Raw genomic sequence first — 144,179 nt, 5'->3', positions numbered from 1 at the left:
CAGAGTGAGCAACCTGCTGACCACACCCACAGGAAGTAACAACAGCTGGTATATAACCATAAACTGTATAAAGAAGTGGACTAAGTGAGTGTGACGTCACCCACAGCATTCAGCTCCACTCAAATGAAGCTTGTGATAGTTACAGGGGCGAATTTGGAGCCAGGCCCTATGTCATGAATAGGATTTTTTTAATGGGCAAGATTATAGTAAAAAAAACAGGATCATGTAGAGCAGGTTAGTATGAACATTTTAAGACCAGATGACGACGCTCACTACAGCAGTCACAGTCAATGGGTGACAGGGTAAGAAAGAGCCGATGTGCTGTCGAAATGGGCTGCCTCATCAAAATAAGCTACCTGCAATCAACCTTAAATCAACAGTGACATCTATTGATTCGCCCTGTCAAAAAAAAGCAACCTTACGGTCTTTCTGTTTACAGTTGTATAGATCCACTAAAGCCAAACCCTGACCCTGACCTCCCCAGTTTGACACATATTTCTTTGGATTAGTGACGTGAGTTTGATGCTGTTTGCACACGGTGATCACACTGTATACCTTAGTTATTTCAAATTTCAACTCATTTATATGAATGTGTGTAGTTCATTTGGACAGTTGTATTCTGCTCAAATAGGCTCTGACTAAAGGAGCACAGATCCACAGGACAATTTAATCATTGAATAATGTCCCACTGTAGAATCCCCATTATTCACTCATTTAGATGAATTTGGGTAGAGAAGGTGAATCTTGACTATATCTTCTGTGAAATAATGCACCACTAGAGGGCGCACACCTCACCATTGTGATAGAGGGGACATTGAAGTTGGGCAATTCCATGCAATTCAGTTTTATTTTAGAGCCAATAACAATGGACTTGTCTCTTAATCAAGATGGATGAGGACAGAAAAAGGGACAACAGAAGAAACATAACAAACATTTATTTCAAAAATACGTACACACGATTCAGGGAGGGAAATTGATCCCATCCCATTTATCCCGTCACTGTTAGCTATGCCCATTCATATATAAAGTCTATGTATATGACATGTCACCACCAACGTCAGTGACAGTTCTGACTATGGCAGTTAGCAGCCGAACATGTCAACGTAAACACATCTCACTTCTAAGTTATTTGATTCAAAGAAACACTTGTCATACTTGAAGTAAGAAACTTGTACTTTACAGAAGTAGAGTGGGTCATGTCTCCTCCTCCTCTCTATGTTTGTGCAGTTGGTGGGTGCAGACCAGTGCATCCAGGTGATCCACGACATGGTTCAGAAGGCCAAGACTGAAGCCGGACTAGATCCCCACACACCCCTGCGCTCCCTGGTAACACTCACTCCTGCTAGAGCCGAGGGCAGACTAGAGGGACTCAAGCTATATCACTCTATTAATAATAGAATAACAACAAGCTCAAAGACATGCACAGAGAATGGTCTGGGAATGTAAAGGAGGCATATGCAAAATCTCAGATACAAGATTAATATGTTTTTGTCATTAAGAATAAATATGAACATCAGACATGATGGCCAAGTTTACATTATGATTTGGTGTTTTTCTCAAGATGATTATCCATTCATAAAGCAGAGTGAGCCTCACATGACTCTTATTTACATTGCCAGTTCCAATGCTGAAATCCAGTGTGTTTAAACCTAAAATGTCTCTCTCTGATCTGAATGGTCTCTACCTTATGACGGAGTATAAGGGTCAGATAAAAAAAAAAAAAAAAAAAGATGCTGGCGCTAACATTTTGACATTAAAGTCGTAATATTATGACAATAAAGTTGAAGCCAGAAAAAGTCGCAATTTTACGAGAATAAAGTCATAATAAAATCAAAGTCAAAGTGAAAAATGCGGCAGAAGAAGAACCTTGTTTTTCAATATAAAACCAAAAATAAGAAAACAAACAACAATTTTCTTCATTATTTGTGCCTCTGGACTGAACCAAGACTAACCAGGACTGAACCAGGACTAAACCAGGACTGAACCAGGACTGAACCAGGACTGAACCAGGACTGAACCAGGACTAAACCAGGACTAAACCAGGACTAAACGAGGTCCGGGACCAGACCGGGTCTGAGACCAGGATTGAGACCGGGAACAAGACCAGGACTGAAAACCATTTAGTCTTAGTTTAGTACTGATTCAGTACTGGTTCAGTCCTGGCAGTCCGTATGCGGCACAATAGTCACGCATCGCATTTTAAAGTCATGGAAACGCCATTTCCCATTTCCGTGACTTAAACCAGGACTAAACCAGGATTAAACTGTTTTCAGTCTTGGTCTGGTCCCGGTCTCAATCCTGGTCTTAGTTCTGGTTTGGTTCCGGACCTGATTTAGTCCTGAATCAGTACTTTTTCAGTCGAATGAATGAATGATACATGGATTCTTCTCCTTTACAAAATGCTCTAAATTCTCCATTCTCCACTCATTCATACTTTCCGAGCAGCCGATATTCTCGTAATATTACGACTTTATTCTAGTAAAATTATGACTTTATTCTCGTAAAAATTACGACTTTTTCTGGCTTCGACTTTATTCTCATAATATTATGACTTTAATGTCGAAATGTTACGACTTTATTCTCATAGCGCCAGCATTTATAATTTTTTTTAATCTGACCCTTATACTCCGTCGTACTACCTAAACCTGACAACCTGCTCTAATCCTGAGTCAGTGTTAGTGCAGCCTCTGCACCTTAGGGAGGGAATTCTAGAGGTTCTGAGCTTCACATGAGGCCTGTCCATAAACTGAGAATGTGACACATTTGGATGTGTCTCTAGCTGCAGGTTCAGTTGTGATTGTAGTTTTGTAAAACTGTAGTATACAACACGGTTCCTTTAAGCTGTGTATCGTTTGTTAATGCTTCCTGGTTTTGCCTCATTATTAGCTTACTCTGAGTTGTATTTTGAGTAGGGCTGTAATCGAAATCGGAATAATCTTGATTAATTGACTCTTCAACTAATGGTTGGTTATTTTAACTGTGATGTGAATAAAAAATGGAATTCTAATTTAAACAATTCAAATAAGATGATGTATCTATACAGATGTAATTAAAGGCAGTTTACAATGTATTAAACAATAGCATATGATAAAAATGGAAGCGTATAGGGCTTCCTCTGTTTGAAAGAGCAGTCATTGCTCTGACTCTGAAGTGTGTGCATGTGTGTGCTTGTGTGTGTGCGCAGGGCATGTCCCTGAGCGGAGGTGAGCAGAAGGAGGCCATTGACAAACTCATCCAGGACATGAAGGAACGCTTCCCCAGCCTCAGCCAGCACTACCTGATCACCACAGACGCCGTGGGAGCCATTGCTACAGCAAGTGACAAGGGTCAGACTTTTCCCCTCTGTCCTCTGTCTGAGGGAACTTCAGGGCTGTAGTGCTCACCGCTCAAATACTGGCTTCACATTAGTTTTCCCAGTTCGACAGTTTTACTAAAGTTTTTACTTCCTGGTTAGACATGTGCCACAGATGTGACTTAGGCCCTGTACCAATACCACACTGCACACTGCACACGACACACGACACACGGCACACGACACACGACACACGACACACGACACACGACACACTACTAGAGCCCGACCAATATGGATTTTGTTGTGGCCGATATGAAACCGATATAATGGGAGTTGTGAGCTGCCGATAGCCGATATAATCGCCGATATATTTAGTGATGTAAAAATTCACTGTAAATGTTGAATGGTTTAAAAAACTTAGGTTTGGCTCTGGTGGATTTAAAATGGGTTTATTTAGGCAACATTTATTGTTATTCTGCCTCTTTATGTCATATTTACAGACAGTAGGTTGGTTTAATGGCATTTTTGCATCACATTCTACACACTAGTGATGGGTATTCCAATTCTTTTTAGAGAACCGGCTCTTTTGGCTTGGCTCACTAAAACCTGCTGGTTCTTTTGGCTCCCAAGCAGCTCTTCAGATTGTTTTGCTGCAAGCAGGTCTAAAGCACGTCTAAAGCAGGACTGAATTAGGACTGAACCAGGTCTAAACCAGGACTGAAAAAGGACTAAACCAGGACTAAGGTCGTTTTCACACCGCTAGTTCGATTATTTGGTCCGTACCAGGCAATAAAATTGTTATTATGTAGCAAATACACTCCAGTGTGGTCTGCGTTCACACGGCAAACGAACCAAAACTGGTTCGATTGACGTGTCTCTGTTTCCCCGGTAAAACAGCGATACTCCAGTTATCAACACCGATGTTCCTGTTAATACCGCGGGCCGTCCTCATCTCAAATTATCACCATGAACTCATAAAACAGCAACATGTAGAACTTTGTACAAACTCACCGCATCAGCCCAGAGTTCGGGTAACAGCAGCAGCCAACAGCTCCTCAGGACGGGGCTGGGGTCTGGTCCTTGGTCTTCTGTTACAAGTTCGTTGGTCAGATGGTCCGGAGGCTCTGTCCTCCATGTGCTGGTTCCAAACGGTGGCGAGCAAGACCAGTGCTTGATGGACTGAGTCCGAGCGGGTACGTTCCGTCGTCTGCGCACTGTTTCCGTGCGGGAAAGCAAGAATGCGCTGTGGACTACAGGTCCGGGCGCACTGCTCCGGTTCTCCGCGCTCAAGAACCGCGGCTGGTTCCAAGGTGGTACAGCATCCGGACAGAAGCGTGAGTCCAGTTTGGTTTGTTATATGTTGTTCTGAGCGTCCGTCCTCCGCGCATTTGGTTCTTCCCGGGGAAAGTTCTTCCTCAGGTCGAGGCTCCCCGCTCCAGCTCCTCTGAGCCCGGCCTGAACTGGAGCTGCCCCCGCTGGTTCGGGACTCTGGTTTGGATCTAGTCCGACTGTATTCCTCACACTAGGCTAAAAACAGGGACTTTTTTAAGTTGTATCAATTGAATGGGCGATTGCCTATTGCCATGAAATTATTTGGTTAATTAAAGCCTAAAATAACAAATGTTGGTTGCTGCGTGATCACGGGGAACACCGGGTCGTCTCTGTGCGTGTAGGTCCCGAACAGGGGTACGCACCCCCAATTTTGACTCACTCTGGAGCCACACGTTCGCACACTGATACTTGCTCTGATCTTCGTGTGTTACATTCTCTGTATTGGCCATTGTTGGTAAAATAATTCGAAAATGAATCCCGGCTGCGTCTGGACAACAATCTGTTACTGCGCTGGAGTCGTACAGCGTCATTTCAGGCAGAGGAGACGCGTGTCCCTCCCATGATGCATTTGGAATAGTCCGTTTGTCCATACTGTCTATGTTCGCGTTCACACCAGAGGAACCGCACCAAAGTTGGTCATTTGGTGCGGATTCCAGCGAACCGAGACCACCTCTTTTTTGCGGTCTCGGTCCGCTTGATTTGGTTCGGGTCCGAGTCCGATTGACGCTTTCACACCAACGCAACTAACGAACTAACCACTTTTGGTTCGAATGGACCGTTTGGTGCGCACCAAATACTGTCGGTGTGAAAACACCCTAAAACAGATCTAGACCATGTGTAAACAGGACTAAACCAAAACTGAACCAGGACTGAGTGTTGGGACTCGGTCTCTATCTCGTGCCCAAGATTAGTCCTGGTTTATTTATTTTATGCTAAACTACAGCCAAATATGCTCTTTAAAAAAAAATTGTATCCTATGTACACGCAAATTTCTCAAAGTTTCGTTTTCAGCCGCTGCCGTTGTCAAACTACCACGAGTCTGCACGCGGCGTGAAGAGAAAAAAAGTGAGAGAAAGAGAAAACACGACTCCCAATAAGAATCAGGCTCCCGTCGTTTGCTTCAAAGAGCCGGCTCTAAGAGCCGTTTCATTCGCGACTGATCCCATAACTAGTAAAGAACCTAGCGCTATTAGCCTTTAGCCGTAAATACGTGCGCGCCGCGGTAATTAATTATATGTGCAAATGTCATAATTCACACGTCTGTTCACAGCTCATTTACATATCAGTGCAGGTCCAGTAGCAAATATACAGCCAATGTAGTCAATTTACAATAGACCAATAGAAAACAGCCTGATTATGTGCGTGAGCTACAGCAGCTAACCCATAACAAATGACAAAAACTAGCTTCAGAGTCGACATATTTCCAACACTCAGCGCTCACACAGGCTCCTCCTCACATCACAAATCTGCACTAATAAATGTCCTTTTAATCCAGACTCAAACTGATTGTCCGTACAAAGAAAATAATCTCAGTGTTTGGATCTGTTTCTGCAGGTGTAAACAAACACACGTGAGTGTCGCGACTCTGTGGTGTGTTCAGGGACAGTACGGACACACACACACAGACAAATGACTCCACAGATAAATACTGATGTGGAGCCACATATTCGGACATTTATCTGTCTGTAAATTGGATTAAATGAACAGAACGTAGAGAATCTAAGATTTATAATGACGTATCACATGCCCACGTGAATTATCGGCCCCTATCAGCAAACATATCGGCCGATAGCCGATATGCCTCCAGGTGCCCATATCAGCCGATAATATCGGCCAACCGATATATCGGTCGGGCTCTACACACTACCTACTACACATTGAAGTGTGTATTTTCTGAGACTAGGGACAGTCCGCACTTCAGATGACTAATAATAATAATAATAATAATAATAATAATGTCTAGTGAGCGTACAGTTCATTTCATCAGCCACAGCTTGTAGGTCTGTTTTAATCATTTGCTGAATTGGCCATAACCAAGTAAGATGTGTGTTGTTTTTACAGAGCTGTGTTCTGTACAGTCCGAGTATTTGCTTCAAAGATTATTCGTAAAGCCATATCTTTCCATTGTATTCAGTTAGCACTCGCTGCTAGGTTGCTAATTCTTTGCTATGGTCTGAGCACTGTGCTGTTTGACAACATTCCAGTCAAATACATTGTGGACAATACACGTGCCTGAAGTCTGTACGGCTTCACACTCGCTGACGTGCAGAGAGAGTGGTATGGTGAAGAAGGAATCAAAACATTTGAAAGAACCGGAACCCTGCACGTTTGTCGTGAACATGCATCTGAAGTACACGTGTGTGAGTGTTGGGTCAGGGCCATAGTCTACTCTGAGACTATTCCAGTTCTGTTACCAAGAAACCATACTGTAAGAAAGGGTCAGGCGTGAACTAGAGATGAGACATGATTTTCGAATAGTCGAATATTCATTATACGTTTGAATATCGAATAGTAATTTCGAATAAAGACATTTCCTAACCAATATTTCATGTACGGCATTCGGCCAGAAGGTGGCGCTAACAGACTGTAAAACTCCCTGTAGGCGCAATAGACTAGGCCGAGTGTAGAGGCTGCTCCGGAATAACAGAAGAAGAAAACTTACCGCGCGGCATTAGCAATGCAGAAAGCAAGTAAAAGTTCCGTATGGTCGTCATTTACTTTGTTAAATGACAAAGAGGTTCAGTGTAAAATCTGTCAGGTGAAGCTAGCATACCATAGATCAACCACTACCATGCAGAGCCATCTGAGAGCGACACACGCCGAAACACGGGAACATGCACAAATGAACTCAGTACTGCCAGGAGATATGCCCCCCCCTCCACACTGACCCGATGACATGGTGGAAAAGAAACAAACAGAAATACCCCCGATTGGCAAAGTTAGCGAGCGCTTACTTAGGTGTGTCTGCGACGTCCGTGCCATCGGAGCGAGTGTTCTCTGCAGTGGGCAGCTCAATGAAAGTAGCGCAGTGGGCTACAGTATGTGCAGTGGGCTACAGTATGTGCTTGGTCATGCGTTTTTAAAATTGATATAGCCTTGAATATAATTTCATATTGTTTCATATGTGGGTTGCTCAATTAAGATGTTAATTTCTGATTTGGAAGGTTGTTGTTTGATTAAACCTTTTGCGCTTAAATACCCCGTCTGTCATCTCGTATATGCGTGTGTGTGTGTGTGTGCGGGTGTGGGAAGGGGGGGAGGGAGGGGTCGATTTTCGAATAATATTCGAATAGCTGTCATTGATTTTCGAATAGTGTTTTTGCCAAATATTCACATCCCTAGTGTGAACTAGCATGAGCATGATTAGGCGATTAATTGATAATTGATCATTAAGAATTTTATCGATTACGTTAATTTTAATCGACAAACCGAATGTAGGTTGCTGTGCGTAGCATGACCAAACAGGGGTCTGTACATGTGTCTCTCTGCACTCAGAAGGAGCAAGACACAAACGGTAGGTCAGTCTGCAACGTACTGAAGCACAAATGCGTATTTAACGATGACTTGTACAAGAAATTCCACGCTTTCCGTTGCGTTCGGGACAAGTGTGAGTCCATGAGCACAGTATATAAAGCAGCACATATGTTTCGGTGTCCAGAGGGAAAAAGTTTTGCCAGGTGAGAGTCGCGCAATGTCGATGACGAGTCCCCACCTCCCCCCGCCTGTACGGTGTCCTGGATTTGACAAACGCAAATGTAATCACACTAACCTGTATTCCACTGAGTCATGTCTTTTAATCCGACAGAAAGTGACCGCATCAGCGACACAAGAGCTGTAGTTTTATCTCCTCTTAGTTTATGCAAATTAGTGATGCGGTTTTAAGTTTTATTTCTGTGAGAGTTGCGCAAAACTGAATTAAACACATTATAATGTCAAACGGCTGATGTGGCTCTAGAGTGGTTACGGTTTATTTGTCATAAAGTTGAATTTATTTCTGCAGATTAGTAGTGCAGATAGTAATAATAATGATGATCATTTTAATATAAAAACGTTAATGATTCATCGATAATCGATCGTTAATTCTTCCGACGAACGATTAAAAAAATTTCATCGAATGCCCATCCCTAGTGTGAACAAAGCCAGAACTGATTTCTCTGTCAGCCCGTGGTTATGAGCTTGGTTTCCTCAGTTAAAATCTTGGTTTCCATGGTTACAATCCTGGTTTCTTTTATTACAATCCTACTTTCCTTGGTTACAATCTTGATTTCTTTGGTTACAGTCTTGGTTTCCAGGTTACGCTATGTGGTTATGTTCCATTCTCCTCCAGTTGACATGATGGGGCAGACCAGAGTTGTACAGGTTGTGTGTGATCAGACCCAGCAGTGTTCTGGGACTGGGCCCTGTGTGAATGGGGGACACTACCGAGTGTTCTGGTATTTTCTACCTGGCAATTTACAGGGACCAATGTGTGAAGATCTGAAGGGAGAAGAGATGTAGTGATAACAGATCATCATCTGTGTGGCATCTCAAAGGGCAAAGTCTACGCGCCTGTCCTTGGGTATTTATGACACTGCGGGGACACATGTCTGCACGCACCCTTGACTTTATGGGGACAACAGTCCAGTTCTGATGAAGTAAATCTTTCAACAACCTTGTTTAGAGCTCAGGCATGCCTTAAAATAGGTTAATGTTTAGATTAAGGTTAAGTAGTGACAATGATTAAAGTGCAGCAAGTTTTTCTGTCTTGGTTTGGTGGGGTGGTGCCTGTGATCAGCGTTTATCATAGTTTTGTGAAGTGTCTTTATGAACGTGGCTGTCCTTTTTTTTTTTTTTTTAAAGATAAGTACAAAAATACAGGAAGTAGCGCTGAGTCCTAAACCAAAATGCCTCTACCTGTGTCATCAATCAAAAAGGCATTTGTAAACATTTTACAACCTAAAAGTGTTGTCAGTTCTTTATAATAGTCTAATCCAGTGGCAGACCGTGCATTTCACACCTAGGCCTTCAGTAGTAGCACGAAGAAGAAGTGAGGGTTCAGTCCTGGTTTAGTCCTGGTCACGAATCGTGTACCCCCACTTAAAAAATCCCCACTACACCACTGGTAATTAATAATAGTAATACATAGTAAAAAGCATTTCGATTCGCGTAGCTGCTACAGATGGCTGATGTGTTCTCTGTCCAAACACGGGTCTGAATCCAGTGACATCGTTCGCTGCTAAACGTCTGGTGATACCAACTCAAAATCTGATTGATTGAAGCAACAGTTTCATGGACATTTATTTTGTGTTGGAGGGTCTGCAGAACAGATTGTGAAAGCCTCAGGCAGACTTCTTTGACTTTGACTCTGCCTTGCAACAAATGATGGCTGAATGTGATTGGTCAAATGCTTTAATATGAAAATACACGTGTGGAAGCAGCACAAGCATCGGAAAAGCTCTGAAATTAAGCGGACAGAATAATAATTAATTAATAATAATAAAATTAACATCAATCTGTGATTCAGATATTTTTTTTAGGCCAGCAGAGAAGGCCGTGCAGGCCCCACTGGTCTAATCATAACTACTGTGCAAGTTTTGGCCTTTGAGGTTGCCTAGCAACAGATGTGAAAAGATCTCTATACATGTCAAAAACAGACTTAACTTAAACGGTTTACTGTGCTTCAAAGTTATTCTTCACTTGCCTTACACATTCTGAGCATCATAATTATGCTCCCTGATAGTTTATAAAAGTTTTGCTAACAACATGCTAACAGACAGTACACAGCAGTTTTATTTCATCTCTCCTGACTGTCAGATCACGAGGGTGGAGCTGAACACTGAATGTTCCCTTCACACATGTGCACTTTGAGTATTAATACCAACTGAGTCACACCTATGATCTCAGATGACGCCCCAGAGGAAATATAGTCCCTTGTCATTCATGACTGCTCCTCCTCTCGGTTCAATCTACATGGCATTAGCCAGATTCTAGAATTTGTGTTGTTTTCCTGTCACTCTTTCACCGTCTCAGTCGTAGCAGTGCTGTTTGTGGCGGTAACTTTTATGTTCCCTCTCCTAACCCTTGGCTTTTAAGTGTATGCTAATGCACTATGCTGCTAAACAGTTCTTTTTGAAGTGTGCGTTCGCACACCCTCTCCCATCATTTAAGTTTGTATTGTTAGGATTGCACTATAGACCCACATTTACCAGGTTCTACAATGTCAGTGTGTTTCTCTCCTCATCATCTTGGCATGGTTCTTCATGAATCTCTGGGCTCTTCTCAGTGAGATCTGTGCTCATGATTCTTCGTAACATAGCTGGGATTTGCCATTCAGTGCTTTCAGCACCGCCCTCTGGCGGTCAGAAGGGGTGAAACAGAACAAAATTTACCTGTGTAACTATGGTTCTATGAATCCTAAATGACCGCCAGGACACTCAGGATCCTTGTGCTGGATTCTTGTGAGAAGATTCTGTAGGAACATGATGAGGGACTATATTACCCTGGCCATATCGGCTTGTAAAAGTCTGATCCTCAGAAACTAAACAAGACTGGGCCTGGTTCGTACTTGGATGGGAGACCACTGGGAAAATCAGGTGCCACAGTGGGGCGCCAGTCACAAAAACTGTTGTTGTGTCCTTAGGCAAGACACTTAACCCACATTGCCTAGTATGAAAGTGGTGTGTGAATGAGTGATGGTGGTGGTCAGAGGGACCGATGGCACTGATTGGCATGCCAGCCGCGCTTCTGTCAATCTGCCCCAGGGCAGCTGTGGCTACAAGAGTAGCTTAACCACCACTGGATCTGGAGTGAATGAATAATGCTGAATTATGCTCTGTAAAGTGTCTTTGTGAAATATGTCTGTGAAAAGCACTAGATAAATAAAGACTTACTTACCTCTGGGGCGTCATGTAGGGTCACAGACGTGACTCAGTTGGTATAGGCTCTACTCACGCTTACCAGAAGAAGTTAGGAAACATGTGGATGACGACTTACGGTGTCGTTACCGACACTGGGTATGTGATAACCCTAGATTCAGCAGCTTCAGTCTTCAAACTGCCAAAGTTTTCCATGGAGAACCTGACTTTAATCGCATCTTTGAACTGCCAAAACATAACTGGATGCTAAAATTACCTTTTATTTATTTATTTATTTTGTAATTAAGTTACACAAATTATAATGCACAAATTTAATTAGCAAAAATATAAAAGCAAGAAATAAATAATATAATGACATCTAGATGAAGAAAACTGGGCCTTACTACAGTGTTACTACAGCCCCTAGTGCAGCGATGCTCACTATTTTTTCACAAAAGCCACATTGGAAGAGCAAAATCAAGAGGAGAGCCACTTATACCCAACGTACACCAAAAGACCAAGTCACCTTTTTTTATAAAAATAAAAGATATTAAAATTTAATATAATTCTAAAGTTATGTTTTAAAAGTTATAAAAAAAAATAACTTTTTTACATTAAAATGATCATTATTATTATTACTATTACTAATCTACATAAATAAACTCAACACTTTTGTTTACATTTTACAGAAACTAAACTTAAAACCACATGGCTCATTTGCATAAACTGTAAGCTCTGATAAAAACAGTTCTTTCCTTGTGCACTGATGCGGTTCAGCTTCTGTCGAACTAAATAACACAACTCAGTGGAATATGAGTGTTCCATCTGTGACAGAGGGATGTTCTGCTGATGGTGAGTCTGTTCTGTGTGTGGATCACGCTGGAGGTGGTTCATGCTTTCAGAAGTCAGACGTGCTCGTACGACCTGCACACGTACGAGCGCAGGTCGTACGTGTGCAGGTCTTTATTTAACTCACTTTTCACTTTTCATTTCACTCACTTTATATTGGCCCTTTTATTTTGATGATGTTAATCAAGAGCATGGACTACTTTTTAAAATGCGGGTCAGGCAGCGGGTCGGGTACAATATTTTCACATTGTGGGTGGGTTAGTTGAAAACGTTGTTCAGGTACAGGTCGTTTATACATGGATTAAGCCTTGATTTATACTTAGTGTAATGCAGGTGTTTGTGTTGCAGTGTTCACTATAAGTTTATCTAGCACTTTTAAAAGAATATATTGGCTTTGTTATTTTTGAGAGCCGCCAATTAAAGCTTGGCGAGCCGTGCAGTGAGTATTCCTGGTATAGAGCCTGCCAGAAGTTGTCATCGGCATGTGTCCAAATGTCTTCTGGTTTTGTGACGTCAGTGTGAATAAAGCCCATTACACATGTTCAACGGGAAGATTTCCTGCTTTAATCCGGGATTCATAGAAGTGTAGTTGGATACATAACTTTCTATTTATTTTGACATAAACTAAAACTAAACTTGTTTCACTAAAAACTGTTTTGGTGAAACAAGTAGCATAACTGCACAACATGCACTTTAAGGTATGGATCAGTCTCTTAGAAATGAATGTACACGACCAGTTATGTCGTGTATGTTATGGTTTTTTTTTTTCTTTACTACTTCACATATATGGTCTAATATATGGGGCCTGATCTTGACGTGGATCTCAGCCCGATCTTGGCGTGGAGTTCTAAACAGTTGATGCGCCTTGCCTGGATATCAGGTGGACTGGAGCAGACTAAGGGCAGGTGTGGCAGAATCGTAAAAATAAATATTAAATGAGTCCACTGAAAAACAACGTGTAACATGCTCAAGGCCTCTTTTATTTGAAAATCTATTAGGATGATAAATGCTTAACATAACATGTTTGTGTGCTGTGTGGGAGTCGTCCGAATGCCCTCCTACAGCAGAGCACAGCCCCTCGCCCGCTCCCTGTATCGGCTCAGCTCTGCTCTGTAGTTTGGTTTGATCTGGATCTGTACAAAAGCTGCTCATTCACATGAGGCCGTTTACAGTGCTGTCCTAAGGTGTGTTTTCTTACTCTGTCTGCGGTCCCAAAGCTGTGATGTCGATTTCCTCACATCCTCATACCCTTTCTGTCATCAGCTCCATTTAATTTTGTGACCAAATTATTCCCACTGTGCCTCTTTGGTTTGTTTATAAAATTAGTTGCCAGTTGGTAGGCAATCATCAGAACCCTAGAAAAGTGCACCGAGCCGCGGAGCGACTGGTGACAGAGATCGTGCGCACAGACTCGCGTCTGATATGTGCTGCTCTGTCAGTAGAGCCAAGAGACGTACAGTGCACATGAGCACTGCTCTTTACAGACAGACAGTAGCAGCGCTGGACTCTGGTACCTCAGGTGAGTCTGTTGGGGAGAGCAGCGTTCAGAGGGTGTGCTGTGAGATGGGGAGCGCGTGAGATAGAGACTGGTCTACTGCATAATGGGAGGCAAACAAAATGAGGAAAACAGAGAAAACTAAAAAGGTTACTGTGTGTGCGCATGCATGGGCTTACAAAATTTGATATTCCTGGCGCCTCTACTGGTGTGTTCTTGCATCGTGGGGCTTGAGAGCTGTTTTATTGCACCCATATATAATTTTTCCCCACACTCCTATTTGCTGCCTGTAATGAGGCAGAGATTGCAGGTGGCAAGTTAAATAACTAACAAATTTTATCCTTTATAAGTGTTTAGTATACTTCATATGCAAATCCTCTGACTATCCACCCTTTGCTTTATCGACAGCACTGCAAACCCTTGGCCGTCTCTCAAAGAGCTTCATGATGAAGTCTCCTGAAATGGTTTTCACAGTCACAACTCCAAACCAGGGTTCAAAGCAAAGAGTGGCTATTGTTTTTTTCAAATCTAAAACAAACTTTCAAATCTAAATCTAAAGTTTGGAGTTATATTAAGTTTGCTACATTCCATTTGGGTTATTCATAATTTGAATGCCTTGTGTCAGAATCTACAGTGCAAATAGTTCTGGCGATAAAGAAGAAAAATTAAATGAAAAAGTGTGTCCAAACTTGTGTTTGTTGTTGTACATTCATGTGATGACCCGGTAACCTGATGCATGTGTGTATGTTTGTGTGTTTGTTTGTGTGTGCAGGGGGTGTGGTGCTCATCTCTGGCACTGGCTCAAACTGTAAGCTGGTGAACCCAGGCGGTGCTACGGTGGGCTGTGGAGGCTGGGGTCACATGATGGGTGACGAGGGCTCAGGTACTCTCTCTTCTCCATACTTCTACTGTGACGGATTTATACATACTACTGTTTCTCTCAGTACAAGCAACGTACCAACTCAATGAAACATATATTTAAAAGGCCTATATTACGCTCATTTCATGTGTTTTGTTTCATTCACAAATGTTTAACACACAAACCCTGCACATTTAGGCTGACTTCTTCTTGGGATATGGTAATACAAGAAGTGCTCCAATGTTTTGAACTCCATACCCCTTCACTAGAATCAACCTTGTTGAAATGACTTCACTTCATGGATATTGGAGACTTTCTGTGGTAATCTCAACTGAATAAAAGTTCAAATAAAAACATTTTTAAGGCAAAAATAGCATTAACTTAAGATTATTCTAGTGTATTGAAGACTACAAGTAGCTGTTAACTTTAAAACTGCCACTTAATGACTTAATCACAAGCAGGAACAAGGTGGCTACAGTATTTAGTTTTAGACTCAGATAACTGATTTAGTCAAGAAATAAAAAAAAAATCCATAAATGTTCAACCTTATCATTGTTAGTGATTAGATATTGCCTCCACAAACTGGAAATATTGATTTCCCATAGTCCATTAGAGTTTTATATAGCTCTGGAATTGATTCTGCTGGTTTTGTTAAGTAAATTAGAATGTCATCTGCAAATAGTGCAATCTTTTGTTCCATGCCATTCACCGTGATGCCTTTTATTTTTGTATTTTGCCTTATCCACTGCGCTAAAGGCTCAATGAATATTGCAAACAGAATTGGTGACAAATGGCAGCCCTGTCTACAGCCTTGTTCGATTTTTATGGGGTCTGTTAGGCCACCATTTATTCAGATTTTCCCAGTGGGTTTGTTGTATAGGCCTTGAATTATTTTTATAAATTTTTCAGAAAAATTAAAGCGAGAAAGTACCCGATACAGAAATGTCCAATCTACGGTGTCAAATGCTTTCTGGGCGTCTAGGCCCATAATTACTGCTTGGGCTTTTTTTTTTTGTATCTGGTGAATCACATGGAACGTCCGTCTGATGTTATCTCTTGTCTTTCTTTCCTTGATAAATCCTGTCTGGTTCTGGTTCTTGCCATTATTGAGGTAAAGATTTTATAATCTTGGTTCAAAAGGCTGATTGGTCTGAAATTGGAACAATCCAATTTGTCTTTTCCCTCTTTCGGGATAACTGTAATTACTGTCTCTCTCCATGTTGGGGGGATTTGACCTCCCTTTAAAACCCAATTGAATGTTTTCAAAAGAAGAGGTGTGAGTTCTTCTATGTAAATTTTGTACCAATCCGCATTATATCCATCTGCGCCTGGGGACTTGTGTAGTTTTAGTCTTTTTATCGCTTTTGTTAATTCTTGAGCGGTAATTGTTTTTGTTAAAGTTCTATTTTGTTCTTCTGAGATTATTGGTAGTTTTAGTTTGTCTAACAATGTTTTAGTCAAATCTTTTTCATCCCGTTGTTTTAAGGAATAGAGCTTTTGATAATACCTTGCAAAACACTCTCCAATTTCTTTCTGTTCGTAGATTACTTCCTTCGTTGATGGTTTTCTTATTTTATATATGGCTCTTTCAGCTTGCTGTTTTTTCAATCTATATGCTAGAGTTTTGGCTGATTTACTTCCTGCTTCATAATAGTTTTGTTTTAAATATAAGAGCTTTTTATTTATATGAATTTCTAGTTCTTGGTTTATTTCCTTTTTAATTTTCCTGATCTTCTGCAAAGCATCATCATCTTGTTTTAATTTATGTTGGTCTTCCAATACACTTAGTTGTAGTTCCAAATTTCTAATTTTTTCTTGGCGTTTTCTTTTCAGTAATGTGGCTTTTGCAATCAATTTACCCCTCAGAACCGCTTTACACGCATCCCACAATATTTCTGGAGAAACATTGTCCTTATCATTATCTTCAATATATCTCCTGATCTCTTCTTTTATTTCTTCCTTAATTTCCCCTTTGAGTATACTTGAATTTAGTCTCCAGAGGAATGGTGCTTTTGTCTTGTCGGTGCAAATTTTCATAGGGCTATGGTCCGAGAGGTCCATTGATCCAAAATGACATTCTTTTACCCTTTCTATATCCTTTTTAAACATAAAGAAATAGTCAAGTCTTGAGTAGGTACGATGGGTTGCGGAGTAAAATGTATAATCTTTTTGTTGTGGGTGATATTCACGCCACACGTCAGATATTCCCATTTCCCTCATGAATTTTCCGATTTTCTTCCCTATGTTGTTGTGTGAGATTTGTGCCGAGGAGTTCAGTAAAGGTTTTAGTCTTACATTAAAATCTCCTCCACAAATCATGACACCTTGTGTTTTGGTTATCATCAAATCCAATATACGCTTATAGAAATACCATTGTGAACCTGGAGGTGTGTAAACATTGAAGAGGGTGACATCTAAGCCATCAAGTTTACCAATTATCATGCTATATCGACCCTCTTTATCTGTATATTCAGACAGTTTTTCAAAAGCAACCTTGTTGGAAATTAACGTAGCTACTCCTCTTTTACGCCCAGATCTATGTGATGCGTAGAATACCTGACAAAAACCTTGCCGCCTCAATTTCTCGTGTTCTTTATCTGATAAATGGGTCTCTTGTAAGAATACCACATCTACATTTTCTTTTTTCATTTTCCCCAGTATCTTGGTTCTTTTGATTGGATTCAACACTCCCTTTATATTATATGTACAAATACGTAAAAGAGCTGGAGAAGCCATTTTTGCATATATTTTAACTAACATCTCTTAATAAATGATTCCCTGTGCTACTCGAACATAAGATAACAATGAACAGTTTGAACAATTGAACTTTTTCCATCACATTAACTTGTGTCCACCTTAAAGTGACTTCCTTCTCGGTGGTCTCTGTGAAGACCACACGGTTGGTGTTGAGATGAGTCATGAGCAAATTAGAGGGAAAGCCCTCACAACCTGGAGGTCGCGAGGGGCCCTCTGGTGGCGGTACCTGTTTGGTGCAGTGCATCGCACTGTTATCCCGTAGTCCCCGATATTTCCTCTTAAAAACAAAAGAATATTCCTCTCACTCCTCCCTCTTAATGTGAGAAATTTGTCACGTCGATGTGGACACAGTTTTTCTTATTCCCTCCGGAAAGCCTCTAGTTTTTTCTGGTATCCAGCCTTGGGTCCCTCGCCGCTCCTCTCGTCTTCCGCTCGTCCCGCTCTCTGCCACATCGTGTCTCTGATCTTGTCTGCCCAGGATGCGGCGGGCTTCAGAACTGTTACAGGTAAACCCCGTCTGGCCATGTCTTTTGTCGCGTCCGCTGCAGATGCGTAGATCCTCGTGTCACCCTCATAGAAAACTTTCAGTTTTGCCGGGTACGGTGTTTGGAACCTTATCTTGTTTTCTCTCAAATGGAAATATTGATTTCATTGCTTAGAATCCTTTTAACTGACACGAGTTACAGAGATATGAACTATAAACTGGGTACTATATATATATATATATAACTATAAACTGTCAACACCAGTGCAGTAAAAAGCGGAACTCGTGGAGAGAAGTAGAAGTGAAGACAGTTTGAGGAAGAGTTTGTTCAGAAACTTAACAGAAAATCCACATATATAAAACAATTACCTTCAGAAGGGCATCTGAATCTCTTGCACGCTCTCATAATTTGACCATTCAGACCCCCACGTGCACCCCCACGTGCACGCATCTACTATTATATGTGCATAAACAGGGCCAGTCCCCACACACTTTATAGACAAAGTTAAACATGTAGCGATAAAACTCTTAAAGGGTGAGAAAACAATTCGGCTTTACTGTAAAGATGTGCTGCCTAAATATTATGAAATATGATTAAATGAACAGATGAGTCATTATTGTCACTTTTAGTTTTGTATTTATTTATTAAACCTTGTTTAATAAAGTCTTTGACGTGACTGTGTGGTGCTGTGTGGAGCGTCCTCCTCCCTCTGTCCCGCGTGTCTCACTCAAACCCACTGATTATCGGCTCATGTTTAGGGAAATCTCATTCACCAGTCACTTTACATGCTCCTTTTATGGTGAGGTGGAGGTGACGTGACGTGGGTTTATGCGTGCAAATTCTAGTTGCAGGTGGGATCTATAAAGCAAAGTTTAGTGCGTGCGGTGGGTTTTCTAAATTTGGAGTTTGTGTGGCGCACGCCTCTCGTGGCTACTAGGCATATGCACTAACTTACGACAGCTCCTGCGCAGTTTTTTTTTAGATAAATGAGGCCCCTGACCTGTCTCATCTCAGGTCAGAATAGAGGGCTTCTATGTGCTGATGTCAGTCGACTAAATGTAAACCCTCTCGTGTAATGTTTAAAAGTCAAAATCTGAAATGATATATTGCACAGTTTCAGTTACACTTGTACACAGATTTAATGAAATAATCCAGGTTTCTTTGTACTTTTGCCTTAAGCATACTGGATTTCACATCTGGCCGTGAAGACTGTGTTTGATGCCAAAGACAACCTAGCCCCGCCCCCTCATGATGTCACACATGTGCAGAGGGCCATGGAGGAATATTTTAAGGTGAGCTTCTCAAAAGTTTAGTTGTTTCCAATTGGTTCAGGGTGAAAATCTCAGGTGCTGTGTCCAGGTGAGCGATCTGATGGGCATGTTACCACACCTCTACACAAACTTCCAGAAGTCTTTTTTCGCTGGTTTCTGCAAGAAACTGTCTGAAGGTTGGTGTCAAAACACACACTTACATGTACAGTCACTGACCAGCATACATGGACGTTTTAGGCATGGCTGGTGTCTTGCTCAGTGGTACAAGAACAGCGGACAGCACGGCACAAATTCTGTAGAACTACAAATAAATCAAGGATTAAAATTTGTTTAAAGCAACAGCAGTGATATTTACAGTAAAACATTTTATTAATGTTATTTTTTTTTTTTATTACTGAAATGGAGCAGACCACTACTCCCCAGGGTCCGCTTCAGAACCTCAAATGAACCAATATGGTCCACTTACAGCAGTGATACACTTTTAGATTGAGCTTGTTCTAACGCAAACCAATCAAACAAGACTTCCACAAAAAGCAAACACACACACATATATTGGGAAACCCAATGTGTGCACGTGTGTGTGTTTGAGACCATAACTTCATAAAAAATAGAACTAGGATGCTGAAAATGTGTATTATAGTAGATTCTTTGTCAGAGATTCTGAATCTGTTGTCAAATATTGGGTATCTTTATTAAGGGGGGGTGCTGTAGGCCCTCAAAATCTCACATTTGGCTGCCGCTAAACTGTTGAACCTGAATATTTGAGAGAATGACCATTTCTGACAACAATCTCACACTTTTCTGAGCGTTCATGTGGATGGTGATCTTTTTAGCCCCTTCCTTGGAGTCTCGGTTTCCCATGTGGGCACAGTTAGATGTTGATAAATTTTTACCAGAGAAACTTTGGCATATTCTGATTAGTTTAAAGTAATAAAAACATCTACTATTAACTTCCTTCATTTCAAATGGAATTTTGGAAAATAAGCTCTCACAGGTGATTTTTGGTGGAGCTTAGGGATTTTTCCACCTGTTAGAAAGGTTCAGTTACTTTTAATAGACTTAAACACTATTTGCTTGTTATAAGGGAAGACAACTGGAGATTATTTGTGGTACATTGTTTGGGAAAGTGTCATTAATCCTTTGAGAAAATTCAACTATTAACTCTGTACAAAATAATGAAAAAAGGTTTCTTTGCATTATTTATTCTATTTTGATTTGAGGAATATAATTTGTTATTTCACACAGAAACAGCTTTTCATGGTGTATAAGTAAAACAAAAAAAGTTAAGATAGTATTGATGGAAACTGATTCAAAACTGCAAATTACATCTGGAAAACTCATTGCCTGTTAAATCACAAAGTCTCTGATTCTATAACCATGGCTTTCAGTATCACCATATGTATATTATTTTTGCACCAAAATATTACAAGAAGGCAGTAACATTAACAAGGAAAATTTGATACTGACACAAAAGTTACCAAAAATACAGTAATGTGGTCTGTTATTTGTTCAACTGATAGAAATTTGATTTTAAAAATTCAGTGTGAAAACCAACATACTGGAAAAAATCTGCCCATTCTGGTGCCTTTGCCACCTCCATGTAGATCATCTGTGTTGGAATCTTGCACACTAAGTATTTCTAACTACTAATGAACTTCAGAAGTAATGTTTGGATCCTGTCATAATTTGCAGGGTCAAGGCAATAATTTTGTGCTCTTCTGCTCTGAACTTCTTATACTTTAATACAACAGATTCTGTGCTGAAATGGGACCCAACATGGTTCTGCCGATGTTCAGGAGGACAGATGAGGGTTCTGTCGTCTCTATTCATGAATCTCACATAGACATCACCATGTTCACCTGAACACTTCCAATGAACCACCTGATGTCATAAATACATGCTCTGTATTGACCTGCTGGTACAGAGACAAATCTGCACAATGTCATTTTCAGGACATAAATGATCTTGAGATATTCTCCTCATTTCTAATTTACCATTTGATACCAGAATGAAACTGTGGTGTGATCTAGCACCATTCACAGTCTTTGTCTTGCTGTAGCTCTTCTAGTTTGAAAGTAAGTTCATGGTTTGTAATGTCTTTAGAGCTTGTAAAGAAAAACTTTACATTCTTTATGTTTTGTGAAGCTCACTCAAACATCTGGAGTGCAGTCAATATTTGATTGCTGTCAGTTGTCTGAAGACTGGTCCTTGCAGCCTAACCCTAACCATAACCCTAACCATCACAAGCAATGTACCACCAATAATCTCCCATTGGGGTCCAAAGAAGGGGCCAAAAAGATCACATTCGGTCTGTGACCATATTTGGGCTCTACATTTGGGCATTATGGGCTCTACACCATCCACATGAAAGCTCAGAAGTGTGAGATTGTTGTCAGAAATGGTCATTCTCTCAAATATACAGGTTCAACAGTTAGTTTGTAAATATCTGCTTGGAGTAAATAGAACTTGGATCTCAAAAATTGAAAAAAATAAAAAATGAGCGGCAATCAAATGTGAGCTTTTGGGGGCCTACAGCACCCCCCCTTAATAAAGATACCCAATATTTGACAACAGATTCACAATCTATGACCAGCTTTCTAGCTCAGTTTTTTATGAAGGTCTCTGATGATGGTCTCTCAAACATGCTTATAAATTAAGACTTCCAAAAAAGTGGGCATGGCCCCAACATTTCAACAGGCATAACTCAGAAATGACTCAAGGGATTCAGCTAAAACTTTAGATTCTTTCATTTGGTCATTTTAGAAAAAAAAAAAAAAAAAAATTCAGTCAACTCTGAGATGGCTCATTGGGGAGATTCCTTGAAAATGGCTGATTTCATTTGGACTGACCCCTTTGTAAACACGTGTGTGTGTGTATGTGTGTGTGGGCAGGTGCCCTGGCGGGCGATGCCCTCTGTAAACACGTGTGTATGTGTGTATGTGTGTGTGTGTGCAGGTGCCCTGGCGGGCGATGCCCTCTGTAAACACATGTGTGTATGTGTGTATGTGTGTGTGCAGGTGCCCTGGCGGGCGATGCCCTCTGTAAACACATGTGTGTATGTGTGTATGTGTGTGTGCAGGTGCCCTGGCGGGCGATGCCCTCTGTAAACACTTGTTCTTGGAGGCGGGGAGGGTCCTGGCCAAACACGTGGTGGCCGTCCTGCCTGCAGCAGCTGAGGTGAGATGGGACATTCTTTACCAAACACACACATTCATGTGCCAGAGCACACAGACACAGGTGGGTGAAGTGTCTTGCCCAATATCACAACTGTGGGAGCTGGGATCGCACCGCCAACCTGTGGGTCAGTGGATCTGACTGCTCTATCAGTGATGTTTATGTCAAGAGCGCCAGCCTTCAGATCAGTGGACAAACACTCTACCAGCTGGTCACAATGACACTGCTTCAAGAAACTGATTTAGTCTAAACTCAGACTTTGTTAACAAGCCTCAAGTTTAAGAGAGATTCATTAGAGTTAACTGAACGTGCTTTGTGAAACAGACCTCTCTTGTCCCTTATTCAGTTCTCATTTAGGCTTGTGGTGATGATGATTATATTGATGTATCATTCAATAGAACAGTTATTTTGGGCTCAATATTCATCACGGGGACCCCTTTGCTCTAGTGGCAAAATGTTAATTATTTTCTGTGCCACAATTTCGATTTGAACTGTAGAACTTCTATGACTCATAGATACAAACTAATTACTCAAGCATTGCCTTTTATTCTTTATTTATTGCAGCTCATATTTTTAACACTATTCTGTGTTTAGAATACTTTTTTGGGGATAATTCTGATTTATGCAAACCTTTAGGGGGCAGGAGTGCTACTTGGATGTGTAGAGATAAACTGTCCTTTTGGTGCTCTTAGTTCAAAATAATACATTTTGCCCTGATGAAGGCCAAAGGGTCGAAACACGTGGTTTTAACTTTATCTGCCATGTGGTAATGAAGTCTTTCAATTTTTTGTACTTTTTGAGTGCCTCAGCGTTTTCAACTGTAATTCTGATTTATGGTTTGGTTTCAAGATTATCATTTATCATCAATTCTTACTTAAGCAATATATCGTACTTCAGAATGTGTTATAGTGTGTCAGGGAATTCTACCCTAAGACATCAAATGACATTAAATAAAGACACACCAGAAAGAGACGGTTAAAATTTATACTTGCGCAAGGAGAGTCGTGCCCACTGTCTGTCAGCTCCCTGACCGACTCTGCTCAACAACTCTCCAAGTCACACTTTTATTGAAAATCATGTCACAGATAAGCATACTTGATGACATACATTTCACATGTTATCTTATAACTAACAATCGTCAACTGAACCACCCTCCCATTTCACATTTGATTACATATCCCAAAGATAGACAGGGCCTAACCTCATTTTTCAGAACATGTGGTCTGTCTGTAACACTACAACTGCCCACTAGATGACACTGTAAACAAGCAAAACCTCAAATTCTTTTTATGCACAACAGACCATTATATTATGAATAAAGCACAATAATGGTACAGGTTGTGTTGTGCATATTTTCATGCACAGAGGTGGGTACTACTACTACTAATCTACTAAATCTCTGTCTCTCTAAAGTCAGTTTGTTTTCCCTGATAACATTTTTACTCTTGAGTAATTTCTTGGTCCAGTACTTCTGTTCTTTTCTTGAGTAATATTCTTTTGAAGCTGCTGTACTTGAATCTCCCTGTGCTGTTGTGACAGAGTCTGCTGACTGGTGCTCTGGGGCTGCCCATCCTGTGTGAGGGCTCAGTGTGGAAGAGCTGGGAGCTGCTCAGACCAGGTACTGCTACTGCTACTACTGCTACTGCTACTACTACTACTACTACTACTACTACTACTACACTCCACACTCTGTGGTGGTGACATACTGTTGTGGCCACAGCTGCCCTGGGGCAGACGATCTCTAAACTTTAGACATTTCATAGTTAACGGGCAAATTCTGTCATAGTGTGATCTCCAGCTCAGTTTGACTTTGTTCATACTGAACCCAACATGTTCAGATTGCCTGAATGGAGACAAAATGAAGTCGACTACAACACAATCAAAAATGAACTGCTAACTTTTTTTGTTTTTGTTTTGTTTTACAACAAATATGTTTTTGTTTACAGGGTAAAAATGTCTGGTATATTCATAGAAAGTATCAATTTGTGTGTAAAATGTTTGTGAATAAAATGAGGTAAAAAGCAATTGTGGGCTCAAAATTTTTTAAATTGTCCAGTCAAACCTAAAAATCATTATTTTACCTTCATTAAAAGTGTCTAAGCTCCTCTTAAATAAACCAGTGTCTTTATCCTGATGTCACCTGATGTCACATGGACCTGAGTCATCTGTTTTTGTCTGAGCCCTTGTATCATATTTTGCATCATATTTTTGTCTGTGGTTAAATGTAGATTTTCCTCCGTGCCAGAATGAACATGTACAGTGAATACTATCAGAACAGTATTGCTAACCAGAGTACGTGAACTTGACTCCTCCTCTGTCTCAGGTTTCACTGAGGTGTTGTGTGACGCGGCAGCATGGGAGCAGTTCAGAGGTCGTTTCCATGGTTACAGCCTCCTGACCTTGCAGCACTCCTCAGCTCTGGGCGGGGCGAGTTTGGGTGCTCAGGCCCTGGGGTCCTCCATCACAATGGACTACTCAGCCAATGCCAAAGTCTTCTACAGACACACCTTCAACAGCAGCCAGTGAGAAGAGAGAGGGGAATCATGTGCCTCTTACTGCAGCAAACTGTTGAAAATGCACCTCCTCAAAGTGAGTGCGTCATTCAGTCACAAAGCGCCTGCCCCGTACGACTGTGTGACAGGGATGCCACGTTGGCAGTGGTGGATTATGGGTAATGAATGCCAAGTCTCTTTTGGAGTTTTTTTTTTTCTTATATCTTTAAATGACATTGCAGACAATGATTTATCTTAAAACTGAGCAGATTAAACATGAGTGACCCCAACCTGGCACAGGGGTGATATTAAAGAGAATAGATCTAGTTTTCCCCTTAACTCAGTATCTGGACACTTGGTTTACTTTGCACTTTCTTCTACCATCAAAAAAGGTCCTTGGAGATGCTTGTGAAAAATAGACTTTATTTTATAAAGCCCTGTGCCTATAATGTTTACTGATACTGACAGTTTAAATGATGTGAAACTGATGAAATTATTCATGTTCAGTTGTTGTAGCCACATAGCTGCTAAATAACTCATGTCAGTGTAATAAACACAAAAATCATTGATCTAACTTTAATTTGTGATTTTATTTTCCTCAATCTGTATTTCTAAGCAGAGAACATTGTTTAGCAGAAAGCATTTGGGATCGTTTCTCTTCAGTCTACTCTCTGCCTCATTAATAGACTATTTCATGCTAATTGACAAAACAGTACAGTTTTTGAATCATTATGATACAATGGCTGAATCATTTAAATAAAACCAAATAAAAAAAAACAATATCAGTGTACAAATACATTCATTGCTTAATTAAGTCATAGCTTGATTAGCTGCTAACCCTTTCAGCTGCAGAAATCCTCTACTGTCGTCAGCCTGGAGCTTTGTATATCCAGTAAAAGACTCACTTTCTTCTGCCTTTGACAATGTGTTCATCCCGGTGTGGAACAATAATCCACAATCTCTGAAACTCCATAAAGTTTGTTCATTATGGCCCACACTGTTTCTATGTGAATCTTCTGTTGCTCCAATCTTGTGTGGGGTTTGGAGGTGAAAGGTCCAATAACTGGGGCTTCAAGTTCTCTGTTGATAAAAGAAAAACTATGTTTTTTGTTTGTTTGTTTTTTTACAAGGAAAAGAATCAAAAATGAATTTAAATTAAAGTTTTATGATCAGAATTTGGAAAGAGTACATCAATTTAAACATTATGGGCCTGATCTTGCCCCCAAATGTAGCACTTAGTGCAAGTGTGGGGCGTGGAGCTCTACACAGTCAGTGTGCTGTGTCTGAGTATCATGTGGAGCAGACTGAGGGCAGGTGTGACGCGTCCAGTGAAGTGCCAGAATCGTAAAAGTAAATATTAAACTAGTCCACTGAAAAACAACATGTAACATGCTCAAGGTTTCTTTTATTTGGAAATCTATTAGGATGATAAATGTTTAACATTCATAACATGTTTGTGTGCTGTGTGGGAGTCATCCGGATGCCCTCCCGCAGCAGAGCACAGCCCCGCGCCCGCTCCCTGTATCGACTCAGCTCTGCTCTATAGTTTGGTTTGGTCTGGATCTGTACAAAAGCTGCTCATTCACACTTGCGTTTAGTGCTAAGATTGGGGGCAAAATCGGGCCCCATATCTTTTCATTCTGATTTCAGAATTATTATCAATATATATAAAAAGCAGCTCTGATTTGGAACCTTTAAATGTGTTAGGTAAATCTTTGTACATTACTCAATTAACTGATGACACATTTCTCTAAAAAAATGAAGATTCCAGACAGATTCCTACAGCAAACAACAAAGTAGAAATAATCTCTAAAGCATCAGGATTATGACTAAACCTTTAAAAGGGTGAACCTATGGCCTTGCATGAGCACCCTGATACTAATTTATATGGAACACCTGTAAAAAGTGAAGTGGATAGTGGATAGTGTTATCTAAAGACTGGAAAAGGAGAGAACAGTTAAACATTCAGAACAATATAGTATAAACTCAACCTATTTTAAGTTCCTGGTTATAAAGAGATTCATCCTTTTTTCTTAGAATTTTCATCACTAAGCAAAGCCTTGTCAAGATTCTGCTAGCAGATGGGTGGCATGGTGGCTGAGTGGCTAGCACTCATGCCTCACAGCAAGAAGCTTCTGAGTTTGATCCCCAGGTCGCCCGGGCCTTTCTGTGTGGAGTTTGCATGTTTCTCCCCGTGTCTGGATGGGTTTCCTCCGGGTGCTCTGGTTTCCCCCATCAACCCAAAACATGCTACAGGTCTCCAGAACAGTTGATAATCAAGGTCAGTTAAAGACAATCAATGAACCTGCTCAGGGATGACAGGTGGAAATGTACAATGCATCTCTCTTCTTAAGGTTAAATGCCTACGTGATGATTACCGTTTGTCGTTCACCAGTGTGAGTGTTTCTCTTATTTTATGTGTATATACCCTTATGGAAAAAACTCGATCTATCTGAACTATTTAATGTCAACAAACGCCGTTAGCCGTTAATGATTCGTTTATGTTTAGGTAAAGCACTCTCAGAGATCAAATGAAACACCCCTAAAGATGTGGATTATTGCAAAGGAGGATGGAGAAGTCATTGCAGCTCATTGCAACTGCATAGCAGGGTATGTAGCAGTACGGCTACTTGCCATTATAGTGGGCTATAATGCACATCACTGATATTTACTGTACATTGTCATGAGTTTAAATTGCATTTTGAGGTGTAAAAAATGATATTATTGTACTTTACTCACAGACTGTCAGAATCATGCTCACATGTAAGAGCAGTTCTTTTTTCTGTTGAAGCTGGGGTAAAGATGCATGTTTCCTGCACATCGGAACAGTGCAAGCTGCTGATGCCATCATATGTAAAGAAGGTAGGGTGACACTCAGGGGTGTAGTGGGCATGGTACGCAGGAGTACAACAACCTGTGATATCTCTAGTACTATCCTATAGTGACCTGCAACATGAGGGGACCAGGACTAAACTGGGACTAAACCGTGACTAAACCGGAACTGAACCAGGACTGAGTGTCGGGTTATTTAAATAGATCCTTGGTCAGGATGAGCCCAGAGGTGCGCCCGAGTAGACTGTCAGGTGACCGCAAGCGAAAGAACCGGCTCAAGCTCCGTGGCGCGGAGCTAAACGCAGCCATCGCCTGATTACACTTTGCAGACACCCTGCTCCACGAGCTCGGGGGTTTCTGTTGCTCTCAAGTCCTGGCTTAGTCCTGGTTTAGACTTGGTTCAGTTCTGGTTTAGTCCTGGTTCAGTCCTGGTTCAGTCCTGATTACCTGTTGTCCATTTGATAAATGCCAAATTTAAACTACATCTAAATACATTATGAATCACAGAAATCTTGTTTGGGTTAACTTTTTCAGATTGCTGCTGCTCCAGTCTCTCTGATTGATTTCTCCTCAGCAAAATAAAAAAAAAAAACTAAAAACTTGCTGTTCCAGTGAAGGCAGGTCATCTGGAAACAAGGTAGAGAAATTACAACCATGCCCAATAGTGGAAAAGAGGGTCGGAAACATATTGGAGTTTTTTCTTTTTGAGAACTTGAGCAAAAACCTTCCAAGGAGTGCAGCACTGATGGCTTGGGAGCCTTATCACACAGAATTTATCCCCAAATCTAGCATACTTCCAAAAACACTTGTTGAGTACAGAACACCACCGACTCTGCAGCTACCACCCAAAGAACTTGGAGAGCTATGTCAGGACTTGAGCCTGAAGAGCTCACCCTCTCCCCAGGTCCAGGCTGTGGAGAGGGCAACTCGAGGTCAGAGTGCAAACAGGATTTGGTTTAGGCAAAGAGCTGGATGCAAAACTGCCTGTAAGCTAAAAAGAGTTCTTAAGACCAACCCTCAGCAACCATCCAAGAACTTGGTCAAAGCCATATGCTACCCAGAAGCATGTAGATTCACCACAGCTGCTACAAGTATTTACAGTTTGATTTAGGGTAAGACAGAGAGTAAAATTTTGGGTGTGTGCCTGGACAACAATTGCACACACTGTTCTTCAGTTACATTTCTTTTACTTTTTTCATAGCTAATTCATGTCGGGACAGCCCTGAAGGGTCAGTGTTAATTATAGGGTAGGGGAAGGGTTATGCAGGAGTAGAACTAAGTATAGGGGTTATGTTAAAGACAAAAAAAATAAAAAAATAAATCACTTGACTGATTTACACATCCAGCACTAAATAAGAATTTCCTTTTCATGTATGGCATATGTACTATTTATAGTTATGGAAGGAAACATGAAGCACAATCCAGAGGAGCATATGAGAAGCTGATGGGCCAGAAGCAAGATGGCTTCTCCTCAGCCACATGTTTTAGTGATGCTCATGTCTGCAAACCTACCGGTGGGACATTTTTAACACTTTTTAATCCCAGGTATTCAATATTAGGTTGGAACCAAACCCTGTATTGGCACTTTTTTGTGGTTTGAATGATCATGTACATTGTAGTGCTACAAAAAAATCTTCTTTAGCTTTTACTTTACTTATGGCACGCCAAGCCATTTTATTCAAGTGGAAAGACGCTAACCCTCCTTCACATTCACAGCGGTTACAAAATGTCATATCCTGACTAAAGATAGAAAAAATCTGAGAAAACATGGGGCCTTTTCCTGGAGTTGTATTCAGCTCTTTAAAAAGAATAGGTTGTGGTATACATGTGAATACATTTCAGCATCTGGTATAAATATTCTACCCATGCGGTGACAGGGTGGGTGGGTGTTTGGGGTTTGTTTGTTGTTGTTGTTGTTTTTAATCTATTGTTATTTTTTGAGACATTTTACATGTGGATCTGTTCTGGTGGGGGACTCTTCATTACCTGCCACTTGGATGTATATATGTATTGGATTGGATGTATATATGTATATATCTGATATTTTGAAAACAATAAAACATTTTGATAAAATAAGTAAATAAATAAAATAATAATAATAAAAACACACACAAAACAACCTATACATCACAAATAATCACATTACTTTCTATTCTATTTTCATGTATTTATTTAAAAATGTAATAATAATAATAATCATAATCATTAATTGATAAACTATTTTGTTTTTCTGGGCAAGTAGATCTGGGTGTTGGGCAAGTAAAAATGGTGACCACTACTTGTAAAAGCCCTGCCTGGGAAATATTGCAGAGCACTATTAAATAATCACTTTTCTGCTAGTTGCACACCTTGTTTTATTATCAGAACAGCCTTGTTTAAATGGATTACCATTTTGAATGGAATTATTTAACGTTAAAGGTGCATTATTATGGTGGAAGGTCGGCCACCTGCTTGTCTAAATGGAGATGTTGCTTTTCCTAAAATTTTCTGCAGTATGGCCTTAAACGTTTTTCACACCAACCCCTCTCACAGTAAGAAATTTGTTTTCAAAGATTTTCTGAGCAACCATAACACACATAATTGAATAAATGCAAGATATGTTAATGCCTGATCTCTTCATGTAGGCAAAAAAGTGGTGAACTCCTGAAAAGTTGCATAGTGCGCCAGTGTATTTGTTCACCCACCACAGAACACCAAACTTCAAACGAGTCCATAATCAAAGACACTGGGGTTTATTTTAATGTAATTTGCATTTATTGGAAATAAAAACCCACTAACGCTGAGGTTTATCATTATTTGTTCGGGATTAGCTCCACAAAGTCGTCATATTAAGTATTTATCTATCAATCACACTTTCTGAAGCAGCTGTGTTTATTTTTGCTGACAGAGGGACGTTGAAATTTTTGTTTCATTTGGTTGGCCAAGTAATTACACAGATATTAACTGTAAACCAGGTCAACAAATCGGTAATGACAGTTAAACATCAAATTCCACCATAGAATTCAGACCTGTCCTCCAGCTCCTTTATAAACTGCAGGCATTTTAGAATGTTGTGATGTCAACACAGTAGGATATAATGGAAAAAATGACAGATCAGCTCAAGGGATCAGAGTATAGCTTCAAAGACCTGGCGGAAACTGTTAACTACTTGAAGAATACTAATATAGACAGCTACTTAGCTCATGACTCGCTGGTTAAACAGAATCAGTCTAGAAACAAGTGGAAAAACTAAAAAAAATAATAGAAGCCTGTCTGGATGAGAGTGAGCAGCAAAGAAAAGAGGCTTGTGACTCTAGGGACAAATTACAAACAGCAGAAACATCTTTAGAGAAGGTAAGAGTCCAACTGTCAGCTGCGGAAGAAGCTGCTGATAAGTCAGGCTGTCGGAACAATGTGTTGGAACAAACCATTCAGACCCTGCAAGACGTTGAGTTTCAGAAGACTCCTCTGACTGATGAGAATGAGACTCTAGATTATGAAGTCAGTGATCTGCAGCTGCTCTTGGAGGAAAAGCAGGCTGAGATTGATGATGACTCAGCATTTTGTTTGTTTGCCTGGGGTTGATAAGCACATGGAATATTGTAGGAGAGAGCTCTTAGATGAAATGAATCTCTGGGGCTTCAGGAGACTTCGAATGAACAACAGATTAGTGAAGAGACTGTGACTGAGCAGTTGGGAGTCGAGACGTAATGCTACAGGGCTAAAACTAGAAAATGGTGGTTTACTTAACTGATATGAACTGGAAAAGTTCACAAACGGGTACATCACTAATAGAAGTACAACACCACATTTTGTTCGTTTGCCTGCGGTAGATAAACATGTGGATATAACAGGAAAGAGTGAAACGCTAAATTCTATAGGGCTTTCAAATGAACAAGGACAGACTGTTTTAGAAGATATGACAGTTCAACTACCTGCTGGTGAGCAGAAGGCCCATGAAGATCTGTGTGAAAAACACCAACAGCTTATAGAGAAAACAGATCATGAAAGAAGCCACATGCAGGCGAGAATTTATGAGAATTCATTCATGCTAAACTTAAACAATATTATCCAGGTAAAGGATTTACTACATGATAAACACACAATGGTAGTTGATTTAGAGCAGACAGTTGAGCAGCAGTGTAGCAAACTAGGAGACCACAGAAAGGCAATCAAAGAACTCCAGCATCAACTGAGGCAGAGGTTAGCAGAGCTGTGACTTTATTGGGCTGATAATAGTTCAAGCTTTTCCTCTGAGGAAGACACTCAGTTCCTTGACCAAAATGCCCAGGACATGCATCAAAATTACCTGGAGTGAGCAAACAGAGCAGGTTAGATACGGCTTAGTTTCACTGCATTTGTAAATAAGCAACAGCAAATCATGAAGGAACATAATTGGTTAAAATCAGAAGTAAAAATTTTCCAGAAACAATTAGAAGAGGCAAACATCACTGTCTGTAAAATGAGCAGTCCATTAAGGTGCTTCTTTTTTCAGCTGCAGAGGAAAGGGACTTGATTTCAAAGACTGATTTAGAGAAAAGACACCTGTATTATAGTGTTTTCTTTGCTTTTCCTGATGGTGTCCTGAGGTAACTCCCTTGAAGAACCAAGGTGAGGTTAATCTGGCTGAACACTGATGCAGGCAAAGTCTCAGTCTTGATCCTGTTAGATCTGAGTGCTGCTTTTGACACTGTCGATCATGGGATCCTCTTACAGAGACTAGAGGACTGGGTGGGCATCTCTGGTACTGTACTAAACTGGTTCAAGTCCTATCTAGAAGACAGGAAGTATTTTGTTGAAATTGGAAACTGTGTCTCAGATCACATGGCCCTGACCTGTGGGGGCCTCAGGGGTCAATCCTGGGCCCCTTGTTGTTCAATCTCTACATGCTGCCATTAGGCCAGTTAATAAGCAGCAATAACGTGTCCTACCACAATTATGCAGACGACACTCAGATCTACGTCTCTCTGGCAGCAGGAGACTATGGACCAGTGGACTCACTTGGTCACTGCATCCAACAGATCAGTGTGTGGATGCAAAACAACTTTCTTCAGCTAAACTCTGACAAGACTGAAGTCATAGTGTTTGGTCCACAGAAACAAAGGGACAGTGTCAGCAGTCACCTCCAGTCTCTCTCTCTAAAACCTTCAAATCAGGCAAGAAATCTAGGGGTAATAATGGACTCAGACTTGAACTTTAACAGCCACATCAAATCAATAACATCTGCAGCCTTTTACCATCTAAAAAACATAGCGAAAATCAAAGGTTTACTGTCTAAAGCAGACTTGGAGAAACTTATCCATGCGTTTGTCTCCAGTAGGTTAGACTACTGTAATGGTCTGCTCACTGGTCTCTCCAAACGAGCTGTGAGACGCTGCAGAACATCCAGAACATCCAGAACATCCAGAACATCCACAACACCCAGAACATCCAGAACATCCACAACATCCAGAACATCCAGAACGCTGCAGCTCGGGTCCTTACTCGAACTAGGAAGTACGAGCACATAAGTCCTGTGCTCAGGTCTCTGCTCTGGCTCCTGTGGCTCAGAGAACAGACTTTAAAGCAGCTCTGCTTGTGTACAAGTGTCTCCATGGACGAGCACCAAAGTCCATCTGTGACATGTTAGTGTCATATGAACCATCTCGCACTCTGAGGAGCTCAGGGACCGGTCTCCTGCTGGTGCCCAGAGTCACGACTAAACAAGGTCAGGTTCATGCAGCTAAAACCTGGAACAGTCGGAACATGTGAGACAGACTCTTCTGTGACGCTGTTTAAATCCAGACTCAAAACATTTCTGTTTAACTGTGCATATAACTGAAAGTTTTTCATTCCGCACTCTTCTCTCCAATTTATGTCTCTCTTTTTTAATTTTAATCTTCATGATTATTTATGTTTTGATTTGTTTTTATTATGATTTTAATGTATTTCTTATTCTGTAAAGCACTTTGAATTACTTTGTGTACGAATTGTGCTGTACAAATAAACTTGCCTTGCCTTGCCTTGCCACTACAGGATTTTAAAACTGATTACCACTAAAAGCATGTACAATAGTCCCCTGTGGAGCCAGGACTCTCCTCTACAGAAAGGGACAGAGCATGCTTTACTTTGTCAGAAGGCTGAGATTTGGGTAAACACATCAGTCCTCAGGCCCGACACAAGCAGTCTGCAGCGATTAGGCCAATGTACTAAGATACACATGAATTCCAGTGATTTCAGACTAGTCCTTCCTGGTTGTTTCCTTCCTTTGGGACATGTTAGGTGTGTATGATGACTGCTTTAGCATAAGTAATAAGACTTTGATTTCACAAACAGGGCAGAGGTGCAACGTTATTCTTCTCTTCATTCATGCATCCTGAGCATCATATTAAAGATCTTATTTAATGCAACATTGACTCATGCGGGTTTTAAACGTGCACTGTGTAACTTTTTGGTGGATATGACATTGCTCTGCCTGGAATGTGTCACAGTATGACATTAAACAGTTCTATCTTGCATTTATTCAATTACACATGCTTTCTGACTGTGAGCGGGGTGTGCCTCTTCACAGATCTGACCTGTAACTTGGTCTCAGAATGCTCTCTCTTGCCCATGATGAAATATAGTGGCTAAAATTTTAACCTCAATTGTTGCTCAACTGCTTTATTTTTTAATACTAATATTTGCTATTGCACTGAGGAGTTAAATCATTTCAATGAGGCTAAAACTCAAATGTTTTGGATGAGGAAACAACATTATAACAATGATCAGAAAATAGTCAGATGAAAGTCACATAGTGTGGCTTTAATGTGCACTACACTGAGCAAAAGGCCTTGTCCCAGGATACACTCTGTGACTAGTGTATTATGTTATTGTGGGAGGCATAAAGTTCCTCACCTCACTGTTGATAACATCATGATTGAACAAATGTCCAAGGACTCACATGTTTACCTCAGATGGAGTCAGAATTCTCTCAGTGACTCATTAAACCTCTTCATTAAATATTTACACCTCAGCTGAGATCAAAAACAAGACAAGAGTCATTCAATAAACAATTCAATGTATTCACTGTAAATGAGGGATTTCATTTTGTGGCATCATCTTTTCCTTTTCCCTGTGCAAAACATCGGCATCAAAACTTTTTTTCTTTAATAAAAAAACCTGAACAAATTCATAAAATGGCCAAAATATTTTACACGACAGGAAAAATTCACAAAAAAGCGAAAAAATATTTAACAAAAGTACAAACAAAACAGGAAGGGAATCCATTTGCTGAAAGTGATGAAATGTCATGATGACGTGTACGTCTACAACCAGCAGCTAACCTGGCTCACCAGATTCATCTGTGTCACTGTGAATGGAGTTCTACACATGATCAATCTGGAACGGCTCTCGTTGAAAGAGAACATCATGATGAATATTTGAATCTGATTGGTGAAAGCGTTACAACAGTGGAACAACCTGAAAAATCAAACTTTAGTTAAATCCAGTTGAGAGACAGACATCTTCCCTGTCTACAAATGCACAAAACGCTTCACTCCGCACATTTTTCACAAATGAAATAGTCTGTATTTCTGCAAAAAATAGTCTGAAGTACGTGCATTCATATTGACATGTTTGTTTTGGTTCCTTGGGTGCTTCGCTTGTGCACAAACCACAATGCTGCTACGTGACTGGACTAAACCATTGGTATTTTGGGCAATAGCAACTGCAAGACTCTTGCAGGCCAAATGGATTCTCAGGAGTTTGTGAGCTCCAAATATCACCTGAATTCATCTTGTCAGCCAAGTTACCCATGGGCGGCTATGCTAACTTAAACTACTGACATGTTTGTTTTTTCATTTATTGTTGTGAATCACCACTCATTTGAGGAGCTGTAGTTCATAACTGGGCTTTTTCTAGTCGTCAGGTCTCTGCAGCTGCTACATGACCATTTGAAAAATAATCCATATTTGGATTCCCGTATACAGCTGGTAGACTTGCTTCTGGAAGGTTTTCCAGTCGAATATAATCAGGTGCAAATCCACGACTGACCCAAATCTGTGAAGGAACAATTGTTCAAAGAAGTGTTGTCATATGAGCACACACCTGTGCATATGTGCAGACCTGTGAGTGTTCCCTATGGCCGAGCGCTCACTAACTAAACCTGTACAGACGGGGTCAGTCCTTGCAGTGGAAACCCAGGCTCCTCTGCTGTTTACAGCACATGGGTCACGCTTTGAGATCAGATCAAGTTTTATTTAATCCTGGGCTCAGCTCTGGTCTGGTGGCAGTGAGTATTCTGTATAATTACAAGTATCAAGAGTAGCTCAGTCTATGGGCTCTGCAGTCTGGCGGTGCCGGTGGAGGTGCTGTGGTGCTCTGGATCAATTTAGATTTAGTTTTTGCCAGATGCCAGAGCGACTGTAGCCAAGATTTTCTCTGAATAAATAATACATATGAAATACACATGTGGCAGAAGTGTACATGTGTTGTGTTCATTCCCTCAAAGCATTTCCTCTGGATAGTCCTTTACTTAAAATCCCATGATATGACATTAAAAACAGAGTTTCAAAAACTCTGTTTTAAGCTCAGTGTGTGAGCCAGGTAGCCACAAAAGCAACCAACGACTCCATCGTGATATGTGCATGTTGTGGCAGTACTTGTGTGCATACCACAGTACTTCAGCACTGGTGTCTTCAGCTCAGGCAATGTGTGTGCTTGGTAGCGAATGGGCTATGTCCCTGTCCATGGTGCTGAACATAAAGCACTTGAGGGACGCAAGCAAAGGCTCTTTACTATTGCTCATCAATTTAAATAATGAGAAAATGTTCATATGTTTTCCAGAGGCCCAGACATGATGCTGTTCTAGATGGCTGAATCTGGTGGTTATTCTAGAGACATGCTCTCATCCAGAAGCCTGTTTCATAACACTGGCTTATTTTGTAAGCTTGGCTCAAATGACCAAGTCTGGCTTATTTTGTTGTTATTTGGGTTTCATAAATCAGACGCACTCTGTCTCTGTCACTATGCAAACTTACACAACCATTTAAAATGAGATAGTTCTGTTTTTTTACAAATTTGCCCCAGTACAGATACTGTATATCAGGGGTCATCAAACTAAGGCCCGTGGGCCGACTCCAGCCCTCCACACCCCTCTGACCGGCCCCCAGCATCTCTGCCCCCACCACTTGAATTGGCCCTATGAGGCAATCCTCAATAGTTGTCGCTCTGTTCCGGTGCTCATTGAGCATGGAGACTGCTACCGCGATGCGGACCACTTTCTCAGACTCACCTGGTACTGAACTGACTGCTACAAACGTGATAAATACGCCAGTAAATCCCGTTACAACTATGCTTCCCGCATCATCTAAAAGTAAGACTGCATTCCTGAAAAAAGCCAATGATAAAAATAAGAATGCTACGGAAATTCTACCCCGCCAAAGGAACAAAGTGATCACTAAACAATGTAAGTGTAAACTCTTTCAGACTTTAAATAATGCGCGCATCTCATGGGACCCAAGCATCGTATCAAAATGTGACCAAGTACAACATTTACTGTATGAATCAAATGTGGACGTTCTATGCTTGTCTGAAACATGGTTGCATTCAAACTCCCCCACAGCATGTCTAAATGTATCAGGCTATAATATCTTCAGGAGGGACAGATCTGAGGGTAGAGGTGGTGGTGTAATGTTTTATGTATATATTAGGACACTATCCAGTGCCAACAAATACACTGGACGTCACCAACTAACCTAGAATGTTTAGGTATAACGATTATACTCTCTCCACAAATGCATATGACACTGATTGGATTGTACAGACCACCAGCATCTACAAACGTGTTTTATGATGAATTCAAAGAAATTCTTAAACAGTGCAATTTTAAAAAAGAGGTAATTTTATTAGGGGATTTTAATATCAACTGGAATAGTAAGCCAAACCGCAAACAATTAAAAATCTTAACCAAACCAACAGCTTTGATCTTGAACAACTAATTAAAGAACCTACTCGGATAAGCAACTCTACAGAAACATGCATAGATCTTGTATTTAGTAACAAAAGCGATAGAATTCAAAAAAACATATAATTTTGTCACTGGGTTGTCTGATCACAATATGATTTTATTTTCAAGAAAATTAACAAAAAACAGGACAACTTCAGCAAATCCTAAGTGTGATAAGTTAAGAATACCAAAACATGACATTCCAAACCTAACCAATGCTTTAAATCAGATTCAATGGTCAAATTATTTAGATGGCAAAGGTGCAGAAGACAGCTGTGAAGTATTCATGTCTGTGATCCAAGACACGACAAATCACTTTATGAAAAAAGTTCAAATAAAACCTAGAAAAAAGAAACACATTCCTTGGCTAAACAACACAATATGGTCACTAATGAAGCAACGTGACAAGGCTCTCAAACAAGCTCTACAAACTAAGACTAGACATAGTAGACAAATATTCACTTTACTTAGAAATAAAGTAACTAAAGAATTAAGAAAAGCAAAGGCAATTTTTTTTTTATCAATATAATCAGTAATGCAAAAGGAAATGCTAAAGAAATATGGAGGAATATAAAGAAACTGATAGGGAATTATGCTACAAATAATTTGATCAAGGAGTTAAAAGTAAATAATAATTTAACAAATAATCCAAGCGAAATGGCTCAGGCATTTAATACTTACTTTACTGAGTCAGTGAAGACTTTATCCACCACAGTACACAGTGCCACCCAGCAGGCAAAGGCTCTTGACATCACGGCCCCAATTCTTACATTTACTGAAATATCTGAATCTACTGTGGACAGGATCATTCAGTCTCAAGAATTCAAGGGCCAAAGATGCATTCGGCTTGGACACCATCTTTTTAAAAAACTATAAACAATCACTTATTATGCCACTCACAAATATTATCAATAAGTCTTTACAAGAAGGTACTTTCCCAAGCCCCTGGAAGGTTGGAGTTATTACGCCAATCTTCAAACAGGGGGATCCCACTTTAATCAATAACTATAGGCCAATCAACATTCTTCCAGTAATCTCAAAAGTAGCTGAAAAGTGGGTTGCAGAGCTACTTACTGAACATCTAAATACAAGCCCTTACAGTTTAAACCCAATGCAATTTGGCTTCCGCAAATATCTTTCCACAGAGACTGCTCTATGTTACCTCGTCGAAAACATCAAGTCCAGTATTGATGCTGGCGGTGTTGATGGCGCAGTGTTTATCGACTTGACAAAGTCGCTACTGCAAAAACTCACTTATTTCAATCTATCAAAAATAACCTTAAACTGGCTACAATCATACCTGGCCTTGAGAAAGCAATGCGTTTAAGTGCACAATGTAAAATCTCCAACATCTCAAAATAATCTTGGTGTGCCTCAAGGCTCGATACTGGGTCCATTGCTGTTTAGCATGACTTGCCCCAAATTTGTCCATCTAATATAATTTGTCAAATGTACGCTGATGATGCAGTCTTGTATGTTCATTCTAAAAACAAACAGCAAGCTGCACACGATCTGTCAAATGTTATGTCAGAGGAGCAAACTGGCTACAACATTCACAACTACATCTTAATATATCAAAGTCTGTCAGTATGTTTTTCTCAAAAAAAAAAACTGGCATGGATACAGACCCACATGTATTTGTGCTTGGAACAAAACTGAAAATGGTCCATGAAGTGAAGTATCTGGGAGTCACCCTGGACCCACAACTATCATTCAAACAACATATCAAAAGAACAGTGAATAAAATCAAATATCATTTATCAAATTTTCGTCATATAAGAAATAATCTAACGACCAACTCGGCATTTATGTATCTAAATTCAATGATTTTGCCACACCTAAATTATTGCATTACTACTTGGACTCTGACAAACAAAACTACTCTTAAATTAGCTGAAACTATATATAAAAAATCACTTAAAGTATTAGACAAAAAGCCCACAAATTATCACTGTTGCAGAATACTTGACAAATACAAATTCCTAAATTGGGATAACACAATCAAATATGCAGATTTAATTCTGGTATACAAAGTTTTTCATCATTTTGCTCCACCTCCTCTAAAGGAGTTTGTGAAAAGAAATTCAAATCGCACAACAAGAGCAGCTCTAGAGGCGACTGCTCTGTGCCGTTTAGGAAAAGTACTTTTGGACAACTCTCTTTTGCTTATCGAGCAGCTCAAACACAGAATACAGTACAGCTCATATACGAGAACTTTCAACACTGGCAGCATTTTCTAAAGCTTTAAAACAGTGGTTATTCAATGGTCAAATATGTCACCATGTTTAAACAATTTATATTGTCTTTTATTTTGAAGGGTTGTTGGTTTAACTCTTGACTTAATTCTTAAGCTTCTGACTTTGAACTTCAAATGAACAGTTTGAAACTAATTGTGTGTATAGTGAATGTGCTGGTGTTGTGTACTTTTGTGTGATTGTTGCTGTACTTTTCCTCGTCCTATAGATGATTTTACATCAACCTGCCGAGGGACTGAAGATGGAAATTAGCCACGTTGGCTATAATCTTTGCATATTTACATTTTTAATGTTCATTAATATGTACTGTCCCTTTACAAATAAATAAAATAAGAAATAAGTTGTCATGACCTATTTTATTTTATTTTTTATTACTTTTTGGCAAAAAATAAGATATCGACATCTTGTATTTTGTTGATTTTTTTCAATACAAATGATATGTATACGAAGTATATATATTTAAATAATTATATGACATATTTACATTTGTGACCGAATTTGCCACTGAATTTTTGTCACCTGACAAGCTCAAGATGAAATAATGACAGTCAACTCACATGCAGAGTTGTGTAGTGCAGTTAAGGACAACAAAATGGCCGGCTTACAGTACAAAAAGTTGATAGAGAGTGCTGAGTTTTCAAAGAACAGTGGACGATCGATTATTTTGTTGTTCAGTGTAAGGAGCATTCAGTTTGTCTGATAAGTAAGAAAGAAAGTGTGGCGGTTTTCAAAGAATATATTCTGCATCGTCAGGGTCGTTCAAATCTGACTGACTGACCCAACCCCGGTCCCCATCACAGTCAGGAGCAATAATGTGGCCACCAGAGAAAAAAAACTTTGGTGTCCCCTGCTGAATATTGTATAAGCAGCTCTTGAGGTAAATACTCGGCTTATGCTGTCTGCATCTAATTAGAACTCTATTGTTTGATAATCAGGAGGTGCATGCTAGGATGCTAGTTGATAGCTTTACTGTCACAGAGAAAACCCACACTGGTCTCTGAAAGTTGTGAAAGTGCTTATAAACTCATGACTGTGAATAATTAGGATCCCTTGAATGCATAAGGTAAGTAAGGAATAACTTTGGACTAAGCAACCGATGTATCGGTTGGCCGATATGGGCACCTGGAGACATATCAGCTATCGGCCAATATGTTTGCTGATAGGAGCCGATATTTCACGTGGGCATGTGATATGTCATTAAAAATCGTAGACTCTCCACATTATGTTCATTTAATCCAATTCACAGACAGATAAATGTCCTCATATGTGGCTCCGCATCAGTATCTATCTGCGGAGTCATTTGTCTGTGTGTGTGTCCGTACTGTCCCTGAACACACCACAGAGTCGCGTCACTCACGTGCGTTTGTTTACACCTGCAGACATAGATCTATGTGCAACACTCAGATTATTTTCTTTTAACAGACAATCGGTTTGAGTCTGGATTAAAAGGACATTTATTAGTGCAGACTTGTGATGTGAGGAGGAGCCTGTGTGAGCGCTGAGTGTTGGAAATATGTCGACTTTGAAGCTAGTTTTTGTCATTTGTTATTGGTTAGCGATTAGCTGCTGTAGCTCCTGCACATAAACAGGCTGTTTTCTATTGGTCTATTGTAAATTGGCTACATTGGCCGTATATTTGTTACTGGACCTGCATTGATATGTAAATGAGCTGTGAATAGACGTGTGAATTATGACATTTGCATAAATAATGAATTACCATGGCGTGCAGCATTTACGGCTAAAGGCTAATAGTGGTAGTTTACTTTCTTTACTAGCTAGTAGTGATGGGTCGGTCGTGAATGAAATGGCTCTTAGAGCCGGCTCTTTGAAGCGAACAACGAGAGCCGGCTCCTTATTGGGAGCCGTGTTTTGTCTTTCTCTCACTTATTTCTCCTCACGCTGCATGCAGACTTGTCTTAGTTTGACAGCGGCAGCGGCTGAAAATGAAACTTTCAGAAATCTGCGTGTGCATAGGATAAAAAAAACTTGCATATTTGGCTGTAGTTATCATAAAATAAGTAAACTAGGACTAATCCTGGGCACGAGATAGAGACCGGGTCCCGACACTCAGTCCTGGTTCAGTTTTGTTTTAGTCCTGGTTTAGTCCTTTTTCAGTCCTGGTTTAGACGTGCTTTAGTCCTGCCTGCAACAAAACAATCTGAAGAGCTGCTTGGGAGCTGAAAGAGCCAGCAGCTTTTAGTGAGCCGAGCCAAAGAGCCGGTTCTCTAAAAAGAATTGGAATACCCATCAACTGCTGCTAGTATGTGATGCAAAAATGCCATTAGGCCCACGTACTGTCTGTAAATATGATGTAAAGAGGCAGAATAACAATAAATGTTGCGTAAATAAACCCATTTTAAATCCACCAGAGCCAAACTAAGTTTTTTAAACAATTCAAGATTTTCAGTGAATTTATACATCACTAAATATATTGGCGATAATATGGGCTATTGGCAGCTCCAACTCCCATTCCATTGGTATCATATCGGCCACAACAAAATCCATATCAGTCGGGCCCTACTTTGGGCCACTGCAAACTTTGTCTTGTATTTCACTTTTTTTGAGACAAAAAATTGGACACGGCACCTTTAACGTGGAGCTGTGGGAACATAGAAGCACTCCCTTTGTAACACCGCTCCTCATTAGATTTAGACAAGAGGAAAAAAAATGAACGCTGACGACATTGTTTACTTTTGTCTGAGCCTTTAAATGAAGCAGTGTGATAGGTTAGAATGGTGCTATATGCCCTTAATGTTATGCTTTGTGCCCAGTGGCAGTGATACAGTTCATGAGAGTTCATGTTAATAAGTTAAAAACAGTAAAAAGGTTGGTAATAAATATTAATAAATATAAATTTAAATAAGCCTTAAAAACAGTTTTTTAAAAAAGAGTTAAAAGTTTATTAAAACGTTTATTTTAGTTTATTTTTCAGTACCATCCATCACATCTGTTATCGACTGCTTAGCCTGGGATTCAATGATCTGGTGATTGGTAATGCCTTCGCGCGCCACTTGGGGGATTTCGCGCTCCTTCTCTTCATTGCATTAAACTTGTGCATGAAGGAAGCAGTGAGAAATCACTCAAGTGGTTCTTTTGTTTTCAGGTGAGAGTTATCAAATGTTTTGCGTTTGCTGTATATTGTTCAAGCGATTGTTGACATAAGAGAATGTTATACTAGCTAAGGGTTTCTGTGTTTTTATATTAATAAGACCAGACGTTTTTTTACATTGTGCGCTAGTGTCCGCCATCTTGTGTCCACACAGGCTTATGAGCCACATGTAAAATGTTCATGATTATTATATTTGGATTGCATTAAACTTGTGCATGAAGGAAGCAGTGAGAAATCACTCAAGTGGTTCTTTTGTTTTCAGTTTTCAGCACAACGCAACATACCCCTACTACACGAGTACAACAGCAGCACAATGTCCCAGGGCTCAGAAGGGGATCACTGCTCTGTACACTGCTTCCACTCAATGTAAACTGCACTAGGAACTGTTACTACTAAATGTATCTGATGCCTTATTGTAAACTATTATATTATTTCATGCATGGCTTATAACCAGTCTGTTCCAAGTTTGGGATCTACAGAGCAACAATCTCGCTATCGCCTTGTGATTGTTCAGGTGCTTGTAATCATTTTCCTTTACATCAACTGTCTAATGATCACAACATTCTTCATGAAGGAGGTTTTCTACCGAAGCACGCGTTACATTTTGTTCATTAACGCGCTCATGTCTGACTGCCTGTACCTCATTATCACAAACCTTTTACTCATCTTCATGTTATTCAGAATTTATATGCAGATGTGGCTGTGTTTGATTATTGTTATTGTATCTTCTTTGCATAACTTCATCACGCCGGTCACGCTAACCGCCATGACCTTGGAACGCTACGTAGCCATCTGCATGCCCTTACAGCACGGACAGATCTGCTCAGCACAAAGAAACCTGTATGGCATTTTGGTTATTCACGGACTTAGCTTTATCCCATGTCTCATTACGATCCTCGCTGTCTTCACCACCGTAAACATCACCTTCTATCATGAGGATGTTAGCTGCACTGTGGAAAAGCTGACGATTACGGTGTGGCAGAGTCACTTAAGGTCAGGGATCAGTCAGTTTTACTTCCTTGTCATGTTAATCATTATCATGTTTTCTTATATTAAAATCATGATGGTGGCGCAGGCAGCATCGGCGGAGAATAAGAAAGCTTCGAAGAAAGGTCTACAGACTGTGTCCCTCCATGCGTTCCAGCTGCTTCTCTGTCTCATCCAGTTCTGGTGTCCAATAGTGGAAATGGCTTTATTGCCGGTTAATTACGTTGTTTACGTCAATGTTTGGTATATGAATTATATCATGTTCAGTCTTGCCCCTCGCTGCCTCAATCCACTCATCTATGGACTCCGTGACAAGGAGTTTTTTGAGGCGTTGAGGTACTATGCTTTGTGGGGTCTGTACAAGAGAAAAGTCTGTTTACAAAATTAAAGGTGCACGCTGTAACTTTATGATTTAGGGTCCGTCACCTGCTTGGAATGTTCCACAGTATGACATTCAACCGCTCTGTCTTACATTGATTCAATTACAGGTGGTTTTACAGCACAAATACCTAGAAAAGCATACACTGTGACTATGAGCGGAGTCGCCTCTCCACAGATCTGGTCCTGGCATTAGCCAACAGTTTTTCAGTTAGTCACAATCATCATTTATATAGAAAATCAAACTCCTAAACAGGACCATGTGCTTTTTTATATCTTTGTTGTGCTGTCTTGTCCTCGCATGCTTTTATTCCATTTGTTTTTTTGCATGATTCCCCAAAGTTGTCACCATATTGAATGAGAACTGTTCATGTTTTATTTATTTTGTTTAATTCTGGCACTTTGATGGAGCAGCTCTGAATTTTATTATACTGTATAATGACAATAAAGGCTTTCTATTCTATTCTATTCTGATTGCATATCAATAATGTTACATGTATTTGATTTCTGGACGAGAACAGAGATCTAAGCGTTTTAATGGTTCATAACAAAAAAGTATGAGGTGTTGAATGTTTTTAAATCAACCACATACCTGCTTGTCTCCATGAACATACTGGAGGTACATTTAATGCCATACTGTGGATGCACCAATCCAGCTTTTTCAGTTCTGATACTGATATCAATAATTCGACTTGGGTATCATCAGTTTCTGACGATATCCGATATTAACCGATATCAGGGATGGAAAGTAGCTCTTATTCCCTTAAAAACAGTTAACTTATTCCACAAGAGACAACTGTTATTTATCCTTCACATAAATACTGAACTGATTCAGTTGAATGATAGTTCAAACATAATGAGACGTTATAGGCCTAAATCCACCTGTAAATATTACTACATCCAATTCAAGGTCCAACCAGGATTTTGCCTTAACCATTGTCATGGAACAGCTCATTTTCCAGAATCAGCGCTGGCGATCTGTAACTTGATCTGGTTTGATCTCCATGAAGATATGAAAGGCATTTGATGGGCTCTTCACCAGAAAAGTTGCACCTTTAAAATCTGTAGTTGTTTTAGTATGTTGATGGTTTTTTAAAGCTTTGATGTGTACAATTTTTTGCTAAATAATAGACTAAAAAAATAAAAGGATGTGTTTTCATATGGATGTGTATGTTGCCTTGAAAAACATTTAAAAAAAGTGTACTACAGTATGAGTGGGCTTGCATCTCCACAGAAGGGACTAATATTTCACAGGATGGCCTAAAACGTATCTATCTCCAATGACAGTGGTCCAAAGAATGGTTTTAACTTTCTATTTCCATGAAATCAGGCAGCCGCCTTTCCACTTCCAGAATGTGACTTAAAGGTTGTATGGAGGATTTTTTTTGTTTCAAATTGTCAATGATAGCATTATAGAGATGCAGTAGCCTTGTAATTATGATGACCAAAAAAAAGAGAATACAAATTCTGGACGTGGTGGGGCTAAACATTTGCCAATAGATAACGACACTGCCTCGTTATCTGTTAGTTGATAGGCTGTCAATCAAACTCCCTACGTTTCTAGCGTAACTGACTTGCCTGCGCGCTGCCATTACGTGGTTTACGTACGACTGTCACACAGTCCACAGACGCAAGACGCACAGACGCTGTTTACTCCACCAACGCAACAGTTCTTAGCGGCTTTTTTTGACCTATATCTTCCTCGCAGTTAGCACAAAGTTTGTTGCAATGGCGACAAGAATCCAGGAGCAGTTAGCCCCAAAAGAAAGTCGTTTTTGAGATTGCTGAAAGAAGAAGACAAGGGGAAAAGCAGCGAAACCAAACTAAGGTGATTCTTGGAGATTCATTCCAGCGATGGCGCGACTGAAGCAGACGCAGGGTCTAAAGACTGACACACTGGTCCACAAATGACTCCTGGACAGGAAACTTCTGCTTATTATGAAAACGTACTTTATTTCCAAGAGCTACACAAACGTTTTTCAAGACATGAATGCGATATCCTATGTCTGAAAACGTAATTTTCAATGCAAAGAAAGAGTCCGCTTGCTGCTGCGTCTTGTAGTAGTAGCTTCATTCGCACTGAATCTCCGCGCACCCCTTACTGCTCCTCTCCCCGCTCCCCGTTTTGCTCTTCTCCCTGCTCATCACTTCTCTGTGCACGGAATCTCCGCGCACCGCTCCCCTCTCCTCTCCTCTCTCCCCGCTCCGCTCTTCCCCCTGATCCTCACTTCTTTTCTGCGCACGAAATGTCCGCGCACCCGCTCCCCCCACTCCTCACTTCTCCGCCTTGCCTAACCAACACTGTAGTTAGTTGTTTACAAGTCATTTGCAGCGATGAGTACTTGTTTTCTAGAAACAAACCTGTTTGTGGCGTAAGGAGGAGGAGGGAGGAGGCGTTTCTACGTAGGGAGCTGGTGGGGGGGGGGGTTCACGCATGCGCAACATTTGAAAAAGGACAAAGTCGCTGGATTTCTCATTCCTTGGAAAATCCTCTATACAACCTTTAATATAACTTTACAGCACAGTTTCACACACTTCATTTCTATTTTATTTAATTTCTGAAAGTATGAAATCATTTTTTTTTGTTTTACCAGTTTTTCTCAGCTGCTTTCACACTCCACTGGCCCCGCTCCAGAGTGGACAGGAGCTGCTCCGATGTGTATATGAAGGCTAGCTGCAGGGCGTTCATTTTACGTAATGCACAAATAGTCCTACAACAGTTGAATCACATTTTGTATCACTACTTTTATTGGAGATTTCTAGGAGGACTGTAAATGTGAACTGGGACACTTCATCCACAGCAGGAACGTATTTTTGGAGCTTTAATGTCCTGGCTTCAATCTTTTTAGCTGATATATCTGTCAAAGACGCAGACACAAACAGGGCAAACCAAAGAAACCAGTTAGGCCAGAAGAACAGTGTTACCATGGTACTAGTGACAGTGTTACTATCAGTGTTGGGGAGTAACAGATTACATGTACCGGAGTTATGTAATCAGAGTACAAATTATGAGTAATTGTATTTGGTTACAGTTACTGTTTCAGTGAGTGGTAATTGGATTACAGTTACTTTGTTGAAATAAATGGATTACACAGCGGTATTTTCCTGTTTTCACATTTTGGGCAAAACCAGGACTAAACCAGGTTTAAACTAGATCTAAACCAGGTCTAAACAGGTCTAAAACCAGGTCTAAACCAGGACTAAAATCAGGACTAAACTAGATCTAAACCAGATCTAAACCAGGACTAAACTAGATCTAAACCAGGACTAAACTAGATCTAAACCAGGTCTAAAACCAGGTCTAAATCAGGACTAAACCAGGACTAAATCAGGACTAAGACCAGGTCTAAACTAGAGCTAAACCAGGTCTAAACAGGTCTAAAACCAGGACTAAACCAGGACTAAACCCAGGACTAAAATAGGTCTAAACCAGATCTAAACCAGGACTAAACTAGATCTAAACCAGGTCTAAAACCAGGTCTAAACTAGATCTAAACCAGGACTAAACTAGATCTAAACCAGGTCTAAACCAGGTCTAAAACCAGGTCTAAACAAGGACTAAACCAGGTCTAAACCAGGACTAAACTAGATCTAAACCAGGACTAAAACAAGATTAAAACAGGATTTAACAGGACTAAACGATGCTGCGCGGACGTGTCTCCTCCTCTTCTATCAATAATATTTTTAATTTGGTTCAGTAAAGTCTGGGCTTTTTATTGTCTTTTATCAGACAAAACTTCTTATGTTACGATATCTGAGTCTTTGCTTCTCTACAGCAAATCAAGTAATCCAAAGTATTCAGATTACGTTACTCATGTTAAGTAAATTAATGGATTACGTTACAAACTACATTCTGGGGTATGTAATCTGTAATCTGTAAGGGAATACATTTTAAAAGTAACCTTCCCAACACTGGTTACTATGGCGCTAAGGACCCCTGAGCTGCCTACAAAGGCCTGACTAAAATGTTCTAAACAGTTCTATTAGGGAATTTGCAACAGCTGCTCCCATAATAGTACAGCTATTATGTAAACTAGCTAAATTCCCCAAGGTTCAAATTGTCCATGGAGTGGGATGGTCAGGAATGGCAGGCAGTTACAGAAGGCGACCGGCCGCAAGAAAGTCTTTTTGCCAATCAGGATCTCAGCTGACCGGACACAGCTGACGTCGCTCTGGATCACCTTTACGACGGACCACTGGTAGGCCGGGAGCCAGGTCCACATGCCCACGCACACGCACACACACACCATACTTTGTCTCCCACCTCTACTCTCACCAGTAGCTCCATTGGGTTGGTTGTTTTCTAACAATCTGACAATAGTTAATGTTCAGTCTAGAAGTCGTGGACACCTAGAATAGGACACCAATCTCCCAATAGATTCAATCTCTTCTTATAACTAGAAAAATGGATCAACTTCTCTCAGTTGTCTTTGGAAAATAACTTCTGATGGGATGTTGCATGAAGGGTCAGGATGTTGGTTGGTTGTGTGTGGGTTGTGTGTGTTTGTGTGTGTAACCTGGTTACCATAGTTTTATCTTACACTCTGGCCCTGAGTTTTAATATTATTTACTATTAATGTAATTAAAATTATTCACTTTTAATGTAATTCACTTCATATAGTACAGCAGTACATAAGCCAGCTCTTTTAAAATATTGTTTCTATGAAAAAAATCCTGCTTAATCCCACAAGTAATGGTAATGCCTGAAAGTTCTGCCTCCTGCCGATTTGAGGTACAGTGAAGAAGTTTGGTCATAACAGCTGTTTCCCTCTAGATCCAAAGGTCGTCTTGGGCTTAAATTGAAGCTTATGAACATGGGAAGATTTTATGTCCATTTTAGGCAGTGATAAATGCAATAAATGCTTGAAAATGATCACTTTTGATGACAATTTGTCAGGCGGACAGACATTTTTTGGTCTTTTAGGATATGTTGAGGGTGATATTTGACAGTAGAAAGGCAGCAAGCCCCAAACTATTTTCTGCTAGTTTCCTCCATGTGTCAGGATACACCATGCAAAATCTTAGGGTTATTTGACCATGTATGCAGTTACAGTACCTTAATATTTACAGTTACATAATTTCGCAAATAGCTTTTCTTAAAAAGTGTGTTTTTTGGGCCCTGAGACCAAACGGGGCCGAGTTGGGGTTGGTCCCTATCAACTCGTGATGGCCCAAGATATAAGATAACAGGAAATAATAGTGGAAAAAAAGGTAGCAAAAAACACCCTGAGGAGTGGACCTTCCCCCCGGCCTATGGGCTCTTGGAAGTTGGGGTTCGATGATTGTGATGACCATGTTGTGGTCTTAAAGTGAGGAAGATTCCTGCCGCCCCATGAAGAGGTTGTTTGGTGCTGCAGGATTGGGGTATGCACATTGACCCTTGAAGATTATACCCCATTTCTTCTTTCTGCACTGTCCAACCTTCACAGGTTCTGGTGCAAAATACCTCTCTGTGGTGCCTGCTCTCATCTTGTGAAACAGGAAGGTCTTGGTGGCCTTGAGAGGTTCATTTAAAGTTGAGGGTGGGATGGCAGCCACCTCATGAAACAGCAGGTGGATAGCTTTGAGCAGTTTCTCTTGAGAATTGAGCAGAGAGATGGCTGGCCACAAAGCTGATGGTCATGTTTCAGTGGGGTCACGGGCTGTGTAGTCTGCCCTCAGAGATAGTCTCTGTGGTATCTGCAGATGGACATTTTTACTATGGGCTGCAGAGCACTGGCAGACTGTTGACCTGCCATATTGGGACTGCCTGCTCTGTGCTGTGTTGTTAGAGTTGTGCAAAGGAATGTCCCCAACCTGAAATCCCGCAGCTGTGGTCTCATCAGAGTGACTGCAGCTGGGGAACGCTGGCTCTTGTGCTGTCATCAGTATAAGGCATGAGGGAATGTGGAAGCCTGACCTGGGGCATAGTAGCTGTTGCGACCATCCTGTTGCTCCTCTGTCTGCTGCCGTTCTTCTGGTGTCCATTTTGATACCTGGGTGAAATAATCCGGCTCAGAGGACCAATACTGGAGATTTCTAGGAGGAAGTTATTAGCCTTTAGGTTTTCATCCTTCTTACCTTGATAGTTGTAGACACATTCTTCATAGGCAGAATATGTCCTTTGTGGACCTTGTTGGTTGAAGATTTGGTGATGGGGCAGATTTATGAAGCTGGTTGGAAAATACACGAGACATTTCCACAGATATTTTGTCATAAAAAAGCAATGACATATATGACGTTTACCCAAAATGGCGGCACTTCTGGCCTTTGTGAAAAGGGTCTATTTAGTCAATGAAAGTAAAGAAGTCCTAATATGAGAAGAAAAACTGTAGATTTATGATTGTAGATGCAAGAATAAATAAATAATCTAGCACTATTGTTATTAATTTTATTAAAAAATAAATACAATTAATACACACACATACAAGCATACACATACATAAGACCTATAAGAATTTAAGGAAACACTAGAATTTGTGTAAAATAGATAATTTCCTGGATAGCATTTTAAACAAACAAACAAAACAGCCTTTAGTGTATAGATATAATACAATTCTATGAAAAATAAATAAATACAATTAAATACATGCGTACATAAAACAAATACATTCTGAGTAGGGACTATCAACTTGAAGCAGAAATAAAATATATTATCATTTCAACCAAGAAAAATAAATATCCGAATATGCTACATTTACTTACTATCTGTCTGTAAGTTTTTGAGACGTTTCTATTTTCATAACGACTCTGAAATTGCATTCAGAATTGTTTTAGCCTTTAATAAACTCTCTTAAATTTGTCCACACTCTAAACAGAAGAAATATAATTTAAATCGATAAATCAAACGGTTAAAACGTGATCAACTCGCGAAAGTTCCAATGCGGCCTGAACGCGCTCGTGGTGCACACCTGCAGCTAACGGACTGTACAGCCGCACGCGCACGCGCACGCGCACGCTTTTGAATTTTAAAAACACTTTTTTCACAAATCAACAAATTTACCGCCGCTACGAAGAGCTGATCCCGGAGCTGATCCCGAGTCCGAGCACGTGTTTGGAGACTTTTAACCGCGCTGGCGGCTCCTGAGCGGAACAGTTTGGAGAAAGAGAGATATTTGGCTGTATTTTTAAAGAAATAAGATAGAAACTTGTCCCTGGCTAACCTGGTGGACGTGGTCATGGTAAGTTCTGTCGAAATTGAATTACTCATGTTAGCTAAAAGAGTGAGAGAAGATTACGTTGGTGTAACTTTTTTTTTTTTTATTATTGAAAGATCGCACATCAGATATGTACTCAGCTGCTGTTCACGCAGTACTTTCAATAGAATACTCGCGCAATAGTTCTATAAAAATACACTACCAGTCAAACATTTGACTGGTTTTCTTTTACTTATGATTTACTTATTTACTTATTTTTAACGGAAGACATCAAATATAAGACGTAAGATATGTCGAATTAGCAGCAAGGAAAAGAAAAAAAAAAAATGTATATAAAATCCTCAAAGTAGCCATCCTTTGATTTGTTGAATAGTATTTAGTGGTTATTTAACTTTTTCCTCTACTACATAAAGTCATCGTAACTGATCAGTTCGGGATAAATGGGGTTGAGTTTCAGTATTGTCAGCACAAAATGAGCTTTTTACGTCAGAGTCTGTTTTAAATTTACTGTGTTCTTCAGGGCACATTTTGTGAATGATTTTAAATGAGATTTTTTTAATTTTTTTGTTGAGAAAATAGTTGCTCGGCAAGCTCCAGATTTTCTTCTCGTTGATTTTAAAGACATATTTAGTCCAGTAGAAAACAAAATGGAGTTACTGGTGGAACTTTCAAGGTTTAAAATGCATGTTGATTTTGTACAAATGTGGTTTGTACAATAAGTTAAAGTCTCATTGTGTCCAAACTTTTCTGGTGGAGGGTGCACCACCTGCTTGTCTCCATGGAGATGTTATTGCTTTGCCTAGAATGTTCCACAGAATGGCATTAAACTACAGGGGTTTCATTGCCCACCTTAAATACCTTTAAAAATGTATTCTTAAAAATAACCATGTTATTTTGTTTGATGTCCTGAAGGAGGCAGTGAAGAGCGTGAGTCACGAGCAGGTGGTCAAACTGCTGCACAATAAGTTTGTGGTGGTCCTGGGCGACTCCAGTGAGTATCTCCACACTCACCAATAGTGTTTAATAGTGAGTCAATATGCAATACAGCTATTTTTCATAATACTTTTTTTATATTCCCATGTGGTCTTACACCTGTGTCCAATAGTGGTCCAGGTAGATAGGTATATCATTCTAAAGCTATTCAGGAAAGGTTCATTTCCGTCCTATGACTGACACTTCTCTAGTTTCAATACTAATTTGTGTGTTAATTAGTATCTGATTTTCTGGCTCTTATCTCATTCTCCTCTGGTAACTGTGGTTCTTCTCATCCTCAGTCCAGCGTGCTGTCTATAAAGACCTGGTCCTGCTGCTGCAGACGGACAAGTACCTGAGCGTGCGTCAGCTACGCAGTAAGGTGAGGCTTTAAACATGTCCACAGTGAGATGCAGGAAGCCAGACAGAAAACTATAGTGTGTAAAATCTAAGCAGTAGACGAAGGGATGCTTGATTCTAGGGGAAAAGTAGGGCTGCAGCTAGAGCTCCAAGGATTCATTGACTAATTAAATCAAGAAGAAAAAATAACCATAATCTTATTTTGATAATAACAGTGGTTATCTGGACTGTCCAGACTGTAGAGCACAAATTTGAAAAGCCCTTTGATTACAAAGACTGTGGCATTATTAAATGAAGACATCAAAAAATAAACAACTTTCAATAACAGTATTTATTCATAAATATATTCTGTCTAGAAGCCTCAGTGTCCAGATTTTAACTTTTATTTGGTTGATAATGGCCTAGTGTACATTAGCAATAGATGTATAATACAACCATAGCACAAGTACAATAGAAGTACAATTGACTAATTGACTAATAAACCATTTTTCACTAACTCGTCAACTACAAATGTCAAAATCAAGCGATTGTGATTGTTGTATATTGAAAAGTTTAACCAAATAAAGACTGTTTTTTTTCTGCCACTGTCTTTGTTATAAAACTGTTTTGGTGTCTGTTTTAATCTGTACAGACCAGATATGATTATGATATATATGATTATGATAATCAAAATACAATTTCTTTTACTGTCAACAACCAGTCATTATCTGATTAATAACTACAAAACTATATGAATGTACTTTGCACAGCTATACCAGATTATGTTTGTCACTTAGAAGTGTGAAATTATGGTGGTGTTGGTCATTTTTATTTTCATTTACCAAGGAACAAGGGAGAAACAGGGTGTGTCAGCCATGTCTCCTCATTACTATTAATACCAGAATGTTTTTGCATGGGCACATCTGTTGAAGTGTAAGCTGTGCACATGCTGCACTTGAACAGTGTGAGCTTTTCCAGGAGGAGGGTTTGCATTCGCAGAGACTTTAAATAAACAAAAAATAAAGGGCTTAACAATGTTGTTGTGTGCAGGGGGAGATGAACTTCGAGCAGGACTGCCTGGTGGAGGGGGGCTGCCTCAGCTCTTTACACAATGGGACAGCATACAGGGAGGTGCGCCAGTACAAGTCGGACCACCACCTGATCCGCTTCTACTTTGTCACTCGAGTCTACTCCCCCTACATGAAGAGTATCCTCAACGATTTCCGCCGGGGACCCAAGCCCGACGTCGTCATCATCAATTCCTGTGTGTGGGACATCTCCAGGTGTGTGCTCTGTTCACTTACACTTATCACACTAACATTCACACAGCAGTCGGGAGCTCTGTGTTTGTGGGACATCTCCATGTGGAACAGTGATGGCTTGTGTTCCTCTTCCAGGTATAACCGTGAGTGGCAAGAGGACTATAAGAAGAATCTGCACCAGTTCTTTGATGAACTGAATGGTGTGCTGCCCGTGGAGAGCCTGGTCATCTGGAACGTGACCATGCCCCTGTCAGAGAAGATCAAAGGAGGCTTTCTGGTGACAGAGGTGAGTCACTATATCATACCACAGGGATTCATCCATAATCAGGAGTGGTTTTGGATTGGTATCATCTTTTTAGGGATGGTCCAATGTGGAATTTTTGAGCTGATAACTGATATTTGGCCTACTGCTGTGGAGCAATAACCGATATTGGCCTATACCAATTAGGGATGTACTGATATCACATATTTTTGTTTTCAGTAAGAGTACTTCATTTTGACTACTTGCCGATACAAAGGACTGGTCCATTGACCAGACATTATTTTTTACAGGGGTTTTATTACAGTGGTAAATGCAAACCATTATTTCATTCTGAATTATCCAATATTTGGCTGTTATCATTATTTCATTATCTTTTATATATAATGTCATTAGAGTACAGCCTTCTTTTGGCCTGGAATATTTGATATTAATATGAATATTTGAGGGGCTTACTTTACCATGGCCACACATGCTGTACCATTTTGAAGGTTCTGAACCTGCTCTACTAGGAGCTACATTTGTTTGTTAACTACCGCAAATCATAATGCACACAGGCACAGAATCACCAGCACCACTTAGCCATGTTCGCCTGCTGCTAAACAAAAGCAGTGCACAGGACCATTTCTAGTCTGCCCAACAGGGGTGGGCAGATTAGAGGTATATGTGTATTCATATTGGATAGTAGGTTGATTGGGTGAGCAATGTCCACTCTGTCTATCCACCTTATTCCAGAAGTTGCTTTGGGCACGGCCATCATCATTCCGGTTGTATTGTTTTGCATGGGGCTGAGCTTGACAGGAAATAAGTTCAGTGTGATTTGTTGGTGCACATGAAAATTTACGCAAATGCACATGATCATTTTACCGACTTTGTCATTTTTAAGATGCAAAATGTTTCCTAAATCCTCCACTGACATGAGTGGGATCCACATTAAACCAGAAGTGCCACCCTAAGAAAGTGATGTTTAGGAGGTTTTAGAGACAAAAATGGGCTGGGTGGAATAAGGTGTATAGTTAGAGCTGGCCCTGCGCTCACTTAAGTAACACTTGATTAAAGCTGGGCTTCATGTGCACAACAGTTCATATGTTGCTTTATTGTGAGCTCCTCGCCGCTCAGAGCTCAGCTGAGAGCAAAGACTGTAGAAAGAAGTGGACGTGGAGGGAGGATTTTAGTGTTGTGAGGTCTCAATAATTGTGAATAAACCAAATCTCTTTGTCCCCCTGTCCTGTCCCCCTCTATTGTCCCAGATTGAGCACCTAATGCCTCGCCTGCGCTTAGATGTGATTGAGGCTAACTTCTTTAGTGGGACTTTAGCAGACGGTTACGGTCTGGACGTCCTGGACCTGCACTTCCAGTTCCGCTTCTCCCAGCAGCACCGCGCCAAAGACGGAGTGCACTGGAACGCCATTGCCCACCGCAGGATCAGCTGGTTATTGCTGCATCACATGGCTGATGCGTGGGGGGTGATCCTGCCCTGCCCCCTGGTCTCTGTGGGTGAGTACTGCACGATACCCTACACTGCACCGCTCAAACCTACTCCATGCTTATGAGTGCTTCATTTTGAGTACTCGTCGATACCGACACCAGACATGACTTTTACAGGGGTTTCATTACAGTGGTTATAGTATAGCCTACTTTTTCAGAGGCTGTTTTAAATTTCTGCTGAAATCACTGTAGTTTGGTATAATTCTAATAGAATGTGTTTTAAGTGCTGCTCCCTGTCATTCTGGCAGGAGCTCAGTGCTCCTGTCCACTCAGTGTTCTAATGCTGCACGGTGCAGAGGCAACGGTTTCAATAAGTCGTTGATTCCAGATGCTGTTAGTTTTGTAAAAGCTCATTTTCAACACACTGTTGTCCATCTGTCAGTGTGTGTGGTGTTTGTGGTGTTACTGCTACTGTGGGGAGAGTAAACAGGCCTTGAACTTTGCTTGTGTTTGTAGAAAATCATGACAAGCAGCAAGAACCTGAGAAGAAATGCAAAACTCCAGGTTTGTCTCACTGCACATGTGACTGAACTGTTCTGCTAATGCCACATGCTCCACTGACTTTAAAAAAAAATAATTTTTTTTTATTTATTTACAGGAATCACTCCTATTGCAGCTCCTATCAACTTCCACTATCCTCCGAGCAACTACTTATCCAACTTTGGTAAGAACACTCATTTGTTTTTACTCCACACCAAAGCCACATTCACAGGACAGAAATGAACCTTTCCTGAATGTCTTTTAGAATGATGTTGAGCTGTATCAGAACAAGTGTAAGAGCACATAGTCTAGTGTACACACATGGACCACTATGGAACCTACCTGCACCACTGAGGGATTACACACATATAAAACCACATGGGAGTAGAAAAGATATAAAGAATATATCAGATATATCATATACAGACGTGGTCAAAATTGTTGGTACCCCTCTGGTAATGAAAGAAAAATCAACTGGTCACTGAAATAACTTGAAATAAAGAAAAGCAATAATAAATAAAATTTTCCTGAAAAATAACCAGTGAAAAGCAGACACTGCTTTTGAATTGTTGTTTAACAAAATTATTTAAAAAACAAACTAAAGAAACTGGCCTGGACAAAAATGGTGGTACCCCTAGAAAAGATTGTACATAACTGGACAACAGGGACATACTAAACTTAGGAGTGTCTCTAATCTGCATCACAGGCGTCCTCATGCTTGTCCTCGGTCAGTCTGCCTGTTTAAAGGGGACATGTTTCATTGTGCTGTTTGGAGACATGATGGACACAACACTGAACATGGACCAGAGAAAGAGAAGACGAACTGTGTCAGGAGACTAGAAAGAAAATGAGAGAAGAGCAGGTTAAAGATAAAGACAACAAGACCATCTTCAAGCAGTTTGATGTTCCTGTGATTACAGTTACACATGTTCTTCACAAGTTTAAGGTCCACAGGACTGAAGACAAACTCCCTGGACATGGCTGAATGAGGAAAACTGGTTCCATTCGTATGATCCATCTCTTCAATTTGTCATCAAAGAGCCAAGAACAACCTCTAAAGAAATGAAATGTGAACTTGAAGGGCAAAGTACATGAGTGTCAGATCACACCATCCATCACTATTTGAGCCAAAGTGGACTTCATGTGAGGACACCACTGTTGAGGGTAAATCATAAAAAGTGAGATTGGAATTTGTCACAATGCAGATTGATGAGCCCCAAAGCTTCTGGGAGAATGTCCTTTGGACAGATGAGACAAAACTGGAGCTCTTTGGCAAGACACATCAGCTCTATGTTCACAGACACAAAAATGAAACACACCAAGAAAGGAACACTGTCCCTACTGTGAAACATGGAGGAGACTTGGTTTTCTTCTTGGGCTGTTTTGCTGCATCTGGCACAGAGTGTCTTAAATCTGTGCAAGGTACAACAAAATTTCAAAACTATCAAGGTATTTTGGAACAAAATGTGTTACCTAGTGTCAGAAAGCTTGGTCTTGGTCGAAGGTCATGGGTCTTCCAACAGGATAATGGCCCAAAACACACAGCTAAAAACACCCAAGAATGGCTAAGAACAAAACATTGGACTGTTCTGAAATGGTCTTCTGTGAGCCCAGATCTCAGTCCTACTGAACATGTGTGAAAGGAGCTGAAAGATGCCGTCTGGAGAAGGCATCCTTCAAACCTGAGACAACAAGAACAGTTTGCTCATGTGAAGTGGGTCAAAGTACCAGCTAACCAGTACAGAAGTCTTACTGACAGTTACAGAAATCGTTTGATTACAGAGTTTGCCTCAAAAGGGTATATAACAAATCATTAAGTTAAGGTACCGTCATTTTTGTCCAGGCCAGTTTCATTCTTTTGTTTTTTCTGTTGAACCACAGGTGAAAGGCAATGTTTGATTTTTGTTGGACAATTTTCAGTACATTTTTATTTATTATTGCTTTTATCACTTTCAAGTTATTTCAGTGGCAATTGTTGATTTTCCTTTCATTGCCAGAGGGGTACCAACACGTCTGCATTTATTACCAGAATCAAGTTAATTTTTGCAGTGCAGACGATGTCATTTTAGGCTGACTGTGTATCCAGTTTTCCAGAGTTGTAATGCAGAGATTTTGTACCTGCTCTGGTAAAAGAAAGCTGACAGTTCTGTGACTCTGGTACACTGTTGTTGCAGGAGGAGGTGGGCTGCTTCCACTGCCCGCACTGCCCGCACTGCCCGCACTGTCCGCACTGCCCGCACTGCCAGCACTGCCAGCATTGCCAGCATTGCCCAAAGGGGGTGCTGCTCTGTACAGCAGGGAGGACTTTTGCAGTAACTCTCTGCCTCAGGGCCTCTTGAGTTTTAAAGAGCCACATTACTTGCTCAAAGTTCAACCGCCCCGTCTACTGACACACCACAGCAGCAGGAGCAGTGACGGCACACACACAGGTACTGTAGGATTTTTGCTAGCACCTGTCTTTCAACATCTGATTTCAGTGGGATCCATCCACAGGTGTCTGCTTCCAGTTGTAGCAGACATTTTGAAGACTTTTTATTGTTCAAATGATTTACTTTCTAAATGTAAATGGTATAAGGAATTTTATTCTGCAAACTGGACTTTTCAGAGCTTTTAATCATGTTATAGTTGTTCCCCTTCTCATTGACCCTCTTGAAGTTGTATTTGTGATTTGTACATGTCTGAGATCTTTATTCTCTTGTATTCAAGACACTATTTTCCAATCTACCCCCATTTTCATCGCTACCAGTACATGCCCGCTGCTTTGGACTTACTTCAGTCTCTAGTATTATTTTCTTAATCTGTGATATGTGTAGGCTTTGGCAGCATCAGTCATTTTGGTACAAAGGGGCAAAAACATCTGCTATGATGTGCAGCTATCCATAGTAGGAGCCCACAGCATTGTTGTGTTGGCGTTTACAGTGACAACACAGATCTCTAACGCAGAAGTCTGGGGACCTGTTTCTTTTATTAAGTCATTAGATGAATATTGCAATTTAATGTAATGACGTATATGTAATGATCCATGAGTGTTACAGATTCTAACTATAGAGCACACACAAGCACAGTTATGTCTTAATTGCTGTGGTGACAGTCCAAATTTTTCATTGTGAATACAGAAATAAGCCTAAATGTATAACTATAATGGTGAAACCCTGCGCACTGCTCATTCCCCTTATTGGGCAGAGATCTCAGCAATACTCCAGTGGTTTTAAAAAAGCTAACTGTGTATGTGTGTGTGTTACAGACTGGTCCAGGCCCAGTGTCAGAACTGAGACTCTGGAGAAGAGACCGCAGTACATCATGAGAAGCCGCAAACGCCACCACCGCACCCCCTACAGCTACCAGCACCCCCAGCACCCACAGCACCCACAGCACCCACAGCACCCACAGCACTTCATCCAACACTGCACCCGGGACCAATACTGAGACTGCCTTTACGCTGATCTACTACTACTACTACTACTGAGACTGTGTGTACTGACACTACTATCTAGACCGCATGTACTCTGCTACTGATACTGCACACTACTACTGACAGTTCATCTGTTCTGCCATACACAGACTGAAGGGAAGCACCATGCCTACATTATGTCCTTCTCTGTGCAGTTGTTTTAGTTGCATGTTGTTTTACCTTTTTTATTTGGTGTAAAGAGTTTGTTTCAACCTTGTTGTATTTTACCTGTCTTTAACCTTTTATTAAACATGTTCTAAGACTTGCTGAGTATGGATGGATTCTCTACAGAAATGAAATGTCTTTATTGAGATAGTACACTGTAGTAGGGCTGTGCATTGAAGCAAATTTGAATTAAGACCTGGATTGGTCATTTCTAATGGTCAGTGGTCAGCTTGGGTATTTTTAATGGGGAAGGAAACTGGACTTTTGCTAAATGAACTGTATGTAGAGTATGTGACCACGAGGACCCAGTGCCTTAAAGCGACATATTTTCTGATCTATGTTCTAATGTAGTTTCCACATCACAAACAGACCTAGAGTTGTGTTTTGTTTCATTCACACAAACCTGCATATTTAGGCTGATTTCTTCTCTCAAACAAAAGTTTCACCTTGTGATGTCAAGGTAATACAGGAAGTGCTCCACTATGTTTTTAGTCCAGGGATCTATAATAAAAACACCATACACCTTGAACTGGCAGTCTCTACTGAACTAAAGTTAAAATGTAGCTATTAATATGAAAACTGCCACTAAATGACATCACAAGGTGGAGCAGAGCATTTTGAGCTTTGGAGATCCTTTCTCCAAAGACCAGTGTGTAGCACTCCTCTGGAGTCGGCTCCTCTGAAGCAGAGCCAAGTGTCCTGCTCACAGCTTGTAGGAGAGACTCTGGAGGGAGTGACTGCACCGTGTCATGTGACCAGATCAAATGCCATAAAACTAACATAAAAGAGTTTTAATAAACATGAATGCTTCTACAAATATGAAGTGTTCAGAGGTGTTATGTGTCACATGCATTAAACGTGATAATAAAGGCAGAGTTAAATTTGTTGAGGCTGATCATTAGCCTACAGAAATAAATACACAGGCTGAAACATTTTCAGATGATAGGCTAATTATATTCCCCTTTCAGAGTCTTTGCTGCATTTGTCCTGATTTAAATTAATTGATCGCATTGAATAGTGTGATCTGCAGCAATGTGACTAAAATAACAAATATTCACTTTATTTTTATTGTAGAGTAGAGATGCGCGGATGGGCTATTTTTTCATCCGCAACCGCGACACAAAACTCATCATCCGCCCGCTGTCCATTTTGCACCGAAGGTTTTCAAAACCGCACCCGCCGCCATCCGCCGATTGATTTTAGATTTTAGAACAATCATACAGCAAACAAACTAAGGAGCCTCGATAAAAATGCAAACTCTATAGCTCATTCATTCCAAAATTGGCTCAGCGTGTATGTTCACATTCTTAATTGTCCGTAACAACCCCAGACTTACCTGGTTTTCTTGCGCAGCTAATTAAGTGACAACGTTTTCCGACTAGGCTGTTTTTGAACCTTCTTGCCTTCGTGTTGGATGTTGTTACATTCTGAACATTCTGCCATTGCCCGATGTTGTTTCGAAGTCATAGCCTCACTCCATCGGTCTTTCTTTAAGTTTTAAATACCCCGAGTGGCAGTCGACGCTATAATGTCTGCGTGTTTTAAAATATATCTGATATCAAAAAAAAAAAAAAAAAGCATAACTAAATAAATATGGCCCTATAGCCACTTACGTGTTGGCAAACAGCTGAAATAAATTAGAAAATAAAATAAACTGCATATAATATGTGCCTCGTAAACCTTAGGCATCAATAACCCGACACAACCTTAACCTTCAGAACATAAAAACAAGGTCAAATGGGCTAGTTAAGGATATGACGTACACTTCATACTACAAGCACAGACAATGACACTCGTCTTTTCAGATGTAGGTAACAATACTAACAAGAACTTTTTTTTTTAGTAGTTAAACCGCCACCCGCCCGAATTTAATTAAAATATAATTTTTCGTCACGTCATCCGCCCGACCCGCGGATTAACCGCGGATACCGCGGTTGTAACCGCAATCCGCGCATCTCTATTGTAGAATGAGTTTTATTTGATTATAATGAATTTTAATGCTTAAATATATCATTATAAAATGAAGTTGCAATGCCATTTATTTAATTTATTTATTTGGGCAATTTCAAGTGCTCCAAGGTGGCCAAGGATCCACAGGTGCATCCTGGGTAGAAGAGCCAAACCAAGTGGAGTGTGGAGGATGTGAGGACTTTGGGAGATTTGGACCACTTGGAGGTCTGATGTGGATCTGTCCAAAGAAAACGATTGTGTAATATAAGATCTGCAGCTACAGGTGCTGGAGTTTAGGTATTGACCATTCAGATTAGAGAGATGCATTTTAGGTTTAAACCAACTGGATTTCACTTTTGAACCTGACAACCCAAAATAAGCCCCAATCCAGAGAGTTGATTAAAAAAAAAAGACTTGACAGCCATTATATATATATATTCAAGCTTTATTTTTAATCTAATACAAAGTGGAATCATCTGCAAAAGATCTGGTCTCATACATGACACTGTGTAGAATAGACTGACAAACATTGCAAGTGCTACACACTCTACACTTCATTGGCATTGGTCTATATTCTATGTTAAATAGTTATTGCTGCTGTAGTGTTCAGGTGCTGAGCAGGTGGTGCACCTGTCGTAGCTGTCCCTGGTTCAGGACCACCCTGTGCACCTGCTCTTGACCTCTGGAGCAGGGGATTTGCACCCGGCCCACCAGCACCGTGCCCTCCTGTCCCTCCTCTTTAGCCTGAAACAAACGAAGCACAAGATCAACAGAAGAATGCCAACGTTCACTCAATAATAAGCCAGATTCTCAAGTGTCAAAATAAAAGGTGTTATAGTTTATTAGTATTAGTCTAATTATAGCCTATTATACCTGCTACACTTGTCCAACCAGGAAGTAAAATAACTAATAGTTTTTAGTAATACTTCGATTTGATGTTAACTGTGTTTTAGTTAAATCAGCCGTCTAACCTGCCATATGCATGTTAAAGGTGATACACTAGTAGTTACCTTGACGAATGAGGAGCGCGGGAATGTTGCAAAGTCAGAGTTTGCCTTGGCTCCAGGTCTCTGGGAGACAACGTGCTCTGACACCTCTCCCTGAAACAGCACAGAAACACAGGAGCTGTTAAACATGTGCAGCCACACACACTCTTCCTGTGGTGTGTGTGCTCCTCTTCAGTGTGATTTGATTTAGTGGAACACAGAGCTCAGGGGAATGAGGGACCTTACAATAACACTCTATTCGCTTTTAGCAGATTATGTATTTACATTTCTATAAGAACTGCAACTGTAATAAAGGTGATAGAAAGCATTAATGTAGAGATGAGAGAAAGCTGATGAGAGGTGAGCACATGATCCAAATACTGATATATTGTGAATGTGTTTTTTATTTTAATTGCACTCAAAAGCTGAAAGGTACAAACTTCCAAAAGAAGTGTATAAAAGGGTATAACACTGAAATGTCTTCAGTTTTCTGTGTCATTTTAGTCATTTCATAATGGTCTGAGAGTTGTATTGTTTGTTTAGCACATTTCGGTTGGATTGTCATAATACCGTCACAATAATGAAATATTCAGGCATTATGGAGATCCACCAGACCTATGCCTGTAAATGTGGCTGAGGTTCAAGTAGAACTTGAAGCCACAATAAAGGGGAATATGACTTTTCTCAAAGATGAAATTGAGCCTGTCCTATGACAGCATGTGAGTGTCCCATGTATGGACAGAGCCGTGGACCAGGCCACGGACACAGGACCGGTACCTTGAGTTTGTCCAGAGCATCGCTAAGGTTCTGCAGTCGAGCCGTCTGCTCCAGGAGCTGAGCACTGGCACTCACTGTGAGGACACACAAGGACACAGGTTAGGGACATGAGACATGGGACATGAGACATGGGACATGAGACAAGGAACATGGACGTGAGATAGAGGACAAAGGATAGAGAACATGAGACAAGGACATAAGACACAGGGGACATGACAGTGGTTCATACCAGAGGTCTTGCCGGTCACGTCCACCACCCTCATCTCCGCACTGAGCTTAAGCAAAGTGGACAGCAGCTGGTCCGTGCGCCGGTAGATGCCCGTGCTGAGGCCCCCTGGTGGTGTGGAGGGCTCTCTGGACATCACTGGGAGCTTCGGGGGCACCAGAGGGGGCAGAGACGCCAGCTGTGCCCGCATCCTCTCTGCCTGGTCAGCACAACACAAACAAAATCAACAATTGCAGAGTTAAAGGTACTTGTACCTGATTTTCCCCATGTGTTTAAGCAAATGCATTTTGGACCAGTACAGATATAGTGTACAGTATAAACAGCTCTTAAGCTCTGCTGTGTCCGATAACCAGGAGGTGGGTTTGTAACATGCTAGTTGCTATTAGCTTTGCTGTAAATTCACTGAAAAATGTAAGAAAGCTTTAACAATTAAATTACAAGTCTTAGAATAGCTTCCGAAAGTGGTGCCATTATACACACAAAAGACGTGATTGTTGAACTTGACGCCAGCAGTAATATGGGAAATGTGTGGAGTCTATCCCAAACAAATAATGAGAAGTGAAGCATAAGTTTGGATTGTTCAGGTGAATCTCCCATTGAGATACACAGACCCCTGCACTCTGTCTGAAATTATGTCATCATCACATTGTAGAACATTGTTTGGTTTGCATTATACCTTGAGTCTGTTGTTCTCATTCTTGAGGTGCTTGATGCCGAGTCTCTGAACCTCCACCTGCTGCCTGAGGAGAGGAGAGTCCACCACCTGCACGGGCCCGGACAGAGCTGGAGACATGCCTGGGACAGGAGCACACAGTCAGGTCTACACACCAACCACCACATTCACAATCACCACACTAGAGCCTCTTTTCCACTGGCATGGTTTGCTTGTTGTGGAGCAACAGCACAGTTGTTTTCCAGGGGCAGAGTTCAGCTACACGAGACCCTGATGTCCCCCAAACACCACAAATATTTTCTTAATACATACAAACTAAATCATATCTAAATTATACTTTTAATCATAAGACCGAGCTCAGCGATTCACAAGAATATGTTTAGTAATTCCGAGTTTGTGGAGCAGTGAGACAAGGCTAAAGTGTAAACACTAAGTTACTCCCTGTTTGTGTCAGTTTTTTCTGCATTCATTTCATTTCTCTGCACCTCTACACCACATTTTAACCTCTCTTTATGTGCTACAGTGGGTTTGGCTCATCTAAGATGCATACAGCCACATCACTGGAAATAAAGCGGTTTATTACAAGCTTAAGAAAGATTATAATTTAATGTTTATATCATCTTTTTGTCGTCTTGTTTTTGCCTGACTCTGCGTTCTATGCCTGGAGCCATACCACCTCAGCACCCTCTTTGGAGCCCTCACACAGGGCCGTACGGATGGCTTTAGACAGTGGAGACACTCATACCGTACTGATCCATTCCAAAGTGAACCTGTGGAAACGAGACTTATGAGACCAGCCCGCACTGACCAGCAGCAGAGCCCTGTACGATGGAGGCGATGCCCGCTGTGGGCCCTCCGCGCAGGCCCTCGATGGTCATCTTGGACTGGTTATTCAGCCTCTGCTTCAGCTCTGTCTTCTCCGCCTCCAGCTGGTCGATGTCAGCCTGCAGAGCGTCCATGGTCTCCTCGAACTCCCTGAGAACAGGACAGGAAGTGTAGAGAGCAGAGTGAGGGGAGGGCACCGCTTAAAATGACACATGGCACTCAATTCTTGCAAATAATGTGAGGATATGTAAAGATGTGTAAAGAAGCTCTGGGTACATCGTTTTAAAACCAAAATTCTCAGATGTATTTAAATGATGATTTCACTTCCAGGCCAACTAGCAACTTCACAACTTTCAGTGCAGTATTTCTTATTCATCAAATAAGAAGCAGTTCCTTTCCCTTTAAGCACAAATCCTATCAAATTTAGGCCAATGATTTTATCTTCTTATATACTTTAACTTCTTAGGTTCTTTTTACAGACAATGCAGTAAAGTATATTTACCTTGTTGACATGTTTCAGCTGCTAGCTGCAAGCCATCTTCAGAACTGTTACCGGTGTTGGTGGTGACGTGTGGGAAAACAACAAGTTCAAACGCTGGATCAAGGAGGTCATTGAAATCAGGAAACGAGGCACGGACAGCATTAACCATGATGAGGGAGCGTTCCTCCTTTCACACACCTGGGACACCCTCCTCCAGAGAACACCGGGTGACGGAAGGCGTGGTCAGTCTGAGCGACCTGCAGGTCCATCAGACTGACCACGCCTACAGGAAGTAACAACAGCTGATATACGACACGTCAACACCAACACCAGTGACAGTTCTGAAGATGGCTCGCAGCAGCAGCCGAAACATGTCAACAAGGTAAATACACTTTACTGTATTGTCTTTAAAAAGAACCTATCAAATTTGTAGTAGACTGTAAACATGTCCATTGTTTTCATTCAGCTGATGCATCCTGCACCAGGAAGTAACATCACACTTAACAGATACAGTCGTCTTATGAGGGAACGCCCACTGAAACTTCTGTGGGGCAAAACAAGCTGTTTAGTTTAATGACGGGAAGGAACTGCTCTCTGTTTCTGTCCACTCCTCTATGACTACAAGAGTAAATGTGGAGTTTTATTATGTTTTAGGACTTTCAGGAAACATCTTAAAAGAGAAAATGTTGTGTTTCCAACGAACTCGAATGGAGAGACACCCTGCACACCAGACCGTGGCCGTACTGACACAGACTGTATATATGTGAGAGAGCAGAGCCATATGCAGGTTATGTGTGAACAGAGCAGACCTGGCAAAAATCGGAGACTGGTGCCTGTGTGGAAACTTTGTGTGAATGGGGCTTTGGTTAATTATTTTCAAGTTACACCTCACTGTTTTTGTTTGAATTATATTATTGTTTTTGTATTGGAGTAGTGGTTCTGACTTCTCTTTTTTCTTCAGCAGAGCGATGTTCTCATCCAGTTTGGTCTGGATCTTTTCCACTCTCTCATCTGCGTCTTTGGTGGAAGTATCCAGCTTCTTTTCCAGGAGGCTCAGGCGAACGTTAGCCTCGCTCAGCTCCTCGCCCTGGACACAAAGGAACGTCAGACCATCACAGTGAAGACGTCTTACCACTGCGTCAGTGTGTTGTGTAACTTGGTGGCTGTGTTCATTTCATCAGCATATCAATTTTCATCACTGTTTCCTTCAATGTCATATATATGCTGACTAAAACTAAATAAAAAGCAATCATAATGACTTAATCAATGATATAAACAGATCATTTGGTACATAAAAGTTCACATTCGTTCTTTTCATTATTTATAAAAACTTACATGTGAAGTAAGACTAAAGACAAACTCAATATCCAAATACATACAAAAATATATTTTCTGTTTTCCTGGTACTAAAACTATTAAGGATTTACTTGACTAAATGAGCCTTAAGTCTAAAACAAAAAACATGTATTTGAGTAAATCTGAACTAAAAAACATTTTAGTCCAAAGACCAGATTCTAATTTGTTGTCAAAATGGCACAGATTGGCATTGGCATTATGTATAGCTCTATGTATATCCCTACTGGCTTCCAGAAGCCGGTGCCCTTTGCACATTCTTCCAGCACCACCCTCTGGTGTCATCTGGGATTCAAAGAAGCATAGCTACTTTATAACCTTTGATGTTCCTCGCCCAGTCGTGAGTTGATTCTCTTTTTGAATATGAGCTGCTTTAAGGAGGTGGACTTGCCTTGATCTTGAGGGACTTCTTGAGCTCTTTGATGACGGTCTCTCTGTCCTCCAGTTTAACACCCAGCCCCTCTGCATCGGTCATCTCAGCTCGGACTGTGGCTGCACGGACCTCTACCGGAGGAGTCTGACGCACAGGGACACAGCAGCGTGTTAGAGATGGGAACACATGAAGAAAAGATTTACTTTTGGAACTATTCCAATATATGAGAGAATGATCACCACAGCTAATATAAAAAAGACTGGGTTCAAGAAAACAAAGATGTCTGTATTTCAAATGAACACGATAAAGGAGAGCTGACCTTGGCAGCGGGCCGGTCGGCGTCGTACTCGCCCTCCTGCATGGCGGTGGCCATCTTGTTCATGGTGGTGATGACGGAGGTGCAGGACTGCTGCAGACACTCACTGGGATTCAAACCCTGAGACCCATAGATCTGCACAGAGATGTATACCATGAGGACCAGAACATATCAGTAACTATGTCTGTCTGCTCCTGTCTGAAGCATGCTCCCCACCTGCTCCACAGCCTTGATGAGGAAGTCTTCCAGTTTACCAGCGCTCAGACCCTCATTCTCTACCAGAGGAGCCATGACCTGAGCTCCAGCTGCGGCCACCTCCTGCAGCACAGCCAGCACCCGGCTCAGCTGACGCCTGCACTCCGTCAGGGTGTCCGACACCTGCCACACAGTCAGGACTCAGGCACTGATGGAGTCTTTATTTTAAAGTCATTCTTAAATATAAGGTCTACAAAAATGTCCACTTGCAAATGGGTATATTCAGCAGTAAAAAGGTACTTTAAACCAGAAACATGTAGTGACTGTAGTGACAGATGTGATAAAAGTGTGATGGTGAGTGCCTCACATTGATCTCAGTACAGTGCAGTGATATGACATACCTGTGGTCCAAAGCTGAGGGCCGCTGGGACTCCCGGGACATCAGCTCCAGGCATGCGTCTGCGGATCTTCTTACAGAACTGCCTGATGTCAGAGCAGGATGTGTCCAGATCTTTGAGCAGCACAGCCAGCCCCGAGCTCTCCTGTCCCCCGGAGAGGAAGGCCCTGAGACGGGCCACTTCCACCGCCATGCAGTCCAGAGCGCTGCCTGTGAACTGTGCACGTGCGCGCGCGCACACACACACACAGAGGGTGAGAGGGTGAGAGGGTGAGAGGGTAAGAGGAGGGAGGAACAGCTGGGGGAGCAGCTGACACTAAAATACCTTTATGTGGTCGGACAGCTGCACCGTGCAGTCCTCACTCAGCTCAGACAGGTGCACGCTGTACAGTTGCTGAAAGACAAGAAAAAAAAAAAATTATAAAAGAGTTTTAAACGACCATTATCTACTTCCTTTTTTGTTCACCTAAAACCCACACATATCCTGTGTGCTAATAGTATTAGATGAATGAAAGCTTAAAGTTACAAAAGAGAAAAGTGAAAATATAAAGATTCCATCAGAACACACTACTGGATCATCAGCTCGATTTAGGCTATGATATGTTTCTCCCCAACTTCAGGGAGGTGTGACCCGACTATAGATCCTTGTGTGTGATTTTGAATCTGCTATTCTCCTCATGTGAGGGTGCTACTTGTGTGCGGTGTCAGAGAGACACAGAAGCACCAGATACAAACTAAATAAACAGTGAAAATAATGAGGCGACTTTATGACGCGGCTCATGTAAAGTGGTAACTTTAAAATCCTGTAGTCTGTGGCGGGCTTTAGAATGCAGATGATTGCACATGGCTGTGTGTGGAGGTACCTGGTAGTACTTGATGGCCTTAGTGAGGGGCTCAACCTGCACGGTCTCGTCCAGCTGGTCTCGGTGTAGCAGGTCGATGAAGTAGTCCAGAGAACGTTCATGGAAGCTCATCTCTGAGTAGAGCGTGCCCATGCGCTTGAACACCTCCACCGAGCAGGAGCCCAGGGCCCTGCACACAGTCACAGCCTCAAGTTCAGTCCTCATGACACACACACATATACAGCCACTAGGAGTGTGACAAAAGCTCTTAAAACTATTGGGTTGTTTGATTGATTGATTGATTGATCTATCTGTTTTTATTTTGAGTTTGTGCCAAGAGATATACATACTACACACACACTGTAAACAAGAGAAAAGCACATTAATCAAAAAGAGAATGGGAAGAAGAAAAACTTATATTAACCCACCCCTATTTGTTCGCGTTGTAAATAATATGACAATGTATAATGCACATGTTATCATATTGGTCAACTACATAATAAGGAAAAAATCTTGTCAAACTAAATTTGTAATCATCAATTAATCAATTTATTTAGATTCTAAGTTTATTTAGATTATATGTTTCTATAAGATAGTGGCAGAAAGTAGAAGTGAGAGAGTGAGCTGAAGATTTGGTACTTTTTGGTATTCATAGTAGAAAGTCAGATTAAACTCAGGATTCACAAATTGAATCTGCCTTCATATAAATATATAGTTTCCAAGTACTTTTTTTGTATGGGCTCCTCCTACAGGTGTAATCTTGTGAGTGGAGTTTGGATCAGATACACAGAGAGGCGGAATGGTTTTAATGGGCTTTTGCCACGCCCCCTTTTTAATTGACAAATCGATAAACAGAAAATGTCTTTAGTTGACTACTATACATGTGTAATTACTTACTGTTCGTAACGGTGCAGTGTGGCCTGCAGCAAGCTCAGAGAGTACACCAGACCAGAGGCAAAGCTGCGCTGCTCTCCTGGAGGGCCCCTGAGCGTCGGGCCCTGCACTAGGGGCCCATTCAGATCAAACTTCTCCTGAGCCTGTTTACTGATCAGCTCCGCCTGCACAGGACACACACACAAAATATAAGTCATGAGAATACAACGCTAATGTTTTGAGCAGCAGCATTAAGAACATTAGGGCCCTGCTCACGTTACCACCATCTCTCTCTGGAACATGATCTGCTCCTTCTCATCACAGATGATCAGGGGATTTTGGGGTTTATATTTGAATAGTTTTATTTTAAGTATTTATTGCATTTTCAAATTCAAATTCAAAAATTCAAAAAAAAAAAAAAAAAAAAAAGTTTATTGTCAACACATGAGGAAATAAAATTGTGTGTATAAATAAATAATAATATATGGAAAAATCCTAGTGTTCTGTGAGCAGAAGCAGATTCTTGCTTCTGCTCACTGCTGGCCACCTGGTGGTTAGAGACGTTAGAGAGTTCAGCATCCTAACAGCCTGGTGGATGAAGCTGTTAGTGAGTCTGAGGCTCCTGTACATTCCTCCCGGAGGGCATGAGGCTGAACAGATTGTGTGCAAGGTGATTTGCATCATTCACAATTGTGATCGATTTGTATGTGTTTATTATTTTTGCATCATGAACTGCAATTTATTCTGTTGTGTTTCATGCATGTCTGTTATTGTTGGTAATTTTTTTTTAAATCTTTGTGAGACATTTGAGTTGTGATGCAAGAATTGTATTTTGTAAATCAATATAGCTTTCCTGGTCTTTGTATATGGCGGGACTTGGAAGAGAATAACTTCAATCTTCAACATGTTTTCTTTCATACTTGTCTACAGCATTAGTTGTCCTTTTTTATATAATTTTTCTTTGTCAAATCCTGCACAGGTGTTAACAAATCAGGTTGCACATATCTGCAGTTCACGTGCCATAGTGGCTGGTCCCACAGCAGTCTCCAAGTGTCCGTACCTTACAGATGAGGCGGGGGATGAGCAGCAGCACCAGGATGCAGTCGTGGTCTCCTCCGTGACGCACAAACGAGTCAGGCATGAAGGAGGTGAGAAGCACTACCTGTCTGTTCAGCTGAGACACCTCCATCTTCCTCAGCTCCATCTCTATGGCCTGCACACAGCACATACACATATTATTCCAAATACTCTGAATGCAAACTAGTGCATAAAAGTACTGTAACAAGTACATTTATCTGTACTTAACTTAAGTACATTTTACTGTGGCTACTTTTAACTGGATGGAAAAGTAGAAGTTCTTAAATGATAGAGGAGTTTATTTTTTGACTAATTCACAGTGATTTCTTGCCTTAAGCTTTTGAGTTCAAGTCCCAGCTTTGAGCAAATAGGATTTCTACTTTTGACCATGTAATAGTTTTGTAAGATGAGAGACATAGTTTTACTTTAAAAACCACATTACTTTTTACTTTACAGTCCTTTAAGAAGTGTATTTTTTGTGATACTTTTACTTGAGCAATTATTTGCCCCTTTTATTATTATCATCGTTATTTTCAAAATTCTTCTGCCACCATAGATCCAAACCCTCTATGCATCTAACCCTTGCCTCTTACCTTTGCATAGGCCTTGGTCTCTGCAAACTTGATCTTGAAATCGAAGAGCTCTGTGGGCGGCTGCTGCACCTGCTCTGCATTGGCGCTCTGCTGACTGACCAGCTCTCGGTTAGCCTCCTGAAGAAGAATGACAATAAATTTTTTTTTTTTACAAGGCATTCACACCTTTATAGTTTGTAATACACTGTGTTTATGTGATGCTATAACATTCTCATAGGGATGGTTAAATACAGATTTTGTTTTGCTGCACTGTGTAATAATTTGCCGATACAAATATTACAATTTTGAAATCCATATCAACAAATTTGTAGTAAAGTTCACAAATTCATGTTTCTCTTTTGTAAAAATAACATTCATCTGATTTTTGTAAACATACAACCATACTTTTTCTTCCATTCCAATATTAGTGTGTTCAAAAAGCCAAATCCATAAACAAAATATCTGCTTTAATAGTAGAGCGCAAACACAGCCGATTGATATCTCATCACACAGGTCAAATTAAGCCGCTGACCCTGTGAGCGCTCTGTTACCTGCAACTGCGCGGTCAGCTCCCTGTACTTGGTGATGGTGTGCTGGTAGTCGGCCACAGTCTCCTGGGCGGCCTCCACCCTCTTATCGGCCTCTCGCACCTTGGACACGTTCAAGTCCAGCTGCTCCCTCAGCTCCATCTCCGTCTCACGAGCGTTCTCCTGCAGCTCGTCGTTCATCTCGTTGATGGCTTCCTGCACAGACGGGGAAAAATGCAAAATTCATCAGTGGTTCATCAGAATCGGTCATACACAGCTGAACTGAACATATGTCTGTATCAGTGGTGTGTGTGTTTTTATACTTTTTTTAAACTTTTATATTTGTTATTAAACTATAGCAACTCTTTCACATTTTAGAGTTGAGCTTTTACAAAAGAAAATGTCATTATTTAACACTGAAGCTCATATAATGTTCTGCATAATCTCTGTAATTCAATGTGATTTTTGGTGTGTGTTTACTCACCAGGTCTGTGACAGTCTCCCTCAGCTCTCGCACTTTCTCCTCCAGGTCCAGGTTCCTCTCAGTCAGGGTCTCCACCATCTCCTCTGAACCCAGCGCTGCATCCACCTGCACACAGGCATGTGTTTAAACCTGACCTTCACATACACCAGTAGAACCTGCGTGTGCTATGGTACCTGTTCTTTGAGCTCGTCGATGGTGGCCTCAGCTTGCTTTAGCTCCTCGCTCAGTTTGTCCTTCTGGGCTCTGAACGTCTCCAGCTCACTATTCTTCTTCTCCATCTGCTTCTGCAGCTTCACGTGCTCCTGCTTCTCTGAGGCAGACAGGTCTCGCATCCTGAACACACACAAACACGCATTGTCACACTGGCATCAATTCATAAGAACTACCTCTGCACAACACTACTCCTACATACTTTTTAGAAAATCCTCCAAATGAGAAAAAAAAAAAATCTTATACACTTAAATGCACTTTGATACTGCCTCAGCACCATATTTCTGAAACCAGGATTCATTTATGCTCAGGGGGAATTCTATTGCAGAGACATGCATCCAACCAGAAGAGAAAATACGGTTTACAGAATTGAAACGATAATACATATTAAGCGTATATAAAAAAGCATATGTACAAAACATAGACTGGTGAACTAAGTGAGTGTGATGCCACCCATAGCATTCAGTGCCACTCAAATGAAGTATTTGGAGCCAGGCTCTATATTATGAAAAGGATTTTTTGATGAAAAAAAAACAAAAAAAAAAACCCAACAAAAAACAGGGACATGTAGAGCAGGTTAATACAAACAGCTTAGACTAAAATGAGGAGGCTCACAGCAGCGGTCACAGACCGGAGGGACGACAGTATTCCTATGTAAGTGAATGGGAGCCAGGGTCAGTAGAAAGAGCTGGATGCTACCACCTATTTGGAATGCGGCGGCTAGCACCTTAGCTTTGTCAATTTATATATAGAGTCTGTGGTTCAAAGTGAAAAGTAGTGCAGAAAATTTGCTAAATCTTAGCAGGAGTTTGATGGCCAAAAGCAGAAATGGTTTTGCCACAATTTACATTTGGTTCCTTTTAGCTCATTTCATTCTTTTTCCACCTAAAAGACAACATGATTCCATTAGTCAATGCTTGTGCCTTTTAAAGTGTTGATGTAAATATATGATCATAATATTGTACTTAATATTGCAATGTTCTGCAACAGTTTACTAATGATCTCACTTTAAATCTGTAAAAGACTCTTGCACTTTAATTCACTTTAATTTTTTTGTTTTACTGTATGTATTGGTCCTTTGTAAATGCTCCTGACATGTGCTACCAACTGAAATGCTGGGACAACAGGTCCAAAGATTGGCAGTTCAAATCCTGCTCTCACAGATGAATGTTGTCTTTATTGTCTTTGGGCAAGGCACTTAACCCCTCTCGCCTCCAGTGTCTGCGTACACTGGTGTATGAATAGGTGAGTGGTTCCTTGATGTAAAGTGCTTTGAGTGCCTTGAAGGTGGAAAGGTGCTATAGAAATGTGACCATTTATCATAAAAACTAATAATTTATATGTATGAACTTTCTTAACCTTATTTGATATGAAAATGTCAAGAGAAGAACTCACGGAAAGCAGAGCAGAGCTTTTGATGAGCTTGGAGACTGACCTGACCAGAGCCTCCTTCAGCCGTGAATTCTGTTCCTCCAGCTGTTTGACGTGGTAACTGGACGCAGCTCCATCTGACCCTGGAGCACAAATTAAGCATTATTGTGAGTAGAGCTGCATATACTGAATATTTTAGTAGTTGACTGGTCAGCAATTCATTTTTCAAGTTGTTAAATTATTATATCTATTGTACATTTGTATATACATTATGAACCAAATAAAGGTTGAGATATAAAATAAAGTGTATTTTATAAGTGTTTTTGCTATAAAAAGGTCTTTCACCTGTGTTTTAAAGTCGGTATGGTCCAGATAACTATTATGATTATCAAAATACAACTGCCATTATTATTTACAGTCATCTAGTCATGATTAGCTGATAATTTGTTGCGGCCCTAATATGATGTTATTCTTATTCTGACTTTCTCGTGAATGAGACAGACCTTTCTCTGAGATCTCGTGACGCAGGATCTCCAGGTCCATGGACAGTTCCTCCACTTTCTCCTTGAGCGTGTCCACCTCCACTTGCAGAGACTCGGCCCGCTCCTCAGCCATCTCCTTGTCCAGAGTGGCCATCTCTATAGCGTCTGCAGTGTCCGACATCTCCTCCATGTAGCGGTCTTTTGCCTCCTGAGCCTCACGTGCTTCCTGGTGTCACACACAGACAGGGAGAGAGCCCAGAGTTTTGGCTGTTAATAACTGAAGAGAATTGTTTTTTTTTTTTATTATCCCAATTCTGACTTGGTTTGGTTAGTTACATGTGGCAGTTTGTGGAGAAAAGAAACAGTAGAAGTGAGTTCTTAAATGGAATACCCATATCTATGACATAAACACTGAATATTCCATCCAAAATTCAGGGACAATTTACATGCTGAGAAGATTTTTTTAAGTTTAAAAAAGGGGGTATTTTACTTCTCTGGGGTATTAACTGCTAACATATAACATATTTATATTATATTCAGAGTGCTATAACAACATAATCAGTGTGCATCCCACTAACGAAACTACTGCACATCACATCGAGTTTGTCAAATTGTTGTGTATAGTTTATATCATGTTTTTGTGTATTTATGTAGAATTAACGTGTGGGAGCATGGGGGATGTAGGCTTGTGGGTGGAGTATTTTACAGAATCTTACAGCTAACTGTAATGAGGGTTTGAATAAGGCTCATGAGAGATTGCAAGATTATTGAGACATGCATGAATGACATCTAAAATGTCTTTTCATGCTTTTGGGAATAGCAATGGTAGAAAGCTACAATAAGTCGATGGTGGATTTAGTGAATATATGTACATACCCTCTTGGCCTCCTTGAGCTGTCTCTGCAGCTCACTCTGCTGCTCCTGCATTTTGCTCTTCCACTCCTGGAGCTGCTCCAGTTGGATTTTGTGCTTCTCCAGCTCTTTGAGTTTGGCCTTGTCCTCGCTCCTCTTCATCCTCAAAGTCTCCAGCTTCTCCTCCAGGTCCTTCACCTGAGCACGCAGGCTCTCCTCCTCCTGAACAAAGCACACACAGTTACACACAAGCAATACACACAAGTACGACTGTCATCATAATTACTATATTGTCTCATGGTTACATAATAAGATATTCATTTGGGGTCAGTATTTATCACAGATGTGAATAATTTTAAGTTTTTTTTATAAGCTTGAACAAATAACCTATATGACTATAAGTGTTAAAAGCAAAAGAAAATAGAATTCTGTCCACTGGGCAAACTTTTTCAGAATAGGTCTGATTTAATATAACTAAGAGACGTATAAAGGTATGATCCAATCAAAAGCTCCATTCTAGAGGAACTGTACATAGAGGTTAGACTTGAACAAATAAAAATCATACAGAACAGTATACAGTTCCATCTTATCATTTTATCTTATTCATTTTTTTTAAAAGGTGCACAGTGCAACATTTCAAGTTACAGATCATACCTGTGGAGAGGCAAGTATGCTTAGTTTAATTATCTTTGAGCAATAGAAACACCCATAATGAAATAAATGCTACTATAGTAATGTTTAATGCCGTACTGAACATTCCAAGCAAAGATACATTTTTAATCAAATTTGAATCAAGAAAAATTATTTCTAATTGTCAATGATAAGCTTGAGTCTTAAATCAAGAGGTACTCTATGTCCAATTTTCTTTGTGTTTAGTAACACAATCAAATCAAATCAAACCTAATCTTTTTACCAAAAGTCATACGGCAGCATAGTCCTACTTACATGGAACCCTATTATTACCTCCGCCAAGGAGGTTATGTTTTTGCCGGCGTTTGTCTGTTTGTTTGTCTGTTAGCAACATAACTCAAAATGTTATGGACCGATTTTGATGAAATTTTCAGGATTTATTGGAAATGTGAAAAGGAAGAACTGATTTCATTTTGGGGGTGATCCGGAAGAAATCCTGGATTCTGGATCACTTTGAAATTTTAGTTAACATTGTGGTAAATGGGGCCAAAAATTTTGTTTCTCAATATCTCGGTTAATTATTGACCAAACCCCATGAAATTTGACTCAGGGATGGACAATGGGATCCTCTTTCATATTCCAAATTGAAAGATACGAGACAAATATTTATGGAAACATAATTAATATGAGGAGGACTGTAGTCCTTGGCGGAGGTCTGCGCTCTCTGAGTGCTTTTCTAGTATATTAGTAGGATAAACTGAAGCACCCAGAATTAAAACAGCCAGGTACAGGGAGAACATGCCCTCCACACAACCCAACCAGAAAAAACAATCATACAAACACAGGAGCCTTTCTCTCTGAGACAAAAGTGCTAACCACTCTGCCACTGTGAGTAATCCCAAGTGATTACAACTTCCCCCGTCAGTTAACTAGGGAGTAGTGACGAAAGCCATGCATCCGGAGTATTCACCCAACAACTGTTTTAAGTGACAGGTAGTGAGCTCATTGTTATCCCAGTGACCTTTGACTTTACCTGTTTGGACAAGGCTGGCTCCACCTGGTCAGACAGCAACACCATGAGTGACATTATATGTATACATTTAAAGGGCCTATATACAGTATATACAATCAATGTTATAATGTTGTTTCATCATCAAAAACATACCTGGAGTTTTGTTTTGTTTCATACACACCATTTTAAATTCCATATACCTTATAGCCCTGGAATCACCAAGCTCTACTTAAGTAAAAAACTAAAAGTAGCTGTTAAACTGAAATTTATTGCTTGATGACATCGCAAGGTGGAACAAAGCATTTTGAGCTTTAGAGATGTAGACAGACTAATCAAACATGTGTGAATGAAACAAAACAACTTGCATATTTTTATTTACTTTCACAGTCAGTGGATGAGCAGTAGACTTAGGACATACCTTGCTGGGAGTGGCTGGTACAGAGGCCGGAGCGGCGGTGGCTGGGGCGGGGGTGGCAGGTGTGGCAGGTGCGGCAGGTGCAGGGGCGGACGGTGCGGCCTCACTGATATCCGAGTGGGAGGAGGACAGGCTCTCCCGGGACGCCTGCGGAACATACAGGGTGAGAGGGGGCACGGACACTGGTACCGGCTGCACGAGGCTTGAAATCAGAATATTTATCTAGATGTGGAAATTTGCCCTGATAGTTTTCATGTAATAAAGTACTTTTTACTTTGCCCAAGTACAGATATATTGTATAAGCAGCATGTTAGCATTACCAATTTGACCTCTGAAAGTTGTGAAAAGTGCTTATAAACTCGCAGTGAGTAATCAAGTCACTTAGAACGCATAAGGTAAGTGAGGAAGAACTTTGGACCACTGCAAACCAAGTTCTGTTTTTCATGTTTTTAGTGAAGCGCCTTCAAAATATGTTTTAAAAGTGCAACATGTAACTTCTCAGGTGGTCAGGTCTTGTTTCCATAGAGATGCTATTGCTTTGCCTGGAATGTTAAAGCATTAAACTAAGCTTTCTCCATGGAGACCAACAGGCAGTGCCACTAGGTCAATTTTTAAGCATTTTCATCACCTTATTTTTAAACAATCAAAAATGTAGAACTCTTTTTTTTAGATATTCAGGGGTGAAATTATTACCTCAAGATAAATATTCTGATTTCAAAACATTTTAGCTCAGCGTTGATTAATTTTGACAGAAGTAGTTGAAGCTTGAGGAGAAATGGTAGCGTTAAGAGACCAGTTCAACAGCCCGCAGTGAGAAGTGCAGGGGTATTTAATCACTGCATTCTACCCCTATGTGTTCAGAAGCACAATGTTAAAAAGACAGCATAGTGATCCACAGAGTCCAGAGCGGCGGTGACTGGAGGGGAGCGTACCGACAGGCTGGCTCTCCCGGCGGTGGGGCGCACCAGGAGGGAGGGCAGGGAGGAGGCTGGGGCCAGGCGGGAGGTGCTCAGCTGGGGTAACACACACACACACAGTTGTACAGATCCAGTACATCAACAAAGACATATGGCTGCTTTCAAGTTCACAAAATCCCCAAAAGAACTTCCAAATATTTTTCTCATCTAGATTCAAACCCTGAATAATTTAGAATTAAAAAAAAATAAACATTTGGACAAATTATGAAATAGTAACAAATCCTCCATACATTAAAAAAATAAATAAATCAGTCCACAGTGCACATTTAGCCTGTTCAGACCATAAAAGGAACTGTATGTAAGATTTAGAGTTTAAATGTCCTAAATTTTACATATCATCAGATATGAGGTAAACATGTTCAAATCAAATACAGCTTTTACTGAAACCAATTCGAATCCTGGTTTACTCTTAATTGCAAAAACACTGGTGGTAAAGTAATTTGTGTTATAATTTGGTTTTGGTTGTCAAGAAGATTATCCAATCAGAAAGCAGAATGACCCACACACAAGTCTCAAGTTGGTTTAAACCTAAAATGGTTCTCTCTGATCTGAATGGTCACTACCCAAACCCCAGTGCCTGCACCAATCATGAATCAGTCAGGGTTCCCACTCTTTTGCACTGACAAAATTTCAAAATTTTTCCATGACCTAAAGTGAATTTTCAGTGACTTTAGGGCACCAACATGTGTACAATTGATCAGGGTACCTTGTGGCTTTTAAATTAAAGGCACATATATTCAGAAATAATCATAATAGTCTCATGATAACTTAACAGAATGCTGTAGTTGTGTGAAAGAGACACTAAAATTCCATGACTTTTCCAGGATGTTCATAACCACGGGAACCCTAATCAGTGCTAGTGCAGCCTCTGCAGTTCAGGGAGTGAATTCTGAAGGCTCTGAGCATCACATGAGGCATGACCTGTCCATAAACTGAGAATGAGTCAAATGCAGGATGTGTCTCTATCTGCAGGTTAAGACTCTGGACGCACAGGTTCATCGTGACTGTGATCTTTTTTTTTTTTTTTTTTTTTTTTTAAACTGTCAGAGCAGAGGCTACATACAATTCCTTTAAATCAAAAGTTAGTCCACAGTGCACATTTAAACTTGTTCAGACCACTAAGTGGGAACAATAGCTTTTCTGGTGAGGGGTCCGCTATCTGCTAGATTCTAAGGAGATGATATTACATTGTCTTGAACTTTCTACAGTATGACATTAAACTAAAAACAATAACATCACCTTGGAGATAAGCAGGTGGCAGACAATACACCAGAAAAGGTACATTACCATTAAGAAGACTGAAATCTCAAATGCTTCAAACTAATATTCCATATTTCAGTGTGAGTTAGTAGCTTGTACAAAGAATAAGACCATGTTCTTTGTAGAAAACATTTACAAATTCAATGTAACCCCTGTAGCCCTAAAACTTATAATAATTTTACAGCAGCGGTCCTGTGGGTCATGTAGTTTAGCTCACCTTTGTAGAGCGACGGGCAGAGGTAGTAGGTGTAGTAGTAGAGGGCTGGAGTACAGTTTAAACAGTACACAAAACACATCCAGGGGGAGCAAGAGGGAGATCAGAGGCACAGGGACTTTAATTCACATTACCCTCATTCATTTAACTGACCCAACTGCATGCACTGACACACTGCACCGTGCAACACCAGGCAACATGAGGGGGGTTAGCCAGCATGCATGGATATGGAATACGCTAATGGATATTTTAGTCAATGAATGAAATGAAATGGGGAAGGGAGAGAAAAAGGGAAATATTTCAAGGTAGTGGTGGTGTTCAGAAGTACACAGTTTGGAGGATATATATATATATATATATATATATATATATATATATATATATATATATATATATGGGCCTGGTCAAGCAGAAGTAAACAGCAAGGCCAAAAATTAAAGTTAATGCATCTGATATGAAAATGTATTCAACAGATACATATGTACTCTAGTTTATGAAACTGTTTACCTTTTTCTGTACCATTTTTGGTTCTAAAGTTACATACGTTTTAAACAGACCATGTATGAAACATGGAACAAAAATTATTTCCCAAATTTCAAAGACCTGCAAATCATGTAAATAAATGGATGTATTTCATCATATCTTGTGTTATTCCATCTTTGAACTGTTGATGAAGGTACATGATTTATTTATTTATTTAAAATGATAAAATATTAAAGTATTCGGATGAAAAAAGCTGACAAATTGCACAATTTTCCCTCCGTTACTTTTCCCTCCGTTACCATGACCTTTCTTAATTAAAAATCTCATGACTCAAAAAGAGGTTTTTCAACCTAATCTTGTACCATATGGTAGAAAACTATATGAAGCAAATATTCAAACCAGTTTGTTAAGGATATGTAAGTGAGAACCGCTAGTTATCACTGTTTATATTTATTGCCCAGAAAGTGCTGCATATTTCATTCCCTCCGTTACCGACATGAGTTTTTAAACTTTTTGTCAACAACTTGAAAGAATATCACAGGTTTAACTTTACCCTGTTGGAGTGTAACTCTTTCTTACATTCTGATACTTTACTTATTTCAATAGTCCCTCTAGTTTCTGAATAACAGCTATTTGAATGTAAAAACATCTGCCTCTGTTTCCCTCCGTTACCGCTTGACCGGACCCATATGTAAGTGGAGTTATTATTATACATATAAAATAGTAATATGTTGATGGTAAGTATTATTATTTCCAAATGAAAATAGCTTTGCAGTAGGTTTCTTTTAAAATTATAAATACTAATAAGGAGACATTAAAAGGTCCTATAGTACACAAATTGACTTTTGTGAGGTTTAAGTCATTATATAATGTTCCCTCCTCAAAAACATACCTGAAGTTGTGTTTTCTTTCATTCACACATTTGAGTTATCCTTTATTATTAGTCTGACTACATCTCCAAAGCTCAAAATGCTTTGTTCCAACTTGTGATGTCATGAAGAGGTAGTTTTCAAGTTAACAGCTCCTTTTACAGTTAGTTCAGCAAAGATCAGCAATTCCAGGTCAGAAATCATCATCCAAATGGTTCTAGTGAAGCTTCACTAGAATCATGGAGTATGGAGCTTAACAACACAATGGAATATTTCCTGCATTAGCACATGACATTACAAGGTGGAGCTCCTCCCTTCAGGCAGATAGAAAGTGTTCACCAGCATTCCAACCAGAACTGAAGAAGCAACTTGGATGATCTGCAAAACATATTTGACCAAATAAACTTTTGTCCAGTTGACAAATTGAATTTTTCCTTTTGCCGTGAATTCTACCTGGACGACTGAGGGATTTTACACACATAACAAGGCGGAAGAGAGTCAGAGTAGAACTTTGCCTACATATGCAGAAGCCTAAATATGCAGAGTTTGTGTGAATGAAATAAAACACAACTCCAGATATGCTTGTGATGAGGAAACAACATCATACAATAGAAAATGTAAATGTAAAAAATAAATAGAGTAATATAGGCCCTTTAATGCAAAAATCTGCTTTTAACCATATTATAAATGCTTTCCCTCAATTACCTACTCAAAGTTGTATTTAGGGTGATTAATTGTTCTGTATCCAAAACATCATTGCTCTTACCCTTCATACACAGTCACTGTTTTACACTTTGTTCTTTTTTTTTCTTCCCTTTAACCATTAATAAACATGAGGTTTAGCTGCATCACATAGTCACTTTGGCCCAAGTAATAAAATAAATATACATTGCTCACTACCACGAACTGTACCTATCCAATATAGGGGCCGTCAGCTCGAAGTTGTTTTAGATGAATACTGCAGTTGAAAATGTCCAAATTATAATAAAATAAATTATAATGATCCTCATGTATGATAGATTATAACTATATAGCAGATGAATGCATAAAGTCCAATATATTATTTAGATATGATTGGTAGACATAAAAATGCGGGTTTCCCCTCTCTTTTGTTTATTATTTATATTGTTTTGGTCAATTCTATTTCTATGCCTTGGCAGAATAATCCAAAGACAACCTATGAGCCCAATCTTTCCAAGCCTATGTTGTGGAACAAGCAATAACAACTTGATTTTGCAGTCTCAAAGTCCCCGACCATGTCTCAAGAGCCATTCTCATCCCAAACGCACCAGTAGTGTTTGAATGTTTTAAGTTGCATGCAGATGAACAGTGAGAGAAACTCAGTGAGAAGAACCACATCCAAAGCAAGTGTGGCAGAACATGTGTATACCTTCTTAAGTCCTGCAGGGGTCTGGAAAAGAGGGTGAGAAAAATACACAAAAATCACAAATCTATATCTTTACTGACATCGAAAGCTCCAGTGTTTCCATTCTTTATACAGCCTATGATCCAGTAAGTTCTACCAACTATTCTTTTTCCCTAAAATAACTTGATTTGACTCAACAACAAAATCATCCATGACTCTTTCTTTACAAACCTGTTATAAAGCAGTCCATATTTTGTGTTCAAATAAGACAGATGAAGTTTTACATTCATTAGTCAATGCTTTTAAAAAGTGCAAAAATGTCATTCTATCAGTGATCAATGAGCAAGTTTTGTGGTGTGATTGGATAAATCGTGGGTCTATATGATCACTAAAATAGAATGGCTGGTTCAACATTGACAGATTTTCCATTTGGACATTTCTTTGAGGGATACAAAAAATATCCTGCTCCATATGAGAGAGGGACAGCGCTGTACTGCACTTTACCTGCTTGATTGTCCTGGGAGTTTCTGGAACATCTGGTGTAAACAAAAGGACTATATTAATACATAGCTCTAGTTTACATGACACAAAACATCCATCATATGCAGGCATCTGTACCTTTTTCAGCCCTCTGTCTGGGGATCTTAGAGGAGCTTGAGTCAGAGGTGTCTGGGGACGTGGCACTGGAACCATCTTCAACCACTTGGATCTACACAGTAAACATGTAGAAGTATTAGGGTTGAGAAGTACCCATGTTACTATAGTTGAATTGATTTTTGTGGTAGCTGTACTTTTTGAAGTAGATTTTTAAGCATGATATTTACTCCCAGTCAGTTTACATGTGGTGAACTGTGAAAATACATGACATGTATCGTGCACAATTTACTTTGAGCTTTTAACCATGTTGTTCACATAACATTGCATCCTCAACAAAACAACTTATTACCTGGAGTTGTATTTAGTGTGACTTATACTTGTTTCAGCAATCCTGTGCATAAGTTCATCTATGTTTGCATTTTCCCAGGATTGTGAAGTCATAGATAGCAATCCTGCATTGTTTTAGCTCTAGAAATCATCAGCAGACTAGTTTTAACCATTTCTGCCATCAAACTGCATTACAGCTACATGCAGATAACATTAGTTTGTAAGTATGTAGCTTATGGGTATGTAGCTTATTAGCTACTTTATTATTTTCCCCCATGAACTCCTTGCTCATAGATAGTGGTTTAATACCAGTTTCCAATTTGGAGAGCAAGTGAAATTGTATTAACTACAAGTTTGTCCAAAAAGCTTACAAATGTCAAGCCATTATGAAAAGATTTACATGTAATTTTTTTCATTTTGTCATTGAAAGTTTTAACAATCATTTTGGTAACTTTTCATAGAAATAGGAAACTTTATAATGACAGTATAGAGGGCAACGTAAAATATTTAGAGCGACTACTTTTTTCCCAACTTACGGTGAGTTGTGTTGAATGTCACTGTCTCACTATTCTTCGAATATCGCGACTATATATATCTGTCACTTTAGAGTCAAACGAGCTTGCCTACCTGGGACTGCCTGACGAAGATGCCATGGTTCTCCTCACAGGTAAAGTAGCGCTTGCCCTGAACTGTTCCGTCATTCTTGCCTTTGGGCTCGTCCAGGATCACTCCCACCCACTTCCCTGTGGCAAACAGCGTGGCCCCAATGTAGGCTACGGTCCCCCGCTGGCCCTTCCCCGTCACCTCAACGATAGAGCCGATCTGAGCACAGAGGGAAGAAGGTGTTAAAAGGTCCTAAAGCAAAAACTTTCAATAATATTTATTTTACATGATAAGCTTTTTACATGTATAGCCCTAAACGCTTACCTTGGGAGGCTTACTGCTCTCCACTGTTCCCCCGCTGCTCATTTTGCTGATCAGTGGGCTGGTCAGCTACAAAACAAGAGCAACATAATGTGTCATTTATATAATTTCTACATCCAAAGAAGTACTCAACTCATTTTGGCATTTTAAAATGGCAGAATATGATTCTTCTATATGCTCAGACACTAAAGAAACTTTATTCAAAATTTCAATTTTAAATTTCATAACAATTGTAATGCTGATTCCTCATTCCTCATTACAAAAAAACTAGACATGGTACTCATTAATTTAGTATTTTGGTTCTCAAGACAATTATCTAATCACAAAGCAGAACGGGCCTCACATGATAGCTTTTTTAAAAAGCAAGAATACTGATTTTGTTTTAGGCTTGATGAATACTAGATCGACCTATCGTTGAGAGATGTGAGATGTGATGGTAAAATAGACAGATAGAACAATTATTTTTGAGGCTCCATATTTATTGTTGCGACTTTTTCTTTGTATGAGCGGATCGAAGATAGAATAAATAACTTCTATGACTCATTATAGACACAAACTAACTTCAAGTGTTGCATTCTGCATTTTATTTATTGCAGCAATCTTAATTTAGATTTGGTCACAACTATGCAACAAGCTATAAAAGTTGTTTTTGTTTATATGTTGTGGTTTTGATGTCAAGCCTGTTATCCATTAAAAAAGAAGGAAGAGCTCCCCACTTTGGGTGCCAGATTCAAGACTAAATCTAGCTTGCATTAACCCCAAAAGGATCTTCATTGTATGATGTGTCCTCAGTATATGGCAGATGATGGCATCCCAAGTTCAGTTTTATTGTTCTTTTAAACCAGAAGAAGTGACATTTGAGAGGCTGAAATCTGAACTGCTTAACCCCTACTAGAATCCTATACATTTCAAAACATGTTTGCAGAGGTCTAACTACAGCGTTAGCAGTAGGTTTTAAAATCAACCCAGAGGGAACACGGTATGTCGTTTCCCACCAAAGATAAAAATCAGCTCTTGTTTAGAATGTTGATTTAACTTCTATAAAATTTCCGTTTTTAACTCAATTCCCAAGGTCTATCATGAATTGACTTTCTCTACCTCCTTTGTCACTCAGATAAACGCAGTATCCTAACATGTCTGATGCTACATTCAATTAGCTTATGCTTTGGACATAGATAACAATATTGATATGATTGTAGTGCAAGGCCAAGACAGAAAATCACACTTAGTCATATGTCCTGACCACAGCAGTCTGGGTAATGTCAAAATCCTGAGGCAGATTGGCTCACACAAAGATGCTCATTCAGACCCAAGCTAACGGAGCGGGGACAGACACGACATGTGAATTCACGCTGCTGTATTTTCTCACCGCCAGGCACAAAACACAAGATTGTAACTTCTGTTCTGTTTAGACTAAAACTGTTATATTCAGATGTTATTATGGAGAAATAATACGGAAAATTACAAAGTGATATTTGTAGAGTAATTACCAGTCTTCCATCTTATGGTAAGTCAACTGTACCAATAACTGTAACACCTTGAACTTGAAGTAATAGAAACTAGTGCTGCACTATTAATTGAGATCAAACCGAAATTGCAATTTGAATGGACCAATAGCTAATTTATGTCAGTCTTTTTGTCTAAATTCTTTCTGGCATGTTCAATATATGAACTTTGCACAGAATCTTATTATTACAAAACTGTGGAGCCTTAACGTAAACTCAGGGACTACATAGTTGATCTATCTAAAAATAAAACATTAATAATGTCCATTCTTAAGTACATTTGAAGACTGTCACAAAATAATGGCTGCACATTTTATAAAGTAACAGCATAGGATTTGCCCAGATACAATAGACATTTTACAAGAATTCCTATCAGACAAGAATATATGTATTTAACACAATATAATTTAAGTATTTAACACAATATGTTGTCATATTTGGTCATATGGGCCCGGTCAAGCAGAAGCAAGGCCAAAAATTCAAGTTAATGCATCTGATGTAAAAATGTATTCAACAGATAGCATATGTACTCTAGTTTATGAAACTGTTTACCTTTTTTCTGTACCATTTTTGGTTCTAAAGTTACATATGTTTTAAACAGACCATGTATGAAACATGGAACAAAAATTATTTCCCAAATTTCAAAGACCTGCAAATCATGTCAATAAATGGATGTATTTCATCATATCTTGTGTTATTCCATCTTTGAACTGTTGATGAAGGTACATGATTTTTCAAAAAAAAAAAAAACATTTAAAATGATAAAAATTTGCTTGGAAGGACTGACATATTTTATAGAAATAGTTTCCTTTCATTTTGAAGTAATATTAAAATATTCTGAAGAAAAAAGCTGACAAATGATGCAAAATCATGCACCTTCTACTTGCTTGCACAATTTTCCCTCCGTTACTTTTCCCTCCGTTACCATGACCTTTCTTAATAAAAAATCTCATGACTCAAAAAGTAAGAGGTTTTTCAACCTAATCTTGTACCATATGGTAGAAAATTATATGAAGCAAATATTCAAACCAGTTTGTTAAGGATATGTAAGTGAGAACTGCTAGTTATTACGGTTTGTATTTATTGCCCAAAAAGTGCTGCATATTTCTTTCCCTCCGTTACCCACATGAGTTTTTTTATTTTTTGTCAACAATGTGAAAGAATATCACAGGTTTAACTTTACGCTGTTGGAGTGTTAACTCTTTCCTACATTCTGATACCTTACTTATTTCAACAGTACCTCTAGTTTCTGAATAAGAGCTATTTGAATGTAAAAAATCTGCCCGTTTCCCTCCGTTACCACTTGACCGGACCCATATGTAAATACATGTTAGACCATGCAACAATGTACCTTAACGCCAATGAATCTGGTTACAAAATAATGATATGAAATTCTAATATTTAAAGGGCAATATTGTATTCAAATTTTTCACAGTATTTTCTCATAGTTGCTGTGTTCTGTTACATACCTGCCATATAAAAAAGGGCAGGTTTAGGTGGGTTTATGAAAAGGAAATAAAAGAAAACCGCTCCTTGTTTTCTATTCAAATTTTTCAGAGTATTTCTCTTATAATGTGACATTCTAAAAATTTGGACACATTTGGAAGTTTTATCCTATTTTCTATAATTGCAATTACCACCAGATCCAGCATAAAGTAAAAGTAATACCAGAGAAGGTGACTTACTTACCCGAGGGGTGTAGGAATGCCTTCTGCTTAAAGCCATAGTTTCTTTTACAATGTAACGCTTTTGAGGCTCTAATGTAAGTGCTAAATAAATGTTCTTCCTGCTTCACATGTTGACAGATCAAAACTCAGCGTTAGTCTGAGCTTCTCTGTCACAGCCCATAGAACTGATAGGGAGGGTAGATTTCCACAACACACTCGCATCGTAATCGAATGGGACGTGCCTCTGCTCCTCCAACTGCTTTAAACACTCTACAAGATAAAATTAAACTGGGAATACATGCTGTTTTTGCACTAAACTGAACTCTTTGGCCAAGAAGCTACGCGTTTATCTCAATGGGTGACGCCCTGGATGATCTGATGGCTAGAATTATTGTACTACTTTGTACTTGACCAACTAAAGAACAAAGAAGTCTGAGGGATAATAAAACATGCGTGTTGCTTATAATCTGCATTTTCTGATCAGCTGTCATATAGTTAGTTTCATCAAATGGATTCCCCTTGTCAAAGCTTAAGAGTTTAAATTCTACAAATATCTGCGAGTAAAAGCGATTAAAATGAACATTTATAATTACGATCGTTGCCGTGTTCCGTTACATACCTGTCGTATAAAAAAGAACCGATTTAGGTGGGTTAATGAAAGGGAAATAAAAGAAAACCACTCCTTGTTTTGATTCTGGACTAGCATCAGCCGGTAGCCTTTAGCCGCTAGCCGCTTGTTGCCAGCCACTTCCGCCGTGACACAGGAAACAGCGCCTCCCGTGGAGAGAAGCATACGTCTTCCCCGCACTCATGACTTTATTATTTTACTTTGTTAGAGAACTCTGTTGGGAGATTCTTACGCTGTTTCTTGGATTTATTAGTTAGTTATATGTTTATTTAAGTACGTTTTTTAAAAGACATAACTATAATCAGCCAGTCAGTTTTTTTTGTTATAATGCATATAATACAATATAAACAAATAAAGAAGACGTTCAATTTAAATAAATAATAACCAAGAAGTATCCATAGATGGTATTGAGGAGGGGTAGTATTACGTCTTATTGCGTCTCTGTGGTTATTGATCAAACTTTTTGCAGTATATATTAAAAGTAAAGATTTATTTTAATTCAAAGCAACTGGAAACAAGGTTTGAATTTTGCTCTATGGATATCGTACTTGCCAAGTACGATCAAGTTAATTAGCTTTTGAATGTTTTCGTTTTGATGCCTATAGTGGTCTTTCTATCCGTGACCGTGGGTGTGCGACAGGATGCGACGTGGGCTTATCCCGGGGTCAGGGCATGGGCGAGGGCCATGCCGATTTGACCAATGAGCTAGAGGAGGCTGGAGCGGCAGAGCGGCAGTGCGATAGAGGAGCGGCAGAGAGGAGCGGCAGTGCAGAGCTTCGCCGCGGTTCACCCTGCGCCGCTGACAGGGCACAAGGACCCATCCTGGAGCCCACTCCTCGACACACACTGCCCACGGTACGAGATACACGGCACGAGGTACACACTTTTGGGCTTACTCCTCTTTGCATTGTGCGGTGTTTAAACTTTTAGCGAACTTGTGCCGGTTGCTGTTTCTCTTTCGCCGACCTGCCAGCTCAGATGGCTCCGAGAGATTAGACTAGCGTCACAAACGGAAGGCACATCCGCTTTAGTTTTCTAAATAAAGGCACGTGTATTTCAAACACGTGTGCGGGCTTTAGTTTGAAAGGTAACAGACTTATACATCCGGCCTTGTGTAGTTTTCTTTTCACTAACTTTACCGCTGGTTTCCCGGAGGGACAAGTAGAATAAACTTGATATTCCGTGTGGTTGTAATGGGGACAGTCGCTCCCACGGCCCAGGGCACACTTTTATCAGCATTTAGCCGCATAAAGATACTCGTAAATAATGAAAAGACCACAGGAATGTGGTGCAGATAGGTGGCGGTGCCGGTGGAGGGTGTGTGTGCTGTATTTGTCACACTGTCATTGTTCACAGTTAAACTCTCTATAAAGACGACTTTTAAATCTCAAAAAAGTATAGTTTTATTCAGTCCCCTTTTGTATCAGCCTGTTAGAATGTCAGCCTGCAGTGAGCTGTGTTAAATGAAGGCGTGTTCTTGTTTAGTGTTCGGAATATTTGATAGCCTAAATACATTATCAAATTGCTGTCACTTATATGGCGGAATTCTTTTCAAACAACAGACCTCAACAGAATGTGCCCCTCAAACACAGTCACACAGTTCACCGTGAAGCTCAAACGTAACACTGTGTGTGACGTTCTGGAGGTGACAGTCACATGCATGATTCCCTGGAAACAGAAAGTTAAAAACACTTTCGAGGACATCCTCCCCCAGACCTAAAAGGAGTCGAGTTAGGTTTGTGGAGATGCAATCCCACTCACAGTAAGGGCACATGTTCATCAGGCAACAGCTATCTTTTCATTTTTGTGACAGTTTAACAGTAATTAATATTTTGCCAATCGTTATAAGGAGTCGAATTGCACCAAATGAGTTATTATATAGCTAAACAGGGGGTATTAAGCCTGTCATAATAACACTTTTTGAAGCATGATATTTTGCTAATGAGAAATACTTTGATAAACGATAATATTGAGACTACTTTATCCCACTTACACAAAGAAGGGTAATCCAGTAAACCAATTTTAAATAGACACTATCATTAAAAAGCATAAGAAATAAATATCAGAATGAACCTATATTTAGCCATATAAGTTATTTATTCAACCCTCTACAGCTCAAATCTGTTCTTATTACATACAAGTTAACACAAATCTCCCCTCTATTGCAAAGAATTGTACAAACAATTAAAATGGAGCTTAAAAATATTGTTTCATCTTTCATATATACTGAACGATAAATCAATATAGTAATTACCGTGACAGGCCTGGGTATTATGCAACATCGACTTTTTGGAGCTTTCTACCATGTTATAGCATTGTGTCCTCATCAAAAACGTGCCTGAAGAGACTTTAGATGTCCTCCATGCATATTTGAGTAATCTTGTGATCTCATTATGGTTAGCAGTGTGATTCTGTCTAATCCTCAGCCCACATGAGAAACATAGCCACACAAACTAACTAATACACGCCCATGGACCACTATAGATCCTGCCTAGACCACTGAGGGATTACACACATATAAGGCCTCATGGGAAGAGAAAAGAAAGTACTACCAATGTCATAATTCACACGTCTATTCACAGCTCATTTACATATCAGTGCAGGTTCAGTAACAAATATACGGCCAATGTAGCCAATTTACAATAGACCAATAGAAAACAGCCTGTTTATGTGCGGGAGCTACAGCAGCTAACCCATAACAAATGACCAAAACTAGCTTCAAAGTCGACATATTTCCAACACTCACCACTCACACAGGCTCCTCCTCACATCAAAAGTCTGCACTAATAAATGTCCTTTTAATTCAGACTCAAACCGATTGTCCGTAAAAAGAAAATAATCTCAGTGTTTGGATCTGTGTCTGCAGGTGTAAACAAACACACGTGAGTGACACGACTCTGTGGTGTGTTCAGGGACAGTACAGACACAGACACAGACAAATGACTCCGCAGATAAATACTGATGCAGAGCCATTTATCTGTCTGTAAATTGGATTAAATGAACATAATGTAGAGAGTCTAAGATTTTTAACGACGTATCACATGCCCACGTGAAATATCGGCAAGCATATCGGCCGATAGCCGATATGCCGTCAGGTGCCCGTATTGGCCAATAATATCGGCCAACCGATATATCGGTCGGGCTCTAATTAATATTGAAATGTGTTTGTCTCTTCAGATGGCTGACCCAGAGCTGCTGAAGAAGCTGCTGGGTGGTATTCTGCAGGCCCAGAGGAGTGGGGTCACTGCATCTCGTCTGCAGAGCCAGTACCGAGAGCTGACTGGAGAGTCCCTTCCACACATGCCGCTCGGACATGGAACTGTGAGCAGCCTGCTGGACACACTGCCCTCTGTGGTCAGGGCAGAGCGCACCGACACAGGAGAGGTGAGGGATTCTGCTCACATACTAAAACACAACAAGCCACTCAGGAAATTAAAGGTGCTGTACCTGATTTTTACCATATTAAGAATGTGAAAACAGTTTGCAGTGCTCCAAAGTAGAGCTCTGCACAACTGCGAGAGGCCCGCGTGGGACCCAATGCAAAACAGTGCGGCTCGAGACACCATTTGAAAGATGCAGGTGCGAGCGGGAGCGAGATCACACAATTCGGGAGCGGGCGGGTGGGATGATAAACTGCAGTCCTGCAAACTAAACATGAGTGTAAAGTAAAATATACAAATGATTAATGTATGCCTATCATACATCATTTGTGCTGGATATTTTTTGACATTAATAGAAACATTTTAAGCAGCCTAAACTTGCAGATGTGGTCTAATCTTGTGCACATTCTAAACTATTCCTTTCCGCTTCTCCGTGTTTGACAGAGCTTAACAAAGCCAACGTCCCCATCTTGTGGGACTTGCGGGTGGGAGCAGGACAAAGTATCGCAGATGTGGGTGGGAGCGGGACTGAAAATTACAATTCTTTGCGGGAGAGGGACTGCACAATGCGGGTGTGGGCGGAAGCAGGACTGAAAATTCTGTCCTGTGCAGACCTCTACTCCAAAGTTCTTCTTCACTTACTTTATACATTCTGAGCATCCTAATTTTTCACCACGATGAGTTTATAAGCATTTATCACAACTTTCAAAGGCTAGAGCGGAGTTTTGCCCTGACAGTCAAGCTTAAAACAACAAGCATGTTAATGTGCACTTCCTGATTATCCTTATCTCAGGACTAAGCAAATAAACCATGTTTAAAACATAGACTGTATAAATGGACATAGCTAGCATAGCGGCTGCATTCCAAATAGGAAGTGAGCAGGCGCAAGGTGGTTCCTTCAGGCTCTGGTTGACCTGTGTTGAAAAACTATCACAACTCTCTCTGTAACTGCTGCTGTCAGGCTGTCCTTTTGGTCTTAAAATGTTTGTTTTAACTACTAAACCAAGTCCAATCCTAAACTAGAACTAACTCCTTCCTGTCTTTCACTTGGATCCAGATCAACCCAGTTTAAACAAGAGTACATCTGTTCTTAAAGAAAATCTGCCGAGAGCTGTGATTAGATTGTGCTCGTGTGATTTGATAACATAGGAGCCAATCATTTAAAACCGAGCTAGAGGACAGGTCAGGATTTACTTCATTTTATTCAATGAAATGTTAAAAATAGCATTGCCCTGGGTTACTGTTAACAGCTACAATTATCTGACCTATTATTCACATGGAATAAAAATTGCCATAATGTTTAAACTGTATAAATGGACATAGCTAACTGTTGTGTTACAAATAGAAAGTGAGCATGGGAGCATTTCTGGCTCCATCGACTCAATTGGATCTAGTTCACTTTCTATTAACCAGTATTAACTGGTGTTTTTATTTCTCTATTTTGTCAGTAAATCAAGAAATGGAGCTGATATGGAGATATGGAGGTGATGTCATACTCCCTTTTTGCAGTCTATGCTGCTAATGACTAGGACATGATTAAGACTACAGTCATAGATATTTTTTTATAGTGACAGATCAAAGTTGCATTAGTCACTCATGGTAGCATGACTGTAGACACACAGTAGACCAGACATTACATCACAACAAGATAAATAAGAGAAGGTCAGCTTCAGATCAGGTCAGAGGACAAACTATAGTATGTTTTGGCACCATTCACTGACATACATGTGGATTTCCTATTTGCAAATAATGTTGACTATGACCCTTCATCTCATCATACAATATTGACCTTTCAAAAGATAACAGCAGTCCTGCAACAACAGTCTGCACTCTTGAATGGAAGCAAATGGACAGTGTCAAAATGAAGTGGATTATTGGATTATTACAACATGAAAAGTCTTGGTAAATGGAAATAACTCAGGCACATGTGAGTAACATCAGAACCTGAGCTAAAGACTTTTACACGTGTAGTTTACACTCTTTGCTTGGGTATGATAGTATGATAGACACATTGACACAGTCCAGATTTGTAGGTTATTACTATGGATGCACCAATATATACTGAAAAATGAGCAGGATTGGGTATTGGTTCCATAATAGTTCAGCCAATACCCTGGTTAGGCCTTTAACTGGATGTAGTATGATTATTGACAGGCTGATTTTGCTCATACAAACCTGTTCAGCCGTGATTTGAAAGATAAAGAACAGTTACAGAATACAGTCTGATTTCTTGTGTAATAAGTTCACTGTGTTTTATAACACAGGAAATAAGTGCCATTTTCCATCCTACCCTGGTATTGGTTCATATCGGGTATTGGCAGATACTTAAAGTAAAAGTATCAATAACGATAACAATATTGATAGAAAAGAAAAAGATGGATCAGTGCATTCCTAGTTTTTACTGTACAAATGAATGGTGCAGGTACTGGGGATGAGGTAGTGACCATTCAGATCAGAGAGACATTTTAGGTTTATACCAACTGGATTTCAGCATTGAAACTTGCAACCCAAAAGAGAGAGTCATCATGTCTAATGTATTTGTAATTTAAAATAAATCAGCATTACAGCTATTATCAGTAAAAGCAATGTTTGTCTGGGGACACAATAGGTCAAGTTTATGAAATGTAAAATCAAAGTCTTACATACAGTTCTTTTAAAACCATTAGCATTTAGATCTGATGTCAGTTAGTGAAAATGTGTTTAGCCTCTAGTTGTCTCCATTACATAAGCTTAGACTTTGTGATGACATGTGCAGGTGTGACAGGTGTGACAGTAGCCCCTGTGATGTATTTGTGTGTGTGTGTGCAGGTGCTGTACTTTCCCTCTGGAACGGGGCAGAAGGGGGGCATGGCTAAGGTGGTGGCCCGTCAGCGCAGCTCCAGGAGGACGGGCCGGGCTCACCTGGTCAACACCCACATGAGAGTCAAGCCCGCCGCTCTCCTGGCACTCAACGGTGAGGCGACTGGTTCAAGCACCAGTCATACTCTGGCTATACACAGTGATATGATGTAATCATGTGTAAGCACTAATACAGCTCGGGACTGTGAGGTTAAAGAGGGGTGTTACTTCCATGGGGTATATTTAGATCACCATGTTACCTTTTATTGTTTTGAAAATGCTGTATTCTCTCTGAGTCTCCCTTCCGTTTGCTCTACAAGTTAAGTCACTGCCCCTTCAGAGCAATATCACACAATTAGAGTGCATACTGCTGATGAAACCACTGCACATCACAACAGGTTTGTCAAGTCACTCTAGGCAGTTTTGTATCATGTTTTTGTATATTTATGGAGAATTATATGGGTGACGAAGGCTTGTGGGGGCTGAGCATTGCACAGAATCTTACAGCAAACTGTAAGGAGGGTTTGAATAGGGCCCTGGAGAGATCGCTAAAATACTCAAACATGCATGAATGACATGTAAAACTTCCTCAGGCATGTTTTTGATGAGGGAACAATGTTCACATAGTAGCGTGTAGTGATGTGGTAGAAAAACTGAAAAACTCAAACTGAATACCTGCATTAAAATGTATATTGTAACGTATTCTGTTAGATGCATTTTCTATCACTAAATGGAGCAGGAAAAATCACATATTCCTCACCACAAGAGCTGTGGTTTATATTTTTCCCACTAATGCTATGCAGTTTGAAGCCTAAATTGTGGGATGACCTACTGCATTGTATTCTTTTGATTTTAGAAAAGTAACTGTATTCTGAATGCACCAAATGAAAGGGTAAGTGTACCGAATACAGCTACTCAAAACTATTCAACATATGTATTCTCTATACATTCAGTTACTTCCCAACAGTGACTGGGGAATATCACACTTAAAGCAAGTAAGTGAAAGACAGAGTCCAGAAGTGCTCCTTTAACTTATACTTATACTCGATTATGTGTTCTGTACCCCCTCTGCTCTGATTCTTGAGAGTAGGCGGGGTCATACTGAGAAGAGAGTAGAGAGAGCTGAACTGTGCTAGCTCCACCTCTGAGCACACAGGCGCTGTGCCCTCTCCTCCTCTGCAGTGTGTGGATACATGTTCACGTGCTCGCTCCTGGACTCTGCGTGCACGCTCCTAGACTGCCCGTACACACCACTGGCGACCTGACAGTGCTGCTCTGAGGCTCGGAGGCGTATGTGTTTAAGATATATGTATTTTTGTTCCATATGCATGACACAGCGTTCACTTACACACCATTTCAGTCTAGCCCACGTGTCCTGGGGTCACATCTGTGTGGTGAACTGTTGCCGGTGAGATGGCAGGAGCAGGAAGCTGGCTGGGATGAAGTGTACAGATATGATGACATAGTGCGTTGTGTGTGCCACTAGGGGCGCTATACAGAAAGACTGCAACATTAGATGTGAGCAGATTTATCTTACGTTTTATTGGTAATTGATGTGTGGAGGAAATACAAGTACAGTAAATGATCTATTGGATCTCTGTTATGTAAAATCCACATGCTAGAGCTTTTTATTATGTAAAATCTTTTTTTTTTTAGCTGTCTACCATGTTATAACGTTGTTCCCTCAGCAAAAACAAGGTTTTAGATGTCATCCATGCATGTGTAAGCATTTATCGATCTCTCCCGCACGATTCAAACCCTTCTTATGGTTGGCAGTACGAGCCTGTACAAGGGTCAGCCCACAAGTCTATGTCACCCATGCTCCCGTGGGGCATAAATATACAAAAGCAGGACACAAAACTGTACACAACAATGTGACAAACCAGATGTGATGCAGTAGTTCCATTAGCAGGATACTCGCTGATTGGGGTGTGATAGTGCTCTAAAGGGGGAGTGGCTTAGCACAGGGAACAAAGGGAGGGGGGATTCAGAGCGTGAAAACTTGTTTTGTAAGTGAAACTTCTAAAACAAGTTAAGGTAACATGGTGATCTAAATATGTGTTGCAGTTAATACTCCGTAGAAGTCAAAAACACCCTGTTTAAGTAAAGAATACTTTAGCTTGCAACAAAAACCTCACAGAGGTAGAACTGGACACAAAGTAATGACTTTTACTGTAAGGTTGCCAGGGGCTGTTGAGCCTATTGACATGCTGCCTTTTTCAACTATAAAAACTGTATACTGAAATTGTACTATAAGGACGTAAGTGTGAATAGAGCCTATGGAATCAGTTTCTATTATTTAGCTGTTTTAGATCAATATCATGTTTACAATAAATAAAATGTAAAAGCGTGACCTTTGTATTTAAAGGACTTAAAAAAAACCATAAAAAATACAATAATGGATACAAGAATCCTAGCCCCATCTTAAAGAGGACACCAGCACATTGTACATACATGGTGACAACATTATACTGAATCTAACCAGTCTGAAGTCAATACATGCCATACTGATGGAATTGTTATTTAGTTTTGTATTGACTGTAAGATAGAAACAAGCTGAGTCAGGCTGTGTGTGTGTGTGTAAGCAGCCAAACCCCAGACGTCCCTTCGACAGCCTGGTCATCGCGGAGGAAGAGGAGGAGGAGGAAGAGGAGGAGGAAGAGGAGGAGGGAGAGGGGGAGGAGGAGGGAGAGGGGGAGGAAGAGGAGGCAGAGCGGGTCAGGGAGACTTCAGAGTGGCCCACACTGGAGAGCTGAGAGATGGACCTCCAGACGGCAGGCCAGCCCACCAACACACAGCCCACAAGAGAACACACGCGCCTGGGGACAAGTGAGTGACAACAAGCGCCTACGGACTTTTTTTAAGAGTGTAGGTAGGACAGTGTAGAATTACAGACAGCAGAGATCTGGTACAGGCATCTCTGCTGTTTTGGAAAACAAAGGCTGGACAGTGGACACTGGTGGTGAGGAGGAGGAGTTGGAGAGGCTGATGGTTCTGCTGCTGTGATGAAGATGAAGCAGAAGAGGAGGGCTAGTGATAAAAGATTGAAGAGAGAATGCATTTATGGACCTGTATCTGACTTTTATAATGTGAAAAGGAATATTTGTCTTGCTCCAGGAAAGATTTATTGTATGAGCAGCTCTTCATGTTAAAAAAGGGCGCTGTGTAATGTCCACATCTAATTATAAAGACATCTGTTGTTGGTGAAAAAGAAAGTGCAATGTTAGCATGCTAACATGGTTGGGCGATTTTAATGAAGAGGTCTACAGCCAATCCTCTGTCAGTAAAAGAATGTGATTTGGAGCAGAGTTTGGGAGGAATAATTTAGACTGTTGGATATTAAATTACACAAGTACAATTTGTCCTATTCATGAAATCACTACTGATCAGACCAACGAAAATCAAAACCCATGCTATACCAACTTTATTTAGAAAGATCAAAATGAGGAAAACATTTGATTCATTTCTCTTTCAACATTTTAAAGCTGTAAAAATGAGTTATGTTTTATAATGAAGTATTTGATATGTGGTCCAGTAGAACAGGCTGTTAATAGTGACAGACAGTCACAGACAGTGACAGGTGACACGCAGGTAACAGGTGACAGACAGGTGTCAGATGCTTGCACTTGTGTCCTGTGTGTAGTGTGTCTGTCCACATGTCCAGCACTGGACATCTGGACAGTGAAGACAGGTCACCGTGGACAGTAGACAGAGGACAGTGGACAGTGTAGACAGTGTGGACAGTGGACAGTGTGGACAGTGTGGACAGTGTGGACAGAGGACAGTGCAGAGTGTACATGTGGACAGTGTGGACAGAGGACAGTGGACAGTGTAGACAGTGTGGACAGTGGACAGTGTGGACAGTGTGGACAGTGTGGACAGTGTGGACAGTGTGGACAGTGTGGACAGAGGACAGTGCAGAGTGTACATGTGGACAGTGTGGACAGAGGACAGTGGACAGTGTAGACAGTGTGGACAGTGGACAGTGTGGACAGTGTGGACAGAGGAGAGTGCAGAGTGTACATGTGGACAGTGTGGACAGAGGACAGTGTGGACAGAGGACATGTGGCAGTGTGTGGGGCCCTGGTGCGAGCACAGGAGCTCGCGCTCTAATCCCTCTGTGTACTGTGAGGATTATCTGGTTAAAGACACTCTGTGAATCAGCACATCTCTGAGAGCAACACCAGGTCACTGACTGCTCTACATACACTGTACACACACAACACTGCCATACACTGGGCACATGGAGAGTGTAATTGGAGAGGGACATTTGATTTGCAGTTTATTTATTTTTAAAATCAAGAATTAGTTAAACATGCCCGGAGTAGAGCTGTCAAGATGACTTGGTGAACTGACAGTCAGATAGTAAGGGCACAAAAACAAATGTACACTCTGAAGTAGTGTGTAAAGGACAGGACCTGATTTTTTTTGTTCTTGTAAAATGTGTTTTGCCCCAGTTCAAATATATCAGCTAGGAAACAGGAAGGGAGTTAACATGCTAGTTGCTGCATTACCAAGCACCTCATGACAATGAATAATTACGATGCTCAGACTGTGTTAGAAAAGTGAGGAATACGTTTGGAGTGCAGTAAACAGCTTTCACATTTTAAAAGAGGGGGTATCTTTGGGTAACACATTTCATTAATGAAACTACTGCACATTGGGGCACATTTGTGAAGCTGTAGTGTATTGTTTTGTATCATGTTTTTGTATATTTATGGAGAATTGTCATGTGGGAGCGTGGGGGATGTAGGCTTGAGGGCAGAGCATTTCACAGAATCTTACATCTAACCATAAGGAGAGTTTGAATAGAGGGAAAGATCAGGAAAGATCACTAGATTACTCAGACATGCATGAATGACATCTAAAACCTTTTTGATGAGGGAAAAATGTTATACGATAAATGGTCATAGCACTTATTTACTTTTAAAGACACTCAAAGTGCTTTACATGGAACCACTCACCCATTCACACAGTGTACCAGTGTACCCAGTGTAGGTATTCATCACATTTGGAATCACATCTAACCTTCTAACACCAACCTTGAGAATAAAAGACAGAGGTTGTACCATGGTACAAGACAGGGCTTTAGAGTTTGGGACAGATCTCTGTCTTCCATATCCTAACATGTCTCCTCCTGGTTTGTTGTGTCCAGGTCAGATAAAAGGATGACTTTGCCCTCGCGCTTTCACAAAGAAGTGCACACTCACCTCTCTAAGAACACTCCACACACTGGCTGTAAGTACATGCACTTGGATCATCATTAGCTATAGTGGGACAGGAGATGAGGACAATACTTTCTGAAGCTACTGTGAAAAAAATAATCATTTCACTTTTATTTATTTACTGACAGAGAAAACACTGAACTTTGTGCCAGTTTTAGTTTCATGTGGATAGGCCCAGTAATTAAAGAGATATGAACCATAAACCAGGTCAACAAATCTGCATCTGACAGTTCCAAAGAAACACCACCTAACAACTCTGACCTGCCTGCAGCTCAGGTTAAACTATAGGGATTTTAGAATGTTGTGATGTCACATGAATGCAACATACTGAAAAAAGATTAATATTGATACTAGTGCTGTCATGCGATTAAAAAAATTGAGAGATTAATTAATTATGATCTGTAATTAATTAATCTAATTAATCTCATTTTAATCTCACCTAAAAATTGCTGAGAAAATCCTTCAATTTGAGGTATTTTCATTTAAATTCATTATTACATTATTGTGGCAGATGAAAAGACTGATATAGATTTAAAAAAGTGACTTTATAAAGTCATTTATTGTTTAACAAATCTCTCCAATTTGGCTGTTGAGCCCAAGTCTCCATGAATAAGAAACTGTTTGTTGTAAAGTAGCAAAGACGAGGAAATCTGAACATAATAACTTTTGTGTACTTAAAGACAATAAAAAGTCCAGTCTTTCCTTAACCATATTAAAAATATTATTGATAGAGAAATATATATGAGATCACTGGTTTTAGTCCTGGTTTAGACCTGGTTTAGACCTACTTTAGTCCTAGTTTAGTCCTGGAATGGATTAATCCTGGTTTTAGTCCTGGTGTTAGTTCTGGTTTAGTCCTGGTTTAGACCTGGTGTTAGTCCTGGTGTTAGTCCTGGTGTTAGTCCTGGTGTTAGTCCTGGTTTAGACCTGGTTTAGACCTGGTTTAGACCTGGTTTAGACCTGGTTTAGTCCTGGTTTAGACCTGGTTTTAGTTCTGGTTTTAGTTCTGGTTTAGTCCTGGTTTAGACCTGGTTTAGACCTGGTTTTAGTTCTGGTTTTATTTCTGGTTTAGTCCTGGTTTAGTCCTGGTTTAGACCTGGTTTAGACCTGGTTTTAGTTCTGGTTTTAGTTCTGGTTTAGTCCTGGTTTAGTCCTGGACTGGATTAGTCCTGGTTTTAGTCTTGGTGTTAGTTCTGGTTTAGACCTGGTTTTAGTCCTGGTTTAGACCTGGTTTAGTCCTGGTTTTAGTCTTGGTGTTAGTTCTGGTTTAGAGGCGCACAGGAGGAAGCGCGGTTTACGCCGCGTACACGAGAAAACACGATCCACACGCGGCTCACGGGAGGACAGCGATGTCCGCGCGGTAACTACGGAAGGAAACGTGGTCCGCGTGTTCTCAGGTTAATGACGATGATGAACGTGTGTTTTTGTTTGTGTGTGTTTGTGTGTGTGTGTGTTTGTGTGCATGTGTGTGCGTGTCCCCTCATGTGGCAGGTCACTATAGGACAGTAGTGCAGACATCATGAGCCTATGCAGGTTGTTTTCAGACGATATTATATTTGTTATTTTCTTTTATATTTCACGTCAGGAGAATAATTTCCAAGACACGAATGTGTTTTTGCCTGTGCGCTGCTGACTCTGTTCTACTGGCTCTTCGACCTCGTCCATTGTGCGACTGACGCCGCCAACGTTAACATGACGTTTACATCGCTGTTACTGCGCGCGTTTTGTGTGGCTTTCCGGCAATGAATGGAATTACCGAAATAAAAAAATGTATAAATGTGTTTTGTGTGTGTGTGTGTGTGTGTTGTTGTCCCAACAACACATAAAAACAGGTTTTATAATAAAGAAACTCACATACAGAAACACTAAAGTTAGAGATTCAAAATGAGATTAACGCGATTAAAAAACATAACGCGCTAAATATGACTGTAATGAATTAATCGCAATTAACGCGATCATTTGACACCCCTAATTGATACTTTTTAAGTAACAGTTCATGGAATATCTCAGTAAAAGATGAATATTGTGCACGACTGTTTAACTGATATAAGCATGTCTCTTCCTCCTATGTTCTGTGCATGTGTGTGACTGGTTGCATGTAGCAGACAGAGGACGGCCCTACAGCCCTACACTGGTCCAGAGCCGGCTCAGGGACATCCTGGCCAAGTACAGCAATGGATTCTGGGTGTCTAAGCTGCCCCAGATCTACAGAGAGTTGTACAAAGAGGACCTGCCCTCTACAGCCCTGAAGGAGCTGGAGACATGGAGCCACATCTGCACTGTAAGGCTTTCATGTGGACCAACGTGAAAAACAGCAGAAGTTAATTTTACACTGTGTCAACAATGTGTGCTAGTTTTGATTTGCTAAGCACACTGGTCCTGTCTTAAAAAACGTGAAAACCAGACTTATTTCTCACTTTTCTAACAGACTCTGAGCATCTTATTTTTTCACTATAATACGTTTGTAAGTATTTTTCACAACTTTTAGAGACTATGCGTAATTTTGTCACCACAGTAGCCTTACATTTTGGTAAGGCTGGCACACTCCAAAAGTTGTTAAAATCACTTAAAATTAGGTACAGAGCCTTTAATGAACTTATTTCTGCATTTGATGTGACATTGTTTTTGCCTGAGTGTGTTCTCTCCTGTTCCTCCTTTGACGATGTGTTCCTGGAGCTGATCTCTGTCACTAATTCATGTATAAATTATACAGTGGTATTCTTTTGTAGGTGGAGAAAACCTGTAGCAGCAATCCCACAGAGCTGCTCCTGTACCCAGCCGAGGAGCAGAGGACCAGCCCCGCCAACAGCTCCAACAGCTCCAACAGCCCCTCCCCACGACACCAGAGCCCCTCCCCCAAGCAGTGTAGCCCCGCCCCACATCAGCAGAGCAGCATCCCACATCAGCAGAGCCCCTCCTCCAAAAAGTCAAGCCCCACCTCCTCTACAACCGCACTCAGTCCAGACCTGCAGGCCAAACTGGAGGAGCTCCTGCTGAAGTATCCCAATGGACTGTGGGCCCACGCGCTGCCCAAGCTCTTCCAGGACACATATAAAGTGTGTATCCACATCTCGCACACATCTGCATACATCATGGAGCTTCAGATAACTATGATCACTGAAGCCCTTTATAATAATGTTTGCGGAACTTCTGTTTTTTGCATTTGAACACACAGACTCAGAAACATGTGATTTAAGGAAAGTTTCAGTCCAACTGTGTGTGATCCAAAGTCTGTATCAGTGTCTGTGTGTGCATGTATGTGTGTGTGTGTGTGCATGTATGTGTGTGTGTGTGCATGTGTATGTGTGTGTGTGTGCATGTGTATGTGGAGTGTGGGCAGTGTTCCTATGGTTGAACTGTTCAGTGGCTTTCTTCCGTTGACTTGATTTTAGACGTGAGGGACAAACTACATATTTAGCAGAGTTGTGGACTTTTATATTTGTTATTAAACTGTAGCACCTCTTTCACATTTTAGATTTAGTGTTTTGAACTTTTACAGAAGAAAATGTCATTGCACTTATTGACACTCATAATGTTGCCACTCATTCTAAAAATCCCAAATATTATGATGTCATCTGCATAACCTCTATAACAACTCCATGGAGACACATTGTAGAACTTCCTGAAGAAGTTACACAGTGCACATTTAATAAAGCAATTAAGATTCATCAATTAAAATAAAAATTTAATTTAATTAATTAATTTAAACATATTCCAAATGAGCAGTTTACAACCATTTAAATCTGTGTTTTTATTTCAGGCAAAACTTCCTGGACATGTGCTGGACAACCTCCACCTGCTCTCCCACATCTGCACCATAGACTACCCCATGTCAGACAACCCCAAGAGGGCCATCCTGTACAGACGCAGCAGCAGTAACGGGGCAAACGCAGGGCCCCAGGAGGAGGAGGAGAAGGTGAAGGAGGTGAAGGAGGTGAAGGAAGTGAAGGAAGTGAAGGAAGTGAAGGAAGTGAAGGAGGTGAAGGAGGAGAAGGAGATAGAGACCAGGCTACACGTGCCCCTGCTCCAGCCCCCCTCAGAGGAGTACCCCTCAGTGCTGGTGGTGGAAGCCACTGAGACCAACGCTGTCATACTCAGGTAAATTAAAACAAAATGATTAAAAAACATAAAGTATGCATTGTTTGAATTGTTGAATTCTTATTGGCTTTTGCTTTGGTACTTCATGTTTTAGAACATAAAATGGTGCCTATGTAATTATTAAATTATTAAATTATTAAATTATTAACATTGTCTCCACTGGCAGCAGTGGGAATGAACCATGGAAGAAAATAGCCTTTTAATCAATGTGGCTGAGCATGTTAATGTAACATGCAGTTGTAATGAACATGATTAAAGTTAAGGTACACTTGCCTATACTTCCCTGCATTTGACTCATCCTTCAGTGTTGCTGAGGCACCACAGCTCAGTTCTTGGGGACCCATCTCCAGATGTTGTTGCTAATCTTGGTCAGGACAAACTTAGCTGGAGGATATGACTTAATACATGTTTTCTGTTGATGAGGGAAATCTGAGTAACGAGAGGAAAACCACCCGGACACAGGGAGAACATGCAAACTCCACACAACCAGACATGGGCACCCCAGTGATTGAACTTGTAACCTTCTTGCTGTGAAGCATGAGTGCTAGGCACCCAGCCATCGCGCTACCTGAAATGCTCAAAACGAGTGTGGCAAAGATTTATGGACTTCAAAACTGTGCAGGAGTTTTACCTGTGACACAAAAATCATAGCAAAATTGAAACTAGGCTCAGAGCAAGATAAACAAAGCAGATCAGGGTCCAGTGTTATAACATGATCAAAAAAGTCAACTGAACATAATATTCAAAAGCAGATTGGTTTTATAGTAGAATGCACATCCAAACACAAAGTCATTTATCAGTTTGGCCCTAATAGACCTAAGTTTTGAGTACTGCCTGTGTCCTGCTCCTCAGGTACATCGGGGAGGGCTACTCACAGGCCCAGGAGGTGATGGAGGATGAGATGAAGATGTTCTACAGCACAAGCCAAAGCAATGCTATATCTCCAGCTTCTGCTCCACAGCTAGGCCAGCTGGTGGCTGTGAGGGCTGAGGAGGAGGAGGAGGTCCTCAGGGCGCAGGTCTGCGAGCTAATGCCTGATAAGGTCAAGGTGAGTGCATCCATCAACAGCCTAACAATGGTTAAAGGCACTTTACCTGATTTCTAAAATGTGAAAAACTGAATTATTTATTTACTTAGTTAATTAGTATTTTAGGTAGTTATTCCTCACTTTCCTAATTTCCATTCCGAACATCCAAATAATTCAACACAAAGTTTAGCAAGAAAAGTGCTTTTCCCAATTTTTAGGATGCAGTTTTACAGTCACAGTAATGCTAACAACAACTAGCATGATGACAGCGCATTATGATGATTTCAAACTATAAAAATGCTTCATAATCACATACAGACATACTTCATTTTGTCTCTCATGTTGTGTTCAGAAAGGACAAAATTTATGACCTATTTGACATGCAAAGCTTATGTAGATGTCCTGTGCTTCTGCAGCGCAGCTCAACTTTAGGCAAAATTTGTCTGAAGCTTTTGGAGCTGCAGTCTGAACGGAGCATGAGAGCTGCTTTTATCTGGGAAAAACAAATTACATTACTACATAAATGGGTATGGCCCCTTTAATATGCACACTCTTATGTCAGTTGTCTGATTTTGTCTCAGGTGTATTATGTGGATCACGGCTTTACAGAAGTCATCAGTAAAAGCAAAGTTTTTGACCTAAACGACAAGTTTTTCAAGTTGCCATTCCAAGCCACTAAGTGCAGACTGGCAGGTGAGTGTGAACCTGTCATATCCACACAAGGAGAGGTGGGAGAGAAGCCACAAACTGTTCTCAAGTAAGAGTACTGTTACTTGAAAATAATGTTACTCAAGTAGATGTATACAGAGTAGTGGTCCAAGACCACCTGAGTCATCTGTAGTTGTATGAGTAAAAAGGTATCTGTGAAAATGACTACTCAAGTAAGAGTAACTTAAAGAGTAACTGTCAGGACATAACATCTGATTTATAATTTGAAGTCAATGTAATCTGAATGAGAAAACTTTAAATAATTCACAAAATCTGGAATTTTTAAAAGGCAGACACAAAATGTTTAACACAAATGTTCAAATCATTTCATAAGCTTTTATCAGTTGTAGAGAACTGTGGGAAAAGGAACCACAACTTTTACTCAAATAAGAGTACTGTTACTGTTACTTCAATAAAAGATATTACTGAATTAGGAGTAAAAGTATGCTGCTAGAATAATACTAATAGAAAAATTACTCAAATAACAGGGTTCTGCCCACCTGTGCACATGAGTGACACCAGCCCTCACAGCTCTATGTTCCAGGTCTGGAGCAGTTCTGTAAGGATTCTGCCGTGCTGAAGACTCTGGAGACCATGGCCAGTGGGAAGATACTGCTGGTGGAGATCTTGGAGCGAGGAGAACGCCCTTTGGTGGTGCTGTACGACACGTCTCAGGATGATGACGTCAACATAAACTCGGCCTGTTTGCGAGCGCTTCAGGACTGTAGTCTGGCCAGCCCCCTACAGGTGACCAGCTCTCACCCACGCTCAGTCACTGTCTACAGGCATGCCAAGAAAACCAGCTAAATGATCTAGTCCAATTTAAACCAGATTGTTATAAATACCCTTGAACCCAGGAACTACTGTTGATACTTTGAAGTGACATCATGTTGGAGGTCTTCAACTTGTAAGTGTGTGGTGGAATATTCAGCTGTACAGCACATTTTCAGGAGCCTGTGATCAATATGAGCATTCATGACCCTGTTCAGGAGTTTGATTTTCAACAAAAAGGTGTGACTAACTGAAAAACGTCTGGCTAATTCTACATTGCAAATTTCTCAGATTTGGCCAAAATTTTAAAACTTTCTAAAACTCAGATTATTCATCTTCTTTTCAGATTTATTATCTACTTACTAGTTTAGAGACTGCTTAATTCTAGTCTAGAGGTAGTTTATTTTAAGATAACTTGTCAAGTAAAACTATTTTGCAGCATGGACAGATAATTTCCCTACTTTTAAGCCATTTTCTGATAGATTTAAATGTTTATATCTTAAATTTTGGCCTTTTTTTTTTTTTTTTTGCAGTGTAGCTAGATTCAGTGTTATTTGAGAATCACTTGTTTAACACCACAAATCATCTCACCTGTTGTACTTGCAGCTAAATCAGTTCTTTAGGTCAGACTGTGTTAAAATAAAGCTCAGAATAAAGTGTAACAAAGCCTCAGACAGAGCAGCGCCTACAGTTAACATCACACCCAAACTAGGATACAGCTAGTGCAGTCTGATTTACTTTAGGCACAGACAAGGAGAGGCATTCAACTGCATGAGGTAAGAAACAGCCAGGACAATATTAAACATGTGTTTGGATGTGTAGCTGCAAGGTATTAGTGCTCATGCTAAATTACTAGACGCCCCTGAATGTCTCATAACTGCCCCATTCCACTTCCCTTTTCATTAGCTAACACAAAACCCCGGAGTTGTGTTTTGTTTCATTCACACATGTTTAACACACAAACCCTGCAGATTTAAGTTCTTCTTTTAAACAGAAAACACTCCATCTTGTGATCTCATGTGATAACACAAGAAGTGCTCTACTGTGTTTTTAAAATAGATACAGCGATGCTAGAATCAGTTGGACAGCCCTGGAATTGCCAATATCTAGTGAACAAAAGGTAAAAGGTAGGAATTAATTTGAAAACTACCACTACATGGTATACACTATATAAAAAAATTTGACCAATGTGACCAAAACTACCACTACATCACAAAGTGGAATAGAGCTTTTTGAGCTTTGGAGAAGTTACTTAAACGTGTGAATGAAACAAAACAAACTTCAGATATGCTTTTAATGAGGAAACAATGTTATAATAATGGTGTAAACCTTACAAGAGTCCATGTTATTAATCTAGGACCTTGAAAGGTACCAAAGTAGTTATTCAAATGAAACAGAAAAAGCACACCAAAGTTTTTGTAACAACAATATAAAAGTGAAAAAATGCATAGCACACTCAGATGGACGATGTTCAAAAGCTTTTTAAAATTTTTAAGTAACGTTTGGGCAAAAAAGCCTTCGTTAGATCATTTTTCTTGCTTTCGTTGGAGGGGTAGATGAGCACTTCAGCTGGCAACCATTTTGTATACTGTGGTCCAAAGCAAAAAAAAAAAACCTGATGAGGGATTTTTTGCCGAAACTTAAAAAATAAATAAATAAATAAATTGAGTGTGCTTGGCATTTTTTCACTTTTATACCAAAGTAGTTATTACCATAGTTTGACTGTCTCCCTCTCTACCTCCCTCTGCAGGTGAACAGTGTGTACATGGGCGTAACAGTGAGCAGTGTGTGTTCTGATGGGACCCTGTACTGTCAGCTGCCCTCCAGAGGCCTCCACAAGCTCCGGGGCATCCTGGACACTATTGAAACCTACTTCCAATCACAGGTGACCACATACTCTCCATTCTATCAAGAGAGGGTATTTGTGCCGTAACATATAACACATAACATAATCTTTATTCTTCTGCATTTAAGACACTGTGTTTCAGATGACATCACAATAACGCTGTGTTATAGATGACATCTGTATAGGTCAATCATATTTCATACAGATGGAGGCCACTAAAATGAATATTGTATAAATGCTGATTTTTGTAGATCTTTTGTTTGTTTTCTCAATAATAGAAACAACAATTTTCCTTAATTACTCACATGTTTCACAATTTTATTAACCACCCCAAACCTAGAGTGTCCCAGTTTTTGATTTTGACAATCTGGTCACCCTATTTTAAGAGTGTCTGAAAACTCAAGAAAAAATACAAACTAGATAAAAAAAACAACATTTTCAGGAGTCTGTGATCAATACAAGCTTTCATGGTCCTGTTTAGAAGTTTGATTTTAGACCAGGGGTCTGAAACTCAAATTACCTGGGGGCCACATTAGAGAAAGTCTGAGTGAGGCTGGGCCGCATTGAGTATTCGATAAATAGAGGTTGCACGGGAATAAAAGAGAGAGAAAGAACAACATGCAACACGCTTTCTTAATCTTTAATAACAGTTCAGAATATGAAAATGCATTCAGATCGTAAGTTTAAACTAATACGTCTACTCTTCTTTTGCCTACTTCTTTCTGGTTGAAACCTGGCTACGCTTCATCTTGCACAGCTGAGAGATATTTGGCTTGCAGGAGGAAGCATATGAGATCCTCAGGATAGATTGAAGATGCTCATCAGTGAGCCTTGACCTGTATTAGGTGCTTTCACACCAACAGTATTTGGTGCGCACCAAACGATCCATTCGAACCAGAAGTGGTTAGCTCGGTTCGTTTGCGTTGGTGTGAAAGCGTCAATCGGACTCTGACCCGGACCAACTCAAGCGGACCGAGACCTCAAAAAAGAGGTGGTCTCGGTTCGCTTGAATCCGCACCTCTGGTGTGAACGCGAACCCGAGTCCAAACCATAGACAGCAGGTCCAAACGAACTATTCGAAATGCATCATGGGAGAAACGCGTCTCCTGCCTGTAATGACGCGCTGTTCGACTCCAGCGCAGTAACAGATTGTTGTCCAGACGCAGCCGCGATTCATTTTCAAATTATTTTACCAACAATGGCCAATAAAGAGAATGTAACACACAAAGATCAGAGCAAGTACCAGTGTGCGAACGTGTGGCTCCAGAGTGAGTCAAAAATGGGGGTGTGTACGTCTGTTCAGGACCTGCACAGAGGTCCCGGTGTTCCCCGTGATCATGTAGGAACCAGCATTTGTTATTTTCGGCTTTAATTAACCAAATAATTTTATGGCAATAGGCAATCGCCCATTCAATTGATTCACCTTTAAAAAATGTCCTGCTTTTAGCCAAGTGTGAGAAATACAGTCGGACTAGATCCAAACCCGAGTCCCGAACCAGCAGGAGCAGCTCCGGTTCTGTCCGGGCTCAGATGACGTGGAACGGGGAGTGAAAAGCGCTTTCCCTGGGAAGAACCAAATGCGCGGAGGACGGACACCAACTAAACTGGATTCACGCTTCTGTCCGGATGCTTTGCACCACCTCGGAACCAGCCGCGGTTCTTGAGCGCGGAGGACAGGAGCAGCAGCGCATTCTCACTTTCCCCGCATGGGACCAGCACGCAGACGGCGGAACGTATCCGCTCAGACCCAGTCATTGCGCACTGGTCTTGCTCGCCACCGTCTGGGACCAGCACATGGAGGACAGAGCCTCCGGACCATCTGACCAACGCGCTTGTAGGACGACAGAAGACCAAGGACCAGACTCCAGCCCCGTCCTGAGGAGCTGCGCGCTACTGTGAGCGCTGTTGGTTTCTGCTGTTACCCGAACTCTGGGCTGATGCGGTGAGTTTGTACAAAGTTCTACGTTGCTGTTTTATGAGTTCATGGTGATAAGATGAGGACGGCCCGCGGTATTAACAGGGAACATCAGTATTGGTTACTGGAGATATCACTGTTCTACCGGGATACAGAGGCTCGTTAATCGGACCAGTTTTGGTTCGTTTGCTGGTATGAAAGCGGACCACACTGGAGTGTATCTGCTTCTCGTATGTCAAACATGGATGGAAGACGCTTGTTTTTGCCTCGTACTTTTTGCTAACATGTCGCCAAGCCTCTGGAATAGATCAGTGCAGTTTTGTGGTGCTTGCATATTGATGGGACAGCTGTGTTTGCCGCTGAGTGCGCGTGGATTTCGGCGACACATATGTGGAGCTTGGTCATCGGGTTGCCAGCAAGTTACGCACTGAGTGTTGAACAGGTAAACAGACTGTCAGTGTCTTTTTATTTCTTATTAGCCTCTCCAATAATGGTCCCATACTTATGAACAGGGGAATTTTGTCAGCGCCTCCTCTGCGCTCTGATACTGTGGTTGTGAGCGTATTGAAGTTGGCTCAACGTTTGACGTTCGCTTGATATTCGTTAGGGACCGTCAACAAATAGTCACCACAGTATTGGAGGGAGTCACTTTACATTATTGGAGCAAGGTTACACATTAAATACATGTAAAAATTCACCAAAAATGAACCAAAACACTTTTTCCAAATCTGTGGGGCGTAGTAGTTGCCAAATAAATGTGTTTATTTACTACAGGTCACAATTGGACCCTAGGTCACATTACTGTGAAGAGAGACACAATAATTACATGAAAAAATTCACCAAAAATCAACCAAAACACTTTTTCTAAATCTGTGGGGCGTAGTAGATCCCAAATAAATGTGTTTATTTACTACAGGTCACAATTGGCCCCTAGGTCACATTACTGTGAAGAGAGACACAATAATTACATGAAAAAATTCACCAAAAATCAACCAAAACACTTTTTCTAAATCTGTGGGGCGTAGTAGATCCCAAATAAATGTGTTTATTTACTACAGGTCACAATTGGCCCATAGGTCACATTACTGTGAAGAGAGACACAAAAAATACTTGAAAAAATTCACCAAAACTCAACCAAAACACTTTTTCCAAATCTGTGGGGCATAGTAGATCCCAAATAAATGTGTCTATTTACTACAGGTCACAACTGGACCCTAGGTCACATTACTGTGAAGAGAGACACAATAATTACATGAAAAAATTCACCAAAAATCAACCAAAACACTTTTTCTAAATCTGTGGGGCGTAGTAGTTCCAAAATAAATGTGTCTACTTACTACAGGTCAGAAATGCACCCTATGTACACCGGCTCCACTAATGTCAAAGTGACTCCCTCCAACAATGTGGTGACGATTTGTTGACGGTCCATAACATAGACGGTAACCACAGAACGAAGGTTGGAGCAGCTTGAGTAGATTTTTTGCCTATAATCGATAGGTACTATTTATGCTGTTGTTTTGTTATGTAAGACATTATCAGGTTGCACTTTGTTTAACCTAGTTCAAGTTATTTAGGCAAAATGCATCTTTGGGTCTTACTGTGGGAAAGTTAAACCCCGAATATCAAGCGAACGTCAAACGTTGAGCCAACTTCATTACGCTGTGGTAGCGGGAGCGTAAAGTGAAGTGCGCACACATGTGTGGTTTGTTTTGGTTCTTCGGTGACGCCGTATGTGCACTTGTACCCGTGTACTCGTATTAACAGATCCACTTAGACTCGTTGCTTCACAACTGCTGTAAGTTGAGTTTTGGGATGTAAACTGCGCTAATAATCTGTTGTGAATCTGCATGGGCACCGATTGCAGCTTCATTTGTCAGTGCGGCCCGAGGTAGAGGGGTGGGATTGTGCGTACATCTACCGCGGGCCACACTGATATTATTTTTTGGAATTAAGTGGCGGGCTGCAAAAAATCCTTCCGAGGGCTGCAGTTGGCCCCCGGGCCGCGAGTCTGAGATCCCTGTTTTAGACAAAAGAGAGTGACTAACTAATCTGGGGAATCAGGGAATGTTGGTGATGTCAGCTGTAGAGTTGTATCAATAGAACAGTTGTCAGACACGTATCCAATTCAATCCACTTTATTTCTATAGCACATTTCACAAACAAACTGTTTCCAAAGTGCTGCACATACATAAAAATAACAACAATAAGATGATAAAATAAACTACTAAAATAATACTAGTCTTAAAATAATAAAACCAGTAAAATAAAATTAAAACAAAATCATAGACTAGAAATAAATAAACCAATAAATAAATTAAATCAGTAAAACCAATAAAAACACATAAAAATAAATAAAAGACACAGAGGACCACACAACTCACGCGGTGTTAAAAGCCAGAGAATAAAAGTGGGTCTTCAGACGAGACTTAAAGCTCTCCACTGTGGGTGCTGCTCGAATGTGAAGCGGCAGATGGTACCAGAGTTTAGGGCCGAGCACAGAGAAGGTCCTGTCCCCCTGGTTTTAAGTCTTGTCTGAGGCACCCTGAGCTGGAGCTGGACCTCACACCTCAGAGCGCGCGCAGGGGTATAAATTTGGATGAGGTCCGAGACGTACTGTGGGGCCAGTCCATTCAAAGCTTTAAAAATAAACAATAAAATCTTAAAATCAATTCTAAAATTAACAGGAAGCCAGTGCAAAGACGCAAGGATTGGGGTAAAGTGCTCTCTCCTTTTTGTTCCTGTTAAAAGTCGCGCTGCAGAGTTTTGGACTAACTGTAGTCTGTAAAGTGCGTTTTGCGAAATGCCGGAATAAAGTGCATTACAGTCGTCCAGGCGTGATGAAATAAAAGCGTTGTTCAAAAAGTTTAAAAGATAAAAAAGGTTTAACTTTAGATAAAAGCCGCAAATGATAAAAACTTGATTTTAAAACACTGTTAATCTGTTTGTCAAATTAAAAATCACTGTCTCAGATGATGCCAAGGTTGGTGACTGTGGGATGAACATAATTTTTGTGGCCCCAAACAGTATCACCTCACGTATTCTGGCACCTGTTGGGATGCAAAGGTGTAAATCAGCGCCACAGTTTTTAAACAGAAGTTAGAAGAGTTTTGTTTTTTTTAATCATCATTTGTTTGCGTTCAATCAATATTTCAATTTTAAATGTCCAAAGTATAAAATAATCTGCATAATACGTCTTCTTTATAGAGTCCACATTGCACTGTTTTCTGATCTATATTTTAATGTTTGTTGTTTTGTTTCATTCACACACAAACCCTGCACATTTAGGCTGAGTTCTTCTCTCAAACAGAAAACACTCTTTTCCACTTTGTGATGTCATGTGGCAATACAGGAAGCGCTCCACTGTGTTTTTAAAGTCCACACACCTTCACTAGAATCATTTGGATGATTTCAATGCTGGAATTGCTTGTCTCTACTGAACTAAAGGTAAGAGGAGCCGTTAACTTGAAAACTGCCACTTCATGACATCACAAGGTGGAACAGAGCATTTTGAGCTTTGGAGATGTAGACTGACAATAATAAAGGATTACTCAAACATGTGTGAATGAAATAAAACACAACTCCAAGTATGTTTTTAATGGGGTAATAACATTACAACATGTCTTAAATCTCACTAGAGTTTATTTAGCAAAATGTACAACGTTTAATGCAAGCAATATACTGCCGTTGTGCACTTGGGCCAGACACTTGACCTCTGCGTATGTTAACTTGTGTGGTTTGAGCCCTGCTCAGACAAGTGTGGACAGGTGTTTGCTGTTGTGTGTGTGGAGGTGAGGAGTATGTAGAGTTATTCTTTATGAATGTGGAGCAGGCTGGAGCCTCCTCAGGGCAGGTAGTGGACAGCAGGAGATTAGTCTGATAATCCAGGATAAGACACGACCCGGCCACCTAATCCGGTCACAGGAGTCAGGTGAAGTTCTGAGTTTGAGTCAATGGAGCAGTACTGTGAATGCATTCTGAAAAGTCCTGGGATGGGGTTGAGTTGTTCTAAATCAACAAAACTCCAGTCTCCAAAAAACGGTTGATGATAAAACAACATGTAAGAAACACTCAATGTTTAAAAGGTTTGCTGAGATGAGTGTGGAAATGTTCAAGGCCACCACATTGGCTCGTGTCCACAAACAGAGGGCGTTATTGCACTGAACATAGGCAAATGAATCTTTTTGCAGCATTTATAAAAACACAAAATTCTTACATTGAAAAACTGCTAGTTTGTGACAGATGTTGGTTACCATGACACCTAGAGCGGCAACAAGTTAATCAGTTAATTACAATTTAGCAATCATTTAAATGAACTATATGTAAGAGTTTGATTTTAAATATAATAAACTTGACATATCTGTGTCCCCAGATATGAGGTAAACATGTTTAAATCAAATGTAGCTTTTACTGATGACTATTCTAATGCTGATTTATTCTTACTTACAAAAACACTGGACATGATGGACAAGTTGTTTTAATGTTATAATTTGATGTTTTGGTTCTCATGGCATTTATCCATCAGTCTGTCATTTCAGTTGCCAGTTGCAATGCTGAAATCCAGTTGGTTTAAACCTAAAATTTCTCCCTCTGATCTGAATGATCACTCCCTAAACCCCAGGACCTGTACCAATGCTAAATCAGTGTTAGTGCAGCCTCTGCAGCGCAGGGAGGGATTCTGGAGTTCCTGAGCTTCACATGAGGCATGTTCTATCCATGTACTGAGAAACAGAATGAGACAAACTTGGATATGTCTATCTGCAGGTTAAGGTTCTGGCAACCTACGGATAGTTAATTAACAATTGTAATAACTTAAATAAAAATAGTAAGAGCACAGGCTACACTCAGGATCCCCTCAAACAACTTCATCAAATGTAATCATATTCACTGCCCTTTTGCTTTCCAAAGATTAGTCAGATAACAGTTGGTTGTAGCCCAAGTGACAGTCCTGTTGTGACTGAGATGTTGTGTGTTCCAGGTGAGCTCTGAGCACCTGGTGTCTCTGCCCTTCTGTGGGAAAGCCTGTCTGGCCCGATACAAAGGCAAGTGGGCCCGAGTGGAGGTAAGAACACACTTCACACACAGGACATGTGTGCTATAGGACTGTGTGGGCAAAATGAACTTATGTAGAGTTGTTCATGTTCATGTTTCAGAGTGGTATAAATTTGCACCATTGCCATAGCTATTAACAAAAGAGATGTTAAATGTTAGAATAACTTTGGAGTTAAGCATTTATTCTGTCATAATTGAAATCATGATTATTTGAAGAACTTGTATTGTGAAAAGTTAACCTGTTCAGATGAATAATATATAATTATAGTATAGATTATTATAGTGTAGCGGTTTTCAATAAGTGAGGCGGGCCTCCCTAGGGAGGCACCAAAGAGCCACTAGGGAGGCGCGACACATGTGGACTAAAACAGGACTGAACCAGGAGTGAAATAGGACTGAACCAGAACTGAGTGTTGGGGGACAGGCCTGGAGGTGCACCCGCAGACTGTCAGGTGACCACAGGTGAAAGGATTGGCGCAGAGCTCCACGCTTCACAGAGCTCCATGCCTCACGGAGCTAAGTGTTACCTTTGCCCGGCGATCACGCTTTGCAAACACCCTGCTCTGTGGTCTTGGGATAGAGCACTGCTCTCCTGCGGGCCTCCAGCAGGTCCCGATGCAAAACAGTGCGGCATGGGACACATTTTGAAAGCACATTGCGGGCGCAGGCAGAAGCAGGAATTGTGTCCTGCACAGACCTCTGTATGGTTTAGTCCCGGTTTAGTCCTGGTTTAGACCTGGTTTAGTCCTGGTTTACACCTGGTTTACACCTGGTTTAGTCCTGGTTTACACCTGGTTTACACCTGGTTTAGTCCTCTGTCCTACTGATGTTCAGTGAGGTTAAAAGTAGCCTCAATTAGGCCTGCATGAAGTTGGAAATTATTTTATATAATTATTATTTCAAAAAATATGAAAATACAATATTTAGAAACATTGGTGAAATATTTGAGACACTCGTTAATAGTAATGTCTTGTGATTCATGTTTTGAGACACTGATAAAACGAGGCTGCTTCTGTATCACAGTCATAACACAAGTTAGACATTATGATGTACTGGACCTCTGCTTGAGGAGATTTTCTCTAACCGGACCTCCTCAAATTTTAGTTGAATACCCCTGATATACAGTTATTATTTAATGGGCTCTGGGCCACTCTGCACTGGAAAAATTGGGCCTCAGTGTCAAAAAGGTTAAAAACCCCTGGTTTAGAGCAATACTTTTTCTTAAGGACTAGTACTCAACATGAGAAATCTTAATCAGGGAGCAATGGAAGAGGGCGGGGCTGGTAACAAGAGCACTAAATGTACAAGTCCCATAATTTATTTGTTCGTTTATTTATTACTTATGTTTGCTTAACAGGTTCAGTTGTACTGTATTTTCAGAGTAAAAATGGCCAAGCAGATGTTTGTAGATAGTAGATAGTACATGTTGACTGTTTACAGATCACAAACCTGCACGGCTCCCGGGTGTTGGACCTTCAGTTTGTAGATGTGGGGGTGCAGGCTTCAGTGGAGGTGTTTGAGCTCAGAGAGATCCCTCAGGCTTTCCTCCACGACCTGCTCTCCATCCCCGCTCAGGTACTACACAAGGACTCTACATAATATTGATGATTTCTGTACGATATAAACTACTACCACTATATCAGAAGTCAAAAGTGTTCCCAAGGAGTTTTTTTATTTTCATTTTTTTAAACATAACATTAAACATAGATGAAATGCACCGATGTAAAGAGAAATACAGAGAAGTGACAAAACTAAGAAGTTATTGATTTATTTGTTTTTATTTGAGTTTGTGCTAGAAGAAAAACAATAATCATCTACAGTACATACTACATATACATTATAAACAACAGAAAAGCACATTTCTCAAAAAGGAGTGGGAAGAAGAAAAATGTATATTAACTCAGCCCTATTCATTACATAGTTTCTAAAATGATGTGGTTGCTTATGTACATTGATCATGAAACTTTACAAATATTTACATATAGAAAAATAAATTACATTCTATGCATACTTTAACCTTATTTTTAATCAGAATTAATAATCAGTCAGAATCACAAAAAAGTTGTATTGTCATTGTAAATCAACAGAATGTTACTTATAGTCGTATTTTGTCTGCCAACACTGAAACATAACTCAGATTATTATTATACAATGAAGTTTGTGTATTTTCCATACTGAATATAAGATTATTCTGTGTTGCGTGTGCTCAGGCTGTGAAGTGCTGTCTGGCCGATATCGTGGTCAGTCTGGGCTCCTGGACTCCCGAGGTCGTGCAGTGGCTCCGAGAGAGAGTGCTGCACCTCACTGACTGTAGCATCAAGGTACAAACATGTTCTGAAATGACCCTGTGTCAGATCTCCTCTTTGTGTCTCAATGGATTCCTCTCGTTTAAAACTGAGCTAGAAGATGGTGGAGTTTGCTGTTTAAAGACCCTCTATCTGATTTTTCCCATGTATCTGAGTAAAATATGTCTTTCCATGGCACAGACATAATGTCTAAGCATATAATTGAGGTCAGAATAAGTCTGCTGTGTACTACTGCAGTACATCATCTAATATAAAGCATTTTATTTTCTGATGATCAAAAGGTATATGTTAGCATGCTAGCTGCTGTTACATTTACCTCATTTACTTTGAGTGCGTATACAGTACATGCATATACATGTGCTTGAATATTCCGGTTATCATTGGGTTTTTGGAGTATCCTGGTTATGTGAGTGTCTGCAGATGCAGGATCCTGATTTCAGTCTCCTGGATGAGCCAGTATCCCGGTTATGAGAAACCAGGATACACTTACTGTGTTTTTCTGATAGTATCCAGTATACTGTGGCCTGTAACTGCAGTATCTTGATTTCTCAAAACTGGAGCTGTACGGAGCATGTTCAAACTCAAGTAACAACAACGGTAAGAGCAGGTACTTTTCCAAAACGACTCAAACTCCTAACAGGACTTTTTAAGTAATAATATTTTATACTTAAAAACTAAATAAAGCAGTCTACTGTGTAATACAACCACCTATGTGGTTTGTGCTGCTCTCGAACCAAACCAACTCTGTGATACTGTGTTGTATTTTTCAATTGTTGAAAACGCCTTTTACTAAAGTTGGGACAGAGCTCCACAGTCTCATGTTCTTACTTGAACCTGTTAAAAAGCCTTAAGTTAGCAAAGTTGCTACATGTTTAGCTCCTCCTCATATTTGTACCATATTTACCATAGCAACCAGTCTAAATATCCAGGATACTCTGATTCCCCGTGTACACAGAGTATTCTGTTTTTTCTGAGCACATGTAAACGCCATATCCAGAATACTGTCATAACCAGGATAAGGCTCATAACCAGGATACTCATGCACATATAAACTCACTCAATAACAGCAAACTTCTCAGACCGTTTAAATAAATATTTTTTTCACAATGTCTTCAGAAAGTGGTGCCAGTATTCAACCCCAAAGAGATGATCATTATCATACTATCATGATTGTTATCAAAGGACACTGCCAAATTCTGACTCAAATTATTTAACCTGGCCTTTAACCTTTTCAGGTGGCCAAAGTGGATGAAACCAAGGCCTGTGTCCATATCCACCTGTTCACCGACAAGAACTTCCACGATGCAACACGCAGCCTCAACCACCAGATGGTGCACTCCCAACTCTTCAGACAGCAGCCAGATGTGATCCTGACCAGTCATAGGTCTGTCTCTCTGCTTTTGACAAACGATACAAGGTCAAGATGTTTCAACAGCATACCGGCCCCAGACAATTGCACTTTACAGTATGAACCAAAACTGCAGATGACAGGTTTTCATGTTTTGTTTTGTTTTTTTAATTCTAACTTGGTTTGGTGGGATAATACCTGTGGGGACTATTTATCATAGCTTCACTTCAGTTAAGTGGCAGTATGTGGAAAAAAGTACAAAAAACTGGAAGTTGTGAACAGAGGAAGGTAGTACTCAGTTTGTTACATTTTGTTCAGAAACTTTTTTTTAAGAAGTTGTACATACTTTTACTCCTGCTTAAAAGTTTTAGTTCCTCCCATGGTGAATAAGTCTACAAGTAACAAAAGATTTTCTGTTGATAATATGAAATGATTTGAACATTTGTGTTTCTTGCAGTGCTCTTGCAGATCTGATTTAGTTTGTGTCATTTTTGTGTTCATCCTTATTTTGTGACTTATTTAATATTTTGTCCTTCACATTACATTAACTTCAAATTATAAATCAGATATTATGTCCTGAGTGTAACCATTTACTCTTACTAACTTACTGTTACATTAGTAGTAGTTTTTCCAAATACTTTTTCACTCTTTACAGCGTACGTTTTGGCCCTTGTTTATATTGCATTACATGGTTGCTAGGTTACAGTTTTAGTAGTATCCTTTACGCATGTCACATCTGCTGTACATGTCCAACTGGGAAGTCAAATAAAATAAACTTGACCAAAATAAGATTTATAAAACTACATTAGAGTAGTAAAGATATTTATTCAAATCTTAAATATAATGATGATAGCTGTATTTTAGTGCAAAACAAAGGTGTAATCAAACCTTTCTGTTTATAACCCAGTGTTGCTCTACCCTCACAGCTCAAACAAGATGTCCACCCCCTCGCCAAAGACCCCCAGCCCCCCGGAATCCACCAACGGTACTACTGCAGCCCCGTCCGCTCCAGAGAAGGCCCGGCTCAGAAAGTCTGCTCCCAAAGACACACCCTCCCCTCCTGATACAGCTGACTGTCCGCTGCCCCCGCTGGTAGAACTGCCCCCGCTGGTTGAGCTGCCCCCTACAGGTAAAACAACAGTCACCATTCTGTCTGTACTATTACAAATATTTTCTTAACCAGGGATGGCGGAGTGGTCTTAAATGTCATCCATGCATGTTTGAGAACTCTTGCAATCTCTCCCGGGCCCTTTTCAAAGCCTTTTAAAAAATACTACCATCACAATTGAAGCTGTGTTGCCAGAGTCTTCACCTGCAGATAGAAACACATCCAAGTTTGTCTCATTCTCAGTGTATGGACAGACACATGTGAAAGCTCAGAACCTCCAGAATTCCCTCCCTGAGCTGCAGAGGCTGCACTAGCACTGATTCATAATTGGTGCAGGTGCTGGGGTTTAGGTAGTGACTATTCAGATCAGAGAGAGCCATTTTAGGTTTAAACCAACTAGATTTCAGTATTGAGACTGACAGCTGAAATGGAAAAACTCATGTGAGGCTCATTCTGCTTTCTGAATGGATATTTTGATAATAAAGACAATGATGTGACAGTTAGGGCTTGTTTATGGATTAAAAAAATCAAAATATTAAATATCTGTAATAGCTGAACACAAGTGAAACCAGATGTGCTATCATTTAAAGTATTTGTGCAAGTGCTTATAATCTCAAAACAGATTGTTTTATATTTTTGATTTCCCTATTTCAGGACAGAACCTGGACGTGTACGTGTCTGTGGCCTGTCACCCTGGACACTTTGTGCTGCAGCCCTGGAGAGACATGTACAAGCTGGTGGTGCTCATGGGAGAGATGATCCTCTACTACAACAGGACCGAAAACCAGATCGAGAACCAGACCGAGAACCAGCCCCAACCTGAACCCCAGCAGCTCAGAGTGCACAAGGGACACGTGTATGCCGCCAAAGTGGACAACAAGTACGGACACCTTATACTTTCATCGTAGTCATGTTTAGTTTGAGAGGTGTTGTATGGAGACCTCAGCAAAGGGGAGGGCGGTAGGCCTGTGGCAAAAAGGAAATATCCTGATTTTCTTAGAGATCAGGATTTATATCTGATTATGATTCATGTACATTACTGATTGTATTTGAGGCAACTGGGGCCATGTGCTGAGACTTCACTCTTCACTGTGATCAAGGTCAAAGGTCACTGTGATCTAGGTCAAAACAGATTGATTAGCTCCAAGTACACTATTAAAAAAAGTGACAATGATAATATTAGGGTTGAGATAGTGATCATATGAAACATGTGCTGTTTCAGCTGGTACCGTGTGCTGGTGAAGGGCGTGCTAACCACTGGCCTGGTGTCCGTTTATGAGCTGGACTATGGTAGACATGAGCTGGTCAGCAGCACACAGCTTCGGCCTCTTGTGCGGGACTTCAGACGTCTGCCCTTTCAAGCCCTCACCGCACAGCTGGCAGGTCAGAGCACGGAGACGCACCCACCTGACAAACCACAGCCTAACAACCCACTTACACAACCCTCCCAGAAACCACCCAACAACCCTCTCCAATGATGTGGTTACACTATCAGACACTTCTGAAATGGTAGGGTGGATGAAAATAAATGGACTTGCTATTGAGCAGACAAGGCACTTTCTATTCACACCTCCAACCTCAGCAATCCCACTCAATCTACTGTTCTGGGAGGCTGTACTTTTGATTATTTAGAGTTGTCCCCAGGTTGTCAGGGTAACGCTGTCTTCCTATGTCCCTCCTCTCAGGGGTGAAGCAGAAGCAGTGGTCTGAGGAGGCGTCCATGGTGTTCAGGAACCACGTGGAGAAGAAGGCTCTGGTGGCTCAACTGGAGGCTGTGCAGGAGGCCTCAGAGCCCTGGGAGCGCAGGCTCACAGTGTACCTGGTGGACACGTCTCAGGAGGACAGGGACGTGTGGGTGCACGACATCATGGCCGACTTCACTGATGAGATCAGCAGTGAAATGTAGGAGATGGACTTCTGAACTCTTAGACAGAGGTAGCAAAGCAGTTATTCAAGTAAGAGTAATGTTACTTCAGAATAATAGTAGGAACAAGTATTGGTCATAGAAATACCAAAGAGTGAAAATATACACAACCACTCAAAAGTTTGGACACACTTTTCCATGTATATTTCCTCTTTATTTCCATGATTATTTACATTGTATATTCTCAATGATGACATCAAAACTATGAATGACACATGTGAAATGTAGCAAACAAAAATACGCTCAGAATTACTCAGCTTGTTTTAATTTTTTTAAACATAGTCTTTACCTTTTGCTTTGAAGCCTGCTTTGCATTTTTGGCATTTCTTGACTGACGTGGCACATCTGTGAAGTGAAACCATTTCAGGAGACTTCATCATGAAGCTCAATGAGAGAAGTTTTCAATGAGAAGTTGAGAGTTCTTATATAATTCCATATATCTTACATCATATATTTGATGTCTTCTTTGTATAAAATGTAAAAAGTCATAAACATAAAGAAAAAAAGAGCATGTGTCCAAACTTTGACTGGTAGTGTATTTGGGGACACAACTACTCAAGTAAAAGTAACTGTCTGGATGTAATGTCTGATTTATAATTTGAAGATGTGGTTAGCTCCCACCTCACAGCAAGAAGGTTCCCGGTTTGATTCCCAGGTCGCCAGGCTCTTTCTGTGTGGAGTTTGCATCTTCTTCCTGTGTTTGGGTGGGTTTCCTTCAGGCTCTCCACAATAGGTCAAATCCTCCAGCTAAGGTGGTCCTGACCAAGACTAGCTCAAGACACTAGCCCCCACAAGGAGGGGGTCAAGAAAGTGTACCTTAACCTTAAATAGATGAACAAAACATTTAAACATCTGATGTAACTAAATCATATCTGAAAGAGCGGTGCAAGAAACACTGTAATAATATATGTTAAATTGTTAATGCTGTTGCTAAGCCTGGAATGTTCCACAGTACGCTTTAATTCCCATCTTGCATTTATTCAATTACAGGTGGTTTATAGTTCAAAAATACATTGAAAACATACATTCTTACTGTGAGTGCAGTCACCTCTCCACAGATCTGGCCTGTAACTTGGTCTGGTGGTGAGACCTGCTTGTCTCCATGGAGATAGAGAAGTTTATGAGTGTAATGCCATCAGTGTTGGGAAGGTTACTTTTAAAAAGTATTCCCCTACAGATTACAGATTACATACCCCAAAATCTAGTTTGTAATGTAATCCATTAAATTACTTAAAGTGAGTAACGTAATCTGAATACTTTGGATTACTTGATATTGTCATGCTTTTTAAAACTACATACATTTAATACCCACATCCTGAAAATTCTTAGTTTTCTTTGTCCTCTTCAAATTGGCCCTGGTTTAGTCCCTGTTTAGTCCTGGGTTAGACTTGGTTTAGTCCTGGTTTAGTCCTGGTTTAATCCTGGTTTAGTCCTGGGTTAGACCTGGTTTAGACCTGGTTTAGACCTGGTTTAGTCCTGGTTTAGCCCAAAATGTGAAAACAGGAAAATACCACCCTGTAATCCATTTATTTCAACAAAGTAACTGTAATCCAATTACCACTCACTAAAACAGTAACTGTAACTGAATACAGTTACTCATAATTTGTACTCTGATTATGTAACTCCGATACATGTAATCTGTTACTCCCCAACACTGAATACCATACTGTGTTTGCCTGGAAACCATCCAACACACACTTCTTCAATACTTCATGTATGTGAATGTGGTCACAGTGAACATTGGTGACAGGTGGATTAGCCAATCAGAGACACACATGGTCTTTTACCTTTATCACATCAAACATGGCTGCTTGTGAGGAAAAATTAAAGGGAAAAAATATCACAGGAGACTGAAAAACATGGTGAATTTCTGCAGAATCAAAGAGTCTAAACTCTGTTAGTCTGAGGTGAGAGAAGTACATTTTCGGTGATCAATGAGCTGCTGTCTTTCACATGCGTCACTGAGGAAAACAAATCTGATTGGACGAACATATTTAAAAAATACTGAGAGTGTCATTGTGGATTTGCTAGTCAAATACTGTGGAACATTCTAGGCAACAACATCTCCATGGAGACAAGCAAATGTTTGCATTAAAAACCAACAACAAAGTATATGTACACAGACAGCCAAACATGTTTAAAAAGACTGTTCAAAGTGAACTTTTTTCCCACTCAAAAATACTTAATAATTGAGACTATTATTTGCTTCATATTCTCAATGAAAACGTGCAGGTCGGGCGAGTGAAGGACTACATAAGTGCATTTGACATGTTTCTATGAGCGCCTAATATTTAGGATGGTTTTATACACGGGAGCTTTTTCCAATACTTTGTTATGATTTAATTGGGAGAATGTTGTGCTGTGAATCTTGACTGCAGATGAAATAAGCTTTAAAATAAACTGAAAAGCCCTGTACCTGATTTTTACTGCCTTAAAAAATGTGAAAAAAGAGCTAGTTCATTTAAACAGTTTACAGTGGTCCAAAGTTATTCAAAGCATCCTAATTACTGACAGTGATAAGCGCTTTTCACACAGACTGTAAAGCGAACAACAACTAACATGCTAATGTGCACTTGCTGATTAACAGACAATTAAACGCTTTATTATTAGATAGAGACGGTATACAGCAGACTTATTTTGACCTCAAGAGGTGCTTATACAATATATTATATGTGTACAGGGGCAAGACACATTTTGCTCAAGTTGATGGGAAAAATCCGGTACAGGGACTTTAATATGATAAAATATACAAATATGTTCAAACATTCTCAGATCTGTGTGTGCATGCAGTGTGACCAATGTGGGATAAGTGAATCTCAGCTCTAATAAACCACTACACATGAGTTTACAAGCCTGGCTTCACATGCTGCCCTGTGATTGGCTCCTGCTGTTCAGAAGATAGTATTTATTACAGATTGAGCTAACCAACTAACTTTATTCTATTTTATTTAACTTGAGGTATTATGTTCTTTTTAAATAAACGCTATTGAAACCATTACTTTGTGACTGCTTTCTTTGTCATATTAAAAGGTGTTCATTTCATTTTAATCTGACTTTGTGTGTGATTTTGGGTGTAGTAGATTGTTTTTCATCATGGAGCACAACAGGACACAGGAAGACAAATTTGTCCACTTACAAAAAAATCTAAAATCTTATGCATGCAAAAGAAACCAAATATATAACACAATATATACTGAAAAATTGTTAACACCTGTTTTATATTTTATACTGAAATTCTCAAAGTCTCCACCCTCTGCTTTATCGACAGCACTGCAAACACTTGATCTTCTTTCAGTGACCTTTATGATGAAGTCTCCTGAAATGGTTTTTACTTTATGGGTTTATACGTGTACCTTGTCCTAGTTCTTTAATGGAATGTCAAGAGTGTAAAAAAAGTGTCCAAACTTTTTTCACTTTTTCGTTCCAGAATCAGAATTTATTTGTCATTTCATTATAAAAATACACAGAAAGGAAACACTGCACTCAGGTCCAGGTCAACAGCAGCACAAATAATAATAAGAAATTGTTGTATTGTTGTAAATTGTTTAAAATATGTAATATCAAATACAGTCTTTAAAAACAGCCCACACTTGCCCCCATTTTCTAAAGTCCTTTCCAAGTCAGTGCTGTTTTGTAAGGTGCTTTAGTGTCTGGGCTTTCTGACAGAATTGATCTGTCTCACGGCATCAGGGTAAAAATTGTTCTTTAGTCTGGTCCTGGCCTGTAGGTGGCGCAGTCTTCTGCCTGATGGGAGAGCTGTAAAAAGTCCATGTTCTGGATGGTGGAGTCTTCCATGATGCTGTGGGCTTTTGTTCTGCACCTGTTGATGTAAATGTCGTCAATGCAGGGCAAAATATCTTTCCTCTCTGCCGTTGTGCTGCTGCTGAACCACACAGTCATGTTAGAAGTGAATATACTCTCCACACCTGTCAGTAGAGGCATTGATGTGCTTTCATTCATATGCAACTGGTCTTGTTAGACCAGGTGAGATTACTCATGATTTGGACTCCCAGGTATCTGAAGTAGGAGACAGTCCTCACTGCATCTCCACTGAGGTATAGAGAAGGGCCACTGGGTTTCCTGCGAAAATCCACAACCATCTCCTTTGTTTTCTTTACAATGATGCACAGATTGTTTTGCACCAGACCTCCAGCTGAGAGACCTCCCATCTGTACTTGTACTTGGACTCATCGCTGCTGCTGATGAGCCCCACCACTGCTGTGTCATCAGCAAACTTCACTATGTGATTGGATGGATACTGAGTGACAGCGAGTATTCAAGTCTAACAGAAAATGAATTGCTACAGTTGAACGGTCCGTAGGTTCTGTGCCTTTCACTGTCCCCAGTAAACATGACAAACAATAACAGGCAGTTTCTTATTAAAATATGTTTATTCTTTGTTTACTGTTAGTGTTTATTAAAATATAAAGTTTATTCTTATGGTTTCTATGGTTTCTCTTGTGTTTACATGAATATAATACCAAAGTGTATTGTTTTAGTCAGTTATCTGTCACATTGACTTCACACAGGTATTACACTTAGGCACATACAGTCTGTAAATGTACTAGACTTTTGTCTACATCCACTCTGCTGCTTCCTGAGGTGAGCTGTGGTGTTCATGTTGTCCAGTTGTTAACCATTAGCAGTTAGCCATTAGCTGTTAGTCTTTAGCGAATGGAGAGCATCATGACAAACTCTGCAAACACACACAAGTTCATGTCAGTACACAGACAATAGTTACAAAAGCAGTACATTCAGTTATTCCTATTAAAACAGACACTAAGTAACTGCCACCTGCTTATCTCCATAGTGATGTTAATGTGTTTCCTGAATGTTCCACAGTATGGCATTACACCTTATCCATCTTCAGTGTTGGGGAGTAACAGATTACATGTACCGGAATTATGTAATCAGAGTACAAATTATGAGTAACTGCATTCAGTTACAGTTACTGTTTCAGTGAGTGGTAATTGGATTACAGTTACTTTGTTGAAATAAATGGATTACACGGCGGGATTTTCTTGTTTTCACATTTTGGGCTATATCCAAAAAACCCAATCAGAAGTGGAACACTGATGTGCAGGTACACACACTCAGTGAAAAAACATTCTTAGTGTGTGCAGGATCCTCTCCACAGATCTGACCTGTAAGTTGACCTCCTGGTGTCTGTAGTATGTCTCGAACATAAATAACCATACTAAATCAAATAAAATAGGTCTACAGTGTGGAATATTTCATTCAGTGGAATAACATTTCCATGGAGACATGTGACAGGCAAAAGTGACACAGTGCAGCTTTATTGTGTTCTAATCTTTTGGTGGTCTGACCTTCAAAGTCGATGTTGCCATCAGCGTTGACATCCAGCTCCTTGAGGATCTCCTCCAGCTCGCCCTTCTTCAGCTTCTCTCCCAGCAGGCTCTTCACCGCCTCCTTCATCTCATCCTGGTTTATGTTTCCATCTCCATCCAAGTCAAACTAGAAAACAGTAGATGGGATTTATGTCAGATGCTTTTCCATATCCTTGTGTGCTACTGGAGAGGAACAGTACTGGGCTGGACAAATGTTGCAAAGAAAGAATTTATTTATATTAAAGAAAAAATGTTCCAAATTTGAGATGGATATTTTTTTTTTCCAGTCAGCCATCTTTAAATATGTCTGTATGTGTGTTAGTCTGACCTGTACAAAAGCAGACTGGAGCTCCTTCAGACCCAGCATGTCCGCTGTCTCCCCCATCATCCTGGGCCCCATCAGCTCCACAAAGTCCTCAAAGTCCATCAGGCCCCCCACTGCCCACACATATACACAGGGAGGAACTACATGAATATGACTAGAAAGGGAATATTCTTAACTTGATGCTGGATTTAGAGGCCAAAACAATATTAAGACGTGCATTTGATATAAGTAAGTACAAACAATCTAAATCTCTTAGTGAACTACTCAAACAATGACTAATATTCTGAATCCATTGAAATTGTATTTTTTGCCACTTGGTTCTAGTTGCTAATGTAAACAAATGTAAACTACCAAAGAAATCTGTTTTAGGTAATTTTGAGCATAGACGAATAAAGTTAGTGACTGGATAGGACCAGTATGGTGCCAATTGCCCAATGATCCATAAAATCTGTCCAAAATCTGTGCTGACTTCTCTGCAGCAAAAAAACACACAGGAGTATTTTTTAAAGTAACTGCCTGTGCTACTGAAACTAGGTGACCAGAACTTTAAACTACAGCTAGAGAAACAAAGAAGCAGGAACTGCCCGAGCACTGATTCATAACTGGCTGCAGGTGCTGGGCTTTAGGGAGTGTTCCATTCAGCCTGGAACCGGCACCCAAATGACAGACGACATGTACACTGCAGTTGTTCTCAGTAAAAGTTATATTTGATGTGACCATGTTTACCTCCTATGTTGGGACACATATCATTATTGGGATTTAAAACGTTTTTTTCTTTTAAAAAAAGGCACTGACTTCTCATCTTGATCTGCTGGACAATTTCCAGCAGCTCCATCTCTGTGGGCATATATCCCATAGTCCTCATGCACTCAGCCACGTCCTTGTAGTTCAGGTATCCATCCTGGTCATAGTCAAACTCTTTGAAGGCCTGCTGCAGCTCTGGGGAAAAGGAGAGGACAGGCTGGGGTTAACTCACTAAACACTATGGAGGTCCAGATATGAGAAGAAAGATCCATGTTCAAACCAGGTCTAAACCAGGGCTGACCTTCATTTTAACAAAGGCTGAAAACCAGGACTAAACTGTCTCAAAACCAGGGCAAAACCACAACTAAACCAGGTTTACTGTTTTAAAACCAGATCTAAACGAGGTCTAAACTGTGTCAAAACCCAGGCGAAACCAGGACAAATCATGATTACAGAAGAAGGCTAATCCTGGTCCAAATGAGGTCTAAATGAGGGCTGCCCGAACCACAAGTAAACCAGGTCTAAACCAGATCTTAACCAGGACTGGTCCATATGTAAACCAAGGCTAAACCAAAAAATAAACATAGGTCAAAATGAGGTCTAAGCAAGGGCTAAATGAAAAAACAAAACAAAACAAAAACAAAACAAAACTTGGTTTAACTACAGTGCATTCACACGTTTGATCCTGGTAACATAGTCCTGTTCTAATCCTGGTTTAGTCCTGGTCTGGTCCAGGTTTAGTTTCGGGTTTAGCACCACCAGTTTAGTCCTGGTTTTGATGTGGTCTATATGAAATTGTGAATGCACCCTAGAACTCAAGCAGGACTAAACTGAAGATTGTCTTACCATCGAGCTCTGCCTGAGCCAGTTCCCTCTCCTGTAAGAGCACAAAATATTTTCATCAAGTATTGATAAATATCCCTGTGTGTCAGATGCCCTCCCCTCCTCCTGCATCCCTGTGTGTCAGATGTCACAAAGTTCAACATCTTCTTTGTCAAAATAAATTAATTACATTTGTTTCTTTTGATAATTGTGAGATGAAAAAACAAAAACAAAAAAACAACAACTGGGGGTTAGTGGAGTCAATTATAACGTAATGTAATGCAATGAATGAAAGTTTACAACGGTCTAGTAAAGTCTGCCGTCGGTGTTGACATGGATAAGTGTAATGCAGAGTGGCAGTAAGCCTGTTTGCTGCTGTGGGAGCTGGGATTAGCTCTGCTCTCCTGACGACAACAACAACGGAACTGCTACCAGATCAATTTAAGGCACGGAAATGACGTGTTTGTAAATAAAATGTAAACGTGACAGAAGATAGGGGCCAAGCAGGTAACGCGAGGACAAATGACATGTCATATCTGTGCAGAGGTGACCTACTTACAGTAAAAGTGCATTTTCAAGATACTTTTAAATCATCATAGCCCATCAACACTTAGTTCTGTCACGTCTGTCTGGGTGTGTCTTGCTCAGGGACACAACAGCACTACTTTAAACATCTGTCTACAGGTGGTGTTAACATGTGTGACTCACGGCTCCGAAGACGCTGTTGAGCACAGACATGTAGACTTTGGTCATGTTCTCCGTGTTCTTCTTGGACTTCTTCTTCCTCTTCTTGGGCGTCTCTGAGACTGAGCCGGCCGGTGAGTCTTTGGGGGTCCCAGCGTTGCTACAAGTTGTAAAGAGAAACAAACATAGAGGCTGTGTTAGGTCTCATTCATTTTGTGCTAATGTTCTAGGGTGTGAACGTTCTAGGGCACAGGTGTCAAGCATACGGCCCGGGCCCTCCAAGACCTTTAATCTGACCCTCGGCTGATTTTCTACTAAAATATTTTAATTATATTTTCTATTAAAATATTGGTCATTTTCTGCAGTGTTTAGCATAGCAGTGTCTCCACTACTCTATATCAATTTTGATACTGTAATGTGATGATAGTAAAAACATTTTTTCTCAAGACATTAAACTGTCAGACAAAATACTACTATTTTCTCTGTGTAACCATGTGGTACACTAGATGTGATAAAACTAAAGAGCTTTAGTGTGCTTTAGTATCAGCACTTGTTCAAATGAGAATAGTTTCAGTCATTTCATACTAATTGTTGTATCGGTTAGTATCAGATTTTCAATACTTCTGACAAGCCTGTGTCTGTCTACATATACACTACCGGTCAATAAGTTTTAGAACACCACACTTTATCCTTTTTTTTTTTTTTACTGTTTAGTGTTGATCAAAACTTATTCTAAAATTTTGATTGATGAAAGTGTCCACCTTTGGAAGATGTAACAGTTGAACACACTCGTGGCTCGTTCTTTTTACAATACAAATCAAATATTGTTCAGAAAGTTCTTCCCAAGTCTGTTGCAGAAGTTCCATAAATGTGTGGCACTTGTAGGTTGCTTCACTCTTCTGTCCAGTTCATCCCAAACCAGCTCGACAGGGTTTAAGTCTGGACACTGTGCTGCTGCTGGACACTCCATGTTTTCAAGCTTTACCATCTTGATCTTTTTTCCTGAGGTAGTTTTGACAGAGCCTGGACTTGTGTTTTGTATCTTTTATCTTTTTTTGAAACCTCTGGATGTTCAGTATTTACCTTTGTACCAGTTCAAGCTCTTCATTGGACTTGCACGACTTGAATTGCAATAAATAACTGGAAAAATTAGGGTGTTCTAAAACATTTGACTGGTAGTGTACATTTAACATGTAAAACTTATCTACAGCCATCATCTATTTTACACAAAAGGGCCTTGAGAATCATCACCAACAATCATTATAAAGACACATCAAACTCATTATTTGTATAACTTAAAGTGTTCCAAACTCATATATTTGATACATTGGCCACTACAGTTTAAGGAACAAACATGTAAAAAAAAAAAAAAAAACTGATTCGGAAGCAATATTATGGAGCGAAGCATAACTGTGAAAGGAGTTAATTTATGGAAAAGTCTTGACAAAGAAATCAAAGGATCCAGTACAAAACTGGCATTTAAAACATACATACAATCCAGTGCAATCCGGGAGTGTGAAAAAGAAAACTAAGATGTTGTGCATAAAAGTGAAGATTTCTGTTTGCATGAAGATTTGTGATTGAAATGAAATAAAATATTGATTTTAAATGTTTTAAAGCAGGGGTGTTCACACTTTTTCAGCATGTGAGCTACTTACAAAATGACCAAGTGCCACGTGACTTCAAATGATGATGTACCTAATACAAAACCAAACAAACTGCACTGAAACACTCTGTGCCCCATTTTTGGACCCTCCCCCACAGTTTGAGAACCCCTTCTTTAAGAGAACTTCCTCTGGCACTTTACACAAAACTGTGAAAAACTGAAGGAAGATTTTTAAACCTGTTTTTTAAAGTTCCAAACTGGAGTTACATTCTTTTCTGGTTTTGCAGTGATATTTACCAGCCTCTGCACATTTACCAAACCAAACACACATCGTGACAAACACAGATGCATTTGTGCACTTTTGTTAGACAAACTTCAGCCAAATGTGGCAGTAGGTCTGTTCTGTAGATCCGCTCTATGCTGTAGACCTGCTTTGTGCCAACACTGGAACAAAAATTTAGACTGTTTTTTGCTTCACGTTTGGTCTTGTTCTTCTAATCAGCCGCACTGTGGGAGGGTCTTGTGTTCGCTGTACGCAGGAAGGAGCGAGAGCGTGAAAAGGCGAGGGGCGGCGTGCTGACGTGAGGCAGGTGGACAGGTAGGATGTTTAGGAAGTTGAACCTGCCCTGTGATGCACGCTGGTACACGAGGGCACACGCTGTTGCAGACGAGCCGTGCATAGGGAGTGTGTGTGTTTGTGATGTGCCGTAGAGTCTCCGCGGGTTTCAAATGAGCACACAGGCTGCACTGAGACGCCCCACACGCTCCTGCACCCGCTACAAGTTTATTACCAACAGCAGCGGCCGTAATGAAATATGATCAGACTTGTTGAGTGTCAGACCTCGAGTGAGAGACAAGACCGAGTCCAAACGCGAGTCCGAGACGAGACACGGCGATCTACCCACACGACCTTGGCGATCGACTGGTAGATCGGGATCGACGTATTGAGCACCACTGTTTTAAAGTAACCATCAGCGTTATTATAGTGTCTGGAAAAAGGAAGAGGGGGCAGACAAAATAAGATGACTTTTATTTCTGCTCCTTTTTTTTTTTTCCATTTCTTGTATGTTTAACGTCATGACACTGTTACTGTCGTTTTTCTACTTGATAAAATGAATGAAATAAACTAATAAAAAGATGGTAATAATATTCTCTCTCTCACACAGCCCACTCAGGCTACGTTTATGGTGGTGGTCTGAGCAGAAACGCAAAAGTGGCATCACGAGGTGATGCGTGCATATGGTGACGCAAAAGTGTGTGGAATTTGTTTGGGTATGCATGCCAGGCGGCTAGGTGGGGACCCTAGGTGGTGATGTATGTGACAAACGCGTACGGGACATGAGCAGATCTGACCAGAGTTTTGTGTCTTGGGCAGTGTAGACAAAAACACTACGGCGGACAGTGTTGGGAAGGTTACATTTAAAATGTATTCCCCTACAGATTACAGATTACATACCACAAAATGTAGTTTGTAACGGAATCCATTAAGGTACTTAAAGTGAGTAACGTAATCTGAATACTTTAGATTACTTGATAGCCCAAAATGTAAAAACAAGAAAATACCGCAGTATAATCCACTTATTTCAATGAAGTAACTGTAATCCAATTACCACTCACTGAAACAGTAACTGAATACAGTTACTCATAATTTGTACTCTGATTACGTAACTCCAGTACATGTAATCTGTTACTCCCCAACACTGATGGCGGAGCAAGTTCAACTTTTCCACTCTGGAGGATGGTTTCAGATTTTAGCATTTTAAGCCCCCAAAACACCGTCACCGTCTAAACAAAATAAACATATTTTGTCGTTTTTACCTGCAGGTGTTCTCATGTAAACAGGCTCTTAGTCTAGAAGCATGGGTCAACATGAACTTTTACTACTAATAATAATGCATTGGGGCCCGGTCAAGCAGAAGTAAACAGCAAGGCCAAAAATTCAATACAGATAGCATATGAACTCTAGTTTATGAAACTGTTGACCTTTTTTCTGTACCATTTTTGGTTCTAAAGTTCCATACGTTTTAAACAGACCATGTATGAAACATGGAACAAAAATTATTTCCCAAATTTCAAAGACCTGCAAATCATGTAAATAAATGGATGTATTTCATCATATCTTGTGATATTCCATCTTTGAACTGTTGATGAAGGTACATGATTTTTCAAAAAAAATTAATTTAAAATGATAAAAATTTGCTTGGAAGGACTGACATATTTTATAGAAATAGTTTCCTTTCATTTTGAAGTAATATTAAAGTATTCAGAAGAAAAAAGTTGACAAATGATGTAAAATCCTGCACCTTCTACTTGTTCGTACAATTTTCCCTCCGTTACTTTTCCCTCCGTTACCATGACCTTTCTTAATAAAAAATCTCATGACTCAAAAAGTAAGAGGTTTTTCAACCTAATCTTGTACCATATGGTAGAAAACTGTATGAAGCAAATATTCAAACCAGTTTGTTAAGGATATGTAAGTGAGAACCACTAGTTATCACTGTTTGGATTTATTGCCCAAAAAGTGCTGCAGATTTCATTCCCTCCATTACCCACATGAGTTTTTAAAATTTTGTCAACAACTTGAAAGAATATCACAGGTTTAACTTGACCCTGTTGGAGTGTAACTCTTTCCTACATTCTGATACTTTACTTATTTCAATAGTCCCTCTAGTTTCTGAATAAGAGACATTTGAATGTCAAAAATCTGCCCCTATTTCCCTCCGTTACTGCTTGACCGGACCCATTAGTCAGTTCTTTTCTAGACACTCAAAGTCACTTTAACATCCCATGCATTAGACAGAGATTAGATTAGAGATGCTACTGTAGCCACTGCTGCCCTGGGACAGACTGACGGAAGTGAACCTGCCAATCTGCACCACTGACCCCTCCAACCACCACCTCCTCCCCCCATCTTTGTTTTATTCACCTATCTGCTGCTGCGGCCGATTCCACAGAGGTAGTAGACGGGGTTCTCTCTCCCGTGGACATGCTGCCGGTGCTGGGTGGACAGGAGAGTGGAGGAGAGGTGACCCAGGGAAGGAGGAGTGGTGATGTCTGCTCCTCGTCCTGTGCTGGAGGAGCTGCGTGACTCCACCTAATCTGTGGCTTAACTTCTTGGAGCGAATGCGCACACCAAGCGATTAACCACTAATGATGGACACTGGTGCGGAGACGGAGACAGTTATATGCCTGTGTCCTGCAAGTATAACTAACGAAGGGGTTCACATGACACGTCTCTATGCAACGGTAGAAGTAAAACACATAAAAAAATCTACTCAAGTAAGTGCTGAAGTACTCCTAAGTAAAATAAAAAGTACAAATACGTCACACAGATTTGACTATAAAACGTCACGGCCACAGACAAGGACCATCCGAACTGATACTTAGACTTTCACGATACACAGTCCATGGTTCGATATTTATTATAATATTTTGTAGAGGCTAACAGTTTTGAATATGATGCATTTTCATTTTAAAATGCCTTGACAAGACTTTGGTTTTGTCATAATCCAAATTTAGATTTAAAAATGCGTATAGCAGTTATTTCTTCATGTACTAATAGTCTGCACTGAAAAGGAGCAAAGTACTGTGTTTTTAGCTATATTGCTGCACTATAACTAATAATTTAAGCAGAGAGACTTGTATTGGCCCACGCTATTATTGTGAGACTTTCGACGATATGATATCACAATATCTCGGTTATTATTACATCCCTATAATTTAAATGTGTTTGATTAGTCCTAACACAGGTCTGTGAAGCTGCTTTTTGTGAACAAGCAATAACCGAGCCTCCCTGCTGTTCCTCACCGCTGGGATCAGTCTCCCCATAAGGGGCCTGGAGTCGTACAGAGTGCAAAAATGACTTTAGACTGTAGGACAAAGAAGGTGCACCATTGGGCTTGTGTTATGTCAATCAATGCATGTTCATAGGAGGGTTGAGCCAGGTCACGTGGCATGACCCTCCAGGTGTTTTGACAGGGTGAATAATGGGAATCATACACAAACTAAGATTGTTCATAGTTTTATGATAAAGTGATAGTTTTTTACATTATTGAGGTGCTGGACTATGGATTGTGTTTTATTTTTTGCATTGCTTTCTCTTGATCAATTCATTTGAGAAAGAAAAAGACTATTATTGTAGTGTTTGTTTTTTTTTTTTTTTTTTTTTTTTGTTTTTTTTAGAAACGTGTGAATGTAAACACAACCTCTAAACTTTTCTTTTTTGCTTTTCCATAGGTTGGACCCACTTGTGTGAGGGCTACATGGTGGAGGAGGCATTTTTATGAGTGAAATGACACGCTTCAGCCTCTGCAACATTGTCTATTTGAAGTCAATAAAACTTGTATTACTATAATGTTGTGTTTTCATTATGTGTTTAATATTATAAATGCTGAATGGTTAGTGGGTGGTTGTCTTTATGATAGGTGTTCATTCATATTCTGTTTAAATGTTGTTTGATGTTGAAAAATGGTCTACTGGAAAATGAAATGAGAATATTGCATGTATTGACTGATTAAGAAATGACACAACACACTGTTACTGTCTAAAGTGCATGATGATGTAGTAAACAAAGCAAAGAAACGTATACTGAGCATTTAAGGTGAAAATTTAATTTAAGTTAACATTTAAATACTGACATAAGTAAGCAGCAAGAGTTGTAATAATGCACCATGAAAACACAATGTTACATGTGAAACAGTGCTCAAAAGTGAGCAATAACATTAAAGGAACATTGAATCATTAAACATAGAACACTAAACAGTATTTATGTACTTTCATTTGCATAGTCTGACACTCAGAGGCACAGAAATGTTTCATTTTTAAAGCAAGAAAACACAATGGCAATCAGTTGTGTGAGTGAGAGAGAGAGAGAGAGAGAGAGAGAGAGAGAGAGAGAGAGAGAGAGAGAGAGAGAGAGAGAGAGAGAGAGAGAGAGAGAGAGAGAGAGAGAGAGAGAGAGAGAGCGCAAGTCTGTGACCAGGTGCAGTGGACAGACAGAAGTGCCATGGAGTATGTGCAAAAGATACGATGTAACACACAAGGGGAAGTCAAGTGCCTTACAGAAGTTTACCAGCTTCCTGCCACTTCGAACACAAGGGCAATTTTAACATTATATATATATATATATATATATATATATATATATATATATATATATATATATATATATATATATATATATATATATATATATATATATATATATATATACATACATAACCTGTGGAAAATAGTAAAATACTCACATAAGTAAGCAGCAACACAGTTGTAATAATGCAATATGAGAACACTATGATAGCAAAAGTGAACAATAACATTAAAAGGAAATATTTACATATTTATGTAGTCTGTTAATCAGAGGCAACTGTTACTGTAAGTCCCACCCCCATGGAGTTTGTCTACTGCTTCTGAAAGTCTGTAAATGACTCAAAAGTCCTTCCAGAGAGCCCCTTCGATGTAGAACTCTTTGAAAGCTCACAGTACGTTTTTTTGAGGTACTTTTTGTGGCCTTGGGTGGGGTGGCCACAGAGTGCACACAGGTACACTATTGGGTCTCTAACACTGCTCCCAGAAAGCAGTGACCTCCTCCTTTCATAGATGGTGGACCTGGCTGGAGTCACCTGAGTGGGCCGCCCTGTAGGTGGGGGTCCTGGAGCTGTGCTGGCGGCTGGGAAAAGCGGTGGCGGTGGCAGCAGCAGTGGGGATGAGGACAGAAGTGGTGGGGCTGGTGGTGGCTGGGGTTTTGGCTTTCGGACCCACTTCCGGACCACTCTTGTCTTCAGCATCCTTTTCCCTGCCAAAGATGGAGCGATGTCACAGTGGACCTGAGGCCTGCTGGTGTGTGGAAGTTCATCAGGCAGCCCTGGTGCAGGGGCTTGGCTGGTGGAGGAGATGCTCTGATGTCGACGGAGGATACCCAGACCCGGATCTGTAACATTAGTGGCAGACAGGGCCGCTTGTCTCCTCATAAACTCTGAGATGGATTTAGAGTTAATTTTGAGGATGGATATCCCCAACTTGCTCAACACCAGGTCATCCACTGTCACCCTCTGCTGCATCTGCTGATAGATCTTGGTGATTGAATGCTTCAGCGGTGACCCTCGAGCCTTACACCCACAGTCTGGATGGAGCCAGAGCTGCTTGATTACACAGTACATTAAGCGGTTCTTTCGGGAGTCCAGCAGGTGGGCAGCTGAATACCGTTTGCTGAACTTGAGCTTCTGTACCAGTGCCATCTCTGCTGGATCTCCACAGGTACGGCCAAAGAGAGCGTTGCCCCAGCGTGAGGAATAGAGGCTGTCGAACTGCTGAATACTGCGGTCGTGAAGTTCCAGCTTGTTCCAAGCAGCGATCACCCTCTGCCTGGTGCGGTCGCTGATGGCTAGCTTCCCCTCCTCCAGGCCGATCTCAACCAGGACCTGCTGAGTTCCTCCACATGCTCGTACCCGGGGTGATGGTGTGGTGAGCGAAGAGGTACTCCAACCCAATAAGCTCATCGCCAGCAGGAACCGGACGCCTGAAGTTCTTCTCCTCCACCTCCCCAAACAACTCCTGACACCGCTGGTTGAGGCGATCCACCAGGGGAGACATGTACACCATGTGCCTCCTCCCTTTTTGCCCTTTAATGCTCGCCGAGTCCCCGTCCAAGTTCCACCGAGTGATACCCGCCAGCAGGTACACTTGGAAGGGCACAGCAGCACAGTGGGGGCCTGGGATCATATTGGGCAAAAAGGAGTGGAAGCCCTCCAGACTGTTGCTCCCTCTCACAGTGGTGTAGTATGGAAGCTCTACACCATTACGGCTAACATACTTCACAGTGGTGTACATGTTACGGCCCGGTGGATCTTGAATGCACTCCAGGTGCTTCTGCTGGTTCGCCCAGGTGTCATCGATGGCCGCGTTGTCCTTGAAGAGGTGGACCTGGTTCTCGTCCATCCCCGCTGCTTCCTTCAAGATCTCAATGGCACGCTGCACCCGTGCGTAGGTCTCCTGGGCACCGACCGTCACCCTCCTGACATAATGAGTGAGCTCTCTTTTGGTGACATGCATTTCAATCAGTTCACTGTCACTCAGGTTGTTGTATTTGGTCGGATGCCCTGCACAGATGGCCCTCAGCAGACGTGCCATGTCGTCCTGATTGTATGCGAAGACAGCAGCGGAGAGAGCCGACTTGAACAGTTTGTACTTGGGGTGGTGATCCGTCCTAATGGCCCTGTCAAATTGGTGGATCCAGTGGAAAATGTCCAGACGAATCATCATACCGGCATCTGTCCACTCACTAAAGCACTGCTCCAAGGACGTCACACCCAGTCGGCGACAACAGCCACGGTCCACGTACATGAGCTCAGGAGCCGTCTCTCCTGCTCTCCTGTGCTTCTCTGTGAGCCCGTCAGCCATTGGTTTGATTTTCTCCAGGGACTCTTCACAGGTCAACACAGATATCAATATTTGTCCCTTTTCATTCGCCACATTCGTGCACCACTCTGCTGTACCCTTGCCTTCACCTGACAGTTTCTTGCATATCTAATGAAACAAAACAAAAAAAACAAGGAGGATTTAAATATGTATATATTTCAATATGTATATGTATATGCATATTATTATTATTATTATTATTATTATTATTATTATTATTATTATTATTATTATTATTATGTGCACTTTGTTATGGTTGTGAACAGTGGATGAGCACTTTTAGATATTCACCTTCTTGGTAGAGTCATATTTAAGGACCTTCCCAAAGACAGACATGATCTGAGTGCTGTAGTCCTCAATGTTGTCTACCTCAGACAAGAGGTAGGCTTTTCTCATCAGTTGGGGTTGAAGCAGATTTCTCCTTTTTGGAGGCTTCTGAAATTGGCTGCTCAGCATTCCTGAAAGTAGAAGGGGAGACAGAGAGATTTTTTATTTATTTTTTTTAAACTGGCATTATCCAAAGAGTTTAGTTGTCTAGTCATGACCTGGGTGAATGAGAATCTTCATCAAAACTGACATTTTTTTCTGCTTATAAGCATATAATAGATACAGTGGGGACTGCAGTGATAAAAGCATATAATGTATCTTGTGTATTTATAGAGTATTTACAGTTTTATAGATGAAGATGAAACCTAACGTACTTGTGACCTTCCTAGGCTGGTTGTACTGGCTAAGGAGGGTGGTGTAGAGGTCTTTTCTCTGCAGGTACTCCTCACAGTGGCTCTCCTGGACTTACCTCCACACCTTGTTCATAGTGTTGCCCTCTGTCAACAGACGGATGATGCTCTTGTCCACACCACGGCTGAATTAAACAAAAACAAAACAAACAGAACAATTTTGTCTTTATTAGATATGTATTTATTATATATTTTCTTTTAAGTCCAATAATTTAAATGAATGTAATGTGGATCAGGCAGAGACTTACCGCAGAGTTAACACAGCAGGAAATACAGCTCTGTGAGCGGGAGTCAGCTGGTTCAATATGTTCGTCTCCCATGACAGGTAGCGGCCTATGGAATGCCCGTTAGACTCCTTCGCAGCTTTCCGGCAGGCATTGCAGGCCAGGACCTCTGTCAGCATGAAGTACCAGCCATTCATGTCACAGATGGGCCTGATGGCGTGCGAGTAGCCACAGCGGTACAGGAAAGCCTTCTTATTGTCCTTGGCAGGGCAGTCAGGTTTAGTGCAGCAGACACTGTAACGCCACACACCAACTGGTCGCCAGAAGAAGAGCCGGTGCAGAAAGAAGTTGTCTGCTGAGTGGACTGTGCCTCCCACCACACCAGGCAACTTTTGTCCTTCAGGACATTCCTCCACTTTGTCCTGCCGTACTTGTCCAGAAAGGACACGGGCTTCTGAAAGAGGCCCCTCTCTTCATCCTCCTTCAGCCACTTGACATCCTGCTTGGGCAGCCTGTTTTTTCTGCTTCCCAGGCTTTGTGCCACCCTTCAAGTATGATCTTGTAATAACAGACAAACAAATAAACTTTATGTAATCAAACCATAAGGTGTGCAGGCTTTGAATAATGTTCATGCATAACAAATTCATGTATTACCTCAGGCTGTGAGGCCTCCTCTGCCACAGCACTTGCAGTGCCCTCAAGTCCTTCACTGGTCACCTGTTCATCACCAGGAGGCTCCAGTGACTGACCTGCTGTAAACACCAGAACACTTTGGTCATATACACACTGTCACGTGAGACTTCATTTTGTAGCTGGTGTTTCTGTGTGTCTGTTATCTGTCAGCTCTGGGTGTATGTGCCATAAAACTAATGTAACTTGTGTGAAACTATTTATTATGTATAATTATTAAACACAGCAGTATCAGGTAAGGAAGGTCAAATATGTTCTGGACGACAAAGCTCTACATATCGTCCTTTAGTTGCACCATATTTGATATAGAGTGCTGAAATCTGGGGTAATAATTATAAAACAAGATTGGAACCACTATTCATATTACAGAAAAGAGCACTACAAATAATTCATAACGTTTTATGAGCACACCAACCAGCTACTTATCACTTCAAACATGTTCAAACTTGCACTATGCAGAAAAAGGAATTTAAGTTTATTTGTCATCTGAATGTAAACTATAACATATTTATTTTGTGTCTGGGGTAATGTGACGTACTATAAGAGTCTGGCAGAAGCACATTATTGCTTTAATGGGATTGTAAAAGGGGGTGGTGGCAGATAAGCGTTGGCCTCTCCTTACTCCCTTATGAAATTATTTATTTATTTTTTGGAGATTAAATTTGTGATGAGTAATGTAAAATAATTGCCTTTATGTGTCTGTAGATTACTGCATAATAATGCAATTTATCATTTATGAAAATATCCCAATAAACGTATGAATATAAACTAATGTACCTTGTGTTTCATATGCAGAAAGAGCTTCCATGAGCAGAGCGTCATCTCCCCAAATACTGGACTCTGCTGAGCTGGCAGTGGCTGACGGACAGGCGGAGGAGGAAGGTGCCTTTGAAGAGGCCGTTTTCACAGTCGTGGGCTTTGTGGTGGTAGAGGCAGATGGACCGGCCTTGCTGGTGGAGGAAGATGAAGCAGGAGTTGATGGAGGGTCTTTGCTGGCAGAGGCAGATGCTGCTGATGGTGGCTTCATCCTGCTGGGGTAGTTGGAATATATACATATGTTTCAGTTCTGATTATTACATTTGTTACTGTGTTATTACTGAATAAACACTTTCACCTGCATACGAACCTCTTTGTCCAGTATGTATTTCCAGAACCTTTTCATGGACTTGGTGATTATGTCGTCCTCCTTCATGGCGAGCCACTGTTTAACTGACACGTAAGCCTCCTGAGCCCTCTTCCTCTCGTGGTCACTGCCTGCTTGAGGATCTGCCTGGAGACTCTTGTGTAAATTGTACCAGAGCCACATCTCCTGGAAGGTGAACGACTTGAAGCGTCCCTGTCCGTAGATGGCCCTGTCCACGTTGATCTCCAGGTGGCAGGACACAGCAGGAAAGAGCTCCACATATTTTAACAGCTGCTCCTTCAGCCATTCCTCGTTGACCCCTTTCCTGTCTGGGCGCCGCGTCTCTTTGATGTGCCGGTCGAGGAGACTGAAATTAACGAGTAACGTTACATAGTCATTACCATTATTAATCCAAAAACAGCCCCGTGCACATGCTGATTACATTTAGTGTACCATACTTACTATTTGAGGTACCCAACATCATTTTCCACCAGCCATTTGAAATTCTTGCCCGAATATTTGCCAAATGTGATGACAAGCTGACCCAGGATCTGTGCCTCAGTGGGGGAAGCTGTGACCAGCTGACATTTCTGTTGAGCTGAAGATGAGTAAGGGGGAACAAAAGCTTGGTTACAATGTGTGGACAGTAGGAAACAGGATTGGAACACATGCTCTATTACCTTCTTTGTAAGCTGTTTTTGGGTCTGGACAGTGTGTGCTCGTAGCCTTGTAGGCCTTGGCCTCCTTGCTTGCCTGGAGGACACACTGCTGCCTGTCTTTGGGCACACTGGTGTCCAGAAGGCACAGCACGGGCAGTAATGGATCCATTATCTTCTCCAAAGACAAGAACAAAAAACAAACACACAGATAAAACAGAAAAAGACACAATGCACAAATTCATTGCCCAAAGAGTAAATTATTCACTTGAAATACAATCGAATAACTTATGGAGAAAAAAAACAAACAAACACACATCTTCAAAGGATTAATAACTATAACTATAACTATAACTACACTGTTAAACTATTAAACAAGATTTATAAATGAGGCCCCAGCACTAGACCAGGATTAAACCAAGACTAAACCAGAACTTGACCAGGACTAAAGCAGGACTAAACCAGAACTAGAACAGGACTAAAGCAGGACTAGACCAGGAGTAAAACAGGACTAAAACAGGATTAGACTAGAACTAGACCAGGACTGGACCAGGACTAAAACAGGACTAAACCAGAACTAGACCAGGACTAAAACAGGACTAGACCAGACTAAAACAGGACTAAAACAGGACTAAAACAGGACTAAAACATGACTAGACCAGAACTAGACCAGGACTAAAACAGGAGTAAAACAGGAGTAAAACAGGAGTGAAGTGGTTGGCACCTGCTCTCCGAGGTTGTAAATGTAGTAGTACTGAGTAATAGCAGTACTAACAGTAGTACTGGAGTACTGGAACACTCTGCAGTCAGAACAAAGGAAGGCTCATTAGAAACACGTTGTGTGTGTGCGTGCGTGCGCATGTGTGCGCAGCATCTCTAAAACAGTTTATCGCCGTGTGATAAAATAAGTATTTATACTAAATGAACATTAGTGAGTGAGATACATCTTACCTGATCGATACAACAAGTGTAGTGTCCGGAAAATGTGCCGAAATGCTCGACGCCAACGAGACAGCGGTTTGATCTGCAGGAGAAAAGCACGAAGTAAAACGCTAACGCACTAACCAAGTTTATAAAACAGTTTATCTCCATGTTATAACATAAGTCATGATGCTTAACATTACAACTCGACATTAGTGAGTGGGATAAGTCTTACCTGATCGATAAAAGTAACAGCGGCTCCGGGAGAAGTAGCGAGATGCTCAATACAAATGAACCTAAGGCGGGTCAACCTGCAGGACTCGTGTACAGTACAGTAGTACATCATCGTTGTTAGGCAGAAAGGACGGGGGTCCACGTTGATTGGTTCAAAAATGTCTGAAGACTTGTAGAATTACCATTGGACGAGAGTCTACAGTCTACAGTCTACAGTCGCCGATTGCACATCGGTGCGCCAGGACCGACATCTGCAGCGTGTTGAGCCAGAGCCAAGCACTGAACTCAGACAAACTCTTCTGTCATCCTCCTTTAGACTTCAGGAGGTCCTGGATCTGCTGCAGGAGTGACTGGTCCTTCATTCTGTGCTGTAATGAGATTTGAGCTTGACGGGGTACGAATTCAACCAGGCTGGTGCCACCTAATGCCTCTGCTCAATTTCTTTCTACAATCAAAACTGTTAACTACATAATCTTGTTCAGTTACAGA

General features: G+C 40.5%; 6 protein-coding genes across 14 annotated transcripts in view; 4 read left to right on the top strand and 2 right to left on the bottom strand.

The window, feature by feature from the left end:
* nagk (N-acetylglucosamine kinase) overlaps positions 1–25,411 on the top strand; it is a 29,977-nt gene extending 4,566 nt beyond the window's left edge. Inside the window, exons 3-10 of the mRNA XM_055156120.1 lie at positions 1,228–1,326; positions 3,185–3,326; positions 14,577–14,687; positions 19,085–19,197; positions 19,265–19,352; positions 22,256–22,353; positions 23,890–23,968; positions 24,674–25,411. Coding sequence (XP_055012095.1) covers positions 1,228–1,326; positions 3,185–3,326; positions 14,577–14,687; positions 19,085–19,197; positions 19,265–19,352; positions 22,256–22,353; positions 23,890–23,968; positions 24,674–24,876 — 933 coding nt within the window. The 3' untranslated portion in view covers positions 24,877–25,411. The remainder of the gene's footprint in view (positions 1–1,227; positions 1,327–3,184; positions 3,327–14,576; positions 14,688–19,084; positions 19,198–19,264; positions 19,353–22,255; positions 22,354–23,889; positions 23,969–24,673) is intronic.
* Positions 25,412–43,423: 18,012 nt separating this feature from the next.
* On the top strand, positions 43,424–44,359 carry LOC110156265 (odorant receptor 131-2-like). The gene has a single exon (XM_020920466.1). The coding sequence runs from the start codon at positions 43,424–43,426 to the stop codon at positions 44,357–44,359; it is 936 nt and encodes a 311-aa protein (XP_020776125.1).
* A 6,911-nt stretch (positions 44,360–51,270) lies between these two features.
* Positions 51,271–60,070, top strand: fam113 (family with sequence similarity 113). Its single transcript, XM_055156532.1, has 10 exons — positions 51,271–51,509; positions 52,398–52,476; positions 52,760–52,839; positions 53,847–54,079; positions 54,194–54,344; positions 55,568–55,814; positions 56,262–56,309; positions 56,404–56,469; positions 58,460–58,714; positions 59,530–60,070. Exons 1-10 carry the CDS (start codon positions 51,507–51,509, stop codon positions 59,709–59,711), a joined length of 1,344 nt encoding a protein of 447 aa, XP_055012507.1. The 5' UTR covers positions 51,271–51,506; the 3' UTR covers positions 59,712–60,070.
* Positions 60,071–62,275: 2,205 nt separating this feature from the next.
* Positions 62,276–88,743, bottom strand: LOC110156239 (dynactin subunit 1-like). Of its 6 annotated transcripts, none has more exons than XM_020920440.2 (31): positions 88,609–88,743; positions 84,821–84,886; positions 84,521–84,715; positions 83,588–83,678; positions 83,474–83,505; positions 82,994–83,014; positions 80,255–80,299; positions 78,733–78,813; positions 77,804–77,947; positions 75,768–75,965; positions 74,913–75,117; positions 74,474–74,552; positions 73,002–73,161; positions 72,829–72,933; positions 72,369–72,560; positions 71,839–71,955; positions 71,229–71,381; positions 70,193–70,353; positions 69,317–69,485; positions 68,779–68,847; positions 68,458–68,670; positions 68,078–68,239; positions 67,865–67,996; positions 67,564–67,689; positions 66,764–66,906; positions 65,322–65,488; positions 64,517–64,635; positions 63,844–64,039; positions 63,615–63,688; positions 62,862–62,951; positions 62,276–62,595 (listed from the first exon to the last, which is right to left on the bottom strand). In XM_020920440.2, the coding sequence occupies exons 1-31, from the start codon at positions 88,693–88,695 to the stop codon at positions 62,458–62,460; spliced, it is 3,930 nt and encodes a 1,309-aa protein (XP_020776099.1). In that variant the 5' UTR covers positions 88,696–88,743; the 3' UTR covers positions 62,276–62,457. The 6 variants fall into 6 exon arrangements, with proteins under 6 accessions (XP_020776099.1, XP_055012234.1, XP_055012233.1 ...); XM_055156259.1 differs by lacking the exon at positions 88,609–88,743 and adding an exon at positions 88,012–88,146; XM_055156258.1 differs by lacking the exon at positions 80,255–80,299.
* Positions 88,744–89,352: 609 nt separating this feature from the next.
* Positions 89,353–125,158, top strand: tdrd7b (tudor domain containing 7 b). Of its 4 annotated transcripts, none has more exons than XM_055156139.1 (20): positions 89,353–89,472; positions 91,795–92,001; positions 94,806–94,950; positions 97,424–97,664; positions 99,991–100,073; positions 102,163–102,341; positions 102,790–103,116; positions 103,821–104,158; positions 105,011–105,206; positions 105,767–105,878; positions 106,438–106,640; positions 108,415–108,549; positions 115,401–115,484; positions 116,915–117,049; positions 117,685–117,795; positions 119,016–119,164; positions 120,055–120,257; positions 120,891–121,116; positions 121,459–121,619; positions 121,922–125,158. In XM_055156139.1, the coding sequence occupies exons 2-20, from the start codon at positions 91,795–91,797 to the stop codon at positions 122,140–122,142; spliced, it is 3,456 nt and encodes a 1,151-aa protein (XP_055012114.1). In that variant the 5' UTR covers positions 89,353–89,472; the 3' UTR covers positions 122,143–125,158. The 4 variants fall into 4 exon arrangements, with proteins under 4 accessions (XP_055012114.1, XP_055012115.1, XP_055012113.1 ...); XM_055156140.1 differs by having other exon boundaries at positions 89,360–89,493; positions 102,166–102,341; XM_055156138.1 differs by having other exon boundaries at positions 89,360–89,493.
* Positions 125,159–126,532: 1,374 nt separating this feature from the next.
* On the bottom strand, positions 126,533–137,925 carry LOC129409728 (calcium-binding protein 4-like). Its single transcript, XM_055156255.1, has 7 exons — positions 137,174–137,925; positions 130,108–130,243; positions 129,424–129,454; positions 128,629–128,772; positions 127,837–127,946; positions 127,488–127,635; positions 126,533–126,856 (listed from the first exon to the last, which is right to left on the bottom strand). The coding sequence occupies exons 1-7, from the start codon at positions 137,923–137,925 to the stop codon at positions 126,828–126,830; spliced, it is 1,350 nt and encodes a 449-aa protein (XP_055012230.1). The 3' UTR covers positions 126,533–126,827.
* Positions 137,926–144,179: the final 6,254 nt, after the last annotated feature.

This window comes from Boleophthalmus pectinirostris, unplaced genomic scaffold, assembly GCF_026225935.1.
Source record: "Boleophthalmus pectinirostris isolate CB_2022bp ecotype Guang Dong unplaced genomic scaffold, ASM2622593v1 HiC_scaffold_20, whole genome shotgun sequence".
In the NCBI taxonomy this organism is placed as follows: Eukaryota; Metazoa; Chordata; class Actinopteri; order Gobiiformes; family Gobiidae; genus Boleophthalmus; species Boleophthalmus pectinirostris.
The sequence above is the reverse complement of the archived record's forward strand: the minus strand, read 5'-3'. Positions and strand labels throughout refer to the sequence as shown.

Bases quoted from the DNA above. Each gene is read 5' to 3' on its own strand.
- LOC110156265 (XM_020920466.1), top strand. From the start codon at position 43,424: ATGGCTTATAACCAGTCTGTTCCAAGTTTGGGATCTACAGAGCAACAA.
- fam113 (XM_055156532.1), top strand. The intron at 54,345-55,567 runs GTGAGTCACTAT...CTATTGTCCCAG, and splicing joins GAGGCTTTCTGGTGACAGAG to ATTGAGCACCTAATGCCTCG. The intron at 55,815-56,261 runs GTGAGTACTGCA...TTGTGTTTGTAG, and splicing joins CTGCCCCCTGGTCTCTGTGG to AAAATCATGACAAGCAGCAA.
- LOC110156239 (XM_020920440.2), bottom strand. From the start codon at position 88,695: ATGCTAGTCCAGAATCAAAACAAGGAGTGGTTTTCTTTTATTTCCCTT. The intron at 80,300-82,993 runs GTATACACATGT...ACTGTACTCCAG, and splicing joins CCCCTGCAGGACTTAAGAAG to CCCTCTACTACTACACCTAC. The intron at 72,561-72,828 runs GTGAGTAAACAC...CCGTCTGTGCAG, and splicing joins GGGAGACTGTCACAGACCTG to GAAGCCATCAACGAGATGAA.
- tdrd7b (XM_055156139.1), top strand. From the start codon at position 91,795: ATGGCTGACCCAGAGCTGCTGAAGAAGCTGCTGGGTGGTATTCTGCAG. The intron at 105,207-105,766 runs GTGAGTGCATCC...ATTTTGTCTCAG, and splicing joins TAATGCCTGATAAGGTCAAG to GTGTATTATGTGGATCACGG. The intron at 115,485-116,914 runs GTAAGAACACAC...GACTGTTTACAG, and splicing joins GCAAGTGGGCCCGAGTGGAG to ATCACAAACCTGCACGGCTC.
- LOC129409728 (XM_055156255.1), bottom strand. From the start codon at position 137,925: ATGGCACTGGTACAGAAGCTCAAGTTCAGCAAACGGTATTCAGCTGCC. The intron at 129,455-130,107 runs GTGAGTCACACA...GTGCTCTTACAG, and splicing joins TCAACAGCGTCTTCGGAGCC to GAGAGGGAACTGGCTCAGGC. The intron at 127,947-128,628 runs GTCAGTGCCTTT...ATGTGTGGGCAG, and splicing joins CCAGCAGATCAAGATGAGAA to TGGGGGGCCTGATGGACTTT.